The 144,179-nt window shown below is 41.1% G+C and overlaps 2 protein-coding genes across 11 annotated transcripts; one reads left to right on the forward strand and one right to left on the reverse strand.

The window, feature by feature from the left end:
* Positions 1-15,315: 15,315 nt before the first annotated feature.
* Positions 15,316-35,515, reverse strand: LCA5 (lebercilin LCA5). 6 transcript variants are annotated; one of them, XM_074861916.1, is made up of 10 exons: positions 35,405-35,515; positions 34,838-34,920; positions 31,977-32,019; positions 28,929-29,312; positions 25,910-26,439; positions 24,311-24,448; positions 22,966-23,062; positions 21,683-21,828; positions 19,706-19,871; positions 15,316-17,320 (listed from the first exon to the last, which is right to left on the reverse strand). In XM_074861916.1, exons 4-10 carry the CDS (start codon positions 29,125-29,127, stop codon positions 16,518-16,520), a joined length of 2,079 nt encoding a protein of 692 aa, XP_074718017.1. In that variant the 5' UTR covers positions 29,128-29,312; positions 31,977-32,019; positions 34,838-34,920; positions 35,405-35,515; the 3' UTR covers positions 15,316-16,517. The 6 variants fall into 6 exon arrangements, with proteins under 6 accessions (XP_074718017.1, XP_074718019.1, XP_074718015.1 ...); XM_074861918.1 differs by lacking the exon at positions 31,977-32,019 and having other exon boundaries at positions 19,706-19,844; XM_074861914.1 differs by lacking the exon at positions 31,977-32,019.
* Positions 35,516-60,462: 24,947 nt separating this feature from the next.
* SH3BGRL2 (SH3 domain binding glutamate rich protein like 2) lies at positions 60,463-109,306 on the forward strand. Of its 5 annotated transcripts, none has more exons than XM_074861921.1 (6): positions 60,463-60,676; positions 61,555-61,659; positions 79,164-79,372; positions 85,200-85,385; positions 102,069-102,149; positions 104,209-109,306. In XM_074861921.1, exons 3-6 carry the CDS (start codon positions 79,370-79,372, stop codon positions 104,221-104,223), a joined length of 285 nt encoding a protein of 94 aa, XP_074718022.1. In that variant the 5' UTR covers positions 60,463-60,676; positions 61,555-61,659; positions 79,164-79,369; the 3' UTR covers positions 104,224-109,306. The 5 variants fall into 5 exon arrangements, 4 of the variants coding, with proteins under 4 accessions (XP_074718022.1, XP_074718023.1, XP_074718024.1 ...); XM_074861922.1 differs by having other exon boundaries at positions 61,613-61,659; XR_012628054.1 differs by lacking the exons at positions 61,555-61,659; positions 79,164-79,372 and adding an exon at positions 95,976-96,525.
* Positions 109,307-144,179: the final 34,873 nt, after the last annotated feature.

A 144,179-nucleotide genomic window follows, 5' to 3' on the forward strand; every position in this document is an offset into this window, starting at 1 on the left:
GTATACAAATACATATCTCTCTGTCTGTTCTGGAGACTCGGCTCACATTTTTGTGTCTGATTACAGAAAAACACTTTTGTAATCTTGTCACAAACTGAAAAGAAGTCAATACGCTGGTTTATGCCAACGGCAACTATCTTTTGACATACATTTTTTGGCATTTGAAAGTGTGTTTAATAAGAGAAGCAGGAAGAAAAAAGAACATAGCTATGTACATGAATGTAAAAGGCATTAAAAGGATTACAAAATTAACCATGATTCTGTCAACTTAATATCAGTTCTAGTAGATATAGCAAAAAAGCAGATATGGGACTTCATTATTAAGCAAATGGAAGCAGAGACATACAATCAATATCAATAAGAAAATAAGAAAAACAGATTTTTCCCAAAGCAACTCAGTACCTTTTTGGTCATGTCACAGATTTGGTTGATAAACACATAAATGCCAATCCAATATATGAAATATATGTGTATATATATACAGGAAATTTCAATTATTATAGATTATATTTCTGCTGAGTCATCACTAAAATGGTAGATGATAAAACCAGTTAACTGACCAATCTCAAACATAAGCATACCTAGGGAATCTTCACTAAGGAAACTTATTTTTAGTGTGTTGCCATGTCTCTTCATATTATTTAACTTTTATCAGTGAACTGGAAGGAAATATAATACTGCTGATAAAGTTTGCACATAAAGCAAAAATGGGAGGATTGTTAAATAACAGAAAGGACTGGTCTTCCCTCCAGCAGATGCAATAAACTGAGCACAGACAAGCAAACAAAATTAATTTACAGTGAAGCCAAATAGTTACATACTTGGAAAAAGAACATTTGTGCTTATGGGAGCAGAGATTATGCCCTGGGGAAAAGAAAAGAAGTTGAGGAGTCACAGTAGATGGTGAGCTAATCATGAGGCTTTAGTGCAAAATGATGGCTTAAAGGGTTAACAAGATCTTTAAATGCACAAGGGATGTCACACTGAGTAAGAGCAGGGGCTTCTCTGAGCTCTGCATTTAACACCTGTTACTTCAAAAATAACACTTCTGGCCTCAACAGAAACAATGGGAAATTGTCCCTCATCACACCAGTTCTTTGTCCTCAGGTTAGCTAGGTGTGAAAAGCAGTTAGCCTGTGAAGCTGAAAAATATCAGGGACTGTGGCTGTGTGTTGAATGTATAATTTATCTATAGGTCCCATCAGTTATCAGCAATACGTTAGACGACAAATTACATTATGATATATCTGAGTAACTGTCATAAAATTTTAATATAGCGCCTAATCAAGCTATCAGCTTTTCAGAGCTGCAGTCACATTTTCATTACTGTTTTGAGCAAACTGCTATAATCAATAATAAATAATAATTATTAATTATTAAGAGACGAGGCACAGATCATATGCCTGAGTCTTAGCTCCCTTACGTTTGAAGCTGCTCACATCCCTGTATCAATTTCAACTCAAAATAATATCTAATAATGATTCTAGCAGACGCCTGTATCAATTTGCCTCTGCCTGACAAGCTCCTAAGGAGAGGGCTCCATACAAACTTGAAGGGTATAAGGACAGTAAATGGGCTACACAGCCTATGTTTCCAGAGGAGATAAGGGAAGCCTGACTTGTTTAGCATCACAAAGCAAAGCAAGAGTAGCTCCTTTCAGAAATACTTTAGAGCCAATGGAGAACCAGAAAAATACCACTGGAGTAATTTTGAAAATCAGAGGCTTTCTTGTCACTAAAGCAGTGAGCTTTCTAGAAGAAAGCATGGGCACAAAAGCCAATTTATGTTAAGACTGAGCTAAATCAGCTTAAGTCAAGGATTATATGACATGTTTTCTTGTCTGAGTGCAGGACTGGGTTTCATGATGAAGAGGTCCCTTTTGCTTCTCTGCTGTTACACTGAAATAGAGGCTGGGAGCTAGGGATGGGTGCATCCAAACTTTGTATGGAAGTTACATGAAGGTCATCATAAAATGGAATAAAAATAAAATCTTTGGAAAAAAGTGAAAAATGTTTAGAAGGCTGGAGTGGCATGGGATTTTGCATGGCTGCAGTGGGGCACAGTGTCAGGATCAAGGTGAACTGGAGAACACCTAAAATAAGAGCGAGAGAGAAACGGAAGGCTTGAAAAGATAAAAAAAAAAATACAACATTGGCCCTACTTTAAAGCAACAGACTTCCTGAAGGTACAGCCATACCAACCAGCCATTTATTTTCATTATAAAAGTCAGAAGTCACCCTAACAGTACCGCAATGCTTGAAGAAAGTTGAACCCTCAGAACAGTGTACAGCATATTGTCCAGTGTTTCCATTCAGGCAATAGGTAAATCTTACAGAATAACTGGTGGTGGCTGCAATAGAAGTCTCTTGACCATCACTTTGACAGTCGATGGGAAAGCTAGTGGTTTGAGCAAACAGGGGTTTGGTGGTGTGCCACTGTAAACAGGAGGAGGAGAAGAAGCTATGTATCAGGCACACAGGATGTTACTGATAGTGTAGAGGAAAATGACAAATCAATTTTATTTTTCAGAAAGATGATTTTACATTACAAAAAATAAATCACACCAGCGGCTCCACAAAAACTACGGGCATGCAAAAAACCCCAGCATGACCTGGTACTGACCCCAGCCAAACAAATGCTAACATGGGCTGAAACCAAGCGGCACAGTGACAGCAGTGATTGGGAGCGGTAGCCAGGATTGATCACTGTCCAAACCCTTTAGGAAAGGTTACAAGGAACAGGACAAGCTTTGTGTCCATGGGATGATTTTTCCTATGGTACCTCATGCCAAACATTTTGCATTAGAAAGCCTTTCTGATAACTCGTATGGACCAATCCTCCTTGGTTGTATTTAGTCCTGCTATAACTACATTTATAGCTCTAGCTTGCCCAACATCCTTTAGCAACAATTATAGAATTTAATTAAGCATTGCACAAAAAAAAGCAGTTCCTTTCATTTGATTTAAAGAAGTTGCACTAATGTAATTGTTGCAGTTCTGATAATACTGTCACCACCCATTGCGTCATTCAGTGTTTTATAACCGCTGTGGTACCTCCACTCCATCCCAGACATTTTTATTTTTCCCCATGCTGAAGAGTCTCATCAACTGACTGCTATCTCTTCACTGAGGGCTTCTTACCAACAGAGGAGCTGTGGGACAACATTCAGAGTACAAGGAGTAAATTGTCTTTGATATAAGATGCAACTTAAATATTGAAAACTTAGCTGAATTCTTGCTTTCCAGGGAGGTAGTTTACTGCGTTTTGGAATGTCAAGTCTAGTTTAAAATTCAAGCAGAACCCTTATGGACAGTGATAGAGGAAAAATTTCATAGTTTTACATCAGTGACTGCAGACCATCCAGTGGCAGCATTGACAGTAATTGGCCTTCAAAACAGGAAGATCAGGAGCACACTCATTCTGGAGAAAACCAAACTCTTAGGCTGAAGCAGGTGAAGTGCTGCTGTATTTGAAACAAGCCTCCAGAAAGAGGAGACACAAGAGTGTACTGTAAGAAGAGAAGTAACCTCTGCTGCCAAAAGCCTCTCTCACATCTGCGGTGGGGATGCAGCCCTGGACTTAACCTCTCTTCAGCACTAGAATTGTCTACGCTTCTTTGGAGTAGAAAGGTGAATTTGGAGCCTGTGAGGTATCCGGGGTCCCACGTACTTTCCTCTTTTATGCTATAGCTGAGCCCACGGCAGAGAGCTGCACTGAAAGGGGAAGATATCTTGTGCCATGTGCAGTGAGTCAGCACAAGAACCGACTCCAAGCTCAGGTTTAGTTTGTGTCTGTGGCCACCTTCTCCTTTGCTAGTTTTGATTTTCAACAGCAGGGAGCCTGCTCATCTCATGAAGAATCATTATGTGCTAGTGAGCTCTAGTGAGATAAAGCCAAGATATGATATACAGCCTCCCTGGTTCACCCACACATTGCTGCAGCCTGCCAGGCTCATTGCACTCAGAGTTGTTCCAGACTTGTGTCCTGGATGCTCAGGAGTATTTCAGGACCTACTCTCCACTTCTTTTGCTGCAGATCAGGTGCCTGAGTGCTCTTGAACTTGGTTTAAGAGTGAAGTGTTTTATAAATGGTTTTGAAACAGAGCAGGTGAAAACATCTTAGATCAATAGGTAACTGGTTTCCTTCAAATTTGGGTTGTACTTCACTGGAATGATCTCAACTCTGAGGTGTCTCAGACCCTTGAACTATAAGAAGAAGATGATCTCAGAAAGGGTTACAAATACCTTTAAGTTAACTAGTAGCCCTCTGAGACACATACTGTTCTCACCTTTTAGAAGAGGGAGGAACAAAATTGCAAAGAACCTGTGGTTACATTAGAGGTTGTCACTGGCCTCACTGGCTCCCATATGAACTGAGATTAAAACACAGCACTCCAAGTCTGAAACTGGACCAAGTGGGTGCAGTTACTGAGTGGCTAAGCCTCCCTTAAGGTACCCAGGAGCCAGGCGTTCTCAGCAGCTCTGGAAGAGTCAGATTCTGTGTACTCATTCTCCTCCTGTAAAGCAGAGTTACTGATAATATATACTTATTTAATTGAATTGGATGTAATTGAATAATTCCCCTCTTAAAAGAATACAGCTTTGGTGTAACGGCACAAACTAGCCTGAAACTCATGGTCATCTTAATGGAGACCGGAAGAACTGTTTTTCTGAGCAAATCCAAAATCATGAATTGTTACCTTTTGTCATGAAAATGAAGTTATTTTTTAAAAAAAGTACAAGATGAAATATGCATTTGGAACTTTTATTATTTTATCATGCACTTTTATTTCTTAAATATACTTTCTATTTATTTTTCTTTGAGGACTCTAGCTTCTATCTTTCAAGGTTTTCTCCACAACCATAGGGGAAAACCACCCTGTTTTTTAAAATCAAAGCTAAAAATCTCATGGGATTTGCAGAGACTCAGCAGCCCTGAAATGAGATGCAATTCCCTGAGGTTTAGCATCACAGAGATGTAAACATGTCTGCCATAGCAGACTATCCAAAAAAACTAGACGTTTGGTAGAACTAATTTTCTTCTAACTTGGTTCTGCCAATTTAACTAGGGAAAAGAAGACATTTTATAACAGTCTAGAAGAGACTTCATGTTTTCCATGTATTGCAAGAGTGAGGTTGCAAAGCTTTTGGGCATTGAGGCATAACAGTGAGTCCCACTAACACAAGATAAGTTTATGTGGAGTTTCCTGAATATCAGGTCCATCCAGGAGGTTTAATCTGCTGGGTGTTATGAAAGTCACCTGTGGCAGGGATGGAAGAAGAGATAAATGATGAGTTCTTGAGATTCATAGGATTACATACCTAGGGATGTCTGCTGGGCTGCCTTCCAGCTATTGCTGCTACCCTACGAGTGCTTCATGGTGCTTGCAAAAACCCTCTGCAATCCATCAAAGGATGGCTTTTCCACCCTTATCTGAGCTTCTCTTCTTCCTTCAACCTGCCTTTGCCAGTCAGCCTGCTCCCACTGTAGGCTATAGGTACCTTTTAAGCCAATGAAGAAGACAATGTTATGAGCATGATCAAAGATTTGGTTCAGAGGCTGCAAATGTGCTGAACAGTCCCCCAGTCATCTGCAATGTTAGAGATGGGCTCACTGCAGCTCTTGCAGTTAATGAACTGCATAAGTATAAAATATAAACTCACATTATCAGGACCATGTTGATGCAGTTGCACACAACAGTGTATAAGCAATCATAATAAGGAGTGAGAGAGAAGGTAAGCATCTGAATGACCATTTTGTTGGATGTTGCTCCATCTCCATGAAATTACAATAATTATCTGGATAAATGAGATACATCCTTTTGAGGGTTCAATTCTAAAATTAAGCTCATTTTTTGTTGCGGAGCAGACATTTATTTACACAATTATCCTGCTAACATCACTGTGGACTTCCCTTGACAGTGCATTGCCTCAAGCCGGAAGACTACGGTAGGCACTTTCTATACTTCCCTGATCTCTGTCCTCTGCTTCTTCATTAAAAAAGTAAGCAGAAAAATAGATTAAGAAATGTAAAACCAACTTTCCTCATTCGAGAAAGTAACTCATGTCATCCATTGACCTCATAAAGCTGCACTCTTTTGGCATCACTTTATCAAGCAAGATGACCACACAGCTGCATCCTGCCCAGCTTGGGTACAGCATACAAAAACAGAAAAAGTGAGACTGAGAGAGAGAGATATGGAGTGATGCATCTGGCTGCACAAACATCACTTCTGCTGGAAAACAGGTAAAGTCATAGGGAAGGAGAATCCAGTATATCTCTGTACATCCAGTGACTAGTCACACAGGATAGGAGAACCTGCATCTCTGAGACCACACAGTGGAGGTGAAGGCTCATGTATATGCTGGTCTCTTTGGCTTGAAGCTGAGCCTTCCAGTCCTCTTAAACCCTCCATCCTGGAATGTGTGTTCCTTCCAGCATTTTGCTTGGCGACTAAGAAAATCATCATAGCCAAGTCTACTGAAATGTGTCTCTTACGTCAAATATTTGCGTACAGTAGATAATGTTCACTAGCATCCCAAGTATTTAAAGCAAAAAATACTCAAACGGACCTCAGATGTCCAGATGTGGATAACAAGCCTCATTAACAGCAAGTACAGACATTTACGTAGACTTCAGGGAAGTCAATGGTGCCCTCTAAAGGAAACTCATGTGATACACAGGAGCTCTTGAGAGCTGTTGTACCCCCTGCCCATACAGCCACTGAATAATCCATGAACTATTTCTGAGCAATAATCTAAATAACCAATAAGATGACAAAATACGGAGTCCTTAATATCCCTTCTGAATTTGGGAAAGACAGCCTGTGCAAAGTTCAGTTTTTTTCAAACATTTATTGCATGAAGGCATCCTGGTCCCAAAACATATGTAAATGTTGGGAGCAAGACCTCAGATCATGGCTCAGAAAAGAAAGCTACAGCAAACTAGCAGGACAGTCTGCACAAGTGAAAGTGGGCCATGATATATTTCATAAAACTCTATCCTGAGCTAAATAACACAAAATAGCAGCAGATACATAGAGGGCAATTACAAGAGCTACTCAGGAATGAAGCGTGTGAATAAACAAGCACCAGAGAGGAACCAGAGCTCTATAAGCAGTGTTTTGTCTCAGCCTTAGCTGAGACAAAATTGCAATTACTTTGCAATTCACTTATAAAATTCAACATATTCTTTTTCAAGAAATATGAAGCACCTTGAACAATAACACATACTTTGTTTCAAATTTCCAGTTGAGCTCTGGCTGATTGCACCAGCCAAAGAACATCATTTGGCCAAATCAGGAAAAGACCTATTGATCTCCAATGTACTGATGTGCAGATCTTATACACAGGTATACGTTATTTCAGGACAGCACCCTGCTGCCCAGGAAGATTAATCTTGCATTGAATTTAACAGGCACTGCAATGCTTTGCTGCTCAGAAAGTCAGGACAATTGTTCCCAGGTTTTGTGATTGCCACTCATTAAAATGCAGATTCACTTGATTAGGTTTTGGAGGAACTCTAGACCTCAGAGTATAATTTATAACTGAGAAAATGTTAATATTGCTTAGAATTAAATATTTCCAGTGAATGCTGTAAATGTTGCTCATGCTTTAACTGTGCTTTTTGCTCTGGATTCCAGGTATAATATCATGAAGATGCTGTGATTTATCAGTTAAAGCAAAGTTACATCCATGTGCCAGCATATGTGGTGTATTCACCAAACAAACAAACAAAAAAATCAGAGACATAATTTTTAGAAGACATTAGAATATTCTTGGGAACATTTTCATCCTAGAATTATGCATTTCTTCAATAGAAGAAATTACACACTGCAGCTCATTCCAAGACTGAAGATTGGTTGAATGCCTTTTTCATTAGAATACCTGAGATTTGGATAGAGATGCCTATACACACATGAAAATGGGGGCAGTGCCTTATAATGCGTGAGAATGCGGACATTTCTAGTCTAACTTCCATCACCGACTAGAGTGACTCAGAGAAGGCCTTTTGTACCTCATTTCCTCAGGGCTTCCACATGGGTGGCATGAGGCCAATAGGTTTAGAGAGCACGTTGAGACAAAAATGTCTCTGAAACCCAAGTGATGTTGCTGTTATTCTATATGATGGGTTATGAGACAAGGAAAACTGCATACCAAGCAAACAAACGCTTGGTAGTTAAGTAAGAATCACTCCCCAGGGCTGGGGTGCTTGGTTCATATAGGCAGTTTAAGGCTTAGTTTTGTGCTTGTTTTGACTGAGAATTCAAAGCCAGCGTTAGCTTTACAGCAAGAGGAAGGTCAGGTATGGGAGTTCAGTTTGCGCCCTTTGCCAATCCAAACACGATTTCTTCATTCTGAGTACTAGTAATTAACTGATCTCCAGTGAATTACAGCACCTGGATTATCCATCCTTGCTACCATGAGAATTATTAAGCAGCAAACTGTGAAGCTAACAGCTCATTAGAAGCTTTGCAAAACAGCAGCACATAGCCTGAGTCCCACAGACTCCCAATATATTGCAGATAACAGCAATGGAAACAAGATGACTGGTATAAAGAGAGAATGTCTGGAAAGGTCTGGGATCAAGGAGCAGCAGGGTGATCAGCAGAAGGGCTGCAAGAGGCATCCAGATTAGCAGGTCATCAAGATCCTAGCGCAGCAACACAGCTTTTCAGGTTCCTTGGAATAGGAGGGTGGCCTATATCCAGACTAAAATAAAGACTTAAATCATTGAGGGGTGATGATGGGAAGATAAAGAACAGGCTGGAGCCCTTGGCAGCTCACAGGAGGTGAGAAAGGACAGCAAGGAAATCCTACTGACTCACAGAGGTGGGACAGGACAGATACAGAAATCATGGGCAGCTCCTAAAGGGCACAAAGGGCACTTCCCAAGCCAGCCAGCCTTCCCAGCCAAAGCAGTGACCAGCAGATGTGAGAAAGACTTCAGAGCAGGAAAGCCTTGTTCTCTGGGTCACCGTAAGGACCCCTGACCAGGCCAACTGGATACAAGTGTCTTGGTGCCCAGCCACTGGACAGATTGCTTGAGTACATGCATATTAGTGCTCATATGCAGGTGTGTGAGTACAAGCAAAATTAGTTTCAAAATAAAATCACCTCCCCTTCCTACGAGGCCTCTCCTACCCTCTTGCAACAGTACTTCCACCCACAGGTGAGAAGAAACACAGCACAACATGGCTGGTAGGGAGCTCCAGGGTGAGGAAAGAAGCTGTGGGAGAGAAGAGGAGATAAAGGCAATTAAGGGAGAAGGTAACTGGTGCTTTGGAGACAAGAAGCAGAAGCCTGTTCAGATAGAATGAATGAATGATGGTCCATCAATAGGAAAGACACAATGGAAACAGCAAGAGGAATTTATGAAAGTAGAGAGGGTTGTGGGACAAGGCAAGATACACAGAAATGACAGCGAAAGGTCCTGAAGGCAAAGTTTGAACAAAATGTTTCAGGAAACAGGAAGACACAGAAAAGAGGGTACCAGAAGGATGAGCATGCATGAAGCAGCTATTGTGGAGAGAGAGCTGAGTTTCGATTTGTGTCCTGAATACAATGCCGTCATAGTCAAGAACAGATGGACACACAGGAGGTGTCTGAGGCAACTTTGTGCAAGTAGCGCGAAGGAGCTTTGTGCAAAGGATTTCTGCTGGAAGGGAGCATTAATACCAGTGGGACATTGCAAGGATGACAGAATCATAGAATAGCTTCCATTGGGACCCTGGCAGGTCATCTGGTCCAACCCCCAGTTCAGAGCAGGGAAAGAAAAGAATACATAGGAGATGAAAAATTTCCTTGTATCTTCACAGATATAAAGTTAAGCCTTAGCTATACATAAGAAATGAGCATCCAAAGTCAAACCTTCCCTTGATTCTCTATGGTTGATGGTCCCCTCTGGAAGCAATGCTCATTCTACAGATTACTGGAATTGCTACTATAATTGCTCTGGATTCTTTCCTATGGAGCACTAGGGTTTTTTTGTGTATCAAAAGCAGGCAAAAGACACAACAATCAACCTGTAGCTTGCTCTAAACACACATGCACATCTGATGCATAGTTGATGCCAGCACAAAACAAAAATAGGAAAAATATTTCTCATGCAAACTGGGTTGGTGGTTAATCATGTGAATTGTACCTTTTAGAGAGGTATCCTAGCAACTCCCCAGCAGCCACAAGTCCCGGCTGACAATGCACACTGATGCAATTGTTCTCCTCCTGCAGACATCAAAACTTTGCAGCTAATCAAAGAGATAATTCGAAACAGGAGACCACGTTAAATTTGATCCAACAAAAAGGAATTTTATAAATGAGCAATGTCACCCAGGGCATCTCTTCTGCTTAAAGTTGTCATCTCAGAACAAGAGTAGGTCAGGCTTAGCAAAGCCATGCAACCCTGGGAACAAAACCTCCCTTCCAACAATTGGCCGCACGATTCTCCTGAAGGCGCTTGCTTCTGCTGTGTCAATTTTTGTTGTTTCCACTTTAGAGCACTATGCAGAATTTATTACTATTTTCTGTAATAGCAAAGGCTCACCTGAAGCACTCTAGAGCACAAGTATCAGTAAAAACCCTGCTGATGCTCTTGTAGCCATTTGCTTCAAGATGTTTCCCTGAACAAAGTCCTACTCCTAACATGCCAGATTAGATATTTTTTCACATCTCTTGACAGTGCAAATAGGCTCTGGGCTAGCTGTATTAGACATTCTGTTTCAGGACCAGGACTGAGGTTACCAAGTAGCCTAAGCACGTGCTTTCCAAGCATCCCCATTTTGGAAGAACCTCTTTGGGCACGTATGCAGCAGGCGAAGTAAAATCAGAAACACTGGATTTATTACGGTTCTGAAATAACTTTTTTTTTTTTTTAACTCTTTAGCTACCCAAAGATACTAGAGATCTAAGAAAAATATTCAATACATTCAGGCATTTCCCAGCTCACTTTTCTTACCACTGTAGTGTTCTTCAGGCTTCAGTTCAGAGTTGTGAAGGGCATCCCAAGTTCTCCTCCTACAGTTTACATCTCTTCTTTTAGATTACAGAAGATCTACTACACTACCTCCATCCTCCACTGTTCATCTCCTCTCTCAAAGAGAAAAATCTTTATTCTTAAAACTTCCTGTTTTCTCTGTCAGGTGAGTGCTGACACCTGGCCACCTTCATTAGATGCTCCTCAGATACTTTTGTTTGACGACCACTCTCCTGGGGATCAGAACTCAAAGATCAGTTTGCCCAGTCAGTAACTATCTCATAGAATCATAGAACGGTCTGGGTTGGAAGGGACCCCAAAGATCATCTAGTTCCAACCCCCCTGCCATGGGCAGGGACACCTTCCACTAGACCAGGTTGCTCAAAGTCCCATCCAACCTGGCGTTGAACACTTCCAAGGAGGGGGCATCCACAGCTTCTCTGGGCAACCTGTTCCAGTGCCTCACCACCCTCACAGTGAAGAACTTCCTTACATCAAATCTAAATCAACCTTCTTTCAGTTTAAAACTGTTACCCCTTATCCTATCCCTAAACTCCCTGATAAAGAGTCCCTCCCCATCTTTCCTGTAGGCCCCCTTTAAGTATTGGAAGGCTGCTATAAGGTCTCCCTAGAGCCTTCTCTTCTCCAGACTGAACAACCCCAACTCTCTCAGCATGTCCTCACAGGGGAGGAGCTCCAGCCCCCAACCATCTTTATGGCTTCCTCTGGACTCGCTCGAGCCGGTCCACGTCCTTCTTATGTTGGGAGCCCCAGAGCTGGACACAGGACTCCAGGTGGGGTCTCAGGAGAGTGGAGTAGAGGGGGAGAATCACCTCCCTTGACCTGCTGGCCACACTTCTCTTGATGCAGCCCAGGATACAGTTGGCTTTCTGGGCTGTGAGCGCACACTGATGGCTCATATTCAGTTTTCCATCCACTAACACCCCCAAGTCCTTCTCCTCGGGGCTGCTCTCAATCCACTCATCGCCCAGCCTGTATTTGTGCTTGGGATTGCCCCAACCCATGTGCAGTACCTTGCACTTGGCCTTGTTGAACTTCATGAGGTTTGCACAGACCCACCTCTGCAGCCTGTCCAGGTCCCTCTAGATGACATCCCTTCCCTCCAGCGTGTTGACTGCACCACACAGCTCGGTGTCGTTGGCAAACTTGCTGAGGGTGCACTCAATCCCACTGTCCATGTTGCCAACAAAGATGTTAAACAGCGCCAGTCCCAGTACCGACCTCTGAGGAACGGCACTTGTCACTGTTCTCAACTTGAACGTGATGGAAAATAAGTGTGACCATCCAGCCAATTCCTTACCCACCAAGTGGTCTATCCATCAGATCCACATCTTGCCAATTTAGAGACAAGAATGTCGTGCAGGACAGTGTCAAATGCTTTGCCCAAATTCAGGTAGATGACATCAGTTGCTCTTCCCTTATCCACCAACGCTGTAACCCCGTTGTAGAAGACCACCAAATTCATCAGGCTCGATTTGCCCGTAGTGAAGCCATGTTGGCTGTCATCGATCATCTCCTTATTTTCCATGTGCCCTAGCATAGTTTGCAAGAGGATCCACTCCATGATCTTGCCAGGTGCAGAGGTGAGACTGACTGGACTGTAATTCCCAGGTCTTCCTTTTTCTGTTTTTAAGAATGGGGGTTATATTTCCCCTTTTCCAGCCAGCAGGAACTTCACTGGACTGCCACAACTTCTCAAAAGTGATGAATAGTTGCTTAGCCATTTCATCCACCAGTTCTCTCAGGACCCGCAGATGCATCTCATGAGGTCCCATGGACTTGTGCAACTTCAGGCTCCTCAGACGGTCTCAAACCCGATCTTCTCCTACAGTGGATGTTTCTTCATTCTGCCAGTACCTGCCTTTGCCTTCTGCGTCTTGGGTGATGTGGCTGGAGCTCTTGCCAGTGAAGACTGAGGCAAAAAAGTCAATGAGTACCTCAGCCCTCTCCATATCCCAGGTGACCAAGTCTCCCGTTTCCTTCCAGAGAGGGCCCACATTTTCCCTAGTCTTCCTTTATAACAGACATAGCTATAGAAGCTTTTCTTGTTGCCCTTGACCTCTGTGGCCAGATTTAATTCTATCAGGATTTTGGCCTTCCTGACCTGATCCCTGGCTGCTAGGACAGTTTATCTTATCTTCCTTCCAGGCTACCTGTCCTCACTTCCACCCTCTGTAGGCTCCTATTTGTGTCTGAGCTTGTCCAGGAGTTCCTTGTTCATCCATGCAGCCCTCCTGGTGGTCTTACCTGACTTCCTCTTTGTCAGGATGCATTGCTCCTGAGCTTGGAGAAGGTGATCCTTGAACATTAACCAGCTTTCTTGGGCTCATCTTCCCTCCAGGGCTTTATCTGATGTTACTCTGCCAAGTAGATCCCTGAAGAGGCCAAAGTCTGCTCTCCTGAAGTGCGGGGCAGCAAGCTGGCTGTGCACCCTCTTTGCTGCCCTAAGGATCTTGAACTCCACCATTTCATGGCCACTGCAACCTAGGCTACCCTTGAGCTCCTCCTTGAATATCTCCCTGAATATTCTACTAAAATGGTTAATCAAGCTTTAATGATCTTTTCTTGTCAGAATGGAGAAATTTCTCACACCACCTTTGGTGGTTCAGAAGGAAAGCAAACCACAACAGAATCAACAGCCATATGATCTGAACACCTAACAAAAGAGAACCCACAACTGGACATAGACATCAAATCACATACAAATCATACAAAGCATTTGTGACCTACTTTCTACCACAAAAGATGGATTCTTCTGCAGTCAGTCAAGTGCTATTACACACTGCCACCACTAAAAGCAACATGCAGACTATCTGGATACAGTAGTTGAGACCACGCGTCAAGAGGACTACAGGGGATCTCTGTGCCCAATCACATCCATAGACCTTGCAAAAGTTGCTTCCAGTCAGTAGAAAACTGTTACTCAAGAGTGGAAACACTGCTTACAGATGTTAGAAGGACCCAAAGGTTCCCCCCCCAAACAAGATTCCCTTTCAATGCGCTGGCTTTATACATTCTAACTGTAATAGTATTTGCATAAAAGTAACTCTAAAACTAGAAAGTGCAGAAAGAAAAGGGAATAAGCTGTAGAGCTAGAGAGCAATAAGGGGGAAAGGGAAACTATACCTGTGATACTGTTCCCGGCAGATTAATTTATTTTCACCTTCCTAACGCAGATACACTTTTTTTTTTTTTGGTACAAGTCACCACAGTATTTGCTTCAGGAAGAGTCAGGAAGAGTCTGGTAACAGGATGTGAACATTTGTGAACTTAAGAAGGAGCTGATACTATGAAACAGCTTAGAAACTATACATTTGTAATTAAAACAGCAGGTCACATCAGTTCAGCGTGACAGAATTTGCCAGGTATTAATGGGCTGACTTGCAAAGAAACAAAAACCCAACTCTTCTTACACTACATGATCCTTAATAACCACAGCAGCTACATTGTTTTATGCCTTAGAATCCTCAACCACAGGAAAGAAAAATAAACAACTGATCCCAGCAGTATCTTCAGGAGCAAAGTGTCATCTTCTAGAAGGGCAGCAGTCACCCACAATTAGGACAAGAAAGTTAAGACAAATAACCATGCACTCACAAACACCCATGGTGTTTACCCACAGACATCTACCTCTTACACCACAGTATTCCCCCAAAGAAGTCACTGTGGAAGAGAAACACAGACAGTTAAATTCAGTGTTGCTGGTCAGAATTGTTCTGATACTCTGACCATCTGCAAGCAAAACGAACCAGCTCAATTCTCTAATATTATAATCAATATAATTGGGACTGAAAACAAGCAGGTGAACATGAGTTGCTCTTCACTGCAGGGTGCCTAGTAAGAACGGTCCCACACACTGGGTCTGGATCTGTGACTAATTTTCTTTCTGAATGCAGGAGCAAACAAAGTTATTGCATGATGCAGACACCAGCCTTTCTTTTCAGAAGAGCCATTGTGTTCAGAAAAATCTTGGCTCAAAGCATCTTGAAATCATGAGAATCCTTCTCTGTATTTTAGTAAGTTTTGAATCAGGCTCATAGGGAGCATATCAGAGAAGCATTTCAAAACCTGTTGTTTTAGTAAGGAATGACCTTCAGTTTATTTTCTGGAACGTCTCTGCTAAATCCTTCATTGCCTACCTTTTTAATTTGTGTACACAGCACCATGCAGTGAATAACATCACTATCAATGCTGCTGTCAACCTCCCTCCCCCTCCAGTATCAATAACATGATATAAAAAGTCAGAACTTTGTGTTAAAGATGATCTACACACAAAAATTTTACTCAAATCATTTAATAAAACCATTTTGTTAAAAAAATGAGTTAGTGATGACTGGAATTTTAATAAAAAATTCAGAAATTACAAAAAATGGCATTATATAACAAACAGAACCTGAATATATGAGAAGAGTTAGACAAATCTGGTAATATGGTCTACAGAAAACCTATGCAGAAGAGAGATCAGCTGTTCCTGAGTTAATTGTGTTTCTGTTTATGTTCTTCTGAGATAATAACATGATTGCAGTGTAGAATTTTCTCTTTCTACCTGAGCCTTTGTGCTAGGTATGTCTCTTCTAGCCATTTCATGACGCTGATGTTACATATGCACAGATAAGAGGCTCTCTGAATGCCCAAGAAAGAAAAAATATCTGAGGCCTAAAAGAAGTACTCCAAATGAAAAGCAGTGTACTGTAAGCAGCCTATAGGCAAAAAAATCCCAAAATAATTCCTATGCTGACTAGCCAGAGATGCTCGTCCGGTAGCTGCCCTGAATGCTAGGGCTGCCTCATAAAAGCTTGCTGCCTTCTCAGCCAACTCATTCTGCAATAAATAATAATGCTCCCTTGTGAGAAGTAGAATTTTACTTAACATACCATTACACATCAGTAAGCCTCAAAAATTTTGAGAGCGATGGCAAAAGAGAGAGTGTGAGAGGAAGCAGGGGCAAGAGTGAAAGAGAGAAGGACAAGGGGGTAAGACAGTGAGCGCACAAGAGTAAGAGGGAGCTTGAAGGGTGTGTGAGAGAGCACGAGCAAAGGGCACAAATCAGTAAGCCTCTGCAAGTCCTTCCATTCCTATGGCATCCCTACCAGCTCGGTGCTGCTGAGCCTCTCAGACCCTGAGCCACAGCTGCACAAGTCAGATGGTGCCACATGGCAACAGTGACAGTCGGTCTGGAGCCCAAGTTGGGGCAAAAGTATCTTCTCTGATTGACTGAAGCAGCCAGCCAGCACCTATCTCATCTATCAAAGTCCCTCAGAACACCTTCCCTGTCTTTCTGCCAAAAGAGTCACTGCTGGACCTCCAAGGTCTGTATTTGGATATTACACTTTAGAAGAAATCTCCTGCATGTAGGTTAGGCTATTCTATCAAAGTGCATCTTTCCTCTATACATATACCCATTCATGTAAATTATTCCTTCATAAGGCTTTACAATATATCTGAAATGTTTCAAATCTGTATCTAATAAATATTACATGAAAATATTTTTTCAGTATTTACATATGAAACATATAAAAGTATGATCATTGTAAGATTACTTCTTCGATTTCATCTTCTAAAGAACCAAGGGTCTTAACTCCTGGCTTGCTTGTAGTGTGTTGCAAACGGTGTCTGCTTAGGTTTCTTACTTCACCAAAAAGCTCATTGTCTTCTTTTACTTTGACTTTACTGGTTTTTTCAACAAGAAGAGTATTACTAGAGTCCCAATCTATGTCAAAAGGTGTTGTATCATTATTTTTAGAAAGAAAGATGGTACTGGCACTGCTTCCAAAGAGTTGCTCCATTAAATTGGACTTCTTTTCTTTCTTACTATTGAAATCTGCATTTTCCTTAACATTTTCTTCTAAGTTGTCACTTTTTTGAGTAAGCCAACTCAGTCTCCCTGATCCTTTCCCAAAGGAAGGTACGTAACTACCAAATGTTAACTCACTACTTAAATCTAAGGTCCTTAGATTTCGTTGCTTCTGCCCTAGTGCTCTTGTGGCATCATCCTGGCTGTCATCTACAGGAAATCCATTAGTAACCTTTCCAGGAATCTCAAAGAATTGATTAGTTTTTTCTTTTTTCTCCACGGAATGAGATTTTCTTGCTGTATTTATGAGTGGTGCTTGGGAAGCAGGTTTCATGTTCATCACATTTTGAGTTTCTCTATCAATTTCTTGCATTTTAGCAAGCAGGAACTCTCTTTTTCGCCGCTCTTCCAGCATTTCAGTGCTTTCTCTCTCTACTTCAGGTTTGTGGACTTGTGTCTCCATCTTTGTTTTCTCTTTATCCAATAAAAAGCTGCTTTCTTTTTTCATTTTGTCATATTCTTCCCTTTCCCAGTCTGCAGGAAATGATTAAATATTATTTAAAATGTTTTAGTTTTAAAATGACTTTAAAAGAATATTTTGAAAATAACGCAAGCAAAAGCCATTGAGTTTTTAATGTGCTCTTCTATGCATAATGTGGTTTCCCTACTGCAAAACTATATTCTTCAAAAATTACAACAAAATTCACACCAGGTTCTCTACTAAGATATAAAAGTTTACTGTCATCTTCCAAAGGGATTAGGACATTATCCACGTTTTAGAATTTTCAGAGGAATTTCATTTCTGCCAATTGCCTTTCCATTTCCTGGGTTTGAATGAAAATGAATACAACATCACTGATTTTAACAGTTCTGACTTGCACAGTACTTTATTTTCCTTTGTCAGCACCACTGACATTTGGATGGTTCTGGGATATACATTTGGGGCTTTTTTTCCATGAAGGGAACTACTCCTGTGAAGCTACCAGGCCACAAAGTCATGGGAGTCATTAGCGGTTTCAAGTAGTGAATGCTTTAAAATATACTGCATCTGCTGCATACAGGAAACACCTTTACGTGAACTCAATGAGAATGTCTGCACAAATATCAAATGTCAGTTTGGTGTCCCTTTATAGCTGTGCAAAGGTGCAAAACAATAATAAACTTCTAGATAGAACCTGCAAATATTTATGTGTACAAGAAAAAGGAAGCCTCTCAAATATTTCTCTCTTCAAAATATTTTTCTATCAAGAGGTATGTCTTTGGCCAAAAGCTGAATATGACTTCCTGGCCCCTTCAATTGCATTCCCCTTTGAACATTTTATTCAAATTTCTGACTGATGTTTTCACGAAATTCCACATTATCTATTCTACTTCAGATCAAACTTATAGAAACAACTGCAATTAAATATATTTAATATATATATTTTTTCAATAGCATATCATTATACCAAGTTAAGTAAGGAGCTACTTTCTGCATGTAAGGTGGGAAAAATATCAGCTTACAGTGTAAGATGGGCAAGGTGGTCAAATCATCTTACTTAAGAGACATAACAACAGATTCTTGGCTTACGTAAGTTGAGCACTGATGTCAGCAGAGGTAGAAGATTTTACACAGAATTTACCTCTGAAAGCAGCTATAGATTTTTTTAGAATTCTTCCTTGTCATCTAGAATAGGTGTTACTGTTCATTAATTATAATCGTGAGAGAGTATTTTAACATGACAGGTTGCAGTCCACCTAAAATACTTTAGATTAAGAGACTTATGAATGAAGTCATTAAGATGTTATGAAAACCAAATTAATATTTTCTGGCTTGTCTCAGGAATAGTGTGGCCAGCAGGACCAGGGAAGTGATTGTTCCCCTGTACTTGGCACTGGTGAGGCTGCACCTTGAATACTGTGTTCAGTTTTGGGCTCTTCACTTCAAGACAGACACTGAAGTGCTGAAGTGTGTCCAAAGAGCAACGAAGCTGGTGAAGGGTCTAGAGCACAAGGAGCAGCTGAGGGAACTGGGGTTGTTTAGCCTGGAGAAAAGGAGGCTCAAGGGAGACCTTATTGCTCTCTACAACTACCTGAAAGGAGGTTGTAGCGAGATGGGTGCATGTCGGTCTCTTTTCCCAAGTAAGAAGTGATATGATAAGAGGAAATGTCCTCAAGTTGCACCAGGAGAGGCTTAGATTGGATAGTACGAAAAATTTCTTCACCGAAAGGGGTTGTCAAGCATTGGAACAGGCTGCCCAGGGAAGTGGTGGAGTCACCACCCTTAGAGGTATTTAGAAGATGAGCTGATGTGACACTAGGGTGTAGTGGTGGACTTGGCAGTGTTAGGTTAACAGTTGGACTCAATGATCTTAAAGGTCTTTTCCAAACCAAACGATTCTACGATCCTAAGATTCTAATAAAAAAGCAATATTAAAATACAATTATAGAAACCGACATTTCTCAAACAGCCACGCCAAATGATTCAGATAACCACAAGTGAAAAGAAACTACAATTTCAAACTATATGACTGAAGTAGATACGTACTGAAAAAACAGGCCATATTAAGTAAAGCAGATTTGTTCTATGATAGTAAAAATCTACTGAGTACCTCAATAACATCTAGCAAGTCAGAGATAACATCAGCATTTACCTGCTATGTCATCCTTGTGTTGTAAAGCAAAATCTCTCAGGCTTCCATACTTTTTCATGGACAGCATTTTTTGCTGCTGCATACTTAATCACAGCTGAGTACAGGGGACAGATTATTCTATATTTCACACTTCTTTCTGATACTCTTTGCATAATATAACTGAAAATAATTTTCCACTGTAGTGATCTCTGCAAAATCATTTCGCTCTTCTCACAAGAAACTAGCAGCCTCCCTTGATTAGTATTCTATGGTGTATTTTCCAGCCTTCAGCTGCCCGTTTCCTTACCATCATGTAGTTTTTGAACCCTCTCCTCTAAAGCCTGTATTTCCTGAAAACGACTCTGTTTCTCTTCTCTTTCCCTGTCTCGGTCTTGTCTTAGGAGGTCAGCTTGCTCTTTCCGTTCTTTGTCTTGAGTTTCTTTTTCCTGAAATAGATTGATACAAACCAGAAACTGATAGGGAATAATAATCAATAAAACAAAAATATAAAACCATATGAACTTCTACATCATTCTGAAATCACATTCTTACTGCTAAACATAAAAATGAGCAAGTCATCTAAACCGAGCCAGCTTTGACAACGCAGGGGTTTGGCCCTAAAATCTCACCACCTCTAACATAGTTTTATGCACCTGAAACAAAATGAATAGACAGTCAACTCTGTTCTGTATTACATCTCTCATGAAAGCTGCAGCTCCAACGTCATAAAGCAAAATTATCACTGTGTTAGGGTAGTTCTCTTTAGAAGTCAGAAGTTAAGTTGTCTTTTTCAAGGACTTTAATAGAAGGCCAGACCTCACCACCTTATTCTTTTAACAAGCAAGCAATTAGTTACAAACAAGCAATAAATCTATTTCCACAATCTGATCTTTTTACTCAAGTGAGTGGGTTGTAGATTTGGACAGTCTGACAGTGGTGCTTAAAGTTATGGAGTACTAAAGTAATAAACAGTGAAAGAGAAAGGTTTAGTCTTAAAAGAACCTGCAGAAGATATTAATGTCAGCAGTAAAAATCACTAACAGAAAAGTAGTAGCAATGAGGTGAAGAGAAAGCCAGTGTAATCCAACATGTGGATGCTAACTTTGTAGCTTGTGATTATTTTAGAGTAAAATAAGCTTCTAGATTAAAAGAGAAACAAGAGAAACAGTTACTACTTAACGAACAAAGAAAATATGACTATTAGCCAAAACAACTTCAAATATCTTCCCTTCATGTACAAGACTGTCATTATTTTATTTTAAAAACCCAAAAACTCCATAAAGAGATGGTGGCCAAGTATTTAAAATGCTTGACTTAGAAAACTGATGAAAGCACAGGCTACCCAAATCTAATTTACGTTACTTAAACCAACAGACATACATGAACTAGAGAGGTTTGTAAGATGACATATAGTTGGACTCCATGAGCTGCACTGCACCAGCTGTGCGGTTCTGTAACTCACACACCAAAGTATATGCTGGAAGATTGCATACATTAAACTACATCCATACTTACAGAAAGGGGTTTGGAAGAGAGAACATATGAATGAAACAGCCATAAAAAAAGCTTCAGTCCTACCAGGAAGCCAGTCAAGACCATCATCACAGCATTATTACTGACAAATAGTCCTAGCCTTATGTAATCAGAATTTGTACAATTTGTACCATAATCTGTGTCATTCTGATTTGTAATACTTTAAAAATCTCTTTGATTTTAGCCTGGGGTCACAGTATTAGCAATACTTCTAATGGTGATATTTTATAATAAAAAGGGAAATGGAAAACTGAAAAAATCCAACCATATTCACAAAGCTGGAAAAACGACAGAAGAAATACCAGCATTATGACAATAAGAGGAAGTGTTAGATTTATGCATTGTGAAATAAATCTGGAAAGTAAAAGAAACCATAATTAAGACCAAAGCAAAAAGAGAGACAACACAGCCAGCACTGTTACAACAGATTTCTCAAATAAGCATTATAAATAAAGGGGAGAAAACCAAAATGAAGTCTTAAAAACTTCAAAGAAATGACAGTGGCAGAAAAAGAAACAAACTGAGCTAACAGTTATCAGTAAAACAGAATATGATGAATTAAGCGTCACAAAAACCAAGTATGATATTTCTGGAAGGGCAGAGTTTCTCTTAAAGATCAGAATGTTTTCTAAATTATATTTCCTATATATTTATATTTGTATATTCACACATATTTTCTAAAATATAAGTTGTGCATTAAATCTGATAGGTGAGTGATCTGGAGCAAGTCTCAAATTTTTATGGAACTCACTATTTTAGGAAGAATCCCTTCTTTCTTGTTTACTGTGTCCCCACAGGCAAGTTCTGATTCTGGAAATAATTCTACTGGTGAGAAGTATCCGCTGGTCTGTACACCTTTTGTGAGCTGTGATCCTTTTTTAATATTTTGGTTGTTGGCTGTAGAAAATACAAACTAATTAAATAATGTTTTCACTTGAAAATATCCCACTATATACCTGTCTCTCATTTTTAATGATTTGCAGGAAACATAAAAGACTGTATTGGAGCCAATGGAAGTGGAAAGTATTGACAAGTTTCACATAGCTGTTTTCAGCATCTGTAAATGCTATTTAAAAAAAATTGCATGCAAAACTTCTACTGAAAAAAAATAAAAAACCCCTTAAAGTCATTACTGTATACTGAATATTTCTTTAAAAATCCCCAAAAAATCTCTCACTCATCTTACTGCTTGCCACAGAAGCTACATGTAGAGAAGCAAACTCATAAAACTAAAATTCACTTATCTGCATCTTTGAAACACACACACTTATCTCTACAGAATGACATTTTAAAAAATCTGAACCTAAAATGAAATAATAGTAGAACATCTATAATAAAATGAGCAGCAGACAAACTGAAATGCTGGCATTAACAATTTAAAACAGTCCCATAAATTCCCGCTTCTTCTGACAAGTAGACTCTACTGATCCAGTGAAAATAGTCTAAGCACACATACAGACACACATATATACAAGCATATTTATGGGGGTAGCATAAGGCTTGAGGCTGCCTTGTCACACCAGAAGAAATCAGTGCACTGATACTTTTAGAAGATTATGTTCTGGGACATATGTACTCTTTGAGGAAAAAAAAGAGTGCAGCTTATCTGACAGACAGTAAAGCTGAATTAGGAAAAAATAAATAAAAAACATCACCAAAATATTCATAGCAACGAAGTTAAGTATTTTTAAAGCATCTGTAATTTATTGTCATGTAGACATTATCTATGATTTATTAGAGAATTTACGAAACAATCTTTCTCTCCTCCTTCACCCAGGAACACCTGGTATGAAAGGAGTTAAGAACTCTGATGAAGCTCTGGATTTTGGTTCTGCTGCAGTTACAGAACAGTCAAACAAACAGCGTGCCCTTCTTTGTAACAAGTGCTGTGTTGAAAGCAGTGCAAAAAAGTAAATGTTCTTGAACAAGCAGTGGTAGGGTCAAACACTGAATGGCATGAATGATATAACCTAGCAGAGTAATTTTAAAGTGTCGCCATTAATTTTTCTGCCTTTATTGCTTTATATAAATTACCTCTTTTTCGTTGTATAATATCCATGTCTTTTCTTGGTGATAGCTTCAACATACGATTAGCATATATATTTTTTGCTTCAAGTTCTCTTTCTTTTTCCTGGGAATTAAAGAGGTAGGTATAACAATGAGTTACTAACATTTCATTTACTAGTCATTAGCAAAGTTGTAAATTACATTAAAAATACATGATGTAATAGAAACAGAGTAAAGTAATCAAACGTTACATCTGATGTTTTAAGGAGAACAATCACATTCCTAACTTGGCTTATGCTCTAAGAAAGCAGACAGAACTTTACCCCCAACAAACTTATTAGCAAAATATTCTGGAAAAAAAAAAGCACCTCTGAAGTGAAAATAAAACTAAATGCCAATGCTTCCATCAACATGAGTAAGACTTACAACATATGTACAGATTGCACAACTGAATTTTCAGTATTGTAAAGAGTTAAAACATTTCAATGCTAGCAATGTCACTTGTCACAGGGCATGTCAGTACCACCGAGCGGAGGCCCACTGCATCACAGAGGTAGAGATATACTCTTCCTTAATGACATTTATTGAATAAAATACAGAAGCAAACAGTGAGTTATCAGAAATCATCTATAAAATATTTTGAAAATATTAAACTCTCCACTAACAAATCAGGCTTAAGACACTTACTCTAAACATGTAAGTTTGAGTTACTAATGCTGCTACTTGCTTGATAACTAGTAAGGTGGTAAACTGGTGTACCTCCATTATATAAGTATGTTTGAGACTTCAGGTTTCAGCGTAATTCTCCTAGAAATGAAGTACTTCGGCTCAGGTAATTTATTTTTTTTTCTAAAGATAAGCTGACTAGGTAGAACATAACAATATTTTCAGTCCTTAAATTTAGAATGTGGGCAACAACGGGGTGGGGGGATGCAAACAAACCTTTGCACAAAATTTAGCAGCACATGTGGACATCACAAATACATGAAATTAATCTTTACACAAACCTACTGTAATGCAAGTACATTAGTAACAAAGTACTGTATATACCTGCAGATTTAATTTTAAATTCAAGCCTTCAAAATGTAATTTTCCAGTACGTCTTGTGGTTTAAGCTCAATGCTTGGCTATGTACTTGATCTTTTTTTTCTTAGCTAGTGCTAACAATAATGATTAACGTAGAGACATTCCTATTATAGACACTGTAGGGTCGGAGCACAGAATGTTTCAGGAAAAGAACTCACATGTGGTATATAATTAAGTACACATCAGAGAGTGCAGTCACTGGTAAACTATTCAAACCTGATTACAGATACTTCCAAAGATAAAATGCCAGAACATGTTTAGCAACTTGTATTGCTTCACATTCTACCTTCAGCTTCTGATTTAGTTGATGAAGCTCTTCTTGGAGAATTCTGTTTTCTTCTTGAGCCTCATACATCTTTTTTTTCTTTGAATGTAACTCTCGTTGAAAACTGCTACCACTTAATTCAAGATTTTTTTCCAGATCCTTCAATTAAAACAAAGTATTTTTTAATAACCGAAGTACATTTATTATAGTGAAATTACTTAAATAAAATTACAGTAAATCAGCATCTTAGAGTCAGATATCAGCTCCACCACTGCTGTAACACTGAATACATTTAAACCCTTAATCCTAACTTTGAGGGGGCAGACAGAACACCTGCAGATGCTGCAGCTCATTCTTCTGGAGTATTGGGAGGTGACTTGAGGACATATGAGAACACACATTACTTTCTGCAAGGCTCTTGGCACACTGGACCTCCAGATCTCTAAGACAAATCTCAAAATGATGGTTAAGAAACAGAATACCTCCCTGTAAGAAGGAAGAAGACAAGAAATAATTTTTAACCTTTCTGCTAGAGACAAATTTGTAACTGTGATTTCATTTACATAGCCCTGCCTTGCTATAGCTGTTTTAAGTGAGCCTGTGATGATGACAGAAGGAATAAGAGTAGAAGAAAAGCCCTTACTTTTTAGAGTATGATTCATTTTAACATTATCCAGTACTACAAATACTGAAATACCTGATCATAAAACTACAGATGCCCGATGGTGACACTACAGGGTGAGGTTATGTGGGTAATAAGTTTATATCTTGGTATTTTGGGATTTATATTATGAAAGCTTAGTTTCCAGTTTAATCCTTTGGATTTCCTGACCTATTATCTCTGTAATGTAATTTAGGTGTAATTACTAATATAGACATCAAACTTTAACACCATTTAAATGACCAACATAATTTCAGCTAAAAGTAGTATTGCATACAACTACCAACAGTTTAATAGTGTTAACACAATTATTTTTAAATGAGTTTTTAGACATGTTTACAGTGTAGACATGTTTACAAAAATGTAAACGTTTTTGCTGAACAAAATTAAAATATATTGCACAAAATTCTTAAAATGGATACCCACGGAATGTTCTAAAGCTCATTTCAGTATTAAAAAAACTGCTGTAATTTTGTTCAGCTCAGCTCTCATACGTGCAGAACAGTGGACAATCAAACATTGCATGAATGCAGTTCACAAAATTGAAAAAGAATTACTATATATATGTTTTTTAGAATTTTAGTATACAGTTCCCTAAATACCCAGAAAATTTTTTAACAAATGCTTCCCCTCCAAGAAGAAAAATTAGATTGCATAAAGTTGTATTATAGCTGCATGCACTCCTGAAATGTTATTACTGGTTATAAAAACACCTAAAAGCACAAGCCCACAGTATATATTCTGACAAAATATACTCAATTTGCAAACAGAAATTTGAATTCACAGCTACCAAGTATGTAACTATATAATCACCTTGGAAATAATTTACTTGGTGCTGCTTATGTGTAAAAAAAAAGAATGATTTTCTATTTGCTCCACAACTGTGAAAAAATACAATTCATGAAGGTCATTATGGTAAGAAATTACCAGAATTTCTTACAGAGAGAAAGCAATCTCACCTTAATTCTTCTTTCACTGTCCTCTAGCCTACTCTCTGCATAGGCTAGTTTCTTTGTCAGGTCATCTCTTTCAGCAAGGTGCTTATCTGCAGACAGCTTTTTCAGTTTCTGCAAGACAGTTTTTGTTCTGTACAGTTCACCTTCCGAATCTTTCAGCCGTCTCTCAGTTGCACGTTCCCTCTCTTGAGATTTTCGTAGGCGCTCCCTTAATATTCTAATCTCATTGTTGTGCCGGGCAAGGAGCTGAGAGATTTCGTTTTCTGTATCTTCAAACTTATTCAAGGCTTTCTCCTGCCTGTGCTGAAGCCTCTTCAGTGCCCTGTTTTCCTTCTGCAGCTCATCTAGTTTGATGTGGAGTTCAGTCAGTTCATTTCGGAGCTCATTGATTTTCAGCAGTCTAGCAGAAAGAACTCTTTTTGTAACAAGATCTATATCTTTTGCAGGAGAATCCCTAGTGAAGCTCTGAGAACGGAAACCCCACCGCGTCTCTCTTTTGCTTGGTGCATATTTGGAACCCAAATTCTTTGTGGCTAAGAGAGGAAAAATAAAAAGCATATTTACTATAAGACAATGCAGTTTGTCTATTCAGACATCCTTCCTGGAATGAAGCTCTGCCTGAAACAATTTTACAATACTTCGCAGAGATTGCAGCTTTCAAATCAGACAATAAAAGGCATATATGTGATAGACTTATGATCCTTTTGATAGATAAAAAACCAGAGATTTATGTTTGTTATGTACTGTAAGAGGTAGTATTTGCAGACATCAATATAGGACCATTGTAAAGTAATAATCTGCAAATCTTATCAGAAATAAGTCATATTTTGTTAATATTTGATGATGTTTATTAAAATGTTTTAGAAATACTGTACTCTTATGCATACAATATTATCAAATGCTTTTAAAATGGCAACAATTAGCTGAGCATTAGCTAGTTATATATTATGCAAGATGTAATTCTCTCAGACAAATGCAGTAGTATTTTCAAATCCAGCTGCCATGCTTACAGACAAAACAGCAGATTTCAAAGGCTCAATGCAAAAAGCCTCCAAAGCAAAATTATAAATCCTACGAAAATTCAGTGCTCCCTGAATAATTTATCCTTGTATCACAAGTTATTTGCCACACAGTATCCTTATTTGATTACTAGTATGCATCACTCACATTCCTATTTGATATTATTATTTTATGATCATCCCCACAGATAAAAGCTAAACATTTTGTTTCTATCTTATTTGCCTCTCAAGCCACACTCAAAGAATGAAGGATATAATGCACCAAAAATATCTCTTAAAACAACTGAATATACAGAGAGTGCATAATTCATGAAGGTACATCAGTGTTTGGAAGAAACATACTGTGCAGCAGCTTATAATTCAGGCTTGAAAACTGTGATACAGAAATAGTGCAGTTACGTATACACAGACAGTGAGTGTATGTGACAGCAAATTCTTCCTCCCCTTTGGCGCTCACCATGTTTCTATTCTACAGAGAATATTTTAGAGCAAAAATAAAAGCTTTAAAATATTTTCTTATAATTTCCTTTGAACATTTTTCACAAATACTCATTCATTTTCTGCTTGATGCTTATTTTTTCCACAGCTTGGGCAAACAAAAGAAGGCTTTTTTTTCCCCTTTACAAAGAATGCTTATGTCACATTCAGGTGTGAAAAGATTATCTAATACATGCACTGCAGGAATGATGCCACTCCTATCACCAAGTAAGGCCATTCCCATTAACCCTAGACTTCCAGCCCCTTCAAGAATTTCTCCACATTTAGGGCAGAACAGAAAATTCCAAGACCAGGTTTGCACTTTTGACCATATAGTTAAATTAGGGAATAGTGTCTTTCAAGGACATGACATTCACAATACCTTCATGTAATAATTATGTTCAGTTCTGGCTATGTAATCAAAGAACTAGTCATTCATTGCCCCCTCCAAATTAAACAGCACAGTGGAACTGCAGTTTTTGTTTCCCAGACAGCTAACCCATGACCGCTATGGAGAAGATGCCACTTCTGAACACAGAGAAGCTTGGCAAAACACCAGCTGCACCAGGACACCAACACCGTCAAGGATCTGAAGTGATATACTCCCTGGGCAACTTCAATGTTTAAGGTTAGATCTTCAGATCTTAATGTTGACTAAATGATTCACACAGTATCTAGCACTTATGAATGAAATAGAGCACTTGCTTGAGAGAGGCAGAATATGCTCTGACTTCACCAGCAAATGCATGCAATTATTTAGAACAAGCTGCCAAGGTGCAGCAGAGAGGCTTCACATCCCTACTTCAGCCCAGGACCTGTATAACCACTCTGCCTTTTTGTAGGGATATTCACTTCCCCACAATCTCAATCAATCAAGCAGTTTATGCAGGTGAGGTGTGTGTAAGGGAGCTCAAAGTGGAGCTATTTCAGCTCAAATTGGAGATTTCAGCTCAAATTGGAAATTTTACCCTCAAGGAAGGACCAGAAAAAGCTTTCTTTTGAATTTCCACATGCACCTAACTTTCACCAAACACATTTTCTCTCTCTTGCCACGTTAGTGGTCTTTCATTTGTTTGTTTTTTGAAAGTACCCAGTATTACACTAGCCAACTAGACTTCCACAAGACAGAGATCTTTAGGGGTATTCTGTCAGAGAAATTTTAACAATTGCTTCTCTTTTACTGACTGCATAGTAAGGACTTGCTTTGAGTCCTTGGCCTCGAGTCTTTTTGTCAAAGACAAAAAGAGAGCATCAGCATGATTCAACAAAACGCTAGTATAAGAACCACATTCACTCGTTCAAAAATATGAATAATTCTGAAAAATCACTAAAATCCTCCTTATGCAGGAAAAGGTTAATTTCAGTTTTCAATGGAGCAGGTACAGTCTATCTGCCATCTGTAGCATAATTCACATAAACCTTATTTGTAGATTCTCATAATGGTAGTTTCCCACTTTTATGTCAGCTTTCAAAGATAATTAACTCTTTAAAGCAGTTACAAAGCAGCAACTTTGCTATCTACCTACCTTGGTAGTGCACAAGGCTGTTTGAAGTTTGTGTTTTGTGATCTCTTTTTTCTTGCCTTGTAGATGGATAGCTTAGTGTTGGCGACTGGCCAGATGAATGAGATGCGTTATCTTCATCTGAATAATAGGAGTCACTATTTTTATTCCCATCTGATTTCATGTCGTGTTCAGAATCTGGGCTCCTTACTCTTTCTCCCATTTTTCACATTTAACTGCTTCCCAGATTTTTCTCAAAGACTGTTCATTTTGACACAAAGGACCTTTCAGCTGTTACAATGGTAGCAGCTGGATTATTTCCTTGGATTTATCATCTTCATCTCCAAAGCATGAGATCTTTCCAGTTCAGTTCAGCAAGCAGTAGTTATCATTCAGAATGCATTTTTTCTGTAACAGTTTAGAGAGAGGGAAAAAGTGAGAATGAGTTTGCTGTTTAGTTAAGAAAGAAAGGTAAAAAAACCTGTAAAATTATTCAGGATTTCTATAAACTTATACCACATGCTGTGCTACATTAGCTTTATTTATATTAAATGTCACAGAGATAACTCTAGGAATACTACTAGTATTACACTCAGTAGTCTCAGAGTTCTCTCTGAGTTCATCCTCAACAGAGAAATCAGAAAATTAACACAGCTAAATCTAAAATAAGAAATTACTCCCAGGTTAAGAGAGAGGGGAAAAGAATTATCTGGAAAACAGAAGACAAGTGAAAGCTTGATGCTACTCAGGAAAATAATTTAAATATACTTTAAAACTTTCTAACCAAACAAATGACGTATGTAACTAGATTTGAGATATTTGTCGAATTTGACTAAATCTTCCGTATCTCAATTTCTGACACTCCGATGATGTTAAACAATGGGCATGAAAATCAGTTGTCCCATTTGTCTGAAGGACACTCTGTCCCTAACCACTAATGAGACTGTACCTGTGCACCACAGTCTTTGCCCTGGAAAGTACTCTCGTACCCTACAGCATCTAGTGTTTTGTGCCTTCAGGAACTGGCAGGAGCACACACATTTGTGTCATGTGCCTTATAGGAAAATGCAAATACAACCTTTTGGAGTTTTTATATCTGATAAAGAGAGCCCACACTGCTGGTATGTGGTAAATATTATATCTGCAGCAGGTATAAAATGAGAAGGGCTGGTCCTACAGCCTGTTTTCTGATGTAAACTGAAAAAGTCTTCTAATTTCAAGGTAAAAAAATCACCTTTGCATTTTTGGAGACACTTCCTGACAATATAATGGAGTAAATATATCCAAAATTTTCCTCACCTTCTCAGTCAAAAGAATTTTCTCATCAGTTTAGGAAGTATTTTACTGACTACACTCAGCCTCCCATGACTTTTGTCTCTCTCGCCACTCTTCACAGCTCTCAAGCTTATTTCACCATCTGTCTCCCTTCAATCCAACTTCAGGACATCAAGCCTCTAATGGGTGAATAAATTGGACTTGCATCAGAGCCCATCAGTTCTGCCTGTTTAATGACATAAGCTCCTAGCCCATTTCTAAATGGTAAAGCAATCTACACACAAAAAATTGAGCAGCTTTCAATCAAAATTCCTCTACACTGCAAGGCATACAACATACCTGTAAACGAGCTGTAAATTTTTCACTATATTATTTCCCGATAATGCTTCTCGGCCTTCTGTTCCACTGTCTATACATACAGAATTGCATAGCCAAACAGAACAGAAATGTCAGTTGCCAAGACAGTTTTCATTACAAGTTCAAGCTTTCTGGCCCAGTTCACTGTTAGCACAACTCTGTCTCCAGTGACTGGAATCCATTTGCCCTCATAATCTATACAGGATTAGAGGGATAAGGAATTAGAGGAATAAATATCCCAACGGATTTCTAAACTGGGAAGCTGCTGGGAGATTAATACTGAATTATTTGGAAGAGAGGTTTTTTTCTTTACTTAGGGAGTAACTTTCCAAAATAATGTTTTTTAAGCACCTAAATATTTTCAAAGTGGTCCAAATAAATTACATGCCTAAAACTTATGTCAGAGAAGATTCTGATGAAAATTGAAATTGCACTGCAAAGCCCAGAAAGATCTTGAGATGCTTGAGATCATTTGTCCTAGAGATTGCTAAACACATGCTGGAGAGTATCAGTTATTGTGAACATTCAGATGATCAGTGATGACTGTTCTTTTCTCTTCTGAAGTAATGCAGTTAAAAATATTTCAAAAGTATTTACCTAACCATAATCGTATTATCTTGTTTAAGTGTAATGAAGACCCTCAGATATGCTAATGAGAGCAGAACTAAGATCACGTAAGAATATTAGAACCTATCAGGGTATATCGCTACTCTCAAACAGCTCCACTCCTAAGTCCTGGCCTCACAAACATCTGCACAGAATCTATGTTATTTTGCTCCTTGAAGAGCAAACCAAGCCCAAACTGAAACAGAGACAACCTGGTCTCTAGAGGGTACACAGGCAATACTGCTACAATTCTGTTTCCCCAGGACAGAATCTCAGGGAATACAAAAAATAGAAAATAAAATATAAATTAATATATTGATATTAAAATACTAAAATAATATAAAACATAAAAATAGTACTCTGGAGGGCTGCAACACCTCACATTATTACAGTAATCCTGAGTGAAAACAAAAAACCATTAAAAACAGTAGTTGTATTTGTAACCCACACAAAGTGTGGTGGTGTCACTGAAGCCAAAGGCTTCATTTCCAGCTAACAACATGGGCCACAAAACGTGTCAGACTTTGTCTGAACTCATGTTGGGTGACTGGAGCTTCGTTATAGATTATTTAGCTGCAACAAAATTAGTTAATAACCAGGGAACTTATCTAATTTGTTTTAGCTTTTTGCTCAGCTTTGTACAATTGTCTAGTGTGTACTGTTAAACATTTATGTTTATAAATGACAGCTATTACAAGTGGTTATTCTGTGAGGACAAACTATCTACAACCCTTGCAGAAATGCAGCATAGAGGAGTACAGGCATGGGGTGACTGCAGGGACCTGAAAGCACAAACACAGGACAGTAGCAGGGCCCTAAGCTATAACAGCTCACCTGTGCTCAGTCACTGGTCATCAAGGGGATGCAGTCTTGAGAGCTGGGTAACACCAGTTTTATAGGAAACATATAGAACAAAGAACAAGTACTCAACATACGTAAAACACACCACGTAGTAAATTGAGATGTAATATGGAATCATGAATCAATGAACAGAAGAACAGAATAGAATAAAGAGCAAGGTGCACAGTGTGTTAAGCATATAAAAATGGTCCCATATGGACCCAAGGCAAGGAGGAAGAAACCATCACCATCCTCCTCCTGCCAGGGAAGGATTTGGGATGCTGATGACTTGCTGCAAAGACCTCCTCCTCCCAGATGAAGCCAGTCAAGTCCCAGAGGGAGAGTGGGTGGGTGAAGATAACACCAGAGAAAGGGTTTGGTACTAGTTTGTGCCTATATCACTGTAATCGTATATAACTTGAACTGTGTTAGTATCTGGACTAATACTAAGTCTTTGATTAAACTGTTAGTATTTTAATTAGACTAACAATCAACTGTTGGCTCTGCATCTGTGTTCCTTGTTTGCTTGTAACAACATGCTGAATAAAACAAACTGGTGGGAATTCAAGCAACCTAGTCTGTTACTTGGATGCAAGGCTGTCCCAGGGCCAGAGGGGCACATGTGGCACCCAGGAGTCCTGGACTCCCAAAGTGGGCACATCAGTGTTATAGGCACCACCACATCTAGAAGTGTTAACTTAGCTGTGTGTGGAGGCAGGGATTACTCTACAGGGCAAATATCTTCAACAGATACACCAAAATTTGGTCTGTCTTCAAGACACAGAAGGACAGAAAGAAATCATTATGCAGGCTTTTTCTTGAGAATATAACAAATATGAACGAAAACAAATGGGACTGCATTTAGAGAAAACATAAATGCCTACAGTTCGATCATCAAGATGTCTAATTATATATATAAAACAAGAATGCTCACTTTCACTTACTGATTTAAAGCTGATCAGTTATTTTACAGTCCTACAAGTGTTCACTGAAGAGGCAATAATCTTTCTGAAGAATGCTTTTCATAACTCAGTGTATTTAAAACACACAAATTTTAAGAACTGGAGGATTAGAATTATCCATCACTTCTGTACTGGATATTCCCCACATTTGAGAATATTTTGCTAAGTATCATTTTGACATACAGCAACATAAATGAACAGTAATTTTTGATGTGTTCTAGAAGTACTTTGAAAAGCAATGGACTGAAAACAAATTGAAAAAGGTGAACCAATAAAAGCTCCCTTAAGAGATCACCAAAAACATTTTCTGAATCTTCAAATGGTTTTCAGTTTTATAAATTGGTATCATATTTTTCCATATAAAACAAGAAACCTTAGTCTGTCAAGCCTTGCCAAATACAGTTTTCCACCAGTTTATAATGTAATTTGATTAACATAAAGAATGCACGGTTTATCTTGAAAATGAATGAATCACTAGGATATCTGAGTTTTATTTCAATTAGCCTAAGGACTGTCTAATTAAGAAATGCTTCGGTTCACTCACTTTTCAATTGTTACCAACTAGTTTGAGTTGATTATAAAATAAGTTCAACTTGTGTGAGTAAGATCCACAAAGATATCTATTTTTCCCTGGTACATTTAATAAGTTTGTGAGGAGCCAAACATTGCGGGTTGGCAGCAGGTCTACTAAGATTTCCCCCCCCCACCAAAACCCCAACCACCTCCTTCAAAAGCTTCACACATGCTTTTAAAAGCCTAATGCATCAAGATCACATCAGTACAGGATGGCTGAAGTAAATCTAAGACTTGTACAAACTTTAGAAACGGTTTTGTTTCCAGAATATCATATTCCTTCATTTCAGCAACTTCTACTATTGCTATTTAAATTTACATACTTTGTATTGAAAACATGATTATCGTTACAAAAAACAGTCAAGCTCCAGGTCACTGTGAAGGAAGGACACAGCAGACAAAATAGAGAACACAAAACAACTGCAATGGTGACAGAATACTGTCTTCCTATCACTCCTAAGTAAATCACAGAAACAGAAATTTAACTACTGGATTACAGGTATTAAGCCATAGAGAGAAAGGAAAATTAATCAGTAACTCTTCTCTCACAGTACACCTAGAGCTTAGTTCTGTAACGCAAGACTCATAAAACTTTTAAAGTCCTTTTCAATCTTTATACCTTTCTAAGACCAGAAGAAGCAAGATGCTTTTACTGGTCACCATATGACACTTCCCAGATACAAAGGCTGACCTCTAATGGTCCGCTCAGTTTTTCCACCTATTCCGAGAGGGACAGCGCAAGAAAGACCCAGCTTCAGACAAGTACAAAAGCATCAATCCAAATTATTAAAGTGCTGAACTTAAGGACAAAGAATAACTTCGAAAGAACTTAATCTTCCTCCTCTTCCTCCACTCATTTTTTTCACATCCGAATACTATAGTTTTTCCAGAAAAGAGAGGAGCAAAAGAATTTACTTGTATCACATCAAAACATATTCACTGATGAGGCTCTAATGAGGAGCAACTATTTTATTAGGGATGCTATCTGCAGCTGCTGACTTATCTGTATACATTTCTTCTAGGCTTACCAGCTTTTGGTGAATTAAAATGCTATAGGGTTTTAAAAGCCAGTGTTAAATTTATCTAATTCTGTGACAGTAATATCTGGTGTTACTTTCATCAGCAGATCGCAAAATGAAAAAGTCTATATGAAAAAAGTCTGTAAATCTCAGGTCAGAAATGAGGAAACAGTAGTGCAAATAGGTAATACACAGGCCAGTCCTACAGTCAGGAAAAAGATTATGTTTCTAAATCCTCTACCAAGGAGGCGCATGCCGTTGTTCATATTTCCACCCATACCTCTGGTGTGTGTAGACTTACCTAGTTCAACTTAGCCATTCCTGAAAGCAGCTCTCCAGTTCCCAAAGAGCAACCAAGAGATTTTCCTTCACTGGGGAAAAGTTCTTAAAGAACAGATCAAATATTACTTTTAATTAACACTTTTTAAAACAATTAACGACTACATGTGAGAGTACATTTTCAGTGCAATCATTTAGCCCGACAATAAATGATTTCTGAGGAAAGGGACTGAGCACCCGCGGCCCCGCGTACACCACTTTTATGACGGCCTGTTGCGCGAAACCCGCAGGTGCTGGGGACGAAGCCCCCCCTCCGCGCCCTAACCCCGCCGCTGGGAGCCCCGGGGCCCAGCCGCCGGCTCCGCTGCCTGCCCCGGGACCGAGCCGCTCAGCCCGGCCCACACAGCACGTCGGGAGTAAGATCCGCAGCTGCAGATCCGAACACTCCCCTCCACCGGAGGGTAAGCCTAGGCCTAGGCCCGGGCCCGCGCCCAACCCTCACAGCACCCAGGTACAACCCACCCCCCCGTCCCGCCCCGCCCCGCGGTACCCCCGTCGCCCCGGCCGGCCCCGCCGCCGTCGGCGGTACCTGCCCGCCCGCCCGGCGGACGCGCCGGCGGTTGCCACGCTACGCTTAAAGGGGCCGCCGCGGCGCGTGGCGAGTACTGACAGCGGCTGCCCGAGCAACGGGGCGGTGGAGGAGGCGGGCTCTCGTCGCCAGCCATTGGCTACGCGCCCTGCCAGCTCGACGGCGCGCCGTGGCTCCCGGCGGCTGATTGGTAGGAGAGGCCGGCGGCGGCCGACTGGCAACAGCTGTCCCCATTGGTGGGAGGCTACATTCCGGCTGCTGATTGGTTGAAGCCGTGCAGGGGCGGTGCGAGGGGGGCTCTTAACGCCCGGGCGCTGCCGCTCTCCCATGATGCTCCGGCAGCGGCGGCTCAAGAGGGAGGTGGGGGCTGGGCCCTGCGCCCCCGCCCCGAGCTCCCGCCCCGCGGGGACCCTCCGGCGGTGGGGGGGTCGCCTTGAGGCCCTGCCCTGAGGCCGGCAAGCTCTGGGGCCCTGACCTGACGCCACCATCTTGGTTTTGTAGGGATGTGTGTAGGGATCGAAGAAGGTGTTAAGTGCAAAATCCGAGAGTTGCCCAGGAGCGCGGGGGTTGAAGGCAACAGCCCACCTTTGTGCTAGCACCCACTGTGTGGTCATGAGCCATCTCCCTCGTAACCCCTCTGAGGGGAGGGATTGAGGGAAACCTTGGGTGGCCTTGGGCACTTACCTTCATCCCGGGTTTGAAAATGAGGCTTTGGGTCAGAGCAACATCTGGGAGTAATGACTGATCAGAGCTGAGAGCAAAATGGGAAAAAGTACTCTTTGCTTTGATATTGAAGTAGGATGAGAAGCTAGATGAATAACCAATATATGACAAGTGTCATGTATATATACATCTCTCTCTGCATATCTATCTGTCTGTGTATCTCTGTATGTGCAATCTCTGTGTGTGATATAATTTAAAAGCAAAACTCCCCTAAACCAGGAGGAATCGTATCAAATTATAAAATAACCCAGAACTTAAAATGGATTATACTGACAAAAGGATAAAAGTACAGCCTAAAGCTAGCAAATAAGCTTGAATTCAAAGGCAGGCCCAATTTAACAAGGCTCTTGTGTTTTATTCCACAAAGAAGTAAGGGGATTTCTAAACCTTGGCTTTTACTACTCCAAGTTACTGTTTATTTGTGTGTGTTTTTTTTTTTTTTTTTCTAATGGTAACCTTTAATAAGGAATGTAGTCAAGCAAACTTCTTTCTGGAGAGAGGAAGGATAAAGAAACAAATAGCAGATCTTTCTTACCTCACTTAACTTACTGATGGAATATGTTATGATAGCACAGTGACATAAGAATTTGGGTGGAGTAGGGTAAAGCAGAACATTTCATACAAAAATTATAACCTGCCTGCACAGGAAAGCATAAATGCGACATTCTTGAGAGGGAGACAGATTTGCATTTGACAGAACTGTCTCTCCACAGTTCTGAATGTTCAAAATGAACGCTCATTGACCACTAAATGAAAGTAGAAAACCAAGCAAACAAGGACGAGGTACCAGTTTTGTTAACCAAGATAATGTTTTCAGGCAGAAACCTCACCTTCTTCACAATAAAATATGAGACAATATGTGAGAAAGTACAGTTTTAATGCACTTGAAATTAAAAGATTGCCATCTCCCCAGAATATACATTTTAAGAGAAAAAATGATATCCATTTCAGTGGAAAAATAAAAAAATGAATTCATGGTTATGAAAGTCAGAATTGAGGGATTCTCAAGACTGACTTATCCATTGTGCACAAGAACTCTATGCTTAATTAAATTTCTTGAAAATGTAATTTAATGTGTAGGCTAGAATGCAATCATAAACATGTCAGCATAAACTCCTATTAAAGAAGAGACAGATACAGGTATTTTAAAAGCGTGAAAGCACCTGGGAGGCGTGGACTCTCCCAAGCTGAATGGAGCTTTTAATTTTTTGATCCTAAAATCCCAGAAACCAGGCATGAAGCATGCAAAAAATCAACCACCAGTCCATGAATTTCCTAATTTTGATTGTCTCCCTAATTACACTTAATATTTTTGCTATATTTCCATTAGTATTATGAAATTGGTTTAAAAAAACCAATAAAAACTTGTGGATCATTTTTTAAATTCATCCTTCTCTGGCTTTGTATAACTCACCCTTGTGCTAAACAGCTAAAGCATATAACTCATCACAGCAACACTGGCAGAGAATCATTGATGTCCTTTAAAAAGATCCAGGGAAATGCGGAATAACAAAGACAGAATAATTTTGTTGCTTGCAACTGGAGGAAACGTATTGCTTGTATCTGGCAGCAGGCCAGGCCAGAATCTGAAATGCTGTTGCTGCTGTAAATAGGATGAAAGGGATTCATAATCCATCTCCATGCCCACTGTAGCTAGGAAAATTATAAGCAGAAAAAGCAATTAAACAAGAGAAAGCATTAAAAAATGTGGAAGAGACATTTTTGTGTTGATAATTTATAGACTAATTGTCGTGACTAACCATTTGGGGATTGGTTAGCAACTAACTAATCATTAATTACTGAATATAGGTAATATAGGCATTTAAATTAGGCAGTATGTATATTGAATACAGGTATTGAATTATACTAAATACAGGCCTCTTGTTCAGAACAAATGACATCTCATCAGACTTCTTCATCAACTGCTTTATCCAGAATGATGCTAACATACTTGAGTCAGCTGCTGAACTGGAATAAATTCAGATATTGTGCAATATTGGCATAGGGATTAATTGATGGAAGTTGGTTAATCTAAAGCCTATAAATAATGTATTTCAGGTATTGTCTTCTGTGTAACAGTTGATACAGTGCAGGTAAATGGTGTGGTATTTTGGATTCCCTTGGACAGAACAAACCTGAATCACATGAGCAAGAAATAATGTTTTGCAGTTTTCTTCTGTCTCCATAAAGCAAGTCTGATGTCTTAACTGCTTGCTTGGATGGGAAGGTTGTTGAAACAGAGTATTTAATTCAAGAGCTGGAGGGGAAAGTAGAAGGCTTGAAAGGAATGGCCCTAGCCTCAGAGCTTAACTGAGGGGAGGGCTGCTTCAGAAAGGAGGATGGAAACCTTCAAAAACTAAATCAGGTCATAGTGTCACGCAGTTTGATGTTCCCATAGGTACCAACAGGGATAAAGCCCTCGGGCTTATTCAGATGAGTGGAACCCATGCTCATTTAATTGTTATACATAAATATCGATGGGAAATCCCTGATGCATAGAAAAAGTGCTATTGATTTCCACTGCACTGTAGCAATGGCTGTGGCATATGGGGCGGGAACTATTACAATGACTGTATCTAATGTGATGGATAAAACAGATTCCCTGAATTGCCAGAACAAAGATGGTGTTCAAATTTGGAAAGGGAAAATCTTCATGGTATTGTTTTGAATACCATAACTTCTTGAAGAAGTTGGGACTTAAAGAACGCACAGTGATATAAATGAGGGAGCCAAAGCGACATGCTGCTTGCATTAACCAGGAGTATGGCATGATGTAGAACTTGGCTGTGAGATTCAGACTTAGACACTTAATTTCTGCAAATTATCAAAGGCTGGTGAAAACCGTCAGTTTGAATATGAAATACCAAGGACGATCCCTTTTGGCTCCTTCAGCCTTCACATTTTCTGATGCTTTCCCTCAGAATAGGCTGTGTGATCCTGCCTTGCACATTGGAGCAGATGCATAAACATTTATACACACCTCTCTACATATACACCAGAGGTAGTATCTTGCATCTGCACTTGCAGAAAAGCTTTGTTCAAAATCCGGGAATTTATACTAAAGAGATTGCAGCTCAAAGCAGTTCTGCAGCTCTGGGTAGCCAAGAGCACCAGTTCAGGCTGCTGTTTCCAGTAGCAAGGTAAATACTTGCTCCTGCTCTTCACTGCTATAAAGGTGGCCTGGGATGTGACTAAGATATCTGTATTAGAGCATGAGTATGAATGTAGTTAGGGTCCAGCTGAAGGCTTTTTCTTTAACATATGTTGGAGTATTCTGCATACAAGATATGTTGTGTATGAGCACCTACTTCCCTTTGCTCTCAATTAGCTGCAATCATAACATGAAAATATTTTAAATTCTAATGCAAATAAAATTAAATGTCAGTCTGTTTCGATGCTATAAATACTCAGGGTCTCCTTGCACTTTTTAATGCATTTGGCAAAATAAGCTATGGTTTTGTCGGAGGCTGGCTGCTTTTCTTACTGCATGCTCACCTACCTTGAGAAATGAGAAGCCCAAGATCACTTTCAAAGCTTGTCTGTCTCCCATGCCCTGGGCTCTAAAGTGACCTAAAATCTTGTCACTGTTTCTTTTCTCGAGTGCTCTCGAGTCATCTGCTGAAAAGTGACCGCTCACCTTTTATAATTTAGTGTTATAATTCTTTGAAAGAATGTCTATTGGTGTCACTTCTTGCAACTATGACTAGTTGCAACCCTCTCAAGGGGATTTTCTTGAGCATTCTCTGACTGCGGTGGCATTGGAGCTGCTACGGAATTACTGACACCCCTTTTGTGTGTCTGACAGGCAGTGGAGAATGGGCTTCCGTGAACTCGGCTGAACTTGAAGATGTATAAAAGAAGCACATTGGGCATTGTTCATGAGGAATTGTTTTTAACAATACAATTTTCCGAGGCTGCAAAATATTGAAATATTAAAGGAAAAATACAGTGTGATGAAAGAAACATTTGCATATAATTCACACCACTAGTTGATTTCAGAAATTTTATGAATTTGTCACAATTCTTTGTGTTTATATACCTGCTTGGATTTTGAGCTCACAACTGCCTTGTGGAGGAATCTGGGTGAATAACAAAAGTGGTTGCTGGTGAAACACAGGAATATAATTTAAAATATGATGAATTAACACATAATAAAAGAAGATGGTCTGTTACTACAATATGAAGCTTTAACTGCTCATGTATATAGGTGTGTTCTAACAAGGTTCCAAATTAAAACAAGGTAATTATTGCTTATGGACTAGCAACGAGTATTTTATAAGCAATTTAAATAACAAAAAAGCCCAGTAAAGCCTGAGAAGGTGGAGAAGATGCTGAGGAAACAAGTGTTGACTGTTTGATTTAAAAAAAATAGCTATTTGAAAGAGACATTTCAGTTAAGGGCATCTTTCTCCAGAAGACCTGTGCTACTGGAAGGAAAATTTCACGCAGATTGTTCAGAATCTGGCAGTTCTATGTTAAATGTTGCATTTGTTCTTAGAAGGTTTTAGTAATGCTTTTCCAGAAGACCACTTTTTGAAGGACAAACGTGGTATCTGTGGACTTGTTTCTGCTGCTTTTGCATAATCTACAATTTCATATTCACAATATGTGTATTAGTCTTTGACAAAAAAAATGCAGTGACCAAATAATTTTGACATATTCTTTAATCAAAAGCAATGTGTGTTGCTTCTGAACATCCATCTCTTTTGGCTTTAAAATTCATTTCTATTGCCAGGATAGCAAGTGAATTTTGTTCTGTCTCTGTAGAGTTTAGTGATATAAATTATGTTGTAGAGAAATAAGGTCAAATGTATCTTTGAAACCAGTAAAGAGAATGGATATTATATGAGAACAAATTTGGCCTCAGAGTTGAATGTGACTGCTTTGAAAACATTTTTATTGTCCCAGATACACAAGTGTCATATAGGGATGAAGAAAAATCTTCCCTTTAAAAAAAAAAAATCTTCATTCAAAATATAAACACATCTTGATTACTAGTGTTAGACTCAGAAAGAGACCTAGGCAGCTCACACCACTTCTAGGGACCTGACTGTGTCATCAAAACTGGTTTTTTGAATGCAAAATGGAACACTTCCAATGAGGGGTTAAAAGTGCCAACATCTCAGCCCACAGTCTTGCTATCACAGGCTTTGGGCAAGTAGGAAGTGGGGATTTGTGCCCACTTGGTTAGAGGAGGGAGTTGAAACTCAGGTCCTTGGTTTTCTGGATGTACCGCCCTGGATTTCTGGATGTGCCTTCCAAGTCAAGCTTATTAAGGGAGCGTAGGCAGACTGAAGTTATCCATGAGGTACGTCCCGAGCTGCCCCTCACTGGGCAGGCTAAGATGCCTCTGAGCAGAACATGTGCCGTGGGAACTTTGGGCACTGCTGATTAGGACAGCAACTTGGAGACAGCATTCTTGACAATTACCTTAATTTGTTAAAATCTGGTTTAGGGTAAGTCTGAGCCTTTACAGCTTGAAGTGTGTAAACTCTTGTGATGTATGCATCAGCTTACTGGAATTCTCTTTATTGGAATTAAATAACATTAAACCAACCTCCTTTTCATCTTCTCAGGATTTGCAGTAGTTTAACTTTTTTTTGGCAATAAAAAAGCTAGAATATTCTATAATTCATGTTGTGCCTCTCTACTGTGCTTCAAGGATGATTTGATTGATGAAGACTACTTTCTGGATGTTTTTTCCCCTTCTGTTTTTATAACCAAAACTGTCAATCCTCTCCTAAGACCTAGTAAATAATGAGATCAATCACTATGTAGCTGGTGGAAAAGCAAGGACAGTGACTGAACCAACCCTGGACTGCAGGTGAACAAACGGGAGGGTTATTTCAGATAGTTAAAGAAAAATCCTGGGCCTGCTAAGACAGATTGAAGGACTGCACAAAGGCTGATGTTAGGCTCGAGGGGCTAGTCCTCTGGACAACTGATATCATCAATAAAAAGGGAGAGATGCCCGTTCAAACCCAGCAGGTGAAATAGGCTTTACTGTCATTTGCTTTATCTCTTTCTGGTCACCACACAGGGAACCTTCTGGTAGCCCATCACAGTGACACGAACTGCCTGCCTGCTGGATGCACCGTCTGAAATGTGGTGAGCCAGCTCCTAGAAGATGGGAGAGGTAGTGGTGGGGAATGCTTCCTCAGGGAGGGATTGGGTCTGGGGCTGCAGGTTTCGCCTGTACCACAGAGCAGATTCTGCCCCTTTCTTCCTGTCCTGCACCTTTCAGGCTCATGAGTTTACTGCAGTTCTAGAGCTGGAGAAAGGATCAGATTGTAACTGAGGCTTTAATCCATTTTAGTTAAAGTAATAAAAAAATGATAAGAGGTATTGATCATTGGGGGTTTAGTCCAGTTCATTTCATGGCTACTACCAGGAAATACCAGTTTGAAGAGGAAGGTGACATCACATCTTTCTGTGCCATAAGTCAAACCTGTCAACTGAAATAAGGTAGGCATTTCTGGTGTCCACACTTGAAGAAAGGTGTTGAAAAACTAAAAAGGCTTCACAAACACATTTCAGGAATCACCGAGGGTCCATAAAACTTGATGTTACAGGGAGAGACACCCAAGAGATGATTCAGTACAAAAAAAGGTTGAGAGATCGTTTGATAGCGAGTTCTGTTATTCCTCATGGCAGGTAGCTTTTAGTCTAGCAGTAAAAGGTGCAATGAGCCTTAGCAGTTAGAAGTTGGAGCTAGTTCCAAGCAAGAAGGTGCACATTTTTAACAGTGAGAGGAAGTGCTTTTACCCAGATGAACTGAGCAGAAGAGACCTGGGAGTTCTAAATTGTGAGTGCCCCCAGCTGCCTGCTCTGCCCCACTGCTGCAGGTGACTGCTCTTACAAGAGCCTGCAGAAGGAGGTGAGGGGCTGTATCTCGGGTACTCCAGAGTAAATCTCATCTTCACGGGTGACTGAAGCTGCTCTTCCAGGAAAGGGGGAATTGTATCACGCTAAATTACCATAGCAGGGTTTGCCAAAACTGGTGGGTTGTGAACTTATTACACTGTAAGAACAACCTGTAAGGTCTGGTTCACTGTGACTACCTGTCACTTGGTGAAATGATTGTAACAAAGCAGGCTGGAGTAGTTCTCCAAAGCAGGGCGCTGAAATTAGCCAGCCTTGTAGTTTTAACTGGATCCTAGCTCCAAGGTCATTTCCAGTCTGGACCAGCCTTTGTGTGACAAAGATAGCTGGGTACCTGTGCCAGGGAGCGATTAGGTACTGATCGCTTGAACATAACAGAGAACTAAGGGTGTGCTAGGACACATTGTGGTGATCTGTGAGCATTAACGTGAGCCAGCAATGCACCCTTGCGGCAAAGGCAGCCGATGGCACCTGGGGCTGCAGGAGGCGGAGCGCTGCCCGCAGGTCAAGGGAGGTGACCCTTCCTCTCCCCTCAGCACTGGTGGGGTACATCGGGAGTGCTGGGACAAGTTCTGGGCTCCCCAGTACAGGAGAGGCATGGACATATACTGGAGTGGGTCTAGCGAAGGGCCTTGAAGGCGGTGAAGGGGTTGAGGCATCTGACATATGAGGAGAAGCTGAGCAAACTGGGACTGTTCAGCTTGGAGAAGAGAAGGCTCAGAGGGGTCTCATCAATGCCTATAAATACCTAATGGGGGGAGTAAAGGAAAAGGAACCAGACTCTTCTCAGTGGTGCCCAGAGACAGGACAAGAAGCAATGGGCACACTTTGAAATACAGAAAATTCCATTTAAACATAAGAAAACACTTCTTACTGTGCAGATGATCAAAGACAAGAAGTTTGCCCAGGGAGGCTGTGGAGTCTCCACCCTTGGAGATACTCAAAACTGGACTGGACACAGTCCTGGACAACCTACTCTAGCTGAGCCTGCTTGAGCAAGTGGGGGTTGGACCAGACAATCTCCAGAGGTCCCCGCAACCACAGCCATTCTGTGATTCTATGATGTGAGAGTGCATATTATGTGTGAGGAGTGCTGGGGCTGATGACACTGGTCCTAATAAGATACTTTATCATTTGAATTCTCATATATGCATCCTTTTGATTAGGACTTTTCACTGTGGCATCAGCACCCAACTGCTGTGGATTATAACCACTCTTCTTCTGATGGGGTTCTTCCTCCATATCCTATTGCATTTTAAGACTCAGCCACAGATCTAGAAATTTGATGATGTTTTTAGTTCTTAGGTCCATGAACTTGCATTTGGGCTCACAGCTGCTTTAACAAAACTGGACTTTTTTTTTTTTTTATCTCAACAAATGATCAGTCAGTCTGTATAATAGAACTGTTGCCTTTGTTGTTTTCCACATTAGCATTGTGTGTCATATTGCAAATTTTACATGCAGTAATGCTGTTTTCATCAAGCGCATTGATAAACATATTGAAAAAATTCACACCAAAACAGATCCCTCTATAAACTCACAAAATATGCCATCCCTTGGAATGAAAACACTTCAAATATAGTATATTTTTATGACCTAGTTGTTAACCAGTTTTTAAAATTATCATTTAATATGTGTTACATTGATTTTGTTTAGAGTTATTTTTAAATGCAAGGTTATGTCACATGTTTGGAAAAGACACTTCTAACCACAATCTTCATTATCAGTCTAATGCTTAATCTCATTAAAACAGTATCAAATTTGTTTGACAGTCTGATTTCCTGGGAAGCTGTGACAACCGACATTAATAAATCCGTAATCCGTTAATTCTTTCATTAGTATCCCATATCAGCATTTCTATTCGTTTGCTTGATGACACTTGCTAGCTAAAGCTGCCTGTAGTTACCCAAGCGATTATATTTATTGTCTGAAAATACTGGTTCAACATTAACTTTTTCTATATGAAGTCTGAAATTCAAATTGCTCAAGTACCATTGCCAAGCGGACTGACAGCAGAAGCACAGGATTGCCGTGCAGACCATTTTTTTTTTTTCAGTTTCTTACCCTTTCTCCACTCCCTTAAAGATGATGGACGGGTTTTCGTCGCTCGCCCCGGGGCGCTGCCGGTGGCCGGTTCCGGCGGAGCGGGCGCGGAGCGGGCGCGGAGCGGGCGCAGTAGCGCGGCGATGCTCTAGGTGGGGCTTCAGCACCGGCAGAGGCAGCGAGCTGGGCCTGCCCACATCTGTAAGAGTAAAACCGGCCCTTAAAGGCGATGGAGGGATTTGAAACAGCTTTGGCCCGTCTTTAAACTCGTTCCTTAACTGCCTTTTGACACTGGCTTGCTTGCTGGGCTGTTTCCTTTCATCGTGCTTAACGAGAAAACCTTTTTGTCTGGTCCTGTTTATCTTCCCTTAAAATTCATATGCATGTGGCAACCAGCCAGCATGCGTGGAGGAGGTTTGCACGACAGTGCAAGGGTGTAGTCTTGTTAGCAGAAAATACATCCACAAGTTCTCTAAACTATTTTTAACATCTCAACCTCCCATCTTACTGTGCTAGCGGGGAATGGCATCGCCTTGGTCAGGCACCCAGGTCTCTGCAGGCAGATGGAGAGCTGGCCCAGTGTGCGATTCGGGGTCTGGGCCATAGGCTAGGACTCTGCGTCTGCAACGTGAACTGAACCATGCTGGGAGCCTCTCAGTGGCGCCACGGCCAGTTGCTGTGGTCTGCCCACTTCCATGCCTTTAACTCCCTTAGCCTCCATGAGACACGTAAAGATGGAGACTCTATAAGGTGGGTGTAAAGCACCAGACTCAAAAGTTTGTAATCAACGGTAAAAGTCCAGCTGGCTGCTGGTGACTAGAGGCATCCCCTCAGGGATGAATACTGGAGTCAGTATTGTTTCATGTCTTTATTACTGAGCCGGACAAGGCGTTGGAGTTTGTTATGGCATTGGGTATATACTCCCACTCCTGGGGTTTGGCTGCTGGACTCCAAGCTGGGGATTTGGGGGTGGGGGGCTCTCAAATGTGCTATGGAGGGGTTGCAGCCAGGGCCACCCCTTGCCATTGGGAGTTACTGTCAGCTGCGTGTCTTATGCCAAGGGCACTGACCTGCAGATGGGACCTCAGCTCATCTGCCAGCAGCCCCATGGCTGTGGACCAGCCTGGTGACCGCAGGGTGTGGGCTGACCCCTGTCACCACCCCAGCCCGGCCCTGCTGGCTCTGCAGGAGCCGTGGGGCTGGTCCCAGCCAGTGAGACCCTGCAGGCCCCACTGTCACCCTTGGGGATGGAGTCACCCCATGAGGCAGCACACACTGGGCAAGTATGGGACAGGAAGCAGCTCTCCAGAAAGAGCCCAGGGATCCTGGTGGACAACAGGTTGAATGTGAGTCAGTGATGCACCGTAGGATTCCCAGTACAAGAAAAACATTTAAAACCTGGAGTGAGTCCTGTAAAGGATCAGCAAGCTAATGAGGGTCTAGAGCACAGGATGTCTGAGGAGAGGCTGAGGAGGTTGGGTTTGCTCAGCCTGGAGGAAGGATGCTTCAGGGAGAACTTACTGCTGTCTACAGTTACCTGCTGGGAGGGAGTGGAGAAGATTGATCCAGACTCTGCCCCGAGGTGCCCGGTGGAAGGACAAGAGGCAGCTGGACACACATTGCAACATGGGGAATTCTGACCAGATGTTAGGAAAAAATTGTTCACCACGGTGGTGGTCAAACACTGGAGCAGGCTGCCCAGAGAGGTCGTGGAGTCTCTGTTCTTAGAGATATTCAAAACTTGACCGGGCACAGCCCCGAGCAACCCAGTCTAGTTGCCCCTACTTTGAGCAGATTGTCCGACTGATGACCTCCAGGAGTCCCTTCCAAGCTATACTGGTCTGTGAGTTTGTGATTTTGAAATTGTGTAGCTGTATCCAAACTGGCAGTGGACCCTGGCCTGTGCTGCCTCCCCAGCCGTGCATGGGGATCGCTGAGGAGAGCGCTAGCAGACTAGGGGGAAAGCCATGGCACTGGCCACAGCCACAGTGCAACAGTGAAGGAGACAGAGTTCCAGTGTCTGGAATGGTTTAAGTAAATAAACACAGTTTCCAAAAATAAAACCATGAAATAAAAATACAGAAAATAAAACCACTGCTTTATTTTGATGCAAATGTGGTTAGCTTGTTCATTCCATTAATTTCATTTATGGCAATAGTTACAAATGTAAAATCCTGATCCTTCTCAGGCTGCATGCTGGACATGTACTACTGAGGGCTTGTGCACACCATTACAACTACATGAAAATACCTTTTCATTAGCAGTGATATTTCATTTGCACTTTTGTAGATTGAAAACCCTTTTTGAAACTGAAAATGGAAATTTCAGGACCAAACTAAAGAGTTCTTAACGTTTGACTGTTTTTCTGTAATAATACGTATATCTAATTATCAAGTCCTTATTCCTGGTTAAGATCCATTCATATCAAGAATTATAAATCATAATGACTTTTAGAATTGCTCAATTTTTTGCATACAGAAGACAGGATTTACTTTATATATTTTTTTAAGCAGGTTTTCTGGAAAAATAGGAAACTGAGAATCTTTCCTGTGCCTTCCAAGTTCACAGTGTCATTCCTAGTGGAGGAATATAATCCAAAGCAACTGAAAATGCCCTGCCATCAGCCTTTTTCTGTTTAATCTATTAGCCACTCAGCTATATAATGTATTATCTGACACACAGTGATAAGCAGCTTAGCTGTCCGAGATCATATTAAATATGTTCGGTTTAGCCTAATTCTGCAGCGCTCCATGAGGAGACACCCTGATGTCCATCTGGAGCCTTCTGAAACCAGTGCAGCCCTGCCCAGGGATGGGGACTCTCCTGCATGGCTCCTGCCCTTGGAGGAGAATATACTTTCTGACTAGCTGGTCCTTCCTTCTTTTCTAAAACCCTTTCTTCAGCTCCTGTTCATGCACTTAAGAAATGAAACATTCAAGTGAGCCCATGCCCTAGAAAACAAAAATATCCATATAGCAGATCATCCAGAAGTTTATAGGTTAGAATGGAACTGCCTTGATCTCTTGTTTAATGAGTTCTGCTGGAAAAACACATTTTAAAAATAATTCCTACCCTGCATTTTCCATCCTTTAAAAACACATCTTTTTAGTATTTTGTTAATAGTTCATTGGAAGATTGACAATCACATCTACTCCCTATATTCTCTCTTTAATTACTTGTAAAATTCATGTCACCTTGCAAAAAACCCTGAATAATCAGGTTTCTCTTGAGTCTGCTGAAAGCCCCGACACTAATGCACAGGTAAGGTAGGAGTCTCTGCCTCTTTTTGACACCTCTCGGAGGTTCGTGGGATAAAGACTCTGTAATGACAGATCCTCTCAACCCCCTCTCCACTGTGGCTCCAACTGTTCCTGGCACGGATGTGTGGATTCCTTTGGCTGTTTGGGGAGCTCCATCTGCAGCTCAGTGATCACAAGCTGAATTTTAACCAATAGATATAAATAGATTTGATGGGGATGATGAATGTGATAGTCATCCCTAGACAGCCACTGCCAAGAAAACAGCAATATTATTTAAAAAAAATAAATCCAAAAGGTTTGGCTTTTGGGGACGGGGGAATGGGGGCAAACTGAGGTGGAAAGGAGCAGTTAAGGCAACTGTAGAAGTTAAAAATAGTATTAACTGATATTAACATTGGTTAAATATACTAAATACAGCACTGGCTAAAACGCAGGTCTACTGGTATTGGTGGGTGATCCTGAAGTAAGAATTGGTGAATACTGCTTGTGGTAGGAAAAGGAGAACAAGAACAAGTTTCTCCTTTTTTTGCTTGACTTTTCTTTCTTTGCATATTTTTAAACACAATCACAGCCCTCAGATCATCAGCTTAAAAAAAAAAAAAATCTGCTCAGGCTTCTTCTTATAAATTCTAAAATGCCTATTTTAAGAGGATTGCTTGTACTCCTTTTGGTGGGAAATTACATTTGACATTGGAGTTAAAGGTCAGATGACCTCAAACAAGATGGGTGCCAGTGCTGAGAAAACTGAATAGAGTGGTACAATTTCCACAGGATTTAAAATTAACCTCATTGCATGATTGGCTTACATTTCTAATCCGATATGTCAAGCTAAATATAGACTTTGAAGACAATTTCATTCCATGCAAATAATCACTGCAGGCTAAAAATTAGTAAAAATGTAAATTAAGGAAGAAAAATGTTAAATTAAATTATAGACAAACTGTCATCTTGCTAGAATATTGACCTGAAACTGCACATATAGAAGACACCTGCAAGGGAGAGAAGGCAAAAGGGAAAAATAAATAGAGGAATTAGTATGTTTGAATATATATTTATAAAATGAGAGTTTCTGATGCTGTCAGCAATTCCTGTCAAGCATCTACCTTCAGAGACATCACTGTTGACTTTCAAACATTTCATGTTTTATTACTGCATTTTAATCATTAACTATGAATGGTGTCCCTGGATGATCCGCATGAGCCATGAATCATTCATTATAACTAAAACAAACTCTTTTTTTTTTTTTTTTTAAATTAAAATAAACAAATATGAAATAGTTTCCAAAAAATCAGGACAACAAAACCTTCAGAAAAGAACTAATATTTTAGGAAATGCTGCAAATCAATACTACAAAAAACCCACCAAGGTCAGAGAAGGAACCAGAGAGTGGGGAGCTGAGATTAAGACTGCATGCAGCTTTTTTATTTTCTCCTCTAGTCTCCTAAATTCCCAAAGAATGGGAATATCATAAAATGTATTATGTAGGCAGGTGCAATTCCAATTTAATAAGTCCATACTAATATTTTGTAGATAAGAGGGCTGCTTCTGTGCAAGAACCAGCTCTGTGGCACTAAGCCCATTTGGGAACAGTCTTTCATTTCCCATATTAGAGCAAGACATGAATTTCCAGGTGACAGACAAAAAAGGTTTGCTTCGCTGACAATGGTTCCTATCTCCATTGGAATTCAGTGAGCTTCAAACATAGGAGAAATATTATAACCCAGTTCACTTAGTTTTGTTTGTTTTTTAGTGTAACTTGTACCATGAAGTATAAATAGCCCTTAGTTCCTGGGGAAGTTCACAGCAGTGTTTTTGATCAGCCTCACAAGATATTTGCTCTGAATCCCTAAGGGGTTTGTTCTTAATACATGAATTCCAGCCTATGAGAGAAACTACATCTTCAACCATGATCTTCATTATATCCAAGTCCCATAAAAATCAGTCTCATTGATTCAACATCTAGATGCAGCTTTCAGATAAACAGGTGAGACAAACCAGGCTGAAGTGACAGCAGCATGGAGATAGCATGAAGATACCACAGGTAAAGCTGAATCTGAGTAAGATGGAGATGTCTGTAGGTATGAAAACCACGACTAACAATTATCTACTGCTTGTCATGCTTAATGGCTGCATCCCAGTGAGTGACAAAATGGAAAGATCCTAAAAGGAATATTGAAAGAGAGACTGTCTCTCAGAAACTGCTTTAAAGAAGATACACCTGCTACACAGTAGGTAGGCTGCAAAACTCAGAACCAAGCCAGGTTTCTTGGCCTGTAGACCAGTGTCTCACCACTGTGTCATGCTACAGAAGGTTTGTGAGGCCCTCAGCAGTCACATCCTAAAACAAAGTCTGCTGTTTGAGTTCATGTTGATTCACAGCTGCTATCTCACAGTCTGCAACCCATTTTGCTGAGCATCATTCATTCACACAGATAGTCCCATTTATTTCACTGAATGCTACTTGTCTGAGCAAGGTCTACTCAATGGGCACAAGGACTGCAGCTAGGGGTTTAGGGATTAGATGGGGAGGCAGGCAAGTGGATCAAAATGAAGGAGCTGAACTGACTCTGTGGGCATATGAAACAATGTTTTTCCTTTCAGTGAAGGCTTCCATGAGGTCTTTGCTGTACCCTTGCTAGTCTTTGACCTGCTGATGATGTGAGGGATCTCAGGAGGAACACTGCACACTGGCCTCCAGTGCAGCCTATTCTGTAGTCCAAAAACTCTGAGAAAGCGTCTGTTGTATGTCCTGTTATGTAGATTCCATTAAGAAATGTTGCATCCAGTTATGATACCAAACTATGCACTGTGCTGAGTGTAATATTTCTTAGACTTTCCTAGATGGCAGTTATCAACATTAAAAAGTTAATATTGAGTCAAATTTATCTACTGTTATTTTAAATAGAGCTGATTTTTTACAGTGTAGAAAGTTGACTGGGCATCAGAGATATTTACCCACTTAGGGTCTGATATAGCTGTGGTATCATATTTGTCCATTTGTGATCAAAAGACAACTTTCTTTATACAAGTAAGGAATTAATTCATTTAAAAAAATAGGTTTTTAAAATTGTAGCTTCTTTTCCAGGAGTCATCTAAGAGCAGCCTATGCTGACAAATTCATGGCTAAAACAGGGTGTGATTGAGACAGGTATGCTGTCTAAAATAGGCTAGTTTGCATGCATTGCTCTTGTAAACCTTAAGATTTGAGGTGTATTTCTACTTGCCAAACAACCTCCTTAATAATTTTTTCTTTTAAAATTTAGTCCAATCTTTAGCATTATTACATGGCTCGGGGTCATATTCTGCACTCAAATTCACCCCCAAAAGCATCAGAGAGGGAAAGATTGCTGTTAAAGTTTAGCAACATATTTGCTTCGCCATACCTTCATTAGTTATTTTGTATCTGCTATTCTGAAAGTAATTCTAGTTCAGTCCAGCTGCATTTAGAAAAAATCAATAGCAGCTTTGACATGCTTACCCTTGCCATACTATTAGTATAACAGCAGACTTGACCCTGCTGGCTGTATGATATGTCTGTTGCTTAGTGAAACAGAAAGTATGTATCTTGAGAAGATGATTTTGATGAATCAAGCAAATAATATTTCTTGCAGCAAGATTAATTTTGCTAACCACTCATAACTTCTCATTTGGCTTGCCATGTTTGTTTTATGTATTTCCGATGAAGACCAGTTGTGTGCCTTTCACCATCCTTTTCCAATTAATTAAAAAAAATGGGTTGAATTAGTTTTTTGTTCTTACCATCCAAGTCATGCTCTGAATAGTCTGGAAGCTATCCTAAGATGTGACTTCACTGACAAAAGTAATACATACTTATTGTCTCAAACGGCAGTTCTCCCAATGGAAAAACGTGGACACAAGAATGTAATGTTTTTCTGCAACGAAGGGCTTGGTAAGGTCGAATGTGACTGGGGTAACAGTAGTTTTGAGTTTTGTAGCTAACTTTGGGGAAGTGCTAAAAACGCCGCTTAGCATTTTCACCACTTTACATTTTAGAACTGAAAAACAGTTATAGGTTAGTTAGTCCTCTACGGAGAGTGTTACTTCCCAATTGCTACCTCCCCAGTGGCAGTAGAAAATAAATCTCAGATAGCTCTGAGACAGAGTAACAGCTGCACTGAAGATCTGGGAAAACATGATGCAAAAAACAGGACATGGAAATGCAAAATGTAACGAACTTCATGCTACAAATCTGAAAGACATCATCAATCAATGTTAGCAAATTTTGCAGGGTTACTTTACCAAATACAAAAAGTGTATCTGCTTGGACAGGCAGGTCCATGCTTAGCACAAAAGAACCTGGGTTGAGACTAATAAGACAATGCATGGAAGGGCGGTGATTTGTCTGCCCATCGCTTGAGACATGTTTTCTCATTTATTTAGCTGCTGTTTAGCCTGGCTTACATATAGTCTCCTACATGTTCCTTTGCTCAGTGTATTAACTGCACAGGTTGTAGCTATGCTGACATGATAGTGCCAGGCCAGGCAGCTGGTTTCTGTCCAGTGTGCTCCTGCTCTCAATCCACATCTCTTCCACTTCTGTCCAGGCACGAGAGGGTGCTCCCTGTTCAAACCAGCTCATGAAATTGCAATCAGTTCCCATGTAGGTCAACACAGCCTGTCTGCAGCACATCCCTAATCACTGCTGCCGCTTTTTCCTTTTCTGCCTTCTCCTTCCACCAGCTCCGGCTCCCACTTGCTTGTCCCTTCTTCAGTTTGGGAAACAGGACTTCCACGCTTTCCCCACCCCTTCATTGTCCTTGGCCTCTACCCATGAAGCCTGCAATGCTGTCAGGGCAGTGCTCCCCTGGTCTAGAAGGATGCCATACGTGCACTGCTTTTACGGAGTTAAATTCACGCCTTTTACACATCCTGTCTGCGGGGAAGGGCTCTGCCAGTCATGCGGCATCATCTCCAGAAAGATGGGATACACCTGCGACAGGGCAGGGGCCAGCACAAGACGCCTGGGCCACCCGCACTGCACACAGGGGACACCTTTGTCTCTGAGCTGAGGATTACTGTGGGCCAAAGGCTCTTCCCTGCTGTTCCTAAAGGTCACTCAAACCTGTGCCCCAGTACAGTCTTGTGTCCCTGCAATGTGAATGTGGCCTCCATCTTGGGCTTGAAGCCATGCTTGAAATGCAGTGCACACATAATCTTTATCCTCAAATTTATGTCAGCTTTCCAAGTTTGAGATTTTCTTCCCCCTCTCTGTTCTGTGAAACATCTAAAAAACTCCTAAGTACTATAAAAATAATAACTATTCTTAGTTTATTTGGTGCATACACTTTAGGAAAGTTGCCAGTATTCATGTACTCAGCTGCTTCTTATTCTCCACAAGATTGCTCGCTCTTTGTCCTGGTATACATAAATGTTATTGCTGACCCACTGCTCCTGCATCCTGCATGAAATGAATCTTCTAAAGTGCCTTGTCAGAGTGGAACTGGACAGACATGGAAAACCAGCTGGAAAACGGCCAAAATTAATGTGGTGGTAGATTGTTTTTCTAAGGGCTTGGCAGAAGATCCCCCAGAAAAGAGCTGGCAGGAATGTAATGCTCTATGACTGCTCCCTGAGTGCACTTTGTATCCCAATTGCTCACTAATTTAAGTTTTGTTGGAACTGCAGATGAGGAAATGAGATTTGTAGGGGCTTTCATCCTTCATCCCTCTGCAGTAATGTAGATTACTAAAGGTTGTTCAAAGCAGAAATAAGGATGAATCCTTTCCCTAAGTTGCAAAAAAAAAGGAGAAAGCTGCTCAGAAGTTTGGTTTGACCAGGAAATTCAAGCCTACTGGGCTTGACATTGTTAAGCCTGATTTGTCTGCAATATCTTGGGCTGAACAAGCAGATGCGGTAGAAGGCTGGGCACTGTCTGAAACCTGCCTGGATTCCTGCTCCTCAGTCAGAGACACCGGCTTCAGCCATGGTGGGATCTTTAAAGACATGAGTAGAAAATGAATGCTGGCACTTCTTACACAATGTAGCCATAAGTTTAAGGAATGATGAATGATTTAATACAGAGCATGAAAAATGTTTTTACCTCCAGGTTCAGTTATTGCAAGTCAGATGACTGAGCTACATCAGATGATAAATTTCACAGGGAAATGTTTTTCTTTTCAAAGGTCCTTAGTATTAGGAATTCATGGAGGGAACCAAAGCAGCCACAGATATTAACAACTAGTCATGCTTCAACTAAAGGGCAGCAGATTGTGACTTCAACTAAAGGGCAGCAGCTGAGAAGAATGGACTTTTATGTAGCTTTGGAATTATCTATGTATAGATTTAAATGGCATGAAAGGTTTACTCAGGTCTCTGATTTTGTTTGTTTGTTTGTGGGGTTTTTGTGTTTGTGGTTTTTTTTTGGGGGGGGGGGGGGTGTTGTTTTTTTTTTTCTGTTGGTTATAAAGATATGGTACAGAAATCATCCTGAAATCAAGAACAGCTGTACCCTTCTGCTTTCCTCAACACACCACAAATTTGTGAATGCAAGAATCAAAACCTTTCTCAAAATTGTTTTAGTTCTGTCTCTTCCCAAGAGCCTGCTTTAACACCTGTGCTTTGTAGTAGTTTCAGAGTAATTCAAGTCAAAATAGAAAAAGCTTTATCTTGGGATGTTATAATTAAAATTTGACTGTGGGGAAAGATGTGAAATGCTCTGAATGTAAACCTGTGGCCTCAGTCAAGGTTCTGGAAAGAAGAGAGTCCTGTGTGAAATGGAGGTTGTTATTGGGAGACTTTGGTATGATTTACAAAACCTCTGAAGCCATTTTTTGCAAGGAATCAGGTGATCTTGACTAGGAGCTGCTTGACCTGTTGTGCATGTAGAAGGGGAGTCATAATAGTATGCACAACCCACAACTGCAGGCATTAATGCACGACTGAGAGAGTGTACCCTGGAGGTTCCTTCTGTGATTAAACTGATACCTTAAAAATATAGTGGCTTCTAGGACGTATGTGGAGAATCAGGCCCCAAAGTACATTATCTCATATGCTTTCAGGTTGTGTCTAGTCAAGATATTTATAGGCTATCAGCCACCACACCAAGTGCCATTACTGAACAAGTTGAACAATCCCGTACTTACATCAGATTTCTTTGGCCACTTTGTTTTAGAGCCTTTAAGTTATCTACTTTCTCTTGGGGTCTCCAGCGTGAGATCAGCTGGTTAATACTCTGTAGCTCTATTGAAGCTGAAGCACTCTGTTTACTATTTATATTCTTCTTTTGCTGCTCCCTATCATGACGGTCACATTTCCACCAAGGAAGTCTGCTCAGGACTGACAGAGCTTTTAATGACAATCTAAAACAGTAATTTTCAACATGTTTTGATACTTAGAATTTTTAAAAAGTGCTAAAGACCTCTTCAGAAATTTCAAGTATGTGGATTGTTGCAGAGTCTGTGTGATTTTACTACTTCTTAGCAACATTTCAAAGAACCCAGAGAAATAACTGCTGGGTACCAACAGCCCACAGACCAGAAAACTTCTAAAATGCCTCAGACAGACTGCTCCCTTCAGGTGAGAGATGAAGCCATCTTAACCACTTTCTCAGTCCTGAACATAATATTCCATTTCTCCAGGATTTTTCTCCTATGCCTGTTGCATCTTGCTATACAAATAATCTTTTATCATAATTAGAATCTTGTTTGTCCAAGGTTGTACTTTTATACTTTTGTTTTCACATATTCGCAAGCCTTGGTTTTGTGTGTTCTTTGTTACTTTAGCAGCAGTAAAGTTCTGTTTAATCTTCCATGAAGATCTGGCATAACAATGAATCATTCTTACCATTAAATCTTTAGAAACTACCCCCTTCCCCCCATAAATTCACATTTTCAACTCCAGTCTTAGAATGCAGTGTTTCTGTACCTCCTGTAAACAAGGAAAACTGCTCATAAATAATTTTAACAATGTTTTTCATTTATTAGATTTCTTCTACTTAACTAAATGCTTGTACCATTTGGTCTTCAAGCCTCTAGAACTGCACAATAGAAATGGAGTTAAAAGTATAGCCTCAGGACATTTACCAGCAGCAGCTGCAGGACAGAGGGTGATGGCACTTCTTAACCTGTACACCACCTGAAAGTGCAAAATGTCACATGGCGATGTCCAATAGGTTTTACCCTCCACAAAGTAATAGTTCTCTGCTTAGGAGCCATGTAAAGTAAGAGGCTGCGCTAGAAACTTTGAAATCTTCAGCTACTCAGTGTAATATTTATTTTTTCTAACTTTCTGGATTACTTCCACAGCAGAACTAGCCATAGTGTGTATGGAAACACTAGCAAAAGAGAGAAAAGAAAAAGATGTCTAGATTCTCAATGCCCGTGCTACATCAAAGTTGATACTGAGAAGTTATAGGTGCAAGATTTTTAGCCCAAAATATTATAAATTTACTTATAAAAATTGAGAATTATAAGAAAATTCATTGAAATACAGTGTAAGATTATTCAAAATCTGTTTCAAAATGTGTTTGAAAGGCCACTTTAATTAAGTTGCTGCATTCATTGTCAAGTAGTTGAATGCTGGCAGGAAGCCCCCTGTTCTGTCTATCTTTGATGGTGTCTCTAAATATGTGTGGAATAAGGATGTTGAAGCGTTGACTAGAAGCTGTGTCAAGTGTGATGGATGGAAGATCTCCATGAGCTCTGTCACTTTGGCTCAATTCGGGTCTATCACCTCTGGCCATGAGTTTGGCTGCTCAGACTGTTTTGAACTTCGAGCTGTAAGAATGTACTGACCTAAGGGCTATAAGAACAAAAGGGAGACTCTAAAAACAATGAAAAGAAACATGTGTATTGGCTTAGCTGGCTTGGGGATCCGTTTGGGGCATCTGAATTGGAATAGTGGGTTTGGATTCTTCTAACGTGTTGTTTTTACCTGGTTTTACCTCTCCTACAGCCTCTTTTTTCCCATAGCTTTTGAGAATTTATGCAGCTCTGTTACACTTTCAGGTGAAGTGAAATGAAAGTTATTTGTTTTCCAGATGGGAATGGAGACTAGATTTGTGGCTTTTGGAGCTGACAATGAGGACTCTTACAAGGAGAGGAAACAACCTTAAAAATACCTTAGTTACAGTTTTTACAGTCTGTGCTGGGTTTGTGTGGTGGGGTCTTTGGTAGCAGTGGAGGGGACTACAGCAGTGGCCCACTGTAAGAAGCTTCTTGAAAGCTTCCCCTGGCTCCAAGTTGGACCCGCCTCTGGCCAAGGCTGAGCCAATTAGTGATGGTGGCCGCACCTCTGTGATAACATATTTAAGAAGGGAAATCTGAGAAGGGGTTGGGACTTTGAGGATGAGTTATGAGGAGGACACCTATGTAAACACTGAGGTCAGTGGAAGGAAGGAGGAGGAGGTGCGCCGAAGCAGAAGGCCCCTCTGTATCCCATGGTGAGATGGCAGGGTTGCCCTCTGCCACCCATGGAGGTCACCAGAGGAGCAGAGATCCGTCTGTGGCCTGTCGAGGACCCTCAGGACTCAGTGGGAAGAAGCCCCCGCTGTTGTAGTTCAGTGCTGGGAGGACTGCAACAGGTGGAGGTGACCCACACCAGAGCATCTTGAGAAGAATGCATCCTGTGGGGAGGACTCACAGTGATTGTGGAGGGCTGTCTCCAGTGAGAGGGATGCCACATGGAGCAGAGGGAAGAATGCAGAAGGGTGCTTCACCCACTCCTTGGAGGAAGAAGTTGTGGACTGAATGCACGCCTCATCCCCCGCCCCTGGGGAAGGAAGTAGAAATACCCGGAGCAAAACTGAGCCTAGGAAGAAGGGAGTGGTGGGGAGAGGTGTTTTAAGATATGGTAACATGCTGTCCCATTCTGTCTGTTAAGTGTTGGTTTTATTAGTGTTTGAATTAAAGTTAAGTTTTTGTTTTCTTCCCCTAACGAGCCTGTCTTTTGTAAAATGGGTGAGCAATCCCTCCCTGTCCTTATCTCAATTCCTGAGCCTTTTGATTCATTTTTCTTCTTCCCAGAGCTGGGGGGAAGGGGTGAGTGAACAGCTGCTCAGCTGCCCTCTGGGCTCAAATCATGACATAGTCCCATTTGAATTTCTTAATTTTCTTACTTACATCTCATGCTTTTTTCAGTTAGTCCCATTGCCACGTGGTTTCTCTAGGTTACTGGTTATGTGTCAAGGCTGTCTCTGAGAAGTAGGAGCATCCTCTTCCTCTGTTTAGTGAGAGTTAAAGATGTTCAGCACCCTTCAGAATCAGATCTTGCTATCTTTTTTTCTGTTTTGCTGTAAAGAAATATATTAGAAGGCAGAAATTATTAATGTTATCATTTAATGCTCTATATTAATGCTGTGGTAGAATCAAATACAACCGGCTGCAGTGAGTTGCCCTGATTCCATTTGTTTCATATCATAACAGTATGGCCAAACTAGAGTATTAAAACCAATATTTTCTAGTAGGCAGTAAATAGGGAAGTAAACATCTCCATCTTTTAAAGAAAACTTAGAGAAACACAGGAGAATATATTGTCAGAAATAATCCTGCAATGTGAAGGAAATTCACTGAGTAAGGTAATGGGGATTTTCCAGCAAATTCCTATAATTACTCACCTATCATAGAATTTTAATAAGTTACCATACAAACCAACATAAAAAAGGTTTGCCTCCTTTGCTCCTTTTGCTGGTTGTTAAGCAGCAATTAACCAGTAAGTCCTTGTTGGTCACTGGTTTGTGGTTTCCACAATAAGAGTTATGCTCAAATGAAGACAGGAGCACTGAAGCCAGAAAATCTTAACCTTTGTACCTGAGTTTACTCTGGTGAAATTTACTCTTTTCAGCAAGAACTCTCATGAAAGCAAAGTAATGCATGGTTATAAATCTTTGCAAGATTGGTAACTGAATTCCCATTACAGGATTGGACTTTATATTGCTGGTATTGAGCTCTGCTCCAGAGGACAGTGAAGTCAGTGGAAAGCCTCCCAGTGACTTCCACAAGATATAAATCAAGCTCAAAATGAGCACTGAGCATCCTGATTATTTTTTATGGTGCTTGCTAGGTACCTTCCATGAGACCTGCAGAATTTAAAAATAAATGATCAATATTAAAATGTAAAGAAAGCTTTAAGGACATATTTGGCAGTGAGTCAAGGTTGGCACTTAGTCTGGAGGGTGGAAGTTCACTGAGGGTGGTGGGTGCAAAGGTGTGAAGGAGGCTGGCATCATGCACTTTGCCATCGGGGTGAAATGGTGGGAAGGGAAGGTTTAGTCAGAGGCAATGAGTAACCATCTGGCTGCGTGTAGGGAAGTAAGAGGATGAGGGTTACGACGGTAGTAACACATATAAGGCTGCCAGCTACATGATTCTGAGTCTTTAAATAAAGATAGGCCGCGTCCTCACAGACCCACAAGCTGATGAAGGCTGTAGGGATTCCCCTCAGCCCATTGCAGATGAGCTGACTGATGAAGGGTTATTTGGGGTTATCTGCTTATCCTGTTGATTAATAACATCTGTTACACAGCTGACAATATTGAGAACTGTACATCTATAGCAGAGAGTGAAAACTGTCAGCGCCGTTTAGCTCCTTCGAGATGCCCAGTGTAGGAGAGCCCTCTTGCCCAGTGGCCTATCTCCCTAGCATTGTCCCCGTTGCCCACCCTGACAGGAATGAGCTTGGGTGGCCTGTCCAGAACGGCGCCATTTCCACCCCTTCGCCACTGTAAATGGTGGCCACTGGGGCTGGACCCGGGCCCAGCGGAGCAGAGGTGGCGGCTCCACACAGGGTAGGACCAGGAGCGGCCAGGCCAGGGAGGAGCAGCCCTGATGGCGGAGGGGATGAATTTAGGCGCGTTGTTCATCGTGGGCTGGGGCCCCCTCGACCTGCGGGCAGCGCACCTGGAGGGCAGCACAAACCCCTCCTCAGCCTCTGGGACGCGAATGGTGGCACTCGGCAGCGTCGGGGGCATGGCACCTTGGAGCACGGCGGCTGCCCGCTTGGCTCGGTTTTGCTGGTGAATCCTGACCCACAGTGCGCTGGCCCCGCCGCGGGGAGAGCGAACTACAGCGCCCGTCGGCCCCTGCGCGCCGCCCCCACCTTTCCCGCCTCTCGCCGTTACCGCCTGCCTCCTGTCAGCGAGCGGCGCGACCCGGCTCGCCCGAGAGGGGCTGCCGCCGCCGCGGGGAAGGGGGGTGCTGCGGGGGGCGGCTGCCCGCGGGGGGGGCGGCGGCGGGGTGGAGCGGGGCGGCCCTGTCGCCAGCCCCGTTCCCGTCCCGGTCCCGTGCGGGGGAGCGGCGTCCCCGCAGCCTCGCTGCCCCGTCCCGTCCGGTCCCGTCGTCGCGGCGCGGCTCATGAGGTGAAGATGGTGATCCGCGTCTTCGTCGCCTCCTCCTCGGGCTCGGTGGCGGTGAGTGGGGGCGAGCGGCGGGGAGAAGGGAGAGGAGCGGGGAGCGGGGCCGCCGCAGTCAGGGCTCAGCCTGCGGGGCCGGGGACAGCGCCCGGCGAAGCTGCCCGGTGGTTGTCAGCCGCCGCTCGCCGTCCCCGGCGTTGCCGAGCCTGCCCTCGGCTCCGGGACCGCCGCCGCCCGCCGGCAGGGACCCGAGAGTCAGGAGGCTGTTGTGAAACGCGGCTCTGAATTTGCCGGGGTTGCGTGTGCAAATGGGGGGAAAAAAATGACAACTTCCCCCGCCGCCTCCCGAAAGGCTGCCGAAGCGTAACTTGGGCGTAAATTGCTTTTGGCAAACCAAGCGCCCCTGAAACCCCTTCGTAGGGGACAAGTATTGGGTGTGTTTAAAGAGTCTTAAAGGGGATTAGAGTGGGCTAAACTTGCCCGCTTGGGAGGGAGTTTCAGCGCCTTGGTGCAGGGGAGACCACCCTGAGGCACGCCGAACCTGCCGGGTGCGGTGCCTCGGTGCCTGCCAACTACTGCAGGTTTAAAAAATAAATAAAAGGGGAGCCTAGAGACAAACTTCAGGCCACTAGCACCTCTTTGAATTAAGAAATACTCTGGAAAAGGTATAACTCCTTTCAAACTCGGTTTTGAAAGACATCACTGCGTCCTCTGCTTGATTGAAGCATATCTAGCTTTCTCATTGAATTAATTATGCATGTGACCTACGAATTTTCATATTTTCATATAAAGTGACAGCTCTGTTTTCCGTTAAAGCAATCTGAGCATAAGCGTTCTACTGAATTTGTTCTTTAAGAGAAACATCAGAAGGCTTTAGATATGATTGCTATTCTTTATGCTTAAGCAGTGAAAGCAGCATCATTTTTGCATTGCAGAAGGACATAGCACTGTATTTTCCCATCTGAAGGTTTATCGTGTGTTTACTTCCTTCAGCCTTTTACTTCATGATACGTGTTTTCAGTTCAGTGGCATGGTGACAGGTATGTTTTCTGATATGTTTTGGCATGAAGTGTTCAAAATGCTTAGTGATTGCATTACAGCTAATAAAAACTAATTATCCATTTCAGTAGCCAACTGAGTAACCACAGAGCGTCTTCAGGACTCTAATCCATGTTCATCAAGCACCCATAATAGAAACAGCTCCTTCCCCACATGGGCAGTTGGTTTATGCTGTGGTAGCTCAGTATTGCTAGATTTAGTTTCTGTTACACGCTTCATAGCTTGAACAATAATGCATAGTTTTAGATTTAGTTTTTGTTGAAGGGGGAAAAGGGCTACATAATTAGCTCACCTACATCTCCTGTTCTGACCAGTCTGCAAATAGGTTATTGATGGGAGTTTTTGATTCTGTCCTCTCCTTCCCCTGTCTCTGCCTGCAAGGTACATATCCCATCATCATCAAACCCTCTTGACTATCTATTAACACAAGAAACCAAATATGAGGTTGACAAGCAATTTAATTTGTCCATCAGTTCATTTGCTGACTTTTTTCTTTGTTGGACAACAAGATGACATATTATATGGATAACAGTTTGCATGCTGGTGACAGTCAACTTTCTTCATCTAGACAGCAGTACGTCCAAGTACAGTTTAGCCAGAGAAGAACAGATAATTTAGTGATTAAAGGTACTGTTACATGGGACAAGAACTGTGTCATCACTTTTCTGTCAGTTTTTCTTCTGTGTTATCACACCATTTAGGAATCTTTGTTATGGGCTAGGTTCCTGCTGTGCTCAGTGTTGCATCACTGAGGCTTTTTTCTGTGGGCTTTGCAGTGGGTGTCCATATATCATGGCTATTGAGGAAAATGACAAAGAAAAAATTATTATCAGCTGGTTTATGTGAGAATCCGGATCTGGAGAAAAGGGTGGTTACTGTATTTCAGGTCTCTAAACAGGGAAGTTTTAAACTTATTTTCATCCTCCTAGAGCTAAACATTAGCAAAAGGAAACAAAAAGTGTTTGAGTCATGTAATTCCTTGTCGTCTCCTCCAGCCTTCAGCACAATGGCATCAACTACTTTTTGGGATCCTGTGCAATTCATGAGACAGGATGGATTCCTTGTCTAGAGAAATGAGTACCCCTTACAGATCCTACTCTGTCCTCTGCTAAAAACAGTGTCAGAATCCATGGTTTAATTTCCACTTGTAGGTCAGTTTGAGTCAAATTGTAGGCTAGCTGCTTGTGAGAGTGGCTGAGGTTAGTATCCAATAGGTAATTGACCAAAACTGTCTATATGTAGTATTTGCTGATAAACTAAAAGCACTGTCATAGTGACATGATTCACTTTCCTACTCTCACTAGAGATACTTTATTAAATTCCTTTTTATTTTAAAATGACATCTAGTCTCTAGAGTAAGCTTTTGGTTTTGTTTGTTACCTCACCAGCAGTGTGCTGTTAAGGCAGGGATGCTTCTCAGTCCTCTTTCCTCTTTGTGCCTGGAGTAAGACTGATTTGAGTTTGCAGAGAGGGAGGGAAGAAGACAGTGATTTATTTAAATAAAAAATATGCATCAATTTCCATATGTTAACTGGTGAAAGAGATGATATTATGAGCAAATATGAGCTAAACTCTTTGTGTACTAATCCTTTTGAAATCTTTGGAATACCCAGGTTGAATGATAGGCTGAAACATTCCTGAGAAATATACTGGTTGTGTAGTCAGCAAAGGCTTCAGTTTGCATAAATACAACTTTCCCTGGGAACTTTTGAAATGTTTATGGATCCTGATACTTGGTGTAATTTGTTTTGTGCTAAAGACAAAAAAAATATGTAATAGTCATACATAATTTTAAGAGTTCAGCACATAAAATGTTTTGGGGGTCATTCTGGAGAATGAGAAAAAGAAATAATTGGAGTGGATGAGAAAAAGCAAAGAACAACGCAAACCTTCCTTGCATTTGGTCTTGGACTTCCCCCTGCAGCATCTTCCTCACACCTGAACGTTCTTAGACCCCTGAGAGGTTAATGGTAGTAACTTTTTTTTTGTTGTTTTTAAAAATAATACTTGTGAATATGAATGCCCTATGAGCTTAAAAGAGCTCACAGATCCCAAAACCTAGCTGTTGCTTGTTGTCATCTTCAGTGTTTATGGAACCTGGACTGCGGGTTTACCCCATAGGAATGCTGTAGACAAGTGCCTGGGACCTTCTTGAGGGAAGGGAGGAGAGTGGCATTGTGTGTATGTGTACATTTCTAAAAAACCTCATGTTGTTTTAAGCATGCATTAGGCAGATCCAATTGAATCACAATGGGAAGTCTCTGAATAGGCAGACAGGCATGTTTCTACAAGCCTTACTGTCTCCTACTTTTTCTGACCTGAATTTCTACTTGTTGTTGGTAAGCTGTGTCTCGAATTCCAAGCACTTCTTTGTAGAACTGGGGAGGCAGGCTTTACTACTTCTACCTGATAAGGACAATCAGTGTTCTTTTGTGCTTAGGAGAAAGGCTACTTCAAAATTAGCGTTTACTTTTCTACCTCAGCAGTGCTTCACTGTTTTCAGGAAATAGTTTATGTCCTCATTTTTCACCAAATTATTCCAAGGTGACTGTGATTTAATCTGTTTCACATTTCCCAGTCTATCAATAAAAATTTACACTTGTGCTACCGTAATACATACTAACTCAGTTAAATGGTTTTCAGCGTTTTAAAGCAGCTCTACCTTTGACAGGAAGCTGGTAGTATGAATTAAGTAACTCTATGCCTGGAATTCCTGTAGTTATCTAGAAATTGCAAACCAGAGGAGACTTCAGTCTTCTTGCAGGCAGAGGACTGAAGATCAGGTAAGGGGAATGTCATTGAAGAGCTTTCAAATAATGGAGAAACTTCAAACAACTGTCTCACTTGTATTTTCTCCTCTGTGATAATAATTTATTGTCTTGGAGCTTCATCTGTTAAATTGAACAGATATTGTAGTAGAGTTACTGAAATAATGAAACAGCAGGTAGAATCTCCTCTGACCAGTGAGAGATGCGAAACACTTTCTGCTGGGGTCCTTATTTGCTCATGTGGGATCAGGAATGACACAACACCAATATGATGATCAGATCGTTCGTTTATTCTCCTATCCTGGTTACATTTATAGTACACTAAGTTCCGTACACACGCACATCTGTACTCCGATAGGCTGCATACTATCTACACGCGCTGTTCAGGCGCCTCTACAAGCACTTGCATTGGTTAGTTGTATTTGCATACATACAACCTGAAACTTACAAACTTCTCTACATTGTATCTTATTTTATTCAGACTTGTGTGCTTTTGCTGACCGTAGTCATTCCTTCTTTTGCTGACCGTAACTATCCCTTTGCTGACTTTATCTTGTCCTTGCACTGTCCTGTCTGCATTAGCTTCCTTCTAATGCAGCCCAGGCCCCTACAACTTTCCTACTGAAATTTTTGTGTGTTCACGAGATGTGAAAAACACATAACTGAAATGAATTCCATTTAGTGTACAAGAGCAAGTGCTGCTCAGTCACATTCTCCATGAAAACGTATTTAGGGGGACAGGACGGTTTGGTGAGAACAGCATCAACCTGAAATGAATAGACTTTTTTAAATGACCAAATGTTGGACTTTGACTCTTGCTGCTGAAGAGAATTATGGATTTTTTACTAGGAAGCTTGATAAGATAGGTGCAGTTATAATGAAATTGTTTCTATAGCAAATATTGGTTTTATGAGACCAAAGCTCTGCTTTTGTTTAAGCATATTATGGAGGTCAAAAGAGTTGGAATTTTTGTTTCCTGGAGTGATTAAATCACAGTATAAAATATCAGAATGTCAGAATAATTGCAGGCATGTTTGTTTGGTTCACATGTTGGATAATGTAATGAAGACAAATACAATGCTAGCATTCTTAAGGCTAAGCTTGTCTCCTAGCGATAATGATGAATTTCAGCTCCACCCTTGTTTATACAAAGTCATTGTAACTCAGCATTTCTCACAGCACTTCTCAGGAATAATGTGCTTCTTGCTGAGAGGTGTGGAATAAATTAGTTTATATTAGGTCACTTCTAGAATATCCACCATCTGACAGGTTTTTTTGCCTCTCTGTACCCCAAAAGTACAACATTCAAAACTGAAACTGATTTGGTTGAGTCATACAAGTGCTTTCTGTGAAAACTGTATTAGTTATGGTGGTCATTTGGAGGGGTTTATAACTTGTTGCATGTGATTTACAGAAAGTCAGCTACCTATGATATAAAATATTAGGCTTTGCAAATTACAAACATTATGATTTTTTAATATTAGAAGTTTGTAAAATCAGATCATAGCAGCAGGTAAGTTATCTCTTCAGAAATGAGACAATAATCTTTACAATTAGAAGTGATCCTCCAATATTTACATTGGAAATAGACAATACTGTGGTTATGCATTTAAAATATTGCTAACATCTCTCAGCATGCTGAGGATTGGAACCTCAAAGTCTGATTTATGAATCTCACATGAACATCATACTGTGTCACTTCACTTGGTCAAGATAGTGGTGCTTTTGGTTGTGCACCTACAGAATAGTGCTGTAGCAACGGCGGCATTACTGGAAGAAAAGTTTGATCCCTGCTCAGTCACGGAACACATCATGTGTATCCATGTCTTGGACGTTAACAATTATATTGTGCCCATAAGAGAGATCTGGGGGCTTTCTGGATCTAGTTCCTTTGACTGACAGAATTAGTCCCCTCGTCCTTCCTCAAGTTTCTTATTATCAGGTCAGGTGGCTCATATCACCTTTGCTGGCTTCTGTCAGTCCTGTTTTGCAGGGTTCACGTGGCAGAAGGAGCCTGAGAGCCTCGCTCACTACTGTGCTCTCTGCAAGGCAGAGAGCGGCCAGCGCTGAAGTCTTTAGCTATTTTTCACCCTAAGGGGGCCCTCTGTGGATCCAGCTCTCAAATCTGTATTCCAAAGAAGTCTAAATTCTAGTGACTTGTGATGGAGAGAACTAAGCAGTACAGACAGTTTAAGGAATGTGTTCAGGAGGGAGCCGGGTGAGAACCCTAGTCACAAGGATACAGGTGGAATTTAGACCATCTGTGTATGGTATTCAGTACCTAACTGTTGCACCATTCTTGTATGCTCTAGTGCTTTTCAAATATTTACATTTCTTCTTGGCAGATAGATTGTGTCAGAAATAATGCTACCGTGAAGAACATGCTTTAGACTACATAGTGTCATGGGCAGTAAGACCATTACTGACCTTAGATTACAGTTGTAGCTGCAATAAAACTTCAAAGGAGGTAGTGTTCTGACTGGGTTTCTGAAGACTGTTTGGAGTGTGTATTTTGACTCTCCATATACTGATCTGCTTTGTACAGACATATGGTTCAATGTCTCTAACAACTATATAGTGACATTTTCGTTAAAGATTTAGCCCTCTATTTTGAATATATTCACATGGGTTGGAAAGAATAAAATGAGTAATAAAAGGCAACTTGTTCATTTTGAGAAGGTTTTTCCCCTTTGTTTTTCTGTAGAGTATGGCAGTGTCAAAGTGCAAGTCCCTGAATGGATGTACTTCACTGATGGTGACCTGTTCTCCTCAATCTTCCATCCATATCATCAAAGCTTAGAAATTCTTTTTCCTAACTCTGGTCATAGTGTCAGCATTCACAGGAGGAGTGTCAGCATTCACAGGAGGTCACCTATAACTGAATTTGATTACATTAATGAAAAAAAAAATGAAGTAATAACTAACTTGTATGCAATTTATTGGTACAAATTACTTTTGGATTACTTTTATTTTCCACATTGTTTTGTGAAATGAAAATTAATTTGGGCACTTAACTCACCTGTCTGTTTTCTAGTGGGTACAACGCAGGAGGAAAGGCAAGGAATGAAGGATATGCCATTCTTTGGTTGTCTCCATTTTGTTGTCTGGCACTAGTACACCAACATATAAACTGCCACATTTACAGTTGTCTTCGTCACAATATTCTCTGCCAACATTGCTCCTGCAGAAAGAAACTCCAGCAGAGGGGCAAGGCAGTCAGCTCTCGTGCTGTAACACATTGGGTCACTGCAACTGCTCGCTTCAATGCTGCTGAACTGGAGGTCTTGGTATCAGCAACTTTCATCTGGTGAATTCAAATTGAAAGCAGCATGTTTTCCATATGCAGTCTACTGCAGGCTGGGTGTCTGGTTTCTTGTCACTAGAAAGGTTGCTTAGCCAAGGGACAATGAACTGAATTCCATTATGTTTGGGGATCACAGAACTGCTTTCCCAAAATTTGTTTGGCTATTCTTCTGTAAACCTAGGTCAGATATTCACTTCCTCTCTAGATTTTTACATTTTTTTCCAAGAAGTCTTATTTGGGCAAAATATACTAAGCACCAGAGTATCAGTGTTTTTTTTCCTTTTGGACGTAAGTACCTTTGTAAAAAGAGATATTAAAAGAAGATGTTGCATTAAAGTCACCGCTGGATTAATGTGAATGCTGTGATCTGCAGTCATTTACTGGGATGTGGTGTCTAGTGTAGTAAATTCATGTAAGATGTGATCCAAAGTTTCTTGAAACTGGTGAAAACATCTTCATTGACTGACTGGGATTTCATCCAAGCCAGATGGCTTCCATGCTTACCATTAAACCTAAATGGTGTCTCGTGTGTCTGAAAAGCTCAGGACTTTATTAATGTGTATTGTTCTAAATGTTTTTATTCATGCATTTAAATGATACAATGCTGCTGCCTCCAATTTGGAATTGCTTGAGCACTGTTTGCAAACATAACATGTCCTCATTATCAGTAAGGAGAAATGAACCTCAGAATATAATCTTCTACCTAAAATGAAAGAAGTGGGTTGTTGGTAGAAGGGTTGTATTGGACTCCTAAGCCTCTTTCTTTGGGCAAACCACAGCAAGTAAGTACCAGTTGCATGACTTACAGGCCACATAGTAGGCAAAAGAGCTGAGTTTCCTGAATCTCCACCATTCTGGTGGACAGTGAGATTAGAAACAAATAACTAGCTCTTGCAAAGTTATGCCTCTCTTCTATTCCTGAATACTTGCCTGTTTTAAAAATCTAAGGACCTATAGATAAAATTCAAGAAACAGTGAAGACATAGCAGTAAGTGTGAAAGTATACTAGTCAAAGTTACCTGATAGTACCAAAGCCCAACAAAGCTTGCCAATATAACGATACATATTTATTCAGTGTAAATTACCTTTCTCAGTACTTGTAAGAGCTTTAAAAAAATACCATATTTTAACTGATATGTTGAAAATTCTGGTTTTAATAGTCTTGTCAAAGGTGAAGTATACTGCTGAATAAGTCCATTTCACTTGCTATATGAATGCTTTTGATTTTAATTAAAATCCAAGCAAAAATTAAGTCTACAGTGAAACATGTTTCAGTTGAACTCTGTTAGATTCTTTCTGGTACCCTTCTGTACAATCCATCTTTCAATTTAATTATTTCACAGAGTTTAAACTTCTGTTTATCCAAAGAGGGAGATGTATAAAAATGAGGATTTGTGGAAAAACAGTCAGCATTTAAGGAAGTTCTTTGTTGTATAAAATCAGGATCATCTGTGTCTTTATCAATATGAGTGCAACTTGGAGATAAAGAGTTGTCACTAAGCTGGTAACCCAGAGTGTATCATTTTAGTAGAAAGTACACTAAGGGCAACAGTTTCCTCACCTTCAGCCTCAAGTGCTGGCCTCCTAAGGGAGTCTATCCAGAAAGAAATACTGCAATCTTTGTTTTGCTTGCAGTGTGAAAACTTGATAAGAAGAGTAATGAACACAGAAATGCTGTAGTCCTTGTAATCTAGTCTTAGTTGAAATCTACTGTATCCAAAACCATGATCGTGTTCCAGTATGTCAGTGTTTTTTACCAGCTTAATGTTTTGATAAGTTTTACAGAAGACAGTTCTGCAAGTCCCTTAAGTTGGTGGATTTCCTTCTTGTCAAGGTGAGGGGAAATGTAGAGGTGGTGGTAGTGTTTCTTACCTGTGTCTGTTAATGGAGACAGTCTGCAGTTAGTTGCAATAGCTTGGAAGAGCTTCTGAGTTCCTCAGTAGCCATGAGATTGTTTCCTTGATCTTCTCTCCTGGGGTTGGTATACTGTTTAGTCAGCACCTGTTGGATGGGCGGATGGAGTCAGTTCAGAAGCCTAAGTTACTGTTGACTCTCATTTCTAAAAACAAACATCAGATTCATTTTAGTGGGACTCATGTAGGTTAGCAAAGTGTGACCTGATCTTTCAAGGAAAGACTCAAAATTGGTGAACTTAAGATGCTTTGACTGGGAGGAAGGAGTGACTGAGATGCAAATATTGTGCAGGCAACTCATTTAACATAGTAAGGAAACATGGTTACAAAACTTTCTTTCTTGTCGTCCTTGGGCTTTATGCCTCCATCTTTGAAGTATTTTGGGGTGAAATCTTTTGATTCTTCTGTTCAAGGCTGTGGCAGTCCTTCCATTCAGGTGTGCTACTTTACTGTAAGAGTTATTTGTCACCACTCTGAAGGGGCTGAGTCTAAAGCATGTGGATATCCTTCTTTTGGAGTGGTAAGAGCTATCGTCATGATGAACCTTCTTAAAACAAGTTATTTCTATCTCGTTAGTGGGAGAAGAGAAAAACAACTGGGTTTTACAACAGTAAACAAGCTTATTTAGTCTAAATTTAATATTGAACTTCACTATAAAGTAATTAAATTTGGCACAGAGGAAGGGGAGTAACTGCCTTGCTAGCTCATTTATGAAGAGAAGCTCTTGGGAGACACAGGTTGTTCAGTGGCTCATGTTAATCATCAATAACAGTATGCCCTTCTGTTGTTGTCCATCTCCCTTGGGTAGGATAGAGCTTGTCTTGATAGTTAAGAGTTCCAGGATTTGTTGGTTTGGGTTTTGCTCTTTTACCTCTGGATAACTATTCCACACCATTCCTGGTAAGACAATGTGGAAAACTGCAAGATGTTTCTCATTTTGCTGCAAGGAATAAACTTGCAGAGGTTAATGCCTGAGAGTGACCTTTGCATATGTATCAACCTGCTTTTTGTTTGAATATACATATGTAGATGTGTATTTTTGCCTACACGCATATGTATATATATTTATGTATATATATAGTTTGTATATGTTATGTATATTTATATCTGTGTGTGTGTTTCTTAACCTTGGAATCACCGGTAGATGCTAATTATCACTTGGTAAAAATAAACCACTGATTTTTGTATCACCAGAAGAGAAATAATGATAGCGTCCTGGTGCCTCACATTGGTTGCTCAAGATCTGTCAGCATCTGTCAGGGCCCTGTGAAAAGTGACTGCTCCTTTATTCGAATGGCTGGACCTTATGGAACTGTAACCATGGATTGTCTGTCTTCTGTGTAAGATAGAGTGCTAAAATCATGGTGCTTGCTCGGCTGTCTCTGTTATCCCATGTGTCTGGCCTATAGTTAAGAGCTTTACTTATGTAACATTTCAGAAAATGAGGTGCTTACAAAACATCAAAATAGTTATACCAATATAAGATATCCACCAATATAATTGTGCTGGCTAATGGGCACATACAGGGGCATAAATATTTCCCTTCTTACCTAGGAGAAAGCTAACATCAGTGTAAACAATGTTATGAAGATTTTTATCTGAGAGCTCTGAGAGGGCTAGTAGTGGCAGTTGAAGACCTTACTGGTGATAATTTCAAAGTCGCTCTTCTGCCTGTTGCAGAGCTCCAGGACAGAACACGTGCCTGCATTCTAGCCTCTTCAGTTGCAGCCTTGTGTGTTTGCCTTCCTGGGTGCTGAAGGTGGGCTAGTAATGCATTGGACTGTGAAACTGAGCATCTGCAGCACCAGGACGTGTCCAGTTTTGCTACTGTTGCAGGAGTGATGATAACTTTTGGCAAGCTTCTGCTTGTGACAAAGCCTTAAACAGCCACAGTTTCTGGGTTTCTGAACGTCCCATTTCATGGGAGTGTTGTGCTGCAAACTCTGCCAGCAGGGTTATGCTCAGAGCTTTTGTTTGTAGGCAGAGCCCTGAAACCATGAACTTGTACTCCATATTAAATGCAAATCAAAACATGATATTGTGTGTTCCCTTCACACATGCTTATAGGTTTTTCCTGTTGGCTTTTGGCTTTTTATGCTTTTACAAAAAGACAGAACTTTGTTTACCTTCACATGCTAGGAGATAGGGCCATTGTGATCCTTTTCACCAATCTGCTGTGTAACACAGGTTCCCTGAATTCACAGTTGAAGCAAGAGAACATGACTCAGAAAAAAAATACATCAGAATTTAATGGTGGAAATTCCATCACAACTTTCACAAATTTGTTTTGTTTCCTGACATTTTCATGTGCTGCAGAGGAGGATACTGAGTATTATCTGTGCTATTAAAACCTTTATGAATAATTATTTGGAATAATTTAATAGTGACATTACAAAACTTTTTAAGACTAGTTTCTTAATCATGGAATTGAGGTCTGTGTTTTTCAGAGAAAGGCAAGTGAATTTTGGTGTGTCTTCATTTGAAAGAAAGCTTCCTTTGATCTGATGAACAACAGAGCATGAGCAACTGAAACTGTCATTATGTTGCTGCAGGGTTAGTGAAATTATCATCCCTGTCTAATCTAAAGAAACACAATTGAAGTATGCATTAAACCTTTGATCTGGATCTGCATCTCCTAAAGTCAGACAATCTTCCTGAAGCATCTCTAATTGAGTGATCTGATATATTTATATAGAAGCAGATACAGGAGTGGCATTTGAAGGATTTAGACAGCATCACATTCTTCTGTAGGAACCTGCTAGGAAGCTAAAATTAGTTAGAAAGGAGATACAAAACTAGTCTTTGATCAGAGAAGACAGCTGCCATGAAGACCCTGATGTGCAAGCAGTCCCTTCCTACTCGGTGAAACTGGCTTGCCTGCAGTGAGGTCTGTTTTCTAGTAAAGGTTTCCAGCATCATGCCCTAGGGAAGTCTGAAAATCTATGGTTTATTCAGCATGGCATTCAGTGATACCTTTGGCTATGTGGAGGTGACTTCTGTTGACCTTACAGGAGATGTCTCTGCAGTTTATGGGATAAAAATCAGATGGCTGCTGTATTTGGGGATGCAGCTAGTCACTGAGAAATGGGTCTGTGGAAGTATAAAACAAGAGGTAATTTGCACATATGGAGCTGCAAGAACACACAAGCTACACGGATATAGTTGCATTTGTTGAAAGAGAAATAACATTGACATTTGTTAATAAAGTTAGAAGCTTCATTCTGCTCTCAGTTGAGTCAAAGGTAATTTTGTTATTGATCTGAATAATAGCAGTGGCAGCCAGCCCAGATTTAGAGGATTATATCAACAAAATCCATCGTCCTAGCCTTACAAAAACATACTGATAGAACTTTGCAGTAATATAGTCTAATTTTATCTGAAATATGACATTTGTCTTGAGCCACAAATGCATTTTCCTGTTGCTGTTTCATATACTGCTGGGAGAACTTGTAAATATCCGTAAAAACTTGGCACAACAAATTCTGAATGACTTGCACTGCTGTTACTACTGTTATTTTAAAGTGCATTATCAAGGGTGTGTATATCTATAGTTGGCAGAATGACACATCTGTGCCGTGCGGATAGTAGCTGTCAGGAGAAAATAGTGAAAGTATTGACAGCTTTATTTCACAAACTTGTTTTTCAAATTCTTTGTAGCCTTTTGGAATCATAATATCTCTGATCCTTCAGGATGAGAAAACAAATAAATGCAAGCATAGTCCTTCTTAGGGAAAGGCCAGATGTTTTTTTCAGGTGTCCAAGGGGTCACAGTTGGGTGTAACTGGGTGTTGGGCTATGGGTCCTGAGTGACAAAATACAGAGGGTGCAGCCCCATCGGTAAGGTAGGAGATGGCCAGCAGGACTTACATCTTGAGCTAACAGAACTGAGACCCCACCCAGATGAAATAAGGCTAATTACTTATTATGTCTCATGGGCTGCTAGGTGTTTTTATCCATTCTAATAGATAAATATTCCTATGCCACTGGGGTTTGATGCTTAAAGCTAATGAGAAGGAAGAAACATGACCTATTTTTTTTAGTGCCAAGAAATTTGCTTTTATATCTCATTTGCAGTAAGTACAGAAAATACAGCTGGGGATGCTTTATTCATTTTGACAAAACAATGTGACTGATAAATACATAGAACTAGTTCACAACACTTTCAGTGCTCTGCTGACTCACCACATCACAAAAAAAAAAGACAATTGTGTGTTTTCATCTTAAAAGTTTAGGTGATAAACATATTACATAATAGGAAATGTGTGTGTATTTCTTGTTAGGGGGATTTTTTGTTTTTAAACTTCTATTTTTCTTTGCAGAATTTAGAATAGAATAGAATAGAATAGAATAGAATAGAATAGAATAGAATAGAATAGAATAGAATAGAATAGAATAGAATAGAATAGAATATTTCAGTTGGAAGGAACCTACAAAAATCATCTAGTTCAACTATCTGATCACGTCAGGTCTGACCAAAAGTTAAAGCATGTTATGAAGGGAATTGTCCAAATGCCTCTTAAACACTGACAGGGTTGGGGCATCAACCACCTCTCTAGGAAGCCTGTTCCAGTGTTTGACCACCCATAAAGAAATACTTCCTAATATCAAGTCTGAACCTCTCCTGACACAGCTATCATGCATCCTATCACTGGATACCAGGGAGAAGAGATCAGCACCTCCCTGTCCCCTTCCCCTCCTCCAGAAGCTGTAGAGAGCAATGAGGTCACCCCTCAGCCTCCTTTTCTCCAAACTAGACAAGCCCAAAGGCCTTAGTCCTCCTCATAGGACATTCCTTCCAGCCCTTTCACCATCTTTGTTGCCCTCCTCTGCACCTTTTCAAGGACCTTTAACATCCTTCTTAAATTGTGGGGCCCATAACTGCACAGAGTACTCAAGGTGAGGCTGCACCAAGGCTGAATACAGCAGGATAGTCACCTCTCTGACTGGCTGGTTATGCTGTGTTTGATGCACCCCAGGATGTGATCTGCCCTCTTGGCTGCCAGGGCACATTGCTGACTCATACAAGTATTATAGCATTTTCTTACTTACCAAAACCTGCTTGTAAAACTGCTCTCTTCAGTGCTATTTCAGTGAACTTTAAACAATTTCCAAATACTTAACACATTTAAAAAAATAAAGAAACAAAACATAGTTACTGTGCTTTTCTTCCCTCCACAAAATCATAATTCTACCAAGCAAGCTTGAGTCACATTAACAAAGTGATATCTCTAAATCCCTGCAGATTTTCAGCTCTAGCAGTATTGGACTTCCATGTGCAAAACACCAAACTATTCCCTGCTCTCCTAACTCTGCAGGAGGAACTGTGAAATTCAAAGATCAACTTTCTGTTCATCTCTGCAGGACTGAGTACTGAGTTTCCAATGGTTCAGAACTTGACAGTTCTCAACTACCGTCCTGAACTGGGACTTTACTGGGATGCAAAGGATATTCTTCAGAATCAAGTAACTTAGAGAAATCAAAAGAAATAAACATATGAATAAACATAATATAGCATGGAGATCAAAGAACAACTTGCATTTAATTAGGAGGTACTAAAGAATAGCTGAATTAATAAGGGTTGCAGTTATCATACTTGTATTTATGTGTAGTATACATTTTGAAAAGGAAGATAGATGTAGCTTGTTAAAAGGGTTTCTTTCATGAATACTTGCTATAAATATGCCACTTTGACAAAAGAGAATAGTATGAGGAGGAGTAAATGTAGAATGCTAAACAGGAGATTTAAATTATTCTCTGGCATCTTTGAGAGGTTTCTGTTGGAAAAATGCATGAAAATAACACTTTCTTTTTAACTACTCTCTTCAATTACTGAAACATATGGTAAATTACAAACAAAACCATCTATCTATCGCAAGAAGTTAGCTGCCAGCTAGGGTTTGAATTGTTGGTCTTTTGAAATGAATTATTCTAGTCCTGCAGGATGGTTGCATCAGGAGAAGTTTTTGATAGCTGAGAATATGCTTTATGAGTCCCTGAGATCTTCCAGGCTGTGTAAAGTTTCTCTTGTCTTTTGTGCTAGCCACTAGGATCCACAACCTTGTTTAAAAAAAACTCCAAAAAAGTCCTACCACATAATTCTAACAATTTTGAAACTTCTTGGCTCACTGTTGGCTGAAACATTTTTAAAAACAGACCAAGTTACCAGCATGCTCTGGGAATCTGGCCTCTGTTTTAGCTAAAGGCCCAGCTGAAGAAGAACCAGTATGCCTTCCCAGTATCCTCACAAGAAAACACCTATGACTAGGAAAGATCCTGTATCTGTAGCACAAATATAATTTCAAGTGTGCATTTTGTCAAATAGAAATGTAAAAGTTTTCAGGATAGTGTAATTTCACAGAATGGAGCTCTTGCTGAAGGTTACAATCCAAACTGGCACTAGATTTTGCAAGCTTCTCTACTAGAACAACCAACAGCGCATCCTGACCTTCAATCTGTCAGTCACCTGCTGCTTGCCAGGCTAGGCTGGGAATCCTCTCACTACGTTTCTCAGTCTGCATGGAGTCCTCTGGCTGCTAGTTTGTCAAGGTCTCTCTGATTTGCAGCCGCCTGCCTGTACACTCAGTGGGACTTCCAAGTTCTGGTTCAGTTCCTGTTGCAAAGTCTTCAAGTTTTACTTTATTTTAGCCATTTTTTATTTCCACAAGCAATGCTGGTTTTTTGGTTTCACATTGATGCAACAGAATACAAATTCATGTCATTAACTGGAAGACAGATCCAGCCTCAGTGGTGTTCTTATTAGTCTTTTGATGGGTCTCATAGTATCTGGTTTCCTCCAGTCCATCAGAGACTCACATGTAAGTGGATTTTCAACACTGTAGGAACACATTGTTCCTACTGCAAGAAGAAAATGATGATAGAATCACTTACTTCATTTGTGTACATCATTGGCAAGTCTTGTTTCCTGAAATACAGAAGAAATCAAAAGAAGTAGATTTGGGAGTGACTTTAGAGGCTTTCTCAGCTGCAGACGGCTCAAAGGCACCCTGCATGGCACTGCCTGTAGCTGATATTTCTGTAGAACCTTCTCATTTTCCTTTCTTGGTCTTTCCCCTTTTTCTGTTTGTTCCATTTCTGTCTCTCCTTTTCCCTTTATGCTTACTGAAATAATACGAAGTAAACCCCTGAGCAAACTCCCATCACCTCTTGTTTTGTTCGGTGATAGATGTATTTGTACTCGCTAAAGACTCCTTTGTGTTTGAGTGTTACCTTGTTACTTGCACAGAGAACAATGGTTTGTTACAAACTATCTGAAATAAGAAACTTCCCTCTTCAGATTGTAATAGACATGCATACACAGAAATAGATTTAAATGCATTTTATCATAGTGAAACATCTGACAAGGAAAATACGAGGTTAGCAGTCATTAGGCATGGAGCAGTTTACTATCTTCTGTAGCTTTATAGAAAAAGAAAATAATGTGTTTTCCTCTGCTGACTGCTTGTGATTAGGAGTCTTTTAAAAAACAAACCTGGCTCAAATTTTAATTGCATTTCTGAAATACTGGACTCTTTCAAAAATACCAACCATATAGCACAGAGGTAAAGGTGTGCAAATTGTCTGGCTAAGCAGTGTCTCAGCAGCTCCCAGGGACTTTCGAACTTATTTTGCATAAAGCTGAACAGATTGCCCTCCCAGTTCAGTAGAGTATTTCATATGGCGTGTCCTTAATTATGTCTGTGTGCAAGTGGAAGATTGCTGCTAGCAGGAGACCAGGGCAGTGCAGGCTGCATGCAGCCACTCTTCAGGGACTGTTCTATTTCTTTTCAGATTGAAAAGTTCTGTGGTCAGTTTTTAGGATATTGAAACATTTTCTTGAGGATGAAACGTTAAAGATGTTTTTAGCTATTTGGAAGACTGTTCTGAGGAGACTGTATTTTCCTTCTATCACATGTAATGCAATATTTGCTACAGCAGGTAGCCACTTACTTTACTTTTGGGAATAGTTATGCAGTGCTGATTTTTTTTAATTTTTATTTTTAAAATTTCTTTATTAACCTCCTTCACCTCGCCATAGCTTCTCATCTCCTTTCTCCGTATGTACATAGCTGAGTTGTATTTTCCTGTGCCAAGAACAATGAATTAATCATACGAACTTTTGTAAAGGTCTGTCACAGCACTGCCATCTCTCTGCCATAAAAATTGCCAGGGGTCAGTTGCGCTCTCCTTTCCTAAGCCAGGCAAAGGAGAAATTCGGCAGAAAGTCTCTCTTACTACAGGTTGCAAATCCAACAGGACCATGAGGATTTGCATGTCAGCCTTGTGCGTGTGTGAGATTTTCATTGGGTCTATATGAAAGCAGAAACAGAGCGGAAACAGAATAAAAGAATGCAGATGTTGTTGAGTGTGTCTGTAGGAGGCATTGCCTCCTCCTTGCTTTTCTGAGGAAAGTACGTGTAGGTTTGCAGTTAACACTGTTTGGAGTTCTGTTCACTTGATGGGGTTAGGGCTTGCATCTCTGTTAGAGCGCAGTGTCTCATTATCTGGGAGTATGTGTTAAGCCTTATCTGTATGAGAAGTGAAGATTAGTAATACTCTGCAGTAACTATATTACATCTGTGTTTTACACTGCAACAGTCCCTTTGGTTATGTTTGCATGAGTTGTAAAGGCAGAGGCTCCTGTTGGGTATTTTCAGCTGTGGGAATGAGCTGGAGTTTGTGTTTATGTAACACAAATGCTGTTTATGCAGTTCATATTTCAGATACCTGTAGCTGGTCATGCTTCAGCTTCTGCTGAGCCATTTTCTTAGGGTGCGGTTTTGCTACTGATATAAACCGATGAGATTGTGGTGCTGACATTATTGATGCTCCTTCCCTTGTTCCCCTGGTTCCTGCATTATGCTTGTGCAAGGAAAGCTGCAGAAGCTGCTTGGCAGGAGGGAGGAACATTGTGTTGTCTCAGTGACAGCCAGCGGTGAGATCTGCTTAGCTGTATCATCAAACTGCACCCTAAAGGTGCCTCTGCCAAATACAATACATTCAGTTTTCAGCTGAGTCAGTGAGTGGATAACGTGGCTGCTGCAGTTCTGGAGTAAGGTCAGGCATCAGGGAAGAATAACCAGTTTGAAAGAGAAGGAAGGGACCCAGCAGGACCATCTCCATCTTTAGAGGCACAGATCTAGATAGACATATGCCAGTCTGTGAAACAAGTCTTTGAGGTGGACTGAGACATGCACTCTGTTTTGTTTTTTTAAATGTCAGACTTCTAAAATGCGTTTGTGATCTGTCAAGCCAGCTTCTAGAAGATACTAGTCATAAGGCCTTGTTCTCAGCACATGTGGTCTGAATATTTTTTGGGGTGAGATTTTGTGTTAGAAAGCGGGCTATTTGTTCCTGGGATCTGTCTGGAATGAGTGGACAGTTCAGGTTAGGCATTTGGTCCCTTCAGTTCCAGGTAGAAAAGGCCATAGGACAGTCAGTGCTACACATCTCATTCACCAGCCAATGCACTGAATGGTACCTGCCATTCCCTCCACTTGCAGGCAGGAAGACTGAAGCCCAATGAATGCCTTATCTCCAGAAGGTGGGGGGTACAGTCCAGAGCAGAAGACCAACCTCCTGCATCCACTTTGTGGGTACCAGATACTCAGCAACATGCCTGCTAACACCATGGAGATCTGAAACTGAGAATGTGTCTGCTTTGTCCCAGTTATATTAACTGGGCTAATGAAAGAAGTTATCTTTAATCATGGTTATTTTACAGTTCCTATTAATACAGCTACTTGAGTCATCTTGCCTATAGTGTAGTAGAACTAATGTTCATTTATCCTATCTGGGTTAGATAAATCCTGGACTAGTGAGATTTTTGCAGTGTATTGAATATCTTGGTTAAAATAGTATAGAATAATGAGATGCTGCTGCTGTTTAGTAGTGGAGAGACCACATGTTATGCTCCTCTGGTTCAGCAGCTGTCTGTAGGCAAGCCTTTTTAGTACAGAAGATCTTCTGAAAAGGTTCAGGAAGCACAGAGAAGGAAAAAAGAAGGAAATTGTGACCTGTTGGAAGTGATGAGAAGCTTCCAGGGAATTTTGGATAGAGGATGTGATCTGATTTTGCTAAACTGCTCCAGTCTGGAGATGATTTATGATGGTAACATCCTCATTTTGTCATTCTGCTGTTAAACAAGCAATAGGATTTCTCTTATTACCAGAGATCACTATTCAGGTTTGCTGAGAGATCTGTTTCTCCTCCATATTACTTGTGTGGGAAACAGAAATCTTATAACAGAAGAGTTTTCAGTCTAGCCAAAGATATAAAAAGAAAGCTGGAAGTGAGGTGAATTCTGAACAGAAGCAAGGAAATATTTTAAGTGAAGGCAGTTATCTAACTATGGGAACAATTTGCAAAGACTAGCAGATTCTCTGTTATTATCAGTTCAAGAATGGAGCTTAGGGGGAAAAAAAATCCAGAGAAACTCTTTACTCCCACAAGGAATTAATTCAGGGATGCTGAAGGTCAGAACAGATAATCCCAGTGGTCCCACCTGGCCAGGCCTGAGTATGTCTTTGAAGTATTTCTCCAAAGCAGTCTGAAAGCGTAGCCTCCTGTTACCTGTTGCAAATCAGTACAAAGAAATGAAAACTAGGGCAGAAAGACTGGATACTTTAGCTACGATAGACTTTCTTTATAAATCAGGCTACTGAATAAGTGATTAGCTCTTTTTAACAGTTTTGTATATCAAAATGGACATCCTATTTTTGCTGCTTTTTAATCCTAATAAGAAGACCAGATATAAATACTGGGATAGAATTGAGATGTCCCTGGGGATTTTCTGTCTTACTTTTGTGACTAGAAATATAGATTAACAGTAAAAAAAAACCCCAGAGAGATGATGTTCAGGAAACAATCACCCTGCTAAACATATGGGAGACAAACATCAAATTATAATAGTAGACTATTAGCTCTATCAGAGTTTTCTTCACTGCGTTAAAGATAGATTAGGGTCATATCATATAAAGATTTTCCTGCGAAACTTCACAATGGATATATATTTTGATGGTGTATCTTGCAGTGTATCGTGGTGTGCTGAAAACATTAAAACCAAAATATTTTCATACCGTAACAGTCTATCCTGTAAGAATACAGGTGCTTTCTCGAAGTGGTGTATGAATAGCCACGAACCGAGTTTTTTGGAACATGGTACCTCTGATTATTTGAATACTCGTTTCAGGTTCCTTTTAGTTGTAACACACTCTGGAAACCTTGGAAGCAGTAAGGTACAAGGCTAACTTTCACAAAGAGGACTAAAGTATCCGCCTCCATATCTTGTCAAATGAGGATGTATTTTTCTCCACTGGGCTATGTTTTGCTGATTAAGGATACCAATTAAACTCGGACACCAGAATGAAAAGAGTAGGCGTATTTTACTGGGGATATCTAAATAATGTAACAGAGTAATACAGAAAACATGCAGTAAGAAAAGGCAGAATAATGCACTTAAAGCAAACAAATAGGAAAATACAGGCTAATGCATCAAATCATTACTACCTGAGAGAGAGAATAGTGATTAAGAAAGATACCTCACCACTTGCATACGTTAACATCACCCAGATCCGTAGTCTCTGGGGAGCCCCGGTTACAGCGAGGATTTGGAGAGCCTTTCCCGGCAAGTGGGAAGTCCTACACGGTGTTTCCACCCGTAGGTGAGGCATCCAAAGTTGCTGCAAGCAGGTCCAGCCTTATATACTCGAGATCAGCAAGCCAGAATAACTGGCACCTTTGTTTTGAGTGGAAACATCTGGTTTCACTCTCCAATTAGATTCCCCCAGAACCTGGTCAGGGCTCAAGGAGGATGCTAAGGGAGTTTCACTGCTTATGTAATTTATTTATGAGCAAGGATACACATCTGGTCACAAGGCTGGACAGCTGCCTCCATGGCCTTGTTAACTTGCCCCTACACAAAGAAGGATAAAAAATACATTTAAGAGAGACATGTTTTCGTTACATTCATCATCAGTAATGAGTATATGATAGCTAAGCTACATCTTTCATTAATAAGCATACATATTTCGCTAATGACTACATACTAAGTTAGCAGCTTCAGCTCAGGGCCTGTTGTTCAGGCCTCAGTACTTCAACACTTTAGCACTTTTAACGTCAGCATAGGTGGGTTGTTGTAACCTAGTACAATACCTACTAGCACAATGGTTATCAGTTATAAAATATACAGGATTCATCTATAGGTCAACTCTGGCTTGGGCCTGTTGTCCAAGCCTTAGTGTAGCTTCAGGCTCTTGACAGGAGCTCAGATCCTCTGCATGGGCTAGTGAGAAAGGGAGAAGCGACACTCCTTTTTGTGCTGTGTTGTCTTTGCTCAGTATTTCATGTGGTCAAATGCTGGGAGTTTTTAGGGCTTAGAGTAACCACAGATGAGAGCTGCAGGCAGGATTGTGAGGCTGACGCACTCCTGCGGCACAGATCCAGTTGTAGAGGAAGACAAAGGTCCTGTGGTTTTCTTGGGGAATAATCAGCTGGCTTCTGTTGTGGCAGATGCTCTGAGCATGCATCTTAAACAACAAAGCATAATTTAATAGGATTTTAAATGTAACTAAAGCTCTTGTTTCAGTTTACAGGCTTGAATCAAATCACTTGGGGGAGGAGAAGATGCTACTTTTTTCGTTAAAAGTTTTCAAGGCATTTTGTTTAAATTTATGCAGCTGGCACATCCACAGCTGATAACTCATGCAGATGTCATGTGGAGAATTGCAAGGCTTCTGGCTAAAAAAAACCCACCCAAAATTTATTTCACTTCAACATCTTAATTAGTTTTATAAAAATAAAAAGGAGAGATTAGGAAATGGGGGTTTGTGGGAGAAGTCTTATGGTGTGAACAATAAAGTATTAGGGATCTGATTAAATCTAAGTTGCAGTTAAACTTGTGCCCAGTGTACAGACTACTGGAAGACAACAGATGAAAATGGGTACATGTAGATACGTGCGTACTGGTATGTGGCCTGGGCCTGAGCAGTGGAGAGCTCTGGTACTGTGAAACTGTTAGAAAAATGGTCGCAGGCAAAGAGAGCTTTGGCCAAGGCTAACTTACAGTCTCATAAACAGTTCATGGCTATGATTTAGATGTTACAGTGTGCCAAGGATCATTCCTAATATACAGTTTGCATGCAGCCACTCTGAGAGGGTGCAGGTTTAATAGACTTGGCCAGATGATGCCATTTGGCCTCAGGGCCAGAGGGCTGGCCCAGGCACTATGTAGTTTGCTAGTTGCTCTGACCAATGTAGGGGGGAGTTCATGTGATTTTAACAGTACTCCACTATAAGGAAATGACCTCTCCCACACATCATTTTAGGCATCTCATTTCTGTTTGAACAAAAGGACATGGACCTGTTGGAGCAAGTCCAGAGGAGGCCACGAAGATGACCAGGGGGCTGGAGCACCTCTCCTATGAGGACAGGCTGAGAGAGTTGGGGTTGTTCAGCCTGGAGAAGAGAGGCTCCAGGAAGACCTTATAGTGGCCTTCCAGTACCCACAAGAAAGCTGGAGAGGGACTTTTTACAAGGGCATGTAGTGATAGGATAAGGGGTAATGGCTTTAAACTGAAAGAGGGGAGATTTAGATTAGATGTAAGGGAGAAGTTATTTACTGTGGGAGTGGTGAGACACTTGAACAGGTTGCCCAGAAAAGTTATAGACGCCCACTCCCTGGAAGAGTTGAAGGCCAGGTTGGATGAGGCTTTGAGCAACCTGATCTAGAGGAAGGTGTTCCTGCCCATGGCAGGGGGGTTGGAACTAGATGATCTTTAAGGTCCTTTCCAACCCAAACCATTCTAGAATTCTATGAAATGCTTAATATTCTTGTTAAGAAAATCTCAGTGTCTGTCTCTTTTGGGCCTCTCTTGCAACAGAGGAAATTATTTTTGTCTTTCACTTCTACATTGGCAACAGAATTTGTCTTTGCAATTTTTAGGGAGATAGTAAAAGGCATGTTATTATTGGTACCAGCAGTGATGATGATGTGGTAATTTTGCTGTTGTTGATAATGCATTATTTGCACACAATTTTAGGAGGTGCCTTCTATATGAAAAAGTGATCCTTTCACATATGCCTAAAAAACCCTAGCAGTATATGTAAGAAAAGGAAAGAGATTAAGACACTGATGTACAAATGTACTATGCAGCTCACTTCTTATGAAAGACAGTAATCATTTAAGAGCTTTGTCTTTGCAGTTTCTTGGGATGGGTACCCTCTTATTTCAATGAAACAAAGATTCCATCAGCATTACCTCCAAATGTCATGTATTTTTGTGGTGCATTTAGATAGGCAGACTGGGTTGTGTGACAAGAACAACTAGCACATACACTTTAAAAATCCTCTGATTTCCAAATAGTATCTAGGTCATACGATACCCACAGGCATGATTCATCCACCTGGGCTTTATGCCAGTCAGCAACTGCGTGGATCTGACACTCCAGGAGTACTGTAGAATTATTAAAGCTGTATTTTCTTTCTTCAGATAATGCTGTTGATGATAGCTGTAAAAAATACAGCATATAATTTATAGTTCCTTCTGAAGGAATTAATTTCGTAAGTAGATGCAAAAAGTACAGTATGGACTGAAGAGAATGCAGAGCAGACCTAGCTGCATGAGCTCAGGTACCTTTCCTCAGCCCTACAGACTTTTATTTCAAAGGTTGCTATTTTGATATCAAGTCCTATTTGAGACAGAGTAGTCTTCACCTGAGTGTATCTGCTTGAAGCCCAGCTAGCTGTTAAGGGTTGATGATAGCTGCAATGAGCTAAAAACTGCCGGTGTTCTACCTCTGTTAGGCTTCTGTATAAAGATGATAATCTCTTTGAGGGGCAGAATCCCCATACATTTTATTCAAACCTCATGCATTTTTTTTGCAGTGAAGTTAATTTTCAAGAGATAAGATCATGTTTATTTTTAGGCATGTGTGTTATGCAGACAGACACTCTTAATTAAAGATTCAACAGGCCTTGCTCAGGGAACTGTTAAGCTGCATTTTAAAAGATGTGTAGGTGTCTAGGAAAACAAAAATATGTGTAGCTGGCATGTTTTTTTTTCAGATGTACTGACATGTTTATCTCAATGAACACATACAGGAGTAGATTCTTCTGGGACTTGCCGGGTTGCTTACCTTGCATTTCTAGGTGCCTGTATACTTAAAAAATGTAGCCCCTAATGACTTTGAAAACGAGCTGCCTCATTTAAGTCCTACTTCTGAAGAGTCCCATACAGATTATTTTTCTTTAAAGCATCTTTAGAGGGTAAAGACTGAAGTTCCCACAGTTGAACTAAAGAGAGCCTTCTATAAATGAGGTGAAGAAGTATAACCTTTGCCAACTTGTAAAGAAACAGCAGTGTTTAACTTTTTAAGAACTTAAAACTGAAAAATATTTTCTCCTTTGTCTTCCTGAGTTTGTGACTTCCCATCCCATGAAAGTGGGGTAAGAGAGGAGGAAATTTCTCAGGTTTGTAAGCATGTCTGGGTTATGGTGGACTTGCTCTGAGTGTTGGATTTTGTTTTCTTTCTTTCATCTAGATAAAGAAGAGGCAGCAAGATGTGGTGAGGTTTCTGGAAGCCAATCGCATAGAGTTTGAAGAAGTGGATATCACAATGTCAGAGGAGAAAAGACAATGGATGTATAAAAATATTCCTGAGGATAGGCAGCCTGCACAAGGCAATCCACTGCCACCACAGATATTCAGTGATGATCGGTACTGTGGAGTAAGTAGTTGTTATGGTTGTCAATGGATGATATATCAGTATACCCTGTTGGCCATTTAAAAAGCTGGGACTTGCTGTTGAGCTTTCTCTAGCAGTATCTGAATTAATGGTGATAGTTTGGGGCAACAGGATCAGGTAATGATCATAAAGTGAAAATTCAGATCGTTCATCTGTAAATCCTAATGTTGTCTTCAGCTAGTGGATTCCCTCCATGAATGTAAGAATTTGTAATGTCACATGCTTCGTGTACAACCTGTTGATGGTAAAGAGACCAGTATAAGCTGGGGATTTATGGTTTTGTTGCTATTTCCGTCTAGTCCGAGCATAAAAACTCAGAAGGATATCTTTGGCACAGTAAATGAGAACATTGGCTAGATTGAGTTATATTGTCATTGTAATTAAGCTCCTTCTCTGCTGCTGTCATAGCATAAATTTCATTTATGCTCAGAGAGCCTTTATGCAGTCAGAGTCTCTAGGTTAAATGAAAACTATTTGTTGTTTGAATTGTAGAATAGTTTTATTTTTCCCTAAAGCAAAGCAGCTTGAGGCTTGTCTTCCTCTGCTGAAAGTCTGCTAAGCATGAGAGCCTGTGAATCTGACAACAGATTGAGATGATTTCTCTGATGGTATAAACCGCAATAATTTCTCCGTCCACTAGTGCAAGCTGAAGTGGTAGCCTTTGATATGTTAAGAATGGCACCATATGAATGTTTTACTCTCCTGCTTAGCCAGCATGGTACACTGCAGCTCTGAGTCTTGGGCAGTGTTGTATTCTGGGGGAATCTTCCCAGAACTTTTACTCACCTTTGAACAAAATGTTGTAAAGACTAGAGCTTGGCTCTCTTTGCCTTGCTGCATCTTTTCATACTTCAACCGCGTGACTTGTACATCCTTTAGAATGCACGTTTGAGGTACCTGTTAGAATAGCTGGTGGGAGAAAGGGAGGTTTGATGTGCCACCCTGGCTGCATCAGGAGGTGATTGGGTAAGGTTTGTCTGTGAATTCAGCAGAAGAATGAAATGGGGAAGATGGTCTCTGTGGTTATAATAGCTGGACCAGAGTAAATGTGGGTATTGTGTGGGTTTCTGACTACAGTGTGGCAAAGATACATCCAAGCTGGTTCTAACTTAGTCCCTACCAGACTCAACAGTGCTGTAACAAAGCTGCTTCAGGCTGACGGATCATTCAGGTCTCCTGATAACCTGTCAACTGCAGTGCAATTGTTACTTTAATGTAGGAAGCACAGAAGAAGTGATTTAGGATCCTCTGCAACAAATAGATTGGGTATGACGCAGCAGCTAACTAGCTTCTTGAAGCAAGGTATTTAATATCCATCCTTCACATATGCTTTGTATTGGCCTTACTTGTTTGTCTCAGCAGTATAACTCATATCTTCCTACTTCCAGGTAAGAAATGTCAGTTAAAGAAATGTATCTGGGACATGGAAAGGATTTTGACCCTCACTTATGGAGCAGCCCCTCACTTACAAATAACATTTACATTGTTCTGTGTGATTTTAGTTTGCCTGGGAAATACAATGTTTTAAGCTGTTGTTTCTACCCTTTCAGCTTGTCTTTATATCATGTTTTAACTTAGTCTTAGAAATTGTTGTTTGGGATTAGCAAGGAAGAAGATGTTGTGCAACATGTGAGATGATCTTGTTAATCCGTCTGCTCAGCTGATAGCCTGCCTGATTTTGGTCGAGCAGAGTTAATCCCATTACTAGACCTTACTGTCTGCATGAACATCTTTAAAGAGCAAACATACTTAGAAAGAAACTGTATTTTCTAGGAAGACGGAAGAAGTATGTGCAGGATCTCTAACATTCATCAGTTAGCCTGCTGAATTAGTCAATGAAGTTCTTAGGTAATAGAGTGGAGGCAAAACATCAGGCAGGAGGCAAAGGAGGTCAGTACTGGAAAGGGGTTTAAAACATCACAATTAGATGAAGTCAGCAGACATTGCACATCTTGTCTCTCTTTGTCATTTCCACAGTGAATGTTTTCATATCTTTATCTTGACATAAATAACTCAAAAAATCACTATTAAATAACTTAAACTGAAAAAATACCCACTGAGTTTTCTGTTAGTTGAGTTGCTGAAAATTGTAGTTTATCATTCCTGGTTTGTGTCCAGGCAGTTTCTAATCCAATTTGCTCTATTAACAAACACTGTCAGTTTTTCTGCCTGACAGTTGTACAGTCTCACCAGGAAAGTGTTTATGTACTTATTCTGGCTTATACATTGTTCTTGACAATACAGACTTACTTACAATAAAAACTGGTCAGTCCCGTTGCTGTTCTAAATGTACACAAGGCAAAGCAAAATAGCTACAGTTTTTATTTTGTTCATGTTATTTCATAGAGGTTCACAAGCATATGGTGTACGAGCCATGACTCAATGTCATGTTCATAGCCATACTGTTTTTTCTATGTTAGTAAAAACACTAATAGTTTGGGGTTTTTTTCTCCCCATTTTTTCTTTAGTAGAATGCACTCAAGGGTATTATCTCAGAATAGATTTTTCTGGCTAGGACATTACCATTTGAAATAATCACTTTTCAGAATGTAACTGCAATGTAGAGGAAGCTTTTCTTCACTGTTTTCAGTATGTATCCAAAATGGATTAGTGTCAGCCTTTTGAACGTGTGATAGCTGGTGTAAGAGGGGAGAAAGGTATAAAAAGATGACCAATGCTTACTGAGTCACAAAATGTCTTGTATCACAGCAGGAGGGATCATTCTGGTACCAACAGACAAACACCATGTTTTGAAGTGTGAGTGAGACCTTGAAATTTTTCTGAGTCAATGTAATCACAAATATGATCATTAATTTATCTTCTCCTTTTCTCAGTCTCCTGAGATACGCTCCCCAATTTTTCAGTAACAAGTTCTGCTAATGGATTTTGAAATAAAGTGCTCTGCAAGAACCATTTTTATTTCCTGAGAACAAGATAAGAGCTGTGAGCACACAAGAACAGAAATAATTTTACTGATAATCCAGTGCTGTGTCATAGCACTGACACTATGATAATTTACATATTTTTATGACTTTACAGTCTGTTGTTTCATCTTAGTGACATTGCCATAACATTGTAAGTGTGTGAGAAGAGAGTCTACATTTCAGACAAAACATGAACCTGCTCTTCTAATTTACAGTAGTATAAATCTGAAAATGCTACAGTTATCTTGCTCTAGTTAGTGCTATGTAAGAGTAAGGAAATGCTAGTGCCTAGTGTATCTTCCAAGAAGGAACTAATGCGCTTTGCATAAAGAAAAGTAAAGTCGACAAAATTTGGAAAAGATCAAAAAAAAAGGACAAGTAGAGCCTTAGTAGGAGCTGGTGTGTTGGACTGGGTTGCTGGGCATTGAAACTGGTTGTGTCTTGCCTGGTTCCTTACAAGGCTCATCCTCAGTTAGTTTTAGTGACTCCTGCTGTAGTACTTTGGCATACAGCTATGGCATACAACTCAAATCATGGATTGTTTTCCCCCAAGATTTAATCTCCTTTAGGTGCACATGGGGTTTCCCCATCCTCCTGCGTTACCCACCAAATGCACCCTGGCCCTTGAGCAAAAAGAACCCCACAAATGATTTTGCCTTTTCCTGAGGGAGGAGCAACCCACACTGTCTTTCCCAGCCACTGTTCTCCACAGCAGAGAGACTTTACCCACTTGACTTGTTTGATCATGACATTCATGCATTCATGGATAACCTGTTCAATGGCTTGAATGGTCAGGTCCACCCCTGTATCATGAGCCCATCTATACATTGCATCTCTTCCTAGGTGTCCTGATGTGTCATGCTAAGCTATGAATAGCTCGCCCTTAGGTTCCCAGTCCAGGTCCACCTTAGCCATTTCAGTTTTGGCAGCCTGGTCTGCCTGCTTCTTGTTTCCATGTTCTTTGGTGGCATGGCTTTTGGGCATGTATGTACGTAATGTACTTTTACAGCATTGCTGCTTTACCCAGGCAGCAATGTCTTGCCACAATGCAGCAGCCCAGATGGGCTTACCTCTGTGTTGCCAGTTAGTAAGCCTCTGTTGCTGTAGCCACCCCCACAGGGCATTTGCCATCATCCATGAGTCCAGTGTAGAGATAGAGTACTGGCCACTTTTCTCTTGATTTGCCTTTGCCTGTGGCAGTTTCTGTGACTTCTCCCAGACACCTTTGCCACCCAGGAATTGGTTGCCTCAGGGCGCATTCCTGTGTGTCATTCCCTACTCGTTGGTTAACCTTACAAAAAGCCAGTCAGTGTCACTGCACACACGGATACAATCTTCTGGTTACATTGGGATGTTCAATAAACTGCAGGGCCATTGCAACAAGGGTGGAAACCTCTGTCCTGGAGAAGAGCAAGATGCCATTCTTCATTTCCTCCACAAAGTGGCTCCTGCAGGAGAAAAGTGTAATTGCTAATTGTCTCCACGAGATGGTTCCCAGAGTACTGGGATGGCAGCACACATAGGGGCCAAATACCAGATTAGGCTCAAGGCCAATGCTTTTATCATGGCTCTCCCAGGCAAAGCAGAAGAAAGTGATAAACAACATGGCAAAGAGCAAAAGCTGAAAACAGCTATTAACAAGCTCTTGAGTTTGATGTACAGGAAGAATGGGAGCAAGCGACAGAGCAACCGAGGGGAAAAACAAATCAGCATCAAGAAAAAACAAGTTGACATTGTGACCAGCAATGTGAAGTAACAGCTAAACAGGTATAACAGCTGTAAATTCAGTCTAGCACACTCTGATGAAATCTGTCATTATCTTGAACCTTTTTGAGTCCCTGTTCAGGAGCCAAAAAGGAGTGTTGTGGGTTGACCCCAGCCAGCACCACACAGCTGCTTGCTCCCCCTCTACTCCCCTAGCAGGATGGTGAAGAAAATAGGAAGAGCAAAAGCAAGAGAACTCATGAGTTGAGATAAAAACAGTTTAATAAGTGAAGGGAAAAAACCTGTGATGCAAATGTAATCACTCACCATCTTCCAAGAGCAGACTGATACCCAGCCAGTCTCTGCCCAATGGCTATCTTGGAAGACAAACACTCCCCAGTTTTTTATGAGCATGATGTTACATAGTATGGAACATCCCTTTGGCCAACTGGGGTCAGCTGTCCCAACTGTGTCTTCTCCCAACCTCTTGCCCACTCCCAGCCTTCTCTCGGGGTGGCAGGGGGGAGCAGAGTGAGAAACGGAGAAGGCCTTGATGCTGTGTAAGCACTGCTTGGCAATAGCTGAAACATTGGTGTGCTATCAAGGCCGTTTTAGTCACATATCCAAAACATAGCACCATAGGAGTTGCTGTGAAAAAAGTTAACTCCATCCCAGCTGGACCAGTAAAAACATGAAGAGGAGTTCATTTTCTAAGTTTTCACTAACTAAATCCTTTACTTTCGAGGTAGCAGAAAAAATTCTAAATGCTCTACCTACCACTGTGAATTTATTTTATGCAGACAGATCCGTGATTTTGTATGTGAATTATTCAGATTTTTCTAAAGCACTGCTGGTAGGATCCAACATTGTACTAACTATTGAGTATCCTGCAGGTTAAAAACACTGTTTAAAAGAATGAACAAATAATTACTTATCCTTACTTACTTATTACTTACTGTTACATTTTTTACACAGATCATGGAAAGTCCAGACAGAAGGAGAGGTCACTGCAGATTGGTGCATTAGGGCCAGATTCACAGAGGGGCTATAGCATGATGCCAAGCACTGAAATGCCTGAATTTTGGGCATGTGGCTTCTGAAGTGGAATTAGCAGCCCCCAGCTAGAGCTCTAGCTTCTTCACGTGGCAGGTGAGGAGCCACAGGTACATGTATCCAAACAGGATCTGCAGTATCCAGAACACTGGACATGAAGAGCTCTTAAAGCAGAGAGCAAGAAATTCTGGAAATGTGATGTCTGAAATTAGGCCTGTGCCTCACACCTCCCTCTTCTGCTTTCTCTGAAATCTCCACAATTGAATACACAACCCTTCTTAGACTAGAAGTGACTCCCAAATCTTTCAGAAGAGTGGAAATCTCCACTTCCCAGTGAAGCTGCATTCTAATTTTAACCTTACAAAGCTGCAAGTTAGCACTTTGAAACAGTGACAGTTTTATATGCAGAAATCTGCCACCAATGTGAGATCGCCTGAAATTTAGGCCAACGAAAATTAAAAGGAAATCTGTTTCCAGGTGGGAGTTTGAGCTGAAGGGAAAATATTTACATAGCAGGCTGACTCTTTTTTATTCTTTTTTTTTTTTTTTTTCTTGGAAGCTGTTCATATGGTTTAGAGTGTTAGGGTAAGTCCTGTTAGAGTGCCTAGTGGGCAGCAATAGAGACAGAGATATGTGATATTTATTGTCCTTCCCTGAAATGTAATATATGGGTATCAACTCCATCAAAACAGTGAAAGCCTATAGACAAGAAAGAAATAAAATAGGCTGGTGACAGAGGTGCAGTGTTCTCGAGAAACTATTCAGTGCACCGGCAATTACTGTGTCACTGATTTCTTTGGACTGTTAAGTATCAGTCTCTTTTGTTTTTTTTAAAGATCCTGGAAAGATTCATACACATTTTTTTTCTTCCTTTTTTATATGTGTCAAATGACAAATCAGTAACTACTCACTGATAAGAGAAAGAAGAGGAAAGAGAGGATTTAAGAAAACTGGCTAGAGGCCACCTCAGAGTTTCTGTCCTGGCCTGTCATTGGGGAGTTTGTCATTATTCTTGTGCCTACAGAGACAGAGAACATGAACTCTGTCTCTCTAGATCCTCAAGCAACATGGCAGAATTCATCTTAGCATGTCTGCTGTAGTGTGTTTACTTTGGGAGCTAGGACAGTTGTGAGGCTAATTTGGTATTCAACAAGTCTATGTTCAGTTCCCTGCACCTCAGGAGATGTCTTACTCGACTCACTTAGCATCTTGGTGGTCTGGGTCTATCTTTAGAAGAGGGATAATCTCACTAGATAAAAGTTAGTGTGAACTGCTCAGAGATCATATAACAGCTGTTAATGTTTGATGATGCTGAAACTTTCTTGATTAATTGTTTTTCCCATCAGAGGTAGAGTTTCCTTGTATGGTCAATATAAGCAGTTTGTTTGAAATGGGTTTTAATTACCTCTTGCAGTTACATTGGAGTAGTTTGTGGCTCACAGGTGTCCACAGACCCTAGGCTGAATGTGAGTGACTTGAAGCTAGTGACACAGCACTGTTTATCTTCCTGATTAAGCCCTTTTCTCAAACAAGGAATATAGAAGGAAGAGCTAGTGTTGGAAAGCAATCCCTGCCAATGTGTCTTCTCCATGTTGGCAAGATGCTGTTCAGACCATTCACAAGGTCTGTATGGTTATAATTTACAGGCTATGCCTGTGCTTTAGCCATCCACTTCTCTACTGCTTTTCTGTGTCCTGAGGCAAAGAGCTTTAGTTCCATGTGATATGTACTTAATAAAGGGGAGTGTGGTACCAGAGGCAAAGTGTAGACTAGCCAGCCTGCCCAGTGTTAGGGCTTAAAAATTAGAAGCTCAGCAACTCAGTAAAAATAAAATAACCCAAGAATTTTATCCTCCTCAGAGCAGTTAGAACTGATAATCAGTAATGTATTGTAGTGCTGCAGTTTAGTCTGAAGTAAAGAGTACATTCCGGTGCAGCACTGCAGTTGTCATTTGGACTCTTTCCTCTCTGCATTCTAAGCTTCATGAAAGCTATTTCAAAGTGAAGTAGCAGGTATTTTGTAAACTATCCCACCATATAAAGATGATAGCTGTCAAAGATTTGACACATCTCTGGGGATACCTTACTCTGTTTGCAGACTCTCTATTTCCTAAATATAATAATATAGGGTGTTTATGTATTTTAAAACACTTAAAGGTGACCAGTATAAAATTAGAATTGTCACCTTTACAGGATATAGTAGAAAATACTGTAATTTTTTTTCTTTTTGATTTTTATATCTATTACATTGATGCTCTGCAGAACTTACGGCAAATCAGTAAGTGTGACATAATTACTAATGATTTTGTTTGGGATCCTAATTCTCCTTTGCAGAAATGGAAACTTCCTATTGTGCCATACTTTCTTGAAGAAAAGGAGTTTATTCTTGAAGGTGTCATGACTACTTTGGTTAAAGTCTTTTATAGAGGGTCAGTTCTACTAAAATATAGAATATATGATATATGGTATATATGATGAAAGGATAGGAAAGCTTACTAAGTGGCAGTAATACTCTGAGGACACATAATATTGCCCAGAATGTGGATGTAGCAGTATATTGGAACAGTATCTAGAGAAGGCCATGGCTGTTGTCAGAGAACAACCAGAATGAAATAAGTAATTCAGTGCACCACTGTTCCACTTGTGATTATGCTAATATGATTATATTCTAAGAAACACTTTGAAGATATAGCAAAGTTATAATCAATTTATAAGTAAAAATGGTGTTAATACATAACAATGCTATTACAGTTAGTATGGCTTTCTTCCTTCTTTAGTAGCTTCCCTTTTCTGTTCCTCTCTGAAGGAACCACAGAAAACAAAGGAAATGTTGAAAGATGATTCTGCCAGTGTCCAATTCCTAAAATAAACAAACGGAAGGGGGAAATCCATATTTCATTTAGTGCTCTGAGATGTCCCCTAATATTGGAATGAGTAAAATTTTCTAAGAGGAAAACCAACCAACATGTGGTTGTCATGACCCTTGTAAAGTTACAACTGCCTTAAAACATGGCCAAGTTAAATTCTGTGCATGCAGAGCTTCTGTGTGATGTGTGAAATAACATGATGAGCTGGAAGGTGCTCAAAAGGGGGAGGTGGCACCTGTTATCATCCATAGTACTTACTGATTCTGTCACTGACTCCCCTGAATATTCCCCTGGCCCAGGTGGGCATTATGCCAGTTTGAGGTCTTCAGTGCTTGCCTGGGGGAAGCCCTTGGATTTCCTGCCTTAGAGGTGAGGGATGTTGGTTCTTAGATAGTTGATGTTTGTGTACCCTGTGACAATTGCTGAATGAATGGCAGACATCACATCAGCCTGAGTTTGTCATGTACTGTCCAGACAATAGAGCTGTAGCTGACATCTGCTCCCTATTATTAAAGCCTTTGTCTCTGGAAGCCTATGACTAAAGGATTACTGAAATAAACATCTGGCCTTTAGGAGAGGAGTAACAGGTTGCTTTGTAGAGTCAATTGTATAAGCTCTTTAAAAATCCTGTGCAGAGATATTATCGAAAAGTTGGGTAATTGAAAACTGTCATGTTTAGATTGTCCTGTGTTGTGCAGACAAGATCTTCTTATTTTTGTGTATTTATATAATATTAAAAAAGACTCACACATGTGCACACACTCATTCTCCAAGGAGAGCTGTGCTGCGTAAGGGCTTTCCATTGTAATCCTAATCAGATCAGTAAATGAATGTCATCTGTTCTAGAGAACTGAACTGTCCTTTTCAGGAAGGATGCTAACAGCTCATTCTCCATGGCATATAGTATGGACTCAGTAGCAAAGTGCTGATTCAGTGCATTTAAATTATGAGTTCCCCACTATTACTTGTAAGAGCAATTATGTTGCCCCTTTTATAAGGCTGGTGGGATCATAATCATATATTAAAAAAATATTGACAAAGAGAAACAAATTCAAACAACATGCCAATAGACTAATCTTTTAAGTGCTGCCCAATAATCAGTACATTTTAAAAAATATGTATGAAAAACAGTGCAAGCTACATATGGGCTACATATTGTTTTTCTGCTTCCTGGTGTCGTAAGCAGTAAGGATTTGTCTGAGATGTTTAACAAGCTCACTCTTTCTCTTGCTGCAAGCTAAAAGCAAAAAGCAACAAAGCCAACTTGCTTGTTTAAATAAACTTACTGGAAGGAATTTTATTCACAGTTACTGTCTTTGAAACTTCATTAGATATAATGTTCTCCTAATCTCAGTTGCAGTAATGGATAGACAGTGTCTGTATAATTGCTAATTGTAAATGAAATCTACTTTGTGTTAATGTTTTACTTTGACCCAGTGCCATCACGCTTGTGTTATGTTTCTTGAAGCACAAATAATTATTTATGCTGATCTGCAGTACTGCCAATTTTAACTTTGGTGTGCAGTAAATAGTTTCTGTCAGCAGTGACAGTGTTTAAACAAGCCTCAGTGTACCAGCTTAACAAGATGCTCAGACAAATTAATTATGGCAGTGTCTGTAATCACATCACTACAGTGATCTGGTTTCCCAGCACCGGGAATACAGCACACTTAAGGTCTCCACATCGCAGCTGGGATACAGGTCCTGTTGTAGCCAAGTTAGCTTTTTGAACTTGGTAGTTGCTGTTGAGAGAAGGAGAAGCTACCCTGGAAGTGGGATTTCTAAAGAGGAGAGAATTCCCAAGGACCAACAATTTTCCTACTGGAGTAAATTGTCATAAAACCCTGCATAATTTCTGCATAATGTAGACATTAAAAAAGTTCTCTCTTTGATTAATCTGGTTTTAGAGAGGTGCAAAGCAACCGCAGCACCTTTTAGTTTCAGGATAAATTGCAAGGATTCAGATTTTGAAAACAAAGCTATGTAAGTGTGAGGCTTGTGTTTTGTTTTTTTTTCTTTTACCAGCATACTAAGTGGACAATATCACCTGACTGCTGATTATTTTAAAACTGTGTAAGACGCACCCCAAGATGATGTCAGTTGCCTTAAATGTGTGAGACTGAAGGTCCATCTAGCTCAGTTTTGCCCTGGCAGTGGCCATGAGCATATACCAAGGAAAGTATACAAGCAAGTCAAACATGTAAAATACTTCTGTTGAGTATTTTCCCTGTCTCTAGCTATTTTTCTCACTTTAATATATTTAGTAATTCTTACTACATTTCTCTTTCATGAACTTCAGCCTTCTGGTGAAGCCATATAAACATTTCTCATCTTTAGTGTGCTCTGGCAATGTGCTCCATGGTTCCACTGAGCTCTACATCTAGTACCAACCATCCTGCCACCACAATGAGCTTCACAGCCTTCCTCCCATTACCACCTGGGGTAACTTTGCTCCTGGAGACATTTGCAGCCACGGCCTGCCTCTCTATCCCGTTGAGAGTCACTCTGCAGGAAGAGGGAAAGCAAAGAAGAGCTTTATGCCATGCAAGGCCAGCAAGATTTTGCTTGTCTGTGGGTGAGCTGTTGAAACTTCAGTACAGTTAGCTTTGTTTATTTTCAACAAAGCAAGAGCTTATTAGGTCAGCTAATCCATTCCCCAGTAGCTCTTAGAGCATCTTTGATGCTGTAATTGTTCTGGTGGTAAAACAGACTGTCTGTATCTTGCTCAGACTGCTTAATGGGTGATCAAGCTGCCATTGACTTTAAGGGTGAGGAGCCAGGCCTAAAGCATTTAGATGGCTGTTATCCTGTTAAGAAACCTGTTCTGACTTGAAATAGCTTTTTACTTACCTTGTTTATACTCCTGTCACTTCTCTATCCCCTCAAACCATCCTGAGATATATTTTTTTCTCCTAACTGGCATTTGTCATTCTTGGTAACCTTTCATACCCTCGTCTTTGTGATTTATCACCTGTATTTTTGGCTTTTCAACTTTTCCTGAGGGATTGAGTGTCTCTGAGTCACTGATGATTCATGTCAACTGTCTCTGTGTCCCCTTAGTTTTAGTAGCCTTAATCAGCTACTGATGTTGCCAGAATTTTATATGTTAATAATGTGTAGTTAGCAGCTCTGGAAAGCACCAAGGATCGTAATTTAAAGCGATATGGTCAAAATTATATTTGTGCACATAGTTGCCTTTTGAAGTGGGGCAGTGGGTGGCAGTTTGCTGTGCTTGTATATTTTTGGGTTAATGTCTGCTTTCTGAACGCCTCCAGGGAGTCAGTGGGAGCCACTTCCTTGCACCCAGCAAAGCTGCAGTGCCCACTGCCTTGGTAGAGCTGCTTGGGACAGCGACAAGAGGATTGTAGTAACTTGCTACCAGTGGTGAAGCCTGGTGCAGAAACATGGAACTAGTGCCTTGCCAAAACCAGTGGATGGTAGTGTCCTTCTTCTGTGGGAGGCAGTGTCCCACAGTTTTTCCAAGTGGAACCTGTTGGCTCACAAGCGAGTTGGGCTCTTGCCTGTGTATGAAGCTCTCAGCTTCCACTGAGCTTGGCACCATTTTCCTTCTTCAGCCTCTGCATCTACTGCTGATAGCAGTGGGATGTTCTTTATGCAAGACAAGAATTTACATGTCCTCACCCATGCATTTAGTGTCTTTACATGTGGCCCAAATTTGCACAGACTTTCTTTCCTTATAAAGGTAAGGTCAAAGGCAGGATGTTTTTGGAACATCTGTTATCTCACCTGTATTACAGGGAAAGCCAGGGATGCCCACTTTGAACTCCTACCACATGCCAAAGCACAACTGATGAGTCCTTGAGATTGTGTTCCTTGAGATCATGCTTCTCAAAAATCTCTTAAGAAACTACCATACTAAAGTGATTTCTTTAAACTTTTATAGCACTATTATGCATTTTTGTAACATTTTTTTCACATTTGAATATTTTTGGATCATACGTTTGCAGAGATTAGTAGGAAGATTCTCCTATGTAAAGTTTTACTGCTACTTTATCTGAAAGCATCATGCTTCTTCTCTGCACCCCTCACGAAAGTAAGAAAGTGTCAATAGCATTTCAATATGTTTTGCAATGCAGATATTTCAAAACATCAGGGAGATTGCTTCTGGTCGATAATCTCTTGTGGTTATTAACTATTCTGCTCCTTTTAAAATGAATCAACCCACTGGGTTTTGTGCTCTTTCAAGCATACACTTCCTCAGTTTAGCTCAGTGTCTAACCTTCATGATTTTTTTCAGTAAGTGAATCTAGGTTTGATAATCTGTAAAAATGTGGAATTAGACCTGGGTACCTCTGGAAGTAAAAATTAATAACTAGCACTTGCAGAAAGCTTTTTATGATTAAGTACTAAATTACAGAAGTTAAGGTAAACAGATGTTCACAGATATTGGTGGATTAGCTGAGTTACAAAGTCATTGTCAGAGCCAGGAATGCAGCCTTGTTTCTTATGACATTATTTTCAGGCTGTGAACCCTTCCCTGCCCTGTTTTTCTTCCCAATTTATTAACAAAGAGTGAAAAAAACATAGTCTTGGAGTAGTGATGGTTCTAGAGCTAATTGCATTAAGACACTTCAGGAGAACCCCAGAATTTGAAAACAGTGATAAGAGGTGATGACTAATGCAAACAGAGAGCCTTCCTTGGACAAACTGTTGAGACGAACAGGTATCTGGGGCTTCATGAAAACTGCCTGTGTGCTTAGGAGGAAAGGGTGCTCCTGCAGGGAATGAAAATGTCTGCCTTGAGCCATGCTGCTGTAGAAATGCTCTCAGTAGCTGCCTGCCCACAGGTTGGCTGCTTACAGTTTACAGGGCTGTAATGAGCAGCTTAAGGCAATTTAAACCTGCCCTGATATTAAAGGGGAGGGGGGGGTGCCCTTGTTCTTCTCACCATGGGTTGTATTCATCCACTGCTCCCCTACCTTCAGTTCCAGAGATAGTGTGACTCACTTGTAGATGAACCCAGTGGAGGAAATGAAGGGTATTTCTCAGATCAGGTGCTTTCTTCACATGTGGTTGCTTACATAGCTTGTGTCTCTCATGGCTTTTCATCTGCTTTAGCAGAGTCAGGCTGGACCTTTTTCAGGTTGAACAGTGTCCATGCAGTTTTTCAAGTCTCATTCGCAGAGGTCAAGGACTTAATCAAACATCCTTCTGCAGAGTTTCAGTATTACTTATCATTCCTCCAGCTCTTCAGTGATTACATTGTCCCTTCTTAATCCATGGCATGGTTGGGGTTGCTTTCAGTACTGTTTCAGCTTATGCCATGGCTTACTGTCTGTTTTATTTGTATTTACTTTCTGGCTATTAATTATAAATTTATGTTAATTCAGAAATTAGCATCAGTTCATCACCTTTAATGATTTTTAAATGGGTGTAAAAGTATCTATTTCCCCTGTTTAATTGTATGCTTAATTTCAAAGTTATATAGAAGAGACCATACCTAAAATTAACAGTGAGGGAACTTAAAACTGTGTCTAATATCTTCATATGTTAGCATTTTAAACAGTAATAGTAATAGTTCTGTTCTCATAATGATAAGTAGCATCTGCCTGCAAGTCTGTTTTCCAGTCTATGATGCTCATCATTGCAGGAGATTCTACCTTCCTTTGCTCCAGAACTGCTTTATTCCTTGAAATGTTTAATTCCCCTGGCAGTGAAAACAAATAAACTTGACTCTTCCCATAGAGTGAAGTGGGTACATGGTATTCATTAGAAATTATGTATCGCACATAGAGACAACCATAGAACTGCAAACCAGATAGAAGAAATGCGTGCACTGTCTCCCTCTGTATACACATAGATATACACATATGTATGAAAGCTGAAAAGATCAGTGGACATAAAGGTTAGTCCTGCAATGCTGACTTATCGCCCTAGTCTATAGCACAGCAGTATGCCATGTTTTAAGAAGACGATGACAAAAAGCCATCTTAAGAAGGTTTACTGTTTCTACTTATGTCAGCTAATATGCCTGAGGCCTGATGACCATCATACACTCCTGCTGGCCTCTCTGTGTCTTTCAGGGCTGATAGTATAGAGGGTTAGGCTGGGACACTGCCTCTATGCAGCTATGTCTTTTTCTGGGCTGAGGGCATTTGAATGATTATGCAAAGTATCACTTTGCTAGGACAGTTGTGTTCACATTGGTATAGCAGTATATCATTATGGAAATGCTAGTAAAGCGTCTTTGTCTAGTGCACCGTAAAGGTTTTAAGAGAAATTCTGCACATCTGCAAGATGATTATGGATCTCATGGGAGGTATATTATCCTTGCTACAGTGACTATGTATTTTCTGTCCAAAAAATCTTTTCTTTTAAGTTGGTGGAGAGAAAAAAAGAGAATGAAGAGAAGTAAAGTCTTCATCTACAAGCACACACTTTCCTTACAAAGTTATGTCACAAAATATCAACCATCCTTCTGCAAGGATATAATTTGGTATATCTTATAACTGGGTCTGGCAGGTGGGATGAAGGGCTATTCAGGGATTCACACTGCATTGTGAAGATCCAGAGAAATACTGGAAAGCAGAATGCTTGCCCAGACCTTTTTTTCTTCCTGCTTAGGATCTGAGAAGCCAAAACGTAAGCACAAATGGATGTTGGCTAGGCATGAGTAAACTCTGGTTGGAAGATAAAAGAAGGTTCCTAATCTTTGCATATCCTATAATGGCCTTCCAATGGTACCCAGGTCAGAGGAAGATTTCTGCTTTTCAATTAGAGCTTCTTCTGTTTATCTTACATGGTCCCCTGTGATTGTGGGGTGGTTTGTGAGGTTACAGGTTCAAGGGAAGGCAGGAGCGGAAGGAGACAAGTGGGCAAAGCAGCTGCTGCTGGGGAAAAATTGAGGTCCAATTTCAGGGAAAGTACCTGAAACTGTAACAATGAGAGATGAGCTCTCAAAAAGTAATGAGATTAGAGGTTAGGAGCCAAAGAAGTGCTCACTTTGGGGCTCAGGTGCATTGGGAATGACTGTTACAAAGATGGGAAGCATGTGGATGCACAGAGACTGCCTGTTACTATTCTATATTGAAAGCATGTGTGTGCATGGTCAATATTTAAAGGCATTTCTCTTGTTGAATGCTTTCAAGTTAAGTGTAACTACTAATCTTAGATATTTAAAGGTAATTGCTATGTAGTGATGAGCACATACCAGAAATTTCCTGACATTTGCAGAGTATTTTACATGTCAGAAGTGGTTAAGTAAGGATTAATATTTCTATTTTGCAGCTATGTGGTGGAGGAAAAGAGTCTGAACTGGGTGCTTTATTGTTTGCTAGTTGTCATAGAGGAAATCTTTGTGAAACCACGAACAAGACCTGAAACTTCTTGACTTCTTGCCATGTGCCAAATCCATTCACTAACTGCTCTGTTTTTCTCTTTTCCCCTTGTAAGCTGTATATTGTCGGCTTATCTGATGATAGAAGAGTAGCAGGTGTCCAATGAAATAAACAAATCAGTAAAAGTAGCAGTAACACCTTGAGATCAGATCTTAAGCAGCTGAAACCTAAAAGGAACTTAATCATGATAATGAAGCTTGTTTTTTATCTTTTTATAAAACAAGTTTCTTTATGCTAACATTTTGTATTTAACTATGTGGTTGTCCAAGGCTGAGATATGATTGCTGATTTCAAAGGATACGATAATGATGAAGTCCCTGTTCCACCACAGAAGAAATAAGAAGTTCAGATGCCTTAGGACTTCTTGGAGGTTTCCATGTTAGGAAGTATTTTGTTTGCTAAAATGCAAATTGGAAACCTGGTCGGAAACTTATTTGCATTGTTGGGCACTTAAATACCTTTAAAATACACCCACAATAGATTTCCTTTTAATGCAAGTCTATGTTTATATTTTCCTCTCAAATAAGTTAGTGAAGGGTGTTGTAGTTTGAGAATTTGTGTGGTTTTCTTTGATGTTGTAGTTGGTGATATCATTGCATTTAGAATAGCTTTTAGGTTTGTATAGGAGTATATGGGTACGTATCAGTATTTTCCTGAGCATTATTACATATCACTCCTCAGTCTAATACATGGTGTGGTAAGATCAATCAGGAAAACATGAATACAAATGTTGACTCATCTGGTTTTTTTCTCTCTCTAGGATTACGATGGCTTTTTTGAATCAAAGGAAAGCAACACTGTCTTCTCCTTTCTTGGACTGAAACCTACTTTGGCATCAAAGGTCAGTGTAGTATTGCAGACTTTTCACGGAATTCTTGAAATATTGAGACTGAATTTTCTTTGAACTGAAAGAACTCTGTGTATTTGGATGCACCACTGCCCTGATCCATGCGTTGTCCATATCAACTTCATGCTAATGAGGTAATTGAAATGTTTGCCATGAAAAGCAAAGCATTTTAAATGAAACCAAGGATATACATGGGAGTTAATTTGAGACAGCAGATAAATGAAGTTTAAAGAATACATTCTCCTTCATGTTATCAATCTAAATTGAAAACAACTGAATTATAACAGGAGACAGAACTAGGATCTTTGTCACTGGAATATCTGCAGCTTATGTCACCAAAACATCTTACTGGGCCAGCCTGGCATAATGACTCAACCAGGACAGCATTTATTCATTAGGTGTTAGTTGTTTTTTTTTAAATGCTGAAATGCTAGAGCAGTTGGGAGTTATATCAACTTTTTGGGTAAGAATTTGGTTTTAACAAATACATATATATACAGGTCAGAACACAAAGCCAGATAACATCTTTCTGTTGAGGGCAGTTTAATAGAGGAGATTTTATTGACATATGGAAGCCTGGACACTTGTTCAAAGAGACTATGGTGTGCCTTTGAGCAGTAGATCAGACAAGTAGGGGAGGATTTTTCTTCCCTTGACTGCTGTAGATATAGCTGTGGTTGGTAGTAGCACTGTTTCAGGCCTGGGTATCTACAGAGTTCCTCTTCTGCCAGGAATTCATTTATTTCTGGACCCCATGAGTGACAGAGAACCTCAAAAGGGAATCACAAAAGCAGGTTATTTTGGCAGCCTGCCTCTCTTTGTAGCTTGAAGAACTAGTCCCAGGAAAAAGATGGTGTCTCACTGCAATCAAAAATAACAGCTTCTGTGCAGCTCTGTTCCTGAGAAATAACCTCCTGTAGGCCTGGAGGAGTGTCTATATAAACTTGGCCAGATCACTGCTTCAGTCTGGTAGTACTTCACAGAGATGCATCCTCAGCTGCTCTGTGGACCAGGGCTAGGGTCTCCTTGTATGCGAAGGTCACAGATACAGGAGATGAAAATCTTTATTCATCTTTATTGATGATCTAGATGAGGGGATCGAGTGCACCCTCAGTAAATTTGCAGCGACACCAAGTTGGGTGGGAATGTTGATCTGCTCGAGGGTAGGGAGGCTCTGCAGAGAGATCTGGACAGGCTGGAGCGATGGGCTAAGGCCAACTGCATGAGTTTCAATAAGGCCAAATGCTGGGTGCTGCACTTGGGCCACAACAACCCCCAGCAGTGCTACAGGCTTGGGGAGGAGTGGCTGGAGAGCTGCCAGTCAGAGAGGGACCTGGGGGTGTTGATTGACAGCCGGCTGAACATGAGCCAGCAGTGTGCCCAGGTGGCCAAGAAGGCCAATGGCATCCTGGCTTGTATCAGAAATAGTGTGGCCAGCAGGGACAGGGAAGTGATCTTACCCCTGTACTCAGCACTGGTGAGGCCGCACCTCGATTCCTGTGTTCAGTTTTGGGCCCCTCACTACAAAAAGGACATTGAATTACTCGAGCGTGTCCAGAGAAGGGCAACGAAGCTGGTGAAGGGTCTGGAGCACATGTCGTACGAGGAGCGGCTGAGGGAACTGGGGTTGTTTAGTCTGGAGAAGAGGAGGCTGAGGGGAGACCTCATCGCCCTCTACAACTACCTGAAAGGAGATTGCAGAGAGCTGGGGATGAGTCTCTTTAACCAAGTAATAAGAGATAGGACAAGAGGTAATGGCCTCAAGTTGTGCCAGGGAAGGTTTAGTCTGGATATTAGGAAGCATTTCTTTACAGAACAGGTTGTTAGGTGTTGGAATGGGCTGCCCAGGGCAGCGATGGAGTCCCCATCCCAGGCTTGACATAGCGCTGAGGGATATGGTGTAGTTGGGAACTGTCAATGTTAGGTTAATGGTTGGACTGGATGATCTTCAAGGTCTTTTCCAACCTAGACGATTCTGTGATTCTGTGAAAATGTATTTTCATAACATTAATAATATTTTTTTTTGTCTTTTGGGTTTTTTTGTTTTAAATAGGAGTCAGAACCCTAGAAAGCCTATCTGAAGTATCGACAAGCACATCTCCTGGATGAACGACCCTGTTCTTCAGCACACAACAGCTTCCCTAATGGATCACTGTGATAGAGCAAACATGCATCATTAGTAGTAGTCTGCTTGCCATGAGGCGGTGCTCTCCAATAATGTGGACTTAATAACACATATATGAAACAGGATTAAGGCCGGGCTACTCATCTTCCTTTTTAAAAATACTCATTGCTGATGTTTTACTTTTGTCTTTGGATGGTTTTTGCAACTGGCACTGGTATTCTAACAGACCCATATGTTTGAGAATAAGGAGTGGAAATGAAGGGCTTCTGTCATTCATGGATATACTTATGTAGTCAGATTCCTTACCTTTTTTAGTTCTTCCAGCTACTGTAGTTGAAATTAGCTCATCATGATAGTTAAAGTGCTGGTGGTTACTAGAATGTTTGTGCTGGCTATGATCCAGAAGGTAAAAATCGTCAATCTTAAGATCTCAGTCTAAGCCAATAACTGCCATATTTTGCTGTACATTTGTTTATTGTGCTGTTTTGCTAGATCATGTTTATTGTAAGAGCCGTGGGCTGATAACCTTGTTCATGAAAACTTGATTTGTCTAATGATGCACACTGCAATTGACTGTTTAAAAACAGTTGTTACCATGGAGGAGGTGCCAGAGTGAAATCACAGAAACACAGAATCGTCACAGAATACAGAATCGCAGAATAATATTTTGACATGGTTCCTGTTCCAAATGCAGGTGAAATGTGCAGGAAAACACTTGGTGGAAAATAACTGAGTAGTTCAGAAGAAGAGGTCTCATCATAGCTAATGATAATACTAAGTTATCTCTTAACTGAGAAAGACTTAACACCCAAAGTCAGAACTCTATAGTTGGACTGTCTTAAAAATGAAATTCTGCCAAAACCTTGAGGTTTACCTTCCATAACACACAGCTCCACCATTAGCCACATGAGAGACAGGGGATACTTTGAGAGCCAGGGCTCAGTGCCATGGATGGTTAAATACTCTACCATGGTCCAAGAGCACACCTAACTCACTCAGCTGTTGTCCTGGTTATATCCCCAGGTATGGAAATGTGGACGTGCCTCACAGACAGTGAGAAAGCTGAGTGTGTGCTTTGCTGGATGAGGCCACAGTGGTCAGCTCAGCTGAGGAGCGGGAGCCAAGTGAAGGAAGTGGAGATTATTCCAGTGGGACCGTATTGATGCACATAGCAGAACTTAGGCTCGTGACTTGCCAATAACCATTACAAAATGCATTCTAGACAGAAGTCAAATTACATTATGCATTTTGAATCAAGTCTAGCTATGAAAATAACAACTACACTGTCATGTGGCTTTTACTCAAGTGATTTCATAATGACAGGGTAGTGCCATTCCACTAAATGTCCTCATGTCTTTGGCTAAATGGAAAACAAGCATTATGTGGGAAAGCTTCTTCGCAATCACAGCATCACTCAGACTGTGTGGCTTGAAGGAAGCAAAACTTGTAAAAAGTGTCAGGAAACAGCACTGTCTGTGCAACAGATCACATCTGTTAAAATCAGTAACCATGGCATCCAAGACATGTTAGTTGGAAGGACAACTGGAGGTCATCTGGTCCAGAACTGTCAAAATGAGGGCTAACGCCAACACTAGCTTGGATCAGATATGGGTTTGTCTAGCAGAGTCTTAAAAATATCCAGAGATGAAGATCTCATAACCCTCTAGGTAACCTGTACCAATGCTGCAGTAGTCTCCTAGCGAAAACTTTCTTTTAATGTCCAGCCTTAACTCCTAGGCTGTAATTTGTGGCTGTTGCCTTTGCTATGTTTTCTGGCACTCATTGGAACCATCCTTTTTGTAACTGCCCTCAAGATAGTTGCAGGCTACCATCAGAACACCTCTTAGCCTTCTTCTTACCAGATCATGCAAACCTGGCTTCCTCAACCTCTCTTCACAGGCTGTGTGCTTCAAGCCCCTGGCTGCTTTGCTTTGGTGGATGACTAATCTTTCCAGTTTGTTCACATCCCTCTTGAATTGGGAGGAGGTCCCAAAACAATATTTTGGATGTGGCCTCACCAGTGCTGAGTGGGATAATAACTTTCCTCAGCCTGCAGGCCACACTTCTGAAGTAGTGCACTGCATGCTTTCCCCTATTTGCAGCGAGTACATTGCTGACCTGGCATTCACTAACATCCCCAGGTCTCGTCAGCAGGGGTATTACTCTGTCAGTTGCTTTCCAGCCCATACTGATGCTTCACCACCCTCAAGAGCAGAACTTTCTACTTGTTCTTATCAAACTTCATGAGGTTTCTGTTAGCCCAGTCCTCAAGGTTATTGAGATGCCACTGGACTGAAGCTCTGCCAGATGTTACCAACCACTGAACCAGGTTCAGGTGTTGTTTACAAATTTGCTGAGGGTGCACCCTATGTCATCCTCAAAGTCCCTGCTGAAGGTGCTGAACACTAGAACTGTAGCCTCTCAGATTTTGGACAGTAGCATACTCATGGCTACAGAAGTATGACATGAATAATATTCATGACTACTGCTTGCTGGAGTAAAGAGAAGGTTACCTTCCTGTCTGTGTTGTCTCAGCTACAAACTGCTTACAGCTGTGTGGCTTTTCACTCTGGTACAAAGGCAAGAAAGCTTTAAAAAAGGAGATGTTAAAGGAGTCCATCCATAAATCAGTTTCTCTTTGCATCCTCTGGTGCCTCCTCAGCTCAGATAAAGGACTAGACGGAGTAAGAGCACACACAGATTTCAAGTCTGTGATTGTATTTACTGGTCAAAACCTTAGCTACAGCATCTTCTCTAGAGGAATCCTGAATGGGAGTTGATAACATGCATATACATATATGTGTATACATATATATATGTGCATTTTTAAAACTTACGTTGTCTGTGGTAAGTTATTGTGACGTTCTTGTCACTGATCCCATATTTTCATGAGACTTGAACCTCACTATAGGAAGGGAATGTGACATGAGGTGGAGCTGTATGTTGTTAACTTCACCAAGTTCAATATAACTATTCCTAAAAAAAAGTTAAATATTTAACTTTGCAAATGAATACAGATATAAATTTACATAATTATGCAGTTGATTACAGAGAAGCCATCCTGGATTTATCATGTACTTGATATGTTGTAAACTTTGAGAACTCCCTGAAGTCCCAGTTTCTAAAAACCTACCTAAGTGTGTAAGTATATACACATGAGTAATCCTGGGCGAAATCCCAGGCTTACTGATGTGAAAGGCACACTGATTTCTCCAGGGATGAAATTAGTTTCACAAAACTCATCTTGAATTTTGGTAATTGTAGAATAGAAGCCTCCCATTCAGTGGAGAGCTAGTCCTGTTACAGCTGTTAGGTAAACCTAGCTTATTTCAGAGCACGCATGTAGACATAGTCAGTTGTATGGAGGACAACACTAGCTCCAAAGATATCCTGCTTGCTTGCATGGATTGGCAGTGTAAGTCCCTTAGAATATGTGCTTTTGAATTATAAGTGGCTATTTTTTTTAAAAAATGCATATATGTTGCTTGAGTGTGAATTTGGTCTGTTGTGCAACAGCCTTATTTTTGTAATTAAAGCAAGTAGAGTTCTAGTTTGTTACACGAGATGACCTGGATTTTTTTAAACCAGTTTTCTAATAATGGAATGTAACTGTCAGGTAACTGAAAAGGTCTGTGGAAACTAGAGCCATTTATTGAAAGAAATAACAAATTCTTAATTCTGTTTAAAATACTTGGATACAAAGTATCTTGAGAACCAAATGATCCCAATCTTTAGCTAATACTTGTAACTACCCAACTTCTTAAAAGGGAGAGCAGTGTGAATTAAACTGTAAATCTTTGTAACTAGCTAAAGTTGCTGTGTGGGCTGACGTGCACGTGCACATTCACTGTATCAGTGGCTTTGATAGAGGTGATATTATTTGTGCCACACACTACTGGATAGTGCCTTGCTAGAAAGAGGACTGTTTCTGTAGGATCTTCTTAGACATGCTTAAACTTTGAACTGAGAAAAGGGTAGTTTCTATATTGCTATTTTTTTAATAATGCAGTAAATTGATTTTGAGGCCTGAGTCAAAAGACACATGCTTTGGAAGGTTGAAACAGTTCTTAATGAGTCTTCTGAACTCTTGATTTTTCTTAGTGTGGCTTTCTGGTTTTTTTTTTGTTGTCTGTCTAGAATCAAACCTTCCAAGGGAAGTGGACCTGGAGTAAAGCCCCTAAATCCATGATTACACTTTAAAATAACTGACTCAAGTGTTGAGCAGCCCAAGTGCTATCACTGAAATGAAGAGGAGCTACCAAGATCTCAGTGGATTTCTTGGTTGTCCCTCCCTGCCCTGTCCCTCTGTCAGGCCATTTATTTAGGGAGTTCAATTTTGGGAGTACCATGATTCAGAACACTGAGATTTTAGGCAGTGCCTTGAGACACTTCACAGGAGTGCAAGAGTGGGGTCATCACCAGGAAAGTGCCAAATCCCATTAGTCTTCAGCGACTTGCCCACTGATTTCACTAGATCTTGGTGCGAGCAGTGGGAGGAGGAGGGAGCCCCACATGTTTGCCCTGCACAGAGAGCAGGAGAGGAAGACATGGTACGGAATGGCCCATGGTTTGTCAGCAGCCTGAGCAGCGGTTCTCACAGGGGCCCTTGGCTGGCAGCACCATGTGTGAAACCACACAGTGCCACCCTCCACAGGACTCCAGCCACATCATGGCCTATCCTTCACCCTCTTGCTCCCTGAGGAATCTGGAAATGGAGAACAGCTTCTTGAGAGCAGTCCTTCAGCCAGGGCAGATCCCGCTTACTCCCTTCTTCCTATTCTTTACCTCTTCCTAATGTGCTTTGTCCTGTCCTGTGTAGACCCACCTGCGTGCAAAGCTTCCACTCCCGGCCATTTGTAACATCCCTGTGAGGCTGCAAACGCAGAGCTGGTGTTCACCTTCACGGCGTCAGTGTTTCGTAACTCAATGGGAGAGGGAGCACGTTGCATCCTAGGCTGTGTACACGTGGAGTTTTAAATTATATATTAAAACCGTGTTCATCTAATAAAAAATGTAATTCAGAAAAGACATTTGGACTCTGTTATGTGTGCAAAGAAAACAACGAAAAAATAAGTCTTTATTCTTGCTGCAGCTCCCTCTGGTGACAGCCTGGTGCTTTGGCTCGGGCAGCCCCTGCAGGTGGAAACACTGCAGAGCCTTTGCCTGGGATGGGTGAACATGATTCTGTAAGATGCCAAGCACCTCTGATCCCTGTTGATTCATGGAAACTGCAGTGCAGGTTAAGGTCTAGGTTGTCCCCAGATAAATAGCAGTAAAGAAAAAAAAAAGTGATTTATTGTCTTCCATTTTTGTGCTTTGGTTAGTTGATAAATACTAAGGAAGTAAAGGCCAGATCCTCTGGGGTGACTTGGGCAGTGGGGCCAGGAAGTTTTCATATGGTGAAGTTTTTCTCCCAGGGCTAAAATATTAAGGAGCACTCCTTTTTCTGAAAGGAATCATAGAATCATAGAATGTTTTGGGTTGGAAGGGACACCAAAGATCATCTAGTTCCACCCCCCTGCCATGGGCAGGGACACCTTCCACTAGACCAGGTTTCTCAAAGTCCCGTCCAACCTGGCCTTGAACACTTCCAGGGAGGGGGCAGCCACAGCTTCTCTGGGCAACCTGTTTCAGTGCCTCACCACCTTCACAGTGAAGAACTTCCTTATATCTAATCTAAATGTCCCCTCTTTCAGTTTAAAACTGTTACCCCTCATCTTGTCACTACACTCCCTGATAAAGAGTCCCTCCCCATCTTTCCTGTAGCCCCCTTTAAGTATTGGAAGGCTGCTATAAGGCCTCCTCAGAGCCTTCTCTTCTCCAGACTGAACAACCCCAACTCTCTCAGCCTGTCCTCATAGGGGAGGTGCTCCAGCCCCCTGATCAGCTTCGTGGCCTCCTCTGGACCTGCTCAAGCAGGTCCATGTCCTTCTTATGTTGGGGGCCCCAGAGCTGGACACAGGACTCCAGGCGGGGTCTCACGAGAGCAGAGTAGAGGGGGAGAATCACCTCCCTTGACCTGCTGGCCACACTTCTCTTGATGCAGCCCAGGACACAGTTGGCTTTCTGGGCTGTGAGTGCACATTACTGTCTCATATTCAGTTTTTCATCCACCAATACCCCCAAGTCCTTCTCCACAGGTCTCCTCACTTATCACCCAGCCTGTATTTGTGCTTGGGATTGCCCTGACCCACGTGCAGGACCTTGCACTTGGCCTTGTTGAACTTCATGAGGTTTGCACAGACCCACCTCTGCAGCCTGTCCAGGTCCCTCTGGATGACATCCCTTCCCTCCAGTGTGTCGACCACACCACACAGCTCGGTGTCGTTGGCAAACTTGCTGAGGGTGCACTCAATCCCACTGTCTGTGTCTCCAGCAAAGATGTTAAACAGTGGTGGACTGTGAGTTCCTGTTTTGCCTATCCAGTTTGCCAATCTCTATTTCAATATGTTTTATGCAGGTAAGTGACTGACCAAAGGTACAGGTTTGCATCATTGCAGTCTTCCCTTGATTCAGTCTAATATGTAATTATTAATACTTTGAAACTTGCCCATTATCTCCAGTGTGAACACTGCTGTGAAAACTCTACCTACTTGTGTCATCTTCTGTACCCTGGAGTGAAGTTCAGTGCCACCTGCTCTAAGACAGGACAAGTAAAAGAGATACGGATGAGGAAGGCAATCCTGAGATGCCTGAAATGAGATCCTCAGCTGATGGAGGATCAGAGGCATCAACGTGAAGTGAGCGGAGCTGTAGCAGCTGCTCTGTTGTGTCACGCTGGGTAGAAGCAGCCAGATTTTGCTGCAGGGGTGGGCGGAAACTGGATTGCCAGAGAGGAAGATGGAGAGATGTTCTGTATCACTTTGCTCGTGTAGCATCACTGCCTGCGCTCCGTGCGTAAACCTGTGATGGTGTGATTCCTCCTGCGTGGCTGCCAGAGAATACACTGAGGGCGTTCAATGGGTGGAGGTCACACGATGCGGGATGCTTTGCTGTCATCCTCCCATGGGTCCCCAGCTCTGCGTGTGCTCCCTGTGCCAGGCGAGCATCAGTGGGTGAAAGTATTTAAAAGTCATCTCTGTGTTTGCACGCATGCATGCATATGTGTGTCTGTCAGTTTGTCTACATCTCCTACTCCAGAGCAGTCAGTCAGTCTGGGCTGTGAGAAGGTTCTCCTGAATTGGAAAATTCACTTGATTTGCTTTTTAGGTACCAGAAGGACTTTCCTTTTATTTCCATAGACTTATCGAGCTGTCACTGAAGGTGCCTTCATTCTCTCATCTGAAGTAACCTCCCTCAGGCTGCATGATGCAGCACAGGCAAATGTGGTTCTGGATGCAAGTCCTCCATACATTGATTACTTTAAAGGTGACCATTGCACATAATTCAATCCCCTGATGATTTTGGGAAACATTAGAAAATTACAGGATTAAGGAACTAGCACCCTAAAAAAAGGGCAACCGCAACCTCGAAAAACTGTGTTTAGCAGGCAAGAAAGAAATTGTTAGATTCTGACATGCAAAAAGAGAGTTCAAGAGCAGAGTCCTTGAGAAATGTGCCAATCTCTAGCTGCTTGGTTGTCCCATACAGAGATCAGATGCAAAGCCAACATAAGTAGGTACAGATGGAGAAATTCCTTCCTTTTTGTTTGGGGAAGCAGGCAGACCCTGAACACCCCATCCCTCTCCCTGCATTCCAGGATGGCCCCAGTGGGATCACTCTGGAAGGGAAAGAGCCCTTACATGCAGTTACTGCCATCCTCAGAAGACACCCCACATCATGCAGCAGCCCTGGGGATGCTTCCTGCTCCTTGGTGCATGAGAGAGAAGGTATTTTTCACACAGTGAAAATAAACAGAACACTGATTTGGTTCCTTTTGAGTCCCAAAGATTGTACACCTCTTCCAGGTCCAGGTGCTATCTCCCATAACTGTGCTGCACAGCAAACTTTGTACCTCTTTGGAGATCAAGAGTAATTCCACTGAAATCAATGAACACCAAGATGTGTAAAACAAGAATTGAGCCTGTTTGTCTCTTCATTACAGCACCTTCCATGAAAAAACTTGGCAGAATAAGTTGTTCTGCTGGGAACAAACAGAAAAAAAATCAGTAGTAGCTTGGGTTTTTGCCTTGTTTCTTTGGGTGAGGCACTTCAAGGATCAGTGAGGTTTTGCAAACACCTCATATGAAGTGCCAGAGCTGAGAGTGTAGCAGGACTTGCAGCCACGCCTGCCAAACAAAAGCCATGACTGCTTTTCCCTGTGCCTCCCAAAGGGCCCAGGCCACCAGCAGCTGCACCTATGCACAAAGGATTTGTTTCACTGATGTGTGACCGAAGGAGTATGACGCAGATCAGCACTGGCAGGGAGAGAAACCTGCAGAGGGTGATCAGATGCCTGTGGGCAAGCTCAGGTGAAGAATATGGGGCTGTAGCGGGTGAGGTTTGCTGAAGCTCACAGCTCAGGTCTGTCCCAGCTTGCTTCTCCAGCCACTGCTAGCCCATCCCTGCTCTTCATTAAATATTTCCAGCTCACACCTTCCTGTTAGGAAAACAGTAATTACTGAATTTGTTGGCTTTTGCGTACATTTCCAAGATAACTTCAGCCAATATTCTTTCTCCCTTGCAAATTTGTGTGCCAACTTCTCTTCCACAGGGCAAAGCTGCACCGTGCTGAAGACAGTGTGGGCACAGCTGCTGCAGGGTCCCGGTCTTGCAGCACCTTAATACCGGCTTGTGCTCCCTCCATTTGCAAAATCCATCTCACGGAGCCTGCAGCTGGGGATGAAATAATGCTCTTTCCTTCTTTTTTTCCTCAGCTTCTCTTTATGTGCTTAATGGGGGGAGAAGGTTAGAGTGTAGGTGTGAAGAGGCAGAGATGGATGATGTACTGACCAGCCATTCAGATGTGAGAACTAATAAAGCTGAATCACCCTTTAGCACGGTATGAGCAGCATACTAACATGTTCAAATACATAACTTTTATAATTTAAATTTTCTAGTTAAAACTGTATGTGGACAGAAGTCCAGTTCTTTCTGCCTCAGCTTCCTTTGCCAACATACCCATATTGTCCTCTTCTGGCTACTGTCTGATGACTCTCTCTGCTGGGAATGGCCCTTGCAGAGCCCTTTGGTGATGTCACCTGTCTGCAGCGGTGACGTGGCCATATGTCAACCCCAAAAGACAGGAAAGCTGCTTGCTGAGCTGGCTGTATCTTCCTGAGCACTGCCCCTGGCCGGTGCCATGACCCATGGAGGCCGGGCATCCTGCTGCCATCCTGCCGTGCTGTGCCCTGTAATGGCTGATAATGGCTCTCACAGTTGACCCCCAAGCTAATGGTCTTCCTACTATGAGACTTTTATAATTGTTGGCACCACTGTATAATTTTCCTTCAACACATTTTCTTCTCTGAGTTTTCATAGCTTTACACTCTTCCAGTTTTCTTCCTGGTTTTGTTGGATATACTTTTTCTTTTAGGTATCTTCTGTGAGTGGCATAAATTTGAGTTTAAGCCATGACAGGGCTTTTAGGTCAGGATAGCTATACAGCACTGCTGTGAAATACACTCCTGAGTGATTAAGGTAAATTGCTGTAGCATCAACACTGCTCCAGCAGGGCTATAATACGTAAGCCCTAAGAGGCCATTTCATGTCCTTTGGAGCATTCTCGCCCTGAGCAAGGTGTGGGTATCCATCAAATCCATTTACACCGAGAGAAACCTACAGAGGTGATGGCACTTCAGTGCAACAAAATTTCATGGTCTGTATTATATTGTCAACCTAGAGGAGATCCCTTGGTTTACAGAGCACCAAACTGCGTCTGGGTTTTCCTGAGTTTTTTGGCTCTGCTGTGCTGGTTGGAAGGTTGTCTTAAAATCGCACTTCTCTTGCACCAAAAAATAAACCTTCTTTGAAATTTCAGTGGAACTTTATTCACGGCCAGCTTATCTCCATCACCCTTGTTGTCCTTTCATTTAAATAAGTCTCCCTCAGAGGAATTACCTGTCATAGGTGCTTCCATAGCGGTTTCCATTACTGCCTTAGCTACGCTTTTGTCAGGCGGAAGAAGCAGCTGAGCCAGTGCAGAGTCTGGTTCTGCTGCTGGTGCCACAGATGTCCAGGGACAACTGAGATCCCTAGGATGAGAAGATCTCCTCTACACAGTAGCATAACTCCATGAAGCAAGTCCAGAACGAACTCTTTAATTACTTCAGCTAGCAGAATTCATAATTTAGCGATGATCCTGATACTTGCTTTCAGTGTCTTGGCAGAAGTGTTGCCATTTAACAGTTTCTCATTTTAGCCCTGACTGAGCTATTGCTCCAATTTAGCATATTTTCTGGGCATATTGTGTGGGCAGATGAAAGAACTGCACTTGCTAAATACATGAATTAAACATTCTCTTGGCAGACTTTAACCTTTGATTAACTGAAAGGTGTCAGAAAAATCAATATATGGGGATGTGCTCCTTGAACTTACACCAGCTGCAGGAGTGAAATACAGATCTTGGAAAGACCATGAGTAGCCAGCTATCTCTTTAAAATTTATTTCAGTTTAATATATAGACTTATATATTAAAAGAAGTTGGTAAAGGTAGATCCTAATTCCCCACTAATTTGAACAAGGAACATGACTCTCCATGGCAGACAGCAGTTACCCTGGCATAAAAACTTGTATGTGAGGGGCCTGAGACCTGTGGTGGTTGTGGTTTTATTTGTGTGTGCTGTGGTGAGCGGGATAAGGGCAAAGGCCACTTTTCCCCAGGCATGTACACAATCTGTCTCCTGCCTTTCAGCAGCCAAATGCTGCCTGCTGTTGCTGCATGGGGCTCAGGCTCTCCCCCTTCCCGCTCCTCTGTAGGCTCTTGCTGCTGTCTCTCCTTCACGTCTCAGCGCAACCCTCTCCCTGGCTTTCCTGTGTGTCAAGCCAGAATCAGTGACCACAAAATCACTATTGTGGTGTTTGCTTCAACCTGTTGCCTGCATGCATCCCTCAGTAATCTCCCACAACTGAATTCTTCCCCCTTGTCTTACCATCCTAGCTGGACTTCCAGCACATTTATCAGTGTATTTTCCAGTCTTCTTGCTTTACACCTTGTTGGGTCTTCAAATACAATCTCTGTGACGGTGGCCTCTCCCCTTTGCCTCCCTCCCCAACCTCACGTCAGTCTCCCTGCCTTGCACCACCAGCTGAGAGATTATGAAATATGTGAGATATTTTGAGATAGTGATAAGGGGAAATGTAACAAACATCTTGATTATCTTCTTCCCAGGATAATCAACTGTCATTACATCAGAAAACACCTCTTACTGTGTTAGCCAAAACCCCACAGAGCAGATGCATCACTGCCCCAAGGGATGCTATGGATTTTATGCTCTCCAAACCCCAGTGGGACAGATGCTCTCATGGTTAATAATAATAATAATAAAACCAGTGTTGCATATGTCCTAAAACCATTGAGAATGAAATATGAAATGGTGACTACTTCAGCAGTTTTTCCCAGCTAAAGACTGGGTAGAGTTTTGAACACTGTAACTTTACAGGTTCTTCTTTACTGTTAAGACGTGCTTGACATCCTCTCAGGGTTACATACGACCTAAAGTTTAAATTAATCGGTCTTCAGGGATAGTGATGGTTGAAACAAGAAATGCATTCCAAATTTTCTTAACTTCCTCTATCCCAGCCAACCATGCATCATGGTATCTGCTTCTTCGCAATGTCTTCAACTGATCAGAAACAACAGTCCTTATAAAAGATCCACTTATAGACACTGTAGGGGTTCAATAAAGGCAGACTACATGATGATTACACCTTCTTGAAGACCTTTTTGACATCCTGGGGGAATAAAAAGATGGGGGGGATGACAAGATGGTGAAGTTAGAGAATGAGTTTTCTAGTGAATATGGTCTTCACACTGTGCTGACTGAAGATTTAGAAAAGTTTAGAAAAACATTGTCCACATCCCTTGTAGAATAAAATGATGGAAAACAAGCCCACACAATAAATGAATGAATTATTTCTCACATTCTCCTTAAAAGATAAAAATCCCAAAGAGAGTAGGTATGTTGACCATTTTTTGATACACTTTCACGCACCTCATTTTTCACTGAGAAAGGCTTTGATGGAAAATTCTTTTACCAGCAACTCCATTAATAAGAAATTCATTCTCATATAAATTAGCATAGCAAGTTATTAAATAGCCTTTTGTTTCTCCTGCACGTTCTTATCTATCTGCTGTTGAAGATCCTCCTGTAGAACCATCAGCACACTCTGGCATGATGATCCGCATCCTGATCAGGGAGCTGCGGCAATCCTCCTCCCCTCACCTCTGAGGACAGCATACTGCCTATGGGAAAGCACCCCCGTGTTAGTCTGGTGACCTGGATGGCCTGGACCTATCAGCGCATAGCGAGAAACTGTTTTACCAACCATTGCTAACTCATGGGAAATTTGGAGACTGGCCTTTTCAAAAAAATAGGTCACAGATTTGCATCTCAGCTTGGTTTGGAGGACCATCTCCTTTGGTGCTGTCATGAAGGGTCAGTTCCATAACTGAGAGAACGAAGCCAGGGAAGGGGAAGGACGGAAGAGTCTGGCCCAGACATGAGGGGGTGCGGGTGGGAGCAGGGAGTTGGGATGCGCTGTCTGTCACTGGTATCTAGAGCACAGCGCTGACAGTATGTGTATTCTGAAGCATTATAAAGTAACCAAATCTGGGACATGACAAATCTTCCTTTGCCCTGGCACTGCTCACAGGCACAGCAGCCCTCACATGTGAAACTTGCTGGTTTTCCAAACTGGTGCTTGGGCTGTTTCTAAGCATTTTACCCAGTCTGGACACTGACATTGCATTGTTCATTGTTGGTGAGCCACCAGCACTGCTGTCTGCTATGGGGGTCTTCTCATCTTCCTCTCCTCAGCAAACATACAAAATTTGAGACTGACCAAGCTAACTGGCACTGATGAACATTTCCTAATGGCGAACATGCCAGCAACTCCACACACTGTCATCACTCATCATGACTGTGAAGCCCACAGGCTTTACTTGACCAGGTGAAGGAGGCCAGGCACCAGCAGAGACCCTGTGGCTCCGATGTTGGGGTCCATGGGTGCCTGCTTGGCAGCTTGTGGTATGAAAGGTGTTGGCAGGACACTGTGGGGTGCTGTCAGGTGCTGTGTGGTATAAGCCCTGCTACAAGGTGTGTCTGTTGCCCCACTGTACTGGGGCTGGGAGGCTGGATGAGGTCCCTCAGGTTGGAGGAGCAATCAGCAGCATTACGAGATCCTGTTGTCATCCATTTGTATTACAAATATTTCACACCTGCCTATAAAATATATGTTGTTCAAGCCCCTGTTAATGCAAGGTAAGCCAGCTTTTTAAATTAAAGAAAATAAGTAGGGAGGGTCCTGGGAAAGTAGTTTTTATTTTAGAGATATATTTTCACAGTAGTCTCCTCTTCCTGGCACAGCTGAAGAGGATGAAGATGAAAGTTATTATAGACAGGCCACCTTCTCCATGTCTTTGTGTCGGCACCAAGCTTTTGAAGTTGTAGAAAACAACTGAAGAGTCTGAAACAGCAATTCATACCATTTCCAGAAAGCTTTAGTGGGATTATTTTAAACTGTTTGCAGCTCTTTGGGCTGGGCTGGATTCTTTTGCCACAGGAAATGATCAGTAATCACTTCAAGCCAAGGAGCTGCTTCTTCTGCATCAACAAGGGCATCACCAGCAGAGATAAAGAAGTCATTATCCCACTCTACTCAGCACTTGTCAGGCCACACCTGGAATACTGTGTTCAGTTTTGGTTTCTGCTATACAAAAAAGATGTGGACAGGCTGGAGAGGGTCCAAAAAAGGGCCACAAAGATGATCAAAGGGTTGGGAAGTCTGCCAGATGAGGAAAGGATGAGAAGGTTGGGTTTGTTTAGCCTTGAGAAGAGAAGGGGAGACCTTATCACCTTGTTCTAGTATTTAAAGGGTGGCTACAAAGAACGTGGAGACTTCCTTTTTACAAGGAGTCACATGGAAAAGACAAGGGGTAACGGGTACAAGTTACTCCAGGGGGACATTCTAAATGGACACAAGTGGAAAATTTTTCACAATGAGAACAATCAGCCACTGGAATAATGTCCCCAGGGAAGTGGTGGATTCTCCAACACTGGACACTTCTAAGATTCAGCTGGAAGGGTGCTGGGCCATCTTGTCTAGACCGTGCTTTTGCCAAGAAAGGTTGAACCAGATGATCCTTGAGGTCCCTTCCAACCTGGTATTCTATGATTCTAGGATTCCTCTCAGGGTGGCTGAGCATGCGCACAACAGCTCATCGCCCTATTTGGGCCATGCCAAATTGGCACTGAATGGGACAGTTTCTCAGGATCAGCAGATTACCACACACATTGGCTTTCCAGCACTCCTGAACAGGCTGTTCTCATAAAGAGACTGTGAGCAGAATAATAAAAGGATGAGTAAACTTTTGCACGAAGCTAATAACAGTATTTAGAGGGTTTTTAATTGAGTGCTGCATTTAATTAGCTTTTCCCATGCTTTCAGATTTTCCCTTTGGATTTACAGGGCTGAGGTCAGTGAGGGCAGGTAACGCAGTAGGTGTAACCTGTGCTGCTGCTTCCCAGCAGCTCTGCATGTTGGCGGAGCAGCGCTCCTATCAGCCACCTCTATTGCTGCTTACTTTGCAGCTGGGAAGACTTCTACTCATTTGCTTTTGCAAGCAGTGGACCTCAATGGCTGACATTTCCAGGGGCTTATTTTATTTTATTGGATTGATGAAGGATTTCCAGTAGAAAGAGGTCATCAGTGAGCATAGTCCCCATGACTGTGGTGTTAGAGATGGTCTTTCTACTGCCCCTGCACACCATGCCAGGAACAGTAGACAAATACAACCAGAAGAAAGCAGGAAAACCTGTTCATCTGCAATGAAAGCGTGTTATGTGTAGAAAACAAATTGGGCAGTGGACACCTGATGGTGTCCATCCAGTAGAGCTGGATGACAAAGGAAATCACTTCAAGCTTTAAGATTGCAAAGTTCTTCCCATTGTGCTCTGGGACAAAACACCCAAATCTTTATTGTTTCACTTTACAAACCATCCAGTAGCCAGTGTCATTAGACCAAGTGAAATTTCATCAATGGATGGAAGGAGAAAGGTTATTTTATTCCTCCTACCTACTCCCCCCAAATGAGGGGCTGTCAGGTACAGTTTCAGCATGGACCCTGGCGAAGAAGAGATATGGACAAAGCAAAAATGCCCCAACCTCAAGGGACACCACTCCCCTGACACAGGAGCCACCTCTCCGGAGCACTCTTGCATGAGGACAATGGCTTTGGGGGCCGTTTTGTACCATCTGAGACAACTGGAGTGGAGGACAGTGCCTGTGTGCCCAGGGGAAAACTGACTGAGGCGGGTCTGGGGTCTCAGCTCAGTGCTGTGCAGAGATGCCCCTGCACTTAAACCGGTTGCTAAAGGAAATCAATTTTAAAAGCAGATGGTTTAATTAGAGTGCCAAGCTCCCTCGTTGTAATGCTGTGTCTCTAGATATTTTTATTGTTTTATTAACAAGTCTCTCGTACTTATTTCTTTCCCGTTAGTTGACAGATGCTTTCATCAGGGTTATATAAAGTCCTATTTTCTTCCCTACTTTGCCTAGAAATAGATTAAAGCGAAGCTGAAATACAGATTAATAATGATATGCAGAGCAAAATATTTACTGAATACATTTTGTAAATAAAAAATGCAATTTTAAACTAGTTTTAGAAGAGTTGATGCTCCGCAGCAGTATCTGCATACCTAGGAGTGGTTTCTCCAGGGAAGCAGCTGTTTCACTGAGGCTGACAGGAGCTCTGCGCTGCCTGGGGACAGTTGGAGCGAAATGCCTCTCCTTGAACAGGTACACAGAAATGGGAAAAACCCTTCAGAGAATTCCAGTGCTGCTGTTGTCAGACATTAAATTAGGCTGAGATTAGACAGGCCCCTGTTAAAATGTGTTGCTTCTGCTTAGACGTGTTTCTGAGCAGTCAGACTGAAATTAAATAGAGTGACACGAGTTCACCAAAATTTGTGGGGTAAAGTCAGCTCTCCTTATTGCTGGGTTCAGAGAAGCACTCACAGAAAGCAGAAGTTTGCTGGCAATGGTGTCCCTGCATGTTTGCTTGTCTGGACAGTCAAAGTGACCAACATATGTTACAGGTATATTTTGAAAGCAGCTATGTGCTTTCTTACAACACAAGCCACCTGAAGTACAAATTCTGTTAAAGCAAACCATGGTTATAGCAGCCACAAGACATAAGTAGCACCGTTTTCAATTGTTTATATATTGGTAACAACCCTTCAACATTGATGATGTCATCAAGATCATAGCAACTCTATAAATACCTTCTCAACACCTCTACCTCATCAGTTGGCTTTATCACTGAATAAATACATCATAATTTTGTTGACATTTATTACAGCCCAACTGAATGAATCCTTTAGCTTTGTGATATTTTATCCAGTTTAGAAAACATACAAACATGGGAATGTGATTTAGCTCCATTTAAGATATCCAAATGCATGTTCTTATGTGAACAAGGTATTGAAGTTCCCATTACTGCAAATGGACATCTAGGGAAGGCTCAGTTCAGCTACCTGAATGTAGGCATTTTGGTATCTCAGCCTGGACCCAAATCCTGCCTTCTCTGGAAAAGATAATTAGTCTCCATATTTTATGCCCATCTCTGATGCTCTAGCTGTCACAGCTCCCAGACCTCTGGGGATGTATTTTCTTCCTGCTTGTTCTACTACAATTGCCCAAAGCTTTAATACAGTCACTGTGACGCAAGATTTTGGGGATGGAGGAAAATGAGAAAAAGTCTGCTTGAGGTCATTTAATAGTGGTTATCTTTTAGAGAAAAACCATATTTCAGCATAAAATGAAAGACCAATCAAAACTAAATTCAGTCTTATAAGAACTTTGATAGACTCAGCCGTGCTTAAAAAGATTTTCTCCAAACCTGAATGCTTACATAACATTGATCACAATAAATGTAAATTCAGAAAATATTAAATATTTATTTTAACTGGTGTACCTATATCTCAAAGATGGTTCATAAATAGGTCCCGTGTATCATTATCTTCTTCAAGCAAACATCCTTAAAAAACAAAGATGGTCTAAGGAAGGATATTTGGCAGCAAAATTGACCCCATAACACCTGGAATTACAGATACTCACCACGCAGTGTCCAACTCTGACTTTCACCTCCTGCCATCTTAACACCAGAATGAGCAATGCATGAACATGTGCAAAACACAGGCCACAGCGTCATCTGTGGGCAACAAAGGTTCCATCTTCTGAGTGCTAATATGGAACCCAAAAAATACATCATGAGTGTGCTTCCCTCTGCAAAGGGCTGGATTTCTTTTTGACTGAAAATATATTTATTGCTAATAAAGTACTAATGTGGTTGTGCCTGATTTTACGTATCAAAAAAGAGCAGAACATCATTGAATTGCTCTTAGCAAAGGACAAGAGACGCAGGGAATGGGATGATGTCAACATTCCCTAAGAAGTTGCTTTTAACGAACAGCATTTAATGAATGGTAAGCAGTATATGTTACAGACTCTGTAGTTAAACTAAAAGAGGCCATAACCCTCTGGAGTTTACAAGTGCTTTGTATGAACTAAAACAATTTGGCTGACATCTGCCTTTTCAACAGATTTCCCATAGCATCCAGCTATTCCATTTATTCAGAATTATATGACATCAGAGACATCTGCTTTAAAAGTGGAACTAAACCTTCCAAAGCAGTTACAGCTGCATGGTCTTGATTTTATTTTTCAAAGCAATGATACCATCTTCTTTTCAAAATGACCTTTAATTAATATCCTTCTGTTAACTACCTCTATAAATACTACCATTGTCTGTGGCTTGTTACCACAGTAAATTACTGAACTAGAAACAATACAGAATGACCTTTTTGATAAGATTACTGGGGATGCAGCAGCAGCAGCAGCAGGAAGGAGCAGGAGAGGCACAGTGCTTAGCAGAAATATCACTGACAGAAGCAATGATAATCTTTAAGAATGTTTCCTATGAAATGGAGATCATAGAATCATAGAATCATTCAGGTTGGAAAAGACCCTTGGGATCATCGAGTCCAACCATCAGCCCTACTCTACAAAGTTCTCCCCTACACCATATCCCCCAACATCTCATCTAAACAACCCTTGAACACATCCAGGGATGGTGACTCCACCACCTCCCTGGGCAGCCTATTCCACCGTGTAACCACTCTTTCTGTGAAAAATTTTTTCCTAATGTCCAGTCTAAACCTCCCCTGTTGGACTTTAAAGCCATTCCCCCTTGTTCTGTCACTGATCACCTGTGAGAAGAGACCAGCACCAACCTCTCTACAATGTCCTTTCAGTTAGCTGTAGAGAGTGATGAGGTCTCCCCTCAGCCTTCTCTTCCTCAAACTGAACAGTCCCAGCTCCTTCAATCGCTCCTCACAGGATTTGTTCTCCAGGCCCTTCATCAGCTTTGTTGCCCTCCTCTCACTCGCTCCAGCACCTCGATATCTCTCTCGTATTGAGGTGCCCAAAACTGGACACAATACTCCAGGTGTGGCCTCACCAGTGCAGAGTACAGGGGGACTATCACCTCCCTACTTCTGCTGGTCACACTATTTCTAATACAAGCCAGGATGTCGTTGGCTTTCTTGGCCACCTGGGCACACTGCTGGCTCATGTTCAGCTGCTTGTCAATTAGAACCCCCAGATCCTTCTCTTCCAGACAGCTCTCCAGCCACACCTCCCCAAGCCTGTAGCGATGCATGAGGTTGTTGTGGCCCAAGTGCAGGACCTGGCACTTGTCCTTGTTGAAGCTCATCCCGTTAACATTGGCCCATCGATCCAATCTATCCAAGATCAGGTAAGAACATAATCAGGTCTTTATTAATACCGGATAATAGAAAAAAATCTTACATGGACAATACTCATTCAAACTTTTCTACTCAACTGGCATTTCCCCTGGCTTAGGTGTTGGGAAGGAAGATCAAACAATGGCACAAGTGACTCCTTTCCCACTGGCCAACTCCCTTCATAAAGTGTTTTATAAATGATAGAAATAGAAATTAAGTATTGTTCACTCATGCTTGGAAAGTGAAACATCACTGCCTGTTTTTTCTTAGTGTACTTTTGTTTCAAAGGAAGCTGAGGCTTCTTCTGTATTTTCCTCTACTATTTCATTGGCTGCCCTGATCATAACATCCTATTCCCGTCTTCATATAATTGCTTGCCTTGAATTCACAGCCAGTGGCTGAGAAGGTAACTGACCAGTTGCAGGGACAAGAGAGGTCACCCAAAGCTTGTGTTCCTACTAAGATTACCATAATAAATGATTTATCACCTCCAAGGAAAATATCTGCCAACAGAAAGTATCTTTCTCAGATACTTACAAAGGAAAATTGCATTGGCTCCATCAGATGTCAAGTAACGTGGCAAAATGTTTTGGTTTTTGCTCCCCTTTTTAGCTAAACCCAGGCTTGGTCAATTCTCATCAAAGGTGTATCCTCCAGAAAACATGTTTGCTCCCTGAAATGAAGTAGCAGTGTGTGCATCTGCTCAAGTGCAAACCTTGAAGCAGATCAACCCCTTCCAGCAGTGACAGATCCAGGCAGACCTGAGCCCCAGATACATTTTGCATAGCCTTCAGTCAATAGGAGGCTGTATCTGCTCCATTGTCCTACTCCTGCTGTGGCGCCTGGACTGATGCTGTGATCAGACTGGTTGTCCCTCCAGCACCAGGAAAGGGTCACCATAGGTCACTGGGTTGCAGAGGATCAGGATGGTGTTGAGATGGTGCCTCTGATGGAAGTGGGATGGTGTCCCAAGAATATGTCCAGGTTAATGATTTGTGACTGAGCAGAAAAGGGAGAGCAGGGTGTGCTGTGAGCACAAAGATAGAGTGAGAAATACAGGGTAAGCTTTGACACAGTTTGCATATGGGAAAAGACAGTGCTTGAGCTTACCTGGAGCTGAATCAAGGAATCAAGACATGAGCAGGATGGCATGTCTCAGAAAGCATGTAAGGTAAGCAAACTGAAACCAGTATGACCTGGATAGTTCAAGGTGAGTCTGGAGGCTCTTTTGAGGAATGGAGCCTTGCAAGGGCAGCTGTACCTAGGAAGCCATATCATTAATACCATTTAATGCTGAGATTGCATATGTAATGGTATCAGAAATACCAAATTTGGAAATGGTTGTAGCAAAATAGGCGTAACAAAGGGGTTTGTTTGGAAGGATCCTGGGTGGAGAAAGGGAGGTAAGGGTGGTGAAAAATAGAGCAGGAATGGAAAAAAAAAATGGACAACAAAGCATGAAATCAGTCAGCGAACAGCAGGAGGTGGGAAGTTTGCTGGCAGGAGCATGGACACCTACAGACAGTGCTAAAGATGATGGGCACATCCCAAGCGCACTGGGATGCTGGAGGAAACATTTTGGATAACTCACCAGACTCTCCCTTAGGTCTATGTCCAAAAGACTTGTGTCGGAGGTTAGAACAAAGAGAGGTGGAACTGCACTGCAGTAACACGTGGTGTGGGAGGGCATGGGGAGGAGTGGCAGAGCTAGGACCCTTTGGAAATGACCAAGGTGTGATCTGCCAGACTGTTAAACTTTCCCATTGAGTCTTCAGTCTCATAAACAGATAGAAAAAACTTCAGTCAATTACTGGAAAAATCATAGTCCTATCACCCATTCTGAAAAATAAATATAATAAAAAAATTAATAACATGTATTCTAAAAATAAGATATTTTGCATGAGGCTTTGAACATCCTTTTTGTTGCTAAAAAATAATCTTTGCATTCAACAGACATTTCTTAATACACATGCAGTTAAGGTGAAATATTTGTTGACAGATACATAGTTAACTTGGCTTTTCCTCTTTACAATGAATGACGATGAAACATGTATGCATTTAGAGAGTGACAGAGTAGTGTTCATCATTTATGAGCTGGCTGGTAAACTAATAAGGGAACTGTTCCCTATTAACCATCTGTTCTGGCAGATAATGGTTCAGCGCTGAGCACTGTCTTGTCAAGAATGCAATGGTCTCTGCTGTCTCACACATCAGCATGAGCCTGGGAGTGCAAAATACGGAAAGGCTTTCATTGGGTTAAGCAATGAGAAACTCTCCAAGTGAACCCGTAATTTGCTTACTGGTTAAGCTGGTTGGGAAGCAAGTGCCTGAGATCTTGCTGACCTCGCTCAGCGGTTCATCTCAGTCCATACTAATTTTGGAGGGTCTCAGACTCTGCTAAGGTGGTGTGCTGGCTCTGCTCAAAATTATTGTTACTGCATCAGTCAGAGATGTGTTGCTGTCCTGCCTGCATGAGCATTTAGAAGAAATCTGGTTGTGATGATGTTGATAATCTGCTGTTAATTTGGAGAATCTGACAAAATGGACAAAAGGCAAATAACTGCTGCAGGAAAAAAAAAATGTGTATTTTCCAGCAGAACTAATTACACTATATTCACGTTAAGAGCAGGGATTTCTTTTCCATGGTGCTCATTGAATGCCTCGAAGCACAAAGTTTCCTAAACATTATGTTATATATATATTTTAAAAGTTGTATATAAGTGTGAACCAATTCGAGGAGGCTGGCTGGCTGGAGGGGGATAGAATTATGCCTCTATCTTGAAAATGTAGTATGATGTGATGCCGTGGCATACTTATTCAAGTTATCACTGAAAATCTGCTATTATACAACCTTTTATTTCCTTACTTTAAATATTTATTTATACCTCAGATGTGGACACTATATTGACTTGATGTAATATTGGGTCTTTCATACTTGCTTTTCCCTTCCAGAAGGAAGCCACATCCAATCCCAGGGATTCCGAAAGGCTGGTTTTACTGGGAAAGATCAAGGCAAAGATGATGTTAAATACCTTGGATTTTTTCACCACCTTCCCAGGGATCAAGGTGTGGCTGACCAACCTACAGTTCCCTGGATCCTTCTTCTTACTCTTCTTGAAGATGGGACTGACATTTGTTTTCTTCCAGTCCTCAGGAACTTCTCCCAGTTGCCAAGACCTTCCAAAAGATAGTCAGAACTGGCCTTGAAATGACAATGGCCAGTGCCTTCAGCACTCATGGGTGCATCATGTCAGGTCCCATGGACTTGTATATGTCCAGTTTCTTTAAATGTTTCCTAACCTGATCCTCCTTCACAGAGGGTACATCTTCCTTGCTCCAGACTTTCCCACTGGCCTCAGGGACCAGTGATTCCTGAAAGCTGGTTTTACCAGTAAAAACCAAGGAAAGAAGGCACTGACCTTGGCTTTTTCCATGTCCTCTGTCACCAGGTCTCCTGTCCAATTCATCATCAGGCCATATTTAACCTGTCTGGTTTTTGCTGCTGATACACTTGAAGAAGCCATTTGCTTTATGTCCCTCACTGGAGTCAGCTCTGGAGGGGTTTAGCTGACAATCTCTCTTTCCATCTGTGCTGAATTCCTACAGGGACCATCTGCATTTAACCTTAACAGAATCTTCTACTTTTTTTCCAGCAATTCTGCATAATTTTCTGTAATAAGTTTGTATTATTAATATGCTCCACATTGCATTTATTTTAAATTGGCACCATGCTCTGGGCAGATATTTGTATGTGAGTATTTGAGATGACTCCTCACTCCTTTAGAAGATCTTGCAGCAGCAAGCTGTTACCATGTTAAAGGTTCCACTCTCTGTTATCATCATTTATGCTTAATATAGATATTATTTTTCTGGGGTGAAATGAAGGGACTAGAGGATATTTGGGATTTCTTCCTTCGTGTGAGCTTTCTTTTTTTGTGAAGTTGATCAAAATGGATTAGAAATTCTCTGCAGAAGTATTTCTCAATTTGGACTCTTTTTCTGTCTTTGAAGTATTTTTGACCTTGTAAATAAAGTAAAGAAACCCCTGAAACATTCTTATATTACATTTGTTATAATTTTCTGTGGGGAACACACATTATTACAGAGGTATGAACTTCACACTTGTAGGAGATCAGTGGAATGAGACCATCAGCTATGTCTACTGCCTTGTGTCGCTCTGAGTCTGTGTGGATGATCACCACACTTCTGTGGCTCTTGAAGGACCTTCTGGAGTTTATTGCCATCTCATGATGTTTCCTACAAGGTGCATTTCTTTTCACTGTGATGCTATAGCACTTGAGAAATTCCCACCCTGGGTGCCTTTGCCTGGCACTACTTGTTCCCCTTCTTGGTTTCTCCATCCCCAGGCACTGCAGTTTGTCGACACTCCAGGAGTGTTGCTGTTCCTCATCTCCCTGATCCTGTTTGCAGTGTGGAACTCAGTGAACAATGGCAGAATGGGGGACAGAGATTGAACTGGAGAAAGGGAAAAGTGGCACAGAGAAGTGGCTTCTGACTTCAGGAGGACTGACTTAATCCAACTTTGCATGAAGCCAGTGTGTTATGCAATTATGATTTTGGAGGTCAGCTACTTCTTCAGAGGGTGATGAAGAAGCCAGAAAGTCTACAATGTTTTGAAGGATTGTTGTTAAATCTTTACCCTACCAAGTCTCTGGGTTTATCCTTAGGAAAAAATCATGCTCTTGTGAAATGAAGTCATACTCTATTTCTCATCTTCATAGAAATGAGAAACCAGCATGCGTGGGAAGTGGAGAACGAGGACAGATTGCCATATGTTGGGACCCAGGAATGCTTAAGTTTGTTTTTAAGCTGGATTTGGTAAAGATTTGGGGAAGATTTTTTCACTGTTTTACTGGAATTACAACTCCCTTCCTAATTTAAACACACTGTTGTGTCATACCCTGTTCACCTTTGGAAAGAGACTGAATTGTTTGTGCCAGCAGCAAACTTCAATCTTCCCTCTCTTCCAACTCGCTCAGTCACCACTACAGAGCACAGCTTCTTATATGTCCCCCTGGGGAAAACCTATACATGCATCCACCAGGGAGGTTCAGCATTTCTCAGTAGGCAGGAACAGCCATCTGCTATGATTTCTGATGCTTAAATGGACCTCTGGCTATTCTGAAATTGTGTCCCCACCACCATCCCTGCTCCCCTCCAACCTCTTTTTCTCAGGGGTGGTTAGTTCTCCCTTTCTAGTGCTTTAACGTTACACATGATGGACCAGACTGTGCTAGTGTGTACTCCTTGCAATCGCCCAAGGGTCCTCATCAAGAACTGACACACATTTCACCTAAAAAACCCAACGTGATATGAATCACTGATTTTTACCAGCTGTATACTGACCCTGAGTTAGTTTAAAACTGCAAGATTCACACTTGAACAGAAGCATATGGATAAGTTCTGTTTATTCATTTATTTTTAACTGTCTCCAGAGGTTTTCACTGATATTCTGGTTTCTAAATCCTGACGTAGTAAATAGGCCTTTGCTTGCAGGCAGCTCACAGTTCTGGCTTGCTTAATGATGTTCTTCCTAAATATCCACTGGGAAGAAAGCATTATACATCCATTAGTCTGGTTCATTTGAATTCTGATAATAGCTTCATTTCAATAATTTATTGTTTCTAATTTATAATTTAGTAACCAAAGTTACACATTCGTGTCTATTTTTTATATACTCTATGTAATTTATGACATTATTTGTATAATGTAATATGTATTTATACATAACATTATTTATATAATGTTAGTGTTTTCACTTCTCCTCTAGATTTCATCAGACTATTTATCAGATTTGTATTTCTAGCTTGATTTTACTAATCCTTGTATTCTTATGCTTCACTTTTCTGGCATCAAGAAGAAATTCAACAGTAAAAAAATAAAATCAGATATTGCTCTGTTTCTTCTTGAGTAAAGCCCATTTCAAAATTTGATAGCTGAAATTTGGTGAGACTACTTTTCTCCAGTGGTAAAGAGGAAGGCCTTGAGTCTCCATTAGCATTCATAGAATCATAGAATCTTTTAGGTTGGAAAAGACCTTTAAGATCATCAAGTCCAATCATTAACCTAACACTGCCAAGTCCACCACTAAACCATGTCCCTAAGCACCACATCTACATGTTTTTTAAATACCTCCAGGTATGGTGACTCCATCACTTCCCTGGGCAGCCTGTTCCAACACTTGATGACCCTTTTGGTAAAGAAATTTTTCCTAATATCAATCTAAACCTCCCCTGGTGCAACTTCAGGCCTTTTCCTCTTGTCCTATTGTTTGTTACTTGGGAGAAAAAACTGACACTCACCTCACTGCAACCTCCTTTCAGGTAGTTGTAGAGAGTGATAAGGTCTCCCCTGATCCTCCTTTTCTCCAGGCTAAACAATCCCAATTCAAATAAGTTATTAAAACAGAGAAAAACTGCAGTGGCACAAGGCAATGCCCCGAACAGTTTCTGCAAGACAGGAAATTTGGGAAAGTCTTCCTAGCTTGGATGAATTTCTGAAGAAAATGTTCATAATGAACAGATTTACAGTTTCCAATCTAACAGAAGGGGCTTTCCACTCTCTTGTGTCTTGACATTACTTTCACCAGCGTGACCACATGAATATCTGTTAGATGAGAGGTGTGTGTGGAGTTGTTATATGTTGTGGGACACTTGTGTCTCTCCTCCATATAACATTGTCTTGTTTCTAAGCAGATTCTTAATTTCTATTCTATAAAATAATAAAGGACTTAAAGCCAAAGTAGGCATTTCAAACACTTCCTCTATAATTACTGTAGCAGGTTGCATTTGATAATGCTGGTCACTATTACAGTGACTCCCACCAAGTCTCTGATACAGAGGATAAAGGGTGAGATGGGGTGTCACTCCCTTCAGCAGGGACATTGCCGCGCTCTCTCCTTTAACCAGCCAGTTTTCACAAAATTTAAAAAACAACAGCACTTCTGTTTTCCTTCTCAAAGTAGCTTGAATCATTGATCAATGAATTCAAAGTTATAGGGGAGAAGAAAGTTACCTGGGAGAAGAAGTTCAGGCAGCCAGGCCATCTCCTTCTCTTCTGGATGGTGACCGAAAAAAAATTATGGGAAAAAGGGTTAAAAACAGGGATTCCGCTAAGTTCCCAAAAGCGAACATCAGCTTCTGATTGCATTTCAAAATGGACAAAGTTGCGTAAGAGCAGGTCATACTAATACCGTTTTTCAAAACATAAATGAATTTCTGTACAAGATAGGTACAATCAGGTTTTTTTTTTTTCCTAAAAAAGAGGTGCTCGCTTCAAGTTATGAATTAAACTAACTTGTTACTTTAGAGTAGTATTGATTTTCCATATCAAGGTAAAAATTCATTGCTAATAGAACCGTGTGGATGACTAATTGCTTCAAACCAGATACAGAACAATCAATTTGGACATTTTTAGGAAACACTGAAGTTTATTTAGCCATGGCCAATTTATTGGATTCTCTAAAAAAATCCAGTGATTTATTAAAAAATGCAAAAATAGTGAAAATTATGTAAATTATTTAAATCCTAAACTCTCATTTTCAAAATAAAATGACTGGATGTCAGCGAGAACTGTGAACTCAGTCCCCTGCCATCAGCATGGGAAAAATGCTTCATGCTCCACATAGCATGCATCAGGGCAGCTGTATTTAAGAATTAGGTTTCAATATTATACACAGTTTATATCTGACCACCTTATACCTGAAAAGCACAGAGGTTAAATGACTGATTTAAACTCCTGGTGGAGGCAGGATATGGCTGTGTCTCCAGCAGTACTGGGCAGGTTGATTTTCAGGATCATGCAGGCTGCTGATAATTGTTCCTGTGAGTCTTCTGCAATGAAAAACTGGTAAATTTTGGCTCAGTCCCATCTCTCACACCTGACTACCAAGGAATCCTAAATAATCAGGTACCAGGTCCTAGATGGCTAAAATTAATTCAATTTTGTGCCTTTTTATTTCTGGTAACATACTAAGATTTTATGGTAGCTGGTGAAGATTATGAATATACAGCTACAGAAATATGCTCTTAGGAGACCTTTTGATCCACCCTCCAGCTCCAGAGAGGCTAAGCTATATCAAACTATCCCCAACAGAGGTCTGAGTAATATAAAAACCTTTCAGTGCCAGAGACCCCTCATGCTCCCTGGGCGATCCACACCAGGGTTTCACTATCCTCATGGCTTGGAAAGCTCCTCCTGGAATTTCAGCTATGTCTTCCCAGCTCCTTCTGGCTAAGGCTTTTGCTGTTTGTCCTTCTTGCAATAGACATGAGAATGAGTAATTCCCTTTCTCTTTGTGAGAGTCTTTTAGACATTTGTTAGTTGTATCCTCCTGCACTCATCTTCATTTCCAGGTAACCCTCTCAGACCTGTGGTCTTATTGGGTCCCTCCTTTCTCCCTTCTCTGGGAGACAATTCCCTCAAAGTCTTCTCCATTTTCCAAGTTCATTCATCATTTATAATTACAACTTTGAAATCTTAAATCCAGTTGTCATTTACAGTTCTGTCTATCTTCCATTTCTTGCCAAATTACTCAGAAAGTTACTTCTCAGGCTGGGACTATGCTTCTCTATTCTTCTAATCCATTTTGCATGATTTTTAGTTGACTGCCACTGATAAAGCAGCATGAAAGTAAGATGTGTGATTGAAAGGTATCTTTCATAGAAGCAGAGAATACAACCTGTTCTCAGCATTTCACTGAGAGCTCTGCTCTATTAGCATGTGTTATCTCTGCTGGAAAACAGTCAGATTGTTTCTCTTGGTGCTCCTGTGAGGGTTTCTTACTGCTAAGTCACAAGGAAATGGCAATGCTGCAGCCTGGTTTTCCTTGAAAGACAACGCCTGTCTTGTAAAGTATCTTATTTCTAAGGTAGTTAGAAAAAGGGGAAAGTTTGCTCTGTAGTGCTTATTTCAATACCAATTTTTATTCCAAATACTGTTATTATTTCAACTGTTTTCCAGTGATCAACCCTATAATGTGAAGCAATTCTGTATCTCATTTCACTGTGATTTAAGATGCACTTTTTGAATTCTCATTTTTTCTTTTGCTTTTCTTTTCTAGTGAGAGAAACAAAAGGAAGGTTAGAGAATTTTAGAGGAGTGGTGACCTTCTTTTTCCTGGAAGACTTGTAGCCAAATCTTGCTGTTCTTACCAACCCAATTAAACCAATTTTTTTCCACTTCAGTTATAATAATACAACATCCTCAGTTTTGAACATCCAGAGCCTGGAGTTTTTTCTCTTCCTTTTGGATAAATTTCACAACTCAACTCTAATTTTCAAATTACAGAGAAGCGGAATTAATCATAGTACATACAGGAACACCTTTGTTAAGCAGGGCAATAGCATGTACAACTTTGTTTGCATGATAAATGTTAGCCTCTCTGCTTCTTAGTGAAGACTAGCAAATCAAGTGACTGCTACTCATCTAGCTAAGGAGGAGACAGAGGGTATAATACCTTACACAAGCAACTGAGGCATTGAGGATATGTGTGTTTCAAGTCCCCGTTAAATAACCACTGTAGATAATACTTGTCCCTCCATGCAATGTTGACCCAGAAAGATAATTTGGGGCAGCCCAACACTGGAATCACCTCCTGGTTCAAACATTTACTGAAGAGCCAATATACCTCTAGGGTTTCAGGTCCTTTTTAGTCACCAGGGGAACTAAGCACGGGGAAGGGTTGTCTCCTCTGGGACACTGAGCACTTCTGCAGTGGGGTTTTGCAGAGGCTTGAAGCAGATGGCATGCTCTGAAATGCTTCTGGGTCAGGCCTGACAGGTGAAATGGCAAGTGAATCCCGCCTCTGCCAAAGCAGTGGGTGGCTAGGAACTGCTCCAGCCTCAGCCAGGAACACACCTGAGGTGTTGGTGAGAGTTATTAGCAGAGACGATGCTACAAATCTCAGAATGTCCCAAAAGCAGGTGGCAGAGGTGTGTGCACGAGTGACTGAGGAGCAAAATATTTACAGTCAAGTTGTATCTACTGGAAGTCAGGCAGTATTTATGTAAGTCCTTGTATGGAACATGTTTAGCCAAACTGAAAGATATTTTTTGTACCATACTGATTCATGAAGTTGAAGGGATGTAGGGAATAGGGGCCACAGGCTGCCTTTCCCTCTCCTTTCTCTCTCTTGTTTGTAAAGTTTATTCTGTCAGCCTATACTGATAAAAGCCTATCCAGGAACATGTTTATCTGAATACTCAAAATTTTCTTTTTCCTGCCCCTCAACCCTACATTAGGTGTTACAGGCACAGATGCCTATAAAATGCAGAGGAATCCCTGGGCATGGGAGGGTGGTCCTTCTAGTGTCTCCACAAGTCACATCAACAACATAGTTAATATTTTCTAGGCTACCCAATAAGTTAGAAAGAACAATCTGTTTCTGGATCTTGGAGAGATTATTGAAGACTAAGGCTTTGGGTATGCATCCTCATTATCCTGGGAAGTGCTAGAAGTCACAGTTCTGTCCTTTTTAAACACTATAATGTCCTTTTATTGCTTTCTGACAACAACTTTTTCAGACATAGTTAAGTGGAACTCTTTACATACAGATATATAAATATATATTATATATAAATAAACAAAATAATGTAAACTTAGCAACCAAGATAAACCCAGCCATCCTTCTGCTTGTAGAAAATCTGAAGTGTTGGATGACATGGTTGCGTGAAAGAAAGCAACTAGTCTGGAACTATTGTTGGTTTTCATAATGTTGAGCAACATGATAAAGTAGATTTTGAAAATCTTTGGGTTGGGAATTGCAGGTCAGATTGCTGACAAACTCCATTTCAGTCCCTGTGAGAGTCTCCTTGTCCTCCTACACCAGCACAGGGGGCTGATAGAGCAGAGGGAGGCTCAGGTGCCTGCAGGTCCTGTCCTCTCTTCAGGGACGTGGCGGCATCATCAGGCACATCTTTGTGCTGCCTAGAGGGCAACGTTGGGTTTCAGGGCTTAACACAACCCTGTTGGTGCAAGGGGAATGTGAGATGCTGTGTTTTTAAAATGCAGGTATGATGCCAGGTTTTCGTCACAGCCTCCTACCTCTTTTGAGAACTGAGCAGGGGAACAAGAGAGTGCTCGAAATGGAGAGTAGGAATCACTCGTTGCTATTTTTACTTACATCATTACCAGCCTGCCTTGCTTGTCCTGCTGAGTTGTGCTGAGTCCTTTGAATTTGTGGGAGACTTGGTGATGCAGAAGGCAGAGTTACAAGTCATGGCAGTTTGTACGAGCAAACACCCATAAGTGTCACTGTCAGGTAGGTTAAGGATGGTACCACTGCTCACATCCAGCTGTTAGAGCAGTACAGCAGTGTTAAGGGTGGTTTTATTCTGACATTAATTTTGGAACAATAGTTCACTGTTCCAGAGCATTATTTGGAATTTAAATAATTCCAAGTGATTTGTGTAAATGATCTGCGTTTGGGTGATACTCATGGTCTCTGCCAAACTTTGTTCCCCATTTATGAGAATAATTCATTGAAATGGGAGAAAAAGAGTCCCTGACCTAGCTGATTTTCCCTCAAATGCTGCCAAAACCAGCACCAATGTTCATGAAAGACAGAGTTAAACTGGAGCAGGGGCAGAAAAGGGCTATGAGGCTCTCTTTCCCCTCGAGAGCTTCTTATTGCATACCATTGGACAAACTTGGTGTGCTTTACATAACAAAAGTAGGGCAGAGAGGGGATAGTTACTGCATTTGGACACTGCAAGAGTGGGAGGGGATAAACAGAAAGGATGGAGTTATTTGAGCTATAGACACAATGGGCACAAGAACAAGTGATGTAAACAGGCCATGAATAAACTTAGACTGGGAAACAGAAGAATTCTAACCACATGTGATATAAATTCTGGAATAACTTCCAGCTGAATGCAGAAAGCTGTCTGCTTTCAAAGTAGAATTTAATCAGTATATGGGAAGGATGAATTAAGGTAAGTAAGTGCATAGGCTGTCTTACTTGCAATGACATGTGCTAGAATTTATTTTTCATAGGATGGTCTGAATCATGATGCAAGGAGCACGTCACATGGGACATGGCACTGTCTCCCCATCAGACATGTTCTGTGCCAGCAGTCCCTAATGCATGACAGCGTGTGCTCAGGTGGGGTGGTTCACCCTACTCAGTGGCCAGGCGGACTGAGCATTTTTCAAGGACAAGTGTTTCAGATTGAACTGGGGAAGTTTTAAAACCACGCTTCTGCTGTCACGTGAGCACCTGTATCTTCTGTTTGGTTCAGCAGAGAGGGTCTGAGTAAAGCTCTTGGTTTGGTCAGACCTTACAGAAAAGACAGCTGGGGAAATGCTGGTTTGAAAATCCTCCCGTGGATGAGATGGGAGATAAAGCTCTGAGCAGCTTAGTGGCATCAGACTCTTTCTGGCTGTGCACACAGTCCCCAGAGCAACCGTAGCCACCATGGGGAGCAAGAAGGGGTGGAATGGAGTCTGGGAGGGCACCTGTGCCATGCACATGCTGGGAACAGGCCCAGGTGTTTGGGCACCTCTGCTTTGGTGGCTACATTCAAACACTCATGAAGCCTTCAGGAGGGAGATATTTTTATTATTTCACACTTAATATTCCAGATATTTCCAAGGTGTTACACCCAAAGAAGGTCTTTCCCCTCACCTTCTGGCTGCTCGTCTGCTGGCTACATTGGAAGAGCATCATCTGTGTAATAAAATCATCTGAGCATCCCCAACCAAAATTTTGCCAGTGTTTGAGGACTGGAGCTGGTGGTCAGGTCTCCTGCCTTGGAGTGGTGCAAGTTCAAGCCCCCGGGTTTGTGGACCATAACAGCATGAAAACATAAGTGCGTGTATGCCTCTTGTAGTATGTTTCATTCTTCAGCCAAGCAAGATATAATCGTGTTTCTTTTATGTGCTTTTAAAGGCCCTAATTCCTGCAGGAATAAAAAGAAATTATTAGGTAGATTAATGTAAACACTTCATTATACAATCAGAGTTTTTATGTTTGGGCCAAAATATTTATGTTTTCCATCAGTAGGAAAATACATAACAGATACCTGCCCATTATCAATCATCTTTATGTTAAGAAAACCTTTCATTTATGGTTACCAAGTACATATTGTGTGATTAGGCTGTTTTAAAATGTGATGAATGGAAATTTTACCTCTGTTCTGCCAATGAGGCAATTTTTATACTCAGATGATATTTACATTATAAATAGCACAAGCTGACTGCATTAATACTAATAGAATCATTTGTTATTGCTCTCTCAGCACTCCACATGAAAGCTGGCTTCATTGGATTTAAATCCAGCCGGAGTGTTTGCCCGAGAAGGTATTTGTGTGCCATTAACACCCCTCTGTGCTGGCGTTGGGGTGCCAGCAAGAAGGCGCATTTCCCTGCGTGTTAGCTCCACATGGAAACAAATCAGTGTTCTTTCATGACTTAAATTAGATTATTTCTTCCCTCTTCCCCTTGCTGATTTGAAATGTAGTTTTTACGTTAGTCTTCTGGATAAAGCTCGGAGGCACCTGTATTACATTTCCTTGACCGTTTATACCCAAATTTCCATGAGAGGTAAATCAGGATATCTGGCTCACTGCAGTCACCTCACTTCTCCTTTCTCCACTTCTTCATACAAACAGTATTTCCTAGGAAGAACTCCAAGTCTAATGAGATGCTATGGTAGTTAGACAAACTCTGCTGGGTGATAGTGCGAAGTATGCTGCTAGCATGATTAACTCACCGCAAGGTCTCTTTATCACAGAAATACATTTCTACGCTGAAATACATTTGACACTCAACCCCTTCAGCAAATAAAAGACTAGTTACAAGATAAAGGCTGAAATTACCCTCCTCATATTAGTTTCCAATAGTGCTTAAGGCCATGTGACAGGCCTGATGTGAGTAGGGATACAGAAAATCCCAGGGCTGGACCTTGCCGTGGACCTCCAGCACTGTCTGTCACCATTCCCCAGCTCATGGGAAGTAAGCAGTTGCGAGCTTCAGCTGAGCACGCTCTGCTTTACTTCTCCTTGGGTAATAACATCACACACACACACACACAGAGCCACACACACACACACACACACACACACCCCCGTTAAAAATCCTCCAAGGTGAGGCGGTGGCCTCACTGGGTGGTGCCGCAGCCTGTGCCAGGCCCTTGGTGTGTGCTCATCACTGGCCCCTTCTTGGCTTTTCCCCCAGGGCTGCTGCCTGCTTCGGAGCTGGGGAAGCACTAGCCCTGCTTTGGGAGCAAGCTGTTCAATATTTTGTTTTTCCTTGCTGTCAAACGTGTGGCCCCAGGCCTTATTTACTGCATGCTAGCCAAGGTCTGTTCTCAAATACTAATTTCCTCATACTTTTTTTCCTGCGGCATTCATTACCCCATAGTGTGACTGCTTCACAAACATTAATTAATTTATCTTCACAACATGCCTGCAGCAATGGAGAGGCACTGCTGGCCTTGCTTCCAACCCTTCTGAGGCACAGTGTGACGGATGCAAACTGCTGCCTACCAAGGGCTGGCCCAAGGCAAGCTCGCAGTGGGGGCAGAAGGAGTGAGAAGGAAACTTCGGTGAATTTTGCTCAAGTGTGTATGTACTTAAGAGCCTTCCTGAACCCCTTAGTGCAGGACTGGCAAAATCCTGTCCTACCTGAAGTCAGAAGAAAATGCTCTAGTTGGGTGTTATTCTCTGTCCTTTCTGACATGCCAAGGCACTGGGCTAGGACCATGGCTTCTAGTACCCCGGGATCAGCAACATAGTGAAACCAATGGGGACATCTCCATCCTCCTTGTGATTCCTGCACCACAGGCATCAGAGCGGCAAATCAGATTATTGGTGGCAGGAGATGTCAACTCCATTATCCGGAACAAGACCCCAGACAACTGAGCAAAAGCAAAACAATGGAGACCTGAAATCCTAACATTTTGTTTTCTTTATAAGAAAGTATCTCGCTTTATTAACTAGTAGAGAAATAAATATGAAACAACCGGTAGTCACAAAGAGAAGCATTCAGACCATTTATGACAGAGCCAGAGTTGAAGAGAACAATAATGAATAGACTCTCTATTGTCATATTCTACCCCTATGGTTGATGGAGGGAGTTGGGCAAGTTGGGTCAGACATCTAGGCATGAGCCCTGTGAATATGGCCCTTTTATCCCTCAACTACAGAGACCAAGGCATGACCACCCCAGGATTTTGGAAGTCTGAACCATTCAGGACTTTCTGGTGTGGAAGATACTAAAACCTACCTTTGTGCCATAGCAGGCAGTTTAACTATGGCACAATATTATCAGAGACACAGAGCAAATAGCCATCTCTCTGTGAAGAGAATATGTATGAGGAATAACTGGAAGGACACGGCAAATGGAAAACAGCAACCCTGAAATCAGCAAAACTATGGTGCTGCATTACTGCTCTGTAACACTCTGCTTACCAGAAACACATCCGCATCCTCTCTTTATGGGTCCTCTCACATTTGGACTGCAGACACTTCATTGCTTTTAATATTTATTTTTATGTGCATAGATGCTCAGTGACAGTCAGATTCTAATTAGACAGCATTTAGAAATGCAAGATTTCCCAAAAGATGGCATTTGGAGTGTCTTGCTATAGTAATTGGTGTTTTGTTCATTCCTAGATTACAGACATCATAATTATTTTACATCATCTTCCTGCTAGTTGGAAAAAAAAATGTTTACTTTTTTGGGGGGGGAGGAAGGAGACCAGCTGCTTATTTATATATATTGGTTTGTAATGATGAGAAAAAGAAACATACAATAGCACAAAGTGTCCCACTACACTTTTTCTGTCTTCTCTTAGGGTATGCATTAGCTGCCACTAGAGATAATCACAGCTTTGTCCCTTCCAGGTGTTTCAAAATTTCTCCCTTAATATTGTTTATATACAACCAACATGCATTTACTAATCAATACCTTGACAAAATGTGTTTTAGGGTTACTTTTGCTGAATAAATACTGCCATTCTTTTAACACTGAATCAAACTTGATGGCTTTTGCAATTACATCACTAACCTGATTTATACAGCTGCTAGAGTAAACTTGGAGAATTATATTAGCAAGCATCATCTCTAACCTCTTTCATGTTACTTTTTTTAGCTCCATTAAAGCAACAGTAACAAAATACCCTTTAAGATTTTGTCTTTGTTCTCTAAATCACAGTATTTGATGGAGCTGAGTGTACATGGGCCATCATTCCATGGTATATTAGATTGCTTCAGGGGTAAGTTCTGAGCAATGAAAAGTTCAAATAAATAAATTGCAGCCCACAAAATCCTCTCATCCTTCTATCATGTTATTCTCTTCCAAAACCTCAGCTTGATTTCATGGTCACAACTGCAGTATCAAGATATCTCCAAAGCAACAGTTTAATTTTTTTGCAACTGCAGGACACGGCTTCTGCTTTTGTGCCACTTTATGCTGTCTCACAATTACATTCAGTTTCCCATTCATCCAAAATCTTTGGGGCAGGAATCTTTTCTCTAATATGTACAATGTCTCTCATGAACCTGGTGTCCCTAAACACTAAGGTATCATGCATCATCACTAATAAAATACCCATGCATGCAGTGAGGCTATGACAGATTTTTGAAGAGGCTATTGGAGGTTGCAAGTACTTCTTTATAACAAATCCTTGGGATTTCAGTAGAAATCTATTACTTTGCTGAAATCCATGAATTTTAACCTATTGCCAGCCTCCATCATCTGTCATTAAAACTGTACTTCACAGAAGTTAATCTGTCCAAATATTTCAGCTGTGGTTTTGTTGTCCATTTTATTGCTGCCCAGCAAGCATGGCAAGCTTTAGAAGCTTAAAAAACAAGATTCCCAAAGACTCTTGGGACTAGAAATAGGTAATGTTATCTCTTGTCATAAGACCGAATCAACTGTTTTGAAATAGTGCCATTCATTGACATTATTTCAAGAGAGTTCCTGGAGAAGCTCATTTCTGTAGCAGCACATTTTGATGGTTGCAGTCTGCACCTGAGGTGTGCGAGTATAAAAAGAAACAAGCAGGTAAAGTATGGCACCACAGCATTAAGAAAGGGTCTCCAGGTCTCCCTTCCTTAACTTTGAAGCTGATGTGAGCTTGCTGTTGCCTTTGTGGAAATGCAGGTGGAAGAGAGCAGGTGTGACCATTTCCAGACCAATTCTGTGGGAAAGACGGAGCATTTTGCAGGGACTCCCAGATCCAGTGGCTCCTCTCTGTCAGCCCATCCTACCATTGGCTCTGTGGGATGAAGGCTACAGGGAGACATTTGGGACCCATGGTGCTCTCCAATTCACTAACAGAGAGTGTTCTGATTTTGGTCAGAAGAAGCTGGCCCAAAGCTTGTTTCTTTCTACAAATACATCCCAAAGAGCCTTTTCAAGTGGCTCTAAATCAGGCTTGAAGTTATAGCTGTGAAAACCTGTAGCATGGACTCTCATGGGTTGTAACCAATGTCCAGGATCACTCAGAAAACGTGGGAGAGGCTGAAGCAGTGAGGGCCAACACAAATGTGCCGTTGGAAATGGAAGGGTGTCACAGGACCACCTCACAGGACCACAGGCTCTTAGAGCTCCAGAGACTGTTTTTTCTTCACCAACAAACTGGTTTGCATTTTTGCATATATAGAGGTGATTACAACATTCCTGCCTTGTGTCTTGGACCTTAATTATACTTTCAATCTTCCTTTCAATCACTTTAATTAATTCATTATTTATTTCTCTCAGATACTCAAAGGACATGTCTGTTGGAGTAGATAAAATGGAGTCAGAGTACTGGATCAAATCCTAGCATGTGATTATCCACCATGTCTAAACATCGGTGCGGGGAGATGGAATTTAGGCAATGTCCTCCGCAAACTCTGACAGGCCACTTGAGCATAAGGTCAGAAAATGAGCTCTGATCCCTTTCATTTACTAATGAAAATATGGTCACTGTGTCCAAAATAATCATTCTCATTGTCTCCTTATCGCTGAGGCTGGGGAGCTGGCCTGTTTGCAGTCACTTCCACCTTATATGTCGCATGTGAATTTTGGACAATGTGCTTGGATGCATACTTCATTTTGGTGGTAGTTCAGTATGCCAGGCATTTCTGCAAATTTAAGAAGTGTTCATCTTTGGATGCCAACATGCATTTTTATAAGTCTACCTCTTTGCTCTAAAAATTTTGGCGTTTCTGTGAAGATACTTTCTTGTCCCTTGGTGGTCTTGTCTGGACAGAACATGTAAGTGAGCAGAGGTACTGCAGCAATAGGAGGCTCCGTTGCATAACTATTGTCAGCTTAAATCATTTATGAGTGCTAATATAATGGACAACTATTTTCAGATGCTATCTACATGTCCTGTGTTTGTAAGCAGTGACGTAGAGGAGATCTGGGATCTTGTAGGTTGTAAATTGGGCCATTTGGGTGAAGGTCATTATGTTTTATTCATGTGTTGCTTACTTATTTCTGGAACTCACAAACACTATAGGTCACTGTAATTATTGTTACAATAGATAATAAGCGGTACTTCCATCTGGTGGGAAAATCACATCAGTACTTCTGCATCTGGGGCCATACAGTGAATCAGGCTGAAGAACCGATCTTGTTAAGAGTAAGTAATCCATTGAAGAAGGTTCATTTAAGACCCAGTTAAGGGTCATTTTATGGTCCCACAAAAGCTGTGAAGGAAAAACTGAGGAGGTGACATGGGATTGGGAGCACTGAGAGACAGGGCAGGAAGGGAGCCATTGAAGGGAACTTTTGTGAAATGGCAGCCTGGCAGGCAGTATAACTGGTATCTCCAGTAAGTCAGTCAGCTGCTAAGTTATGAGTAATCATTGATCTAAAATGTGCTTTCAGTAGACCTATACATGTATCTAGTATAGATTCAAGCAATTTAACTGTACCCCACATCAGTACCTGAATGGTGCAACCAAACCTGCTCAGGAACACTGCACTGGGAAAGGATTTGGGATGACATGTGACTGAGTTAAGAGGCAACATGTGACAAGGAAATTAACATTTGTTCAGAGTCAACTTTAATTTGCTCAATATAGCACAAATTTTAAGTTCTTAAGGCTCCCCGGGTATTTAATACATTTTAAATGCTTGCCGATGAATTAAACATTCCAAGTTTTTTCCTTTCTCATACTGATGTGGGTCTGAGGGGAGATAAAAAGTTGGATTTGATGTCATTGTTATGTAATTAGACTTGTTTAGCCTTTCATTAGCCAGTGCAATTGCTCCCTCGGACCTGTCCATGTAACATGATTTCTAATTCAGCACATAATAGGTTTCCTTGGCTTCACGTAATTGCTCAAATTTTTATTTGTCAACTGTCATAGATCACAAGATTTTTCAGTTCTGCATAGACAGGCAAATGCTGCTTAAAATAACCCACATCCTGCAATTCTTCCCTCAGGAGCTTATCCATGAACATTTTCAGTGTACCGATTAATGAGACCAAGCTTCCCCCTCCCATTCATCTGATTAAAATATTTAAAGGAATATTTGACAAATTCAGATTGTCTGGTAAGTACTAGACGTGCTTTTCTCTGTATTAGCTGACTCTTGCTCATTTTGATAAAAGAGGGAGAGGAAATCTCAATAAATCAGAAGTCTGCTACTGTCTAAGTCAGGAATGGTCTCCTCCAGTAAAGGGGACAAACTTTAACATGTTACAGACGGGTGTCAGATTGGTCCACATATTATGAAACAAGCAATGAAATAGGCAGCAAAGATATTATACGGTGTAAGTTAAAGAAGTATCTGTTGCAACTGGATTTAAAAAAAAAATTACTAATTGGGTCTGTCAAAATGGTTCAAAGGTCTATAATTCAAATGGAAAATGAGAAGTCCCAGTACGAGAATTTAGGGGTCTTGGCATGAAATCTGTTAACCTCACTGTTTGTATGTGATAAGCATGCCTGACATTCTGTAATGGGATGTTATGGTGGGCATCAGGTGCTGCCCATTTCAGCTGCTCCTGTGATTCAGCTGTGAATCACACAGATTCTTCTTGTCAGAGTCAATGGTTTCTCTTCATCTGTTCACTGTTTTTGATACCAGCTGCACTCTTAAACACGGGACTAATCTATATATTCCTAGGAGTGGTATAAAATTTATGAGAGTGCAGAGCAAACTACATCCAAATGGGCCACTATGAGGCTAATAGTTAATAAAGAAAAATATTTCCTCTACAATGATGATTTAGGAATCCTAATTTTCATATATATGGACATGAAACCAATGGGCAGACATATGTGCTATGCACAGCATATGTAAGCAGGTATGTTTGGGAAGGCATGACTACAGAGCAAGAAACAATGACTTCTGTTACAACTACGGTTCCCACAAATATATATCCATATACTGACTTTAAATTACCTTTAAATGTATGTGCCTCTGCATCCTCCACAACCTTTAGCTTCTTGAAACTCTTTGTGAACCACCGTCTCTTCGTGAAGCTGTGAAATACTGTAAGTGACATTTTGGAAACGGGGAAGAGGGACTCTGAGCACTGAGTTCTCAAAGGCAAGCTGGAGCTGAAACACAGCTGCTGTCCGTGCCAGCGGCACCTGTGTCATGCCCCAGGTTGTGTGCTAAGTCTCCGACAAAGTTCAGAAACAACCAGGAGTGTCCTGAAGCCAAAAGCACCTACTAGGCAGAATGGAAACTGCTTGGCAAGTCTTTCTCCGCCACACTTGCAAGCAGATAGCATGACTTTGCCCCAGCCCAGGAAACCCACACGTGAGGATGGGCTGGGGCTGAGGGCGGGGTCCAGCCCCTTTGCACCAGCCAAGTCAAAAGAAGTAATGTTGGAGAAGCAAGTGCTACAGAAAACAAGAAGTAGACTTTCATATTGGTAAGATCTTCCTGTATTTTAAAAATACATATTTTCAGTACCTCAAGTAAAAAGATTAATGGGAACTTTAAAAAGCTGTTTCAATCCTACAATTTTCCTTTGATTTTCCTGCTAAGAAAAAAAGTGACGTGTGGGAAGAAATG

Source organism: Strix uralensis, chromosome 3, assembly GCF_047716275.1.
Source record: "Strix uralensis isolate ZFMK-TIS-50842 chromosome 3, bStrUra1, whole genome shotgun sequence".
NCBI lineage: Eukaryota > Metazoa > Chordata > Aves > Strigiformes > Strigidae > Strix > Strix uralensis.

Bases quoted from the DNA above. Each gene is read 5' to 3' on its own strand.
- LCA5 (XM_074861914.1), bottom strand. From the start codon at position 29,127: ATGGGAGAAAGAGTAAGGAGCCCAGATTCTGAACACGACATGAAATCA. The intron at 19,872-21,682 runs GTGAGTTCCATA...ATTCCCTATCAG, and splicing joins AAGGGATTCTTCCTAAAATA to TTTCTGGTTTGTATCAATCT. The intron at 17,321-19,705 runs GTAAGGAAACGG...CATTTCCTGCAG, and splicing joins GGTTCAAAAACTACATGATG to ACTGGGAAAGGGAAGAATAT.
- SH3BGRL2 (XM_074861920.1), top strand. From the start codon at position 60,632: ATGGTGATCCGCGTCTTCGTCGCCTCCTCCTCGGGCTCGGTGGCG. The intron at 60,677-85,199 runs GTGAGTGGGGGC...TCTTTCATCTAG, and splicing joins CCTCCTCGGGCTCGGTGGCG to ATAAAGAAGAGGCAGCAAGA. The intron at 85,386-102,068 runs GTAAGTAGTTGT...TTCTCTCTCTAG, and splicing joins GTGATGATCGGTACTGTGGA to GATTACGATGGCTTTTTTGA.